Source organism: Gopherus flavomarginatus, chromosome 21, assembly GCF_025201925.1.
Source record: "Gopherus flavomarginatus isolate rGopFla2 chromosome 21, rGopFla2.mat.asm, whole genome shotgun sequence".
Taxonomy (NCBI): domain Eukaryota; kingdom Metazoa; phylum Chordata; order Testudines; family Testudinidae; genus Gopherus; species Gopherus flavomarginatus.
Window position 1 is genome coordinate 18,243,689 of NC_066637.1, and position 129,428 is coordinate 18,373,116.

A 129,428-nucleotide genomic window follows, 5' to 3' on the forward strand; every position below is an offset into this window, starting at 1 on the left:
ACAATGCTATGCAGTCTCCTGGATTAAGAAGATTCAAGTAAATTGTTTCAGAATCACACTTTTTTTCAATTTTATAATTCTGTTTATTGAATCTTGTTCCTTAAGAGAAAATTATTCAGTTCTGTTTATTCTCTAATTTAATCCAACTGCATTGCTCACTCAAAGCAAAGTTTGATATAATAAAGACCTTAAACTCACTAGGTTTAGATGGCTCTTAGGTAGTATTTGCAGCTATTTTACAGTTTTGGAGTCAGACCTCTGTTTCCAGCCATTTAGAGAAAGGGACACAGGAAATTCTAGCAGTACTGATTTGCGTTTATTTTCTGCAAAGCACAGGCAGAGTTCAAAAATGTAAAAATTTAAAAACTATAGTATATGACAGAAAAAATAACTATCAAAGCCAACTGGTTGATGCTCTAAAGTTTCATTAGCATAAATTGTGCAGGTGCAATCTGTAACTAACTATGGCCATAAAACTAGAACCTTCAACCAGTCTGGTGCAAAACAGCCATACTTCATTTAGCTATTAGCAACTGCTTGTAAAAAAATTAACACATACATCTGACACGGGTATCATAACATCAGATGACAAATATCTGGTGTTTTAAATAGCAGGCAGTAAATCAAACTGTGCTAAGGGCAGCAAGTTCAGCTCTTACATATACACAAAGGGCAGACCCTCAACTGGTGTCTTCAACTGAGCTATGATAGCTTATACCAGCCAAGCATCTTCTCCAAGAAAATCCCACTGAAGTCCATGGTGCTGCAAGAGCATACCTAGGAGCACAGCCTGGCTGTTTGGATTGAGAACAGTCTAGATGGGAAAGAAAGGAGCTTTACTGCTAGCTCCTGTTTGCAGGGAGCTGAAGCAGAGGCAAACAGGGATAGCTTCATAGATTCCAAGGCCAAAAGGGACCATTATAATCATCTGCTCTGACCTCCTGTATGACACTGGCCATAGAACTTCCTCTCAAAAATTCCTACAGCTGTTCCATTTGACCAGAGATGTTCTAGCATAGGATAGTACATCTAATTTCCAAAGGCCCATTAGAAAGGGATTTTATAAATCAGTTCTAAAATAATGACCCAAGACACTACAGCTTACCACAGGGGTACTGCTCACTGTAGAATACTTCACAAGGTTCTTACTGCCACCACCTGCTTACCAAAGCTTTACTGCTTAGTAAAAATCCTGAAACACCAGTATTTGCTCAAGAACCCATGAGCAGGGTTTAAAATAAATCATCTGATGTTTCCTAGGTTCAGTTCTATAGTCACAATTCCTGTGAAAGCTCAATTGCGTATTCACAGGACTCCTCAAAGCTGTTCTTCTCTACATTACACACTGGAAAAAACAACCAAAAACCAAGTTATCCCTCACTGCCATCAGGGACTCACACAAGTTTATATATACGATTGAATGTATGCAGTTTATATCTCACTCCCCTGAAAGCCCCCAGATACACATATGCAAATATTCTAAGCAAGAAGAAACAGGGGCAAGTTCTGAGCCCCAGATAAACCCAACGTACATAATGTGTTGAGAAAATGGACTGTCAGCCACTGTGGACTCTCAACTTCAGTTTATTTGTCTGAAGCAGGAAGTCAGAGATTACATTTTAGGTGAAGCCACTTCAGAGAATTGCAAATGGGACCAGCTTAAGGTTTCTACTCACAATTTGTATCACATTTTATCATGCTTTTCCCTCTTTCCCTCCTCAAGAGTGTCATGAACCTCCAAAAAGCAGGAGAAAGAGTAGCTGATCCCCACGAAAGCACCTGATTCCCTGGAACCAGGCTTTCCTGAGCACAGTCTCTGTGGGTACTAAAAAGACAGTTCTTGATGGGAACTGCCTGAAAGGCTTCAATGGTTGTAATACAGAAGCCAGATCAGTGCCCTAGTTTCAGGATGCTTTACCTGGAGAGTCTTCATCTATCACATGGTACTACACTGCGATCCACAAAGAGTTTTTGCAGTGAAGATTTCTACAGTGAAGATCACAGCCTTTGAGTGTTCGTTTAAAAAGGGCTGAGGGGTTGATCACCCCCAAGCATTGAGATAAACTAGAGCAAAAGCAAATTTCTTCACTCCTTTAATTATATGTCCCTACTCAGCGCATAGAGAATTTGTTCTCTGAACAGTTACAGGATGCCTTTGTACGGGACTGCGGCAAAAGGAGAAAAGAGCCATAGCAACAGATGCAATTAATGAAATTGTTTAACAAAACAAATTAAAAGGTATCTGCTTAAGAAGGCTTCCCACCCCACCCCTCACTTCTCTGTGGAGGAAGATATGGGAAAAATCTATAAAGGGGTAAAATACCCTTCACTGGGGAAATAAAATAAAAGATTAACACCAGGATATCTTCAGATCATTTGCCTTGTCTCTTATTTTTGGTAGCACCAAATTTTATCTCCCTCCTCCCCCTGCCCCACTATGTAAACTTTAACACGCTGGCCCAATAGCATAATACATTTTGGAAACCTAGGCATCAGCTTTCAAAGCACAAAAAGGTGTAAGCTTTGAATATCCCTGCAAAACTTTTTTGGATCCGGAGCCCTGTGGGCATTGACATACCTCTAGTAGCTGCTACAATTCTTCATCAGCATCAGATTACAAAGCACAGTAGCGATGACTGGTACAATTCCAAACAGCTTAGTTTAACAAACTGTTTCATTTTGTACCACACTGAATTCCTAGCTTGTATGCCTCTCCTATAACAGCACATGCTCTGCACTGCCTTGGGGAGGCACATACATGCACATTCAGTACATTTCATAATCTGCTTTTTTCTGAACGGGGTGGTGGTTTTCTCAATGGCTTCTGCTTTTTAATTCACAATATCGGAGCTCATTCTAAAATCATACAATTAAATAAAAACAATTTTATTCCAGTATGCACCTCTCAAGGAAAATTCAAAGCTAATGTGTTTACACAATGCCAAGACTTTTCTTTTAAAAGGCCCAAATTTAACGCATGACACACACAGAAGAGATCATAAATTACTTTGGCTGAAAATAATTTTTTTTTAAAAAATCTGACAACATTCGGCTTACAGGTTATTCTATATAATTTAGATACGTTTTTTAAAAGGAGGATGGAGCAGCCAGGCCATCTTTTCCATGGTCACGTAGGAACTACAATATTCTTGGCTAATAAAAAGAGAAGAGCAAGGTTTACATTTCCACCAGCTTGCTCCAAAGCTTCAAGAGCTTCCCGCATGGTAAAGCCAGCACACAGAATCTGATTAATGTCCGCTGCAGGGAAAACAGGCAGCGGAGGAGCTCTGGAGCACAGTTCCAGATTGCTGATTGGTGGGCACAGCAATGGCTCAACAAGTCCGCATGGTGGCCTTGGATCTTCAGGATTTGAGGAACTATCAGTTCTTTCAGTCACTGATGTTAACAGGCTCTGAGCATCCTGAGGAACATCATCCTCTACCGTGAGCTCAGGTGAGCGTGATCGATTCAGCTCTGAAGTCTGACTGGCTGGAACGTGGTCATTTATTAAACATTCAGGTAAAATTTCTGCCTGCTCAGTACTCTGTAGTTGATCAAATGTTGCCACTGAGCTCAGAATGACAGAATTACTCTTACTTGATGACTTCTGTATCTCTAGAGCATCTTTTTCAACAGTTGACTGGCTGCTAGTTAAAATCTTGACGCTAGCATTTTCTATTCCCATAGCATAAGATGGTACCCCTGCTAGCCTCTCAGGGTTCACATGTTCAGGCATCACCATATGAAAGGAACTATTTAGATCCCCACTCTCTGGATCCACGCTTTCATGTTGATCATCAGAAAGCTCCTTGCATTCCATTTGCTCTTCAGGAACGGTTTCTGGCTGACCTGTGTCATCTTCAGACATAAAGATGACAGAATCTCCTTTACTATTTATAACCAAAAGTTCATGAAGCTCCTTCAACGCTGCTGTTAAAGACAAACTTGGCTCTTCAGTGGATGCTGCTGTATCCCCCTTCAGTTGACGAATGTCAGAGGAGGAAGAGCCATTTTCAGCTGATAAATTAGGTAACTCAGTACATATTGCAGTCACTTCAACGTTGGTTTCAGGCTGCAGTAAATCACTAGTGGAAACCGGGTTACTCGAAAATACAGACACAGAGGGGTCATGCTTTGACGACTCCATCTGCATCAAAGAACAATCTAAGTTCAGAACAGATCCACCAATATTCTTCGCTTGAGTGTTCTGTTTGCTTGACAAGCTATGCACTGTGACGACAGACTGCTCAGCTACGTCTGTTTCCATGAAGATTTCTGTATGTGAACAGCCACAGGATGCAGACATTGGCATATTTTCTTTCCCACACAAAAGCTCTATATTCTCCAGCCCACTTTCTCTTCTCTCAGTAAGAGAGTCAATGGGTGATTCTGGATGGATGTTCGTAAGGCCTTGCTCCCCCATAGCAGGTAACCCAAGGGCACTGACATTACAAGGATGTTCTGGCTCAGTTGGTTCATTCTGTTTATCCAGACATTGTTCACTCACTCGTTCTTTGCATGTCTGAAGATCCAAAGGAAACTCATTCATTTGGTTCAGTTCCAGCTGTTCTGAAGGCAATGGTACATCTAGAACTGCCTGCTGCCCATTCCTGCTGGTAGTATCAGATAAACTGCCTTCTCTTGTCACTTCCATAGGAGATTCCAGACCATGGACTTGTTCTTTAGCATTATATTTCATTAGATGGTCAGCGGCGACTGTTTTTTCAAGTGTATTCTGTGAAGGTATAGTTGGACTATGACAGGTTACTGCTCCAGTCTGGATAGTATGGTCATTGTGTGCTGAACGAGCAGCATGATCAGAAAGATTCTGTAACAGAAGAGGGTCTGGAGCTAGCTGACATTCAGCTGGTGACTCCAAAGACTTCACAGCTGTAGGATCAATCTTCTCTGCTAGGCTAGATTTGTGAGAGCAAATTGAAGCAGGGGCGGAGACAGAGCGATCAAGTAATTGATTTGTGGGATTACAGATCTTGGAATTTAGTCCTGAAGAATGGACTGGACTCTTAAATCCATCAGAAGATGGTAAAGATGGCATTTCCAGTGAGGTAGTTTCTTTATCACTATTCTCTATACACGGATAGAAAGAGAAAGTAGTAGTTAGGATTATAAGAGCTATTACATTTTCACGTAATATAACAATTTCAGAATATGTTTGGTATTCCATTTCAGTTTGGTAACTGCTGAAGTGTCACTTTCTCATGAATATACTGTGACTAGATCAGATGTAACAGCCCTTCCAGAGCTCTCTGAATAAATGCAAATTTGGTAATTAAGTTACAGGGGCACATATGTTATTACGAGTGAGTATGAGAGAGACTGGATGAAACCAGGTTGACTTTCAGATCTCAGGATGTTTGCTACGCTCACAATTAGAAGAGATATTCTAACTAGTAAAGTCACCAAGTATAATCTGAAGTCATTGAGAAAAAAAAACAAAACAAAATCCTATGATTCCACATACAGAGTCACTTTTCAGAGCAAAAACATGGTGAATTAAAAAAGTTAAGATCTCAACTCCTCTTCCACCTCTCCCACCAAATATTACATACAGACCCTTTAACAGGATAAATGTTCAGGGTATTTTGTGTGTGTGTGTTTAGGGGTGGTGGTGTTAGCTTGTATAGCTACTTGTTGGTTTGTTGAAGTTTAAAAGCAACTTCCATAGAAGAAGTTTATCCTTTTCCATTTGGAAATACCTGCTCCCTTCCCCTAGCCTTGTTGTGCTTCACAAGAAACAAGGGGATCCTTTCTTTGTCTGGATATCAGCAAAGATGTGAGAACAACAGCCAAGAGAAATGCCACAGAGTAATAGAAAGGCACTGTTTATTACTTGTTTTAATTTCTCAGAGCAGTGGATAAAAAGCAAGATATTTAGAGTTCAGAGAACATTTACCATCAGATTATAACAATTTTAGAGTAGAAAAATTGTGGATCTAAATTACTTGACAGCTTCCGTCTTCATTCACTTAACATTTATTTTCTGTTCCAAGCTACTGATGTGTGCCATAATGGGAAGAGGCAGGTGGTTGCAAGTTCACCTCTGAGCAAAGTTATTTTTATGGTGATAAAATAAGCAACCTGTAAAGCTTTTTAATTTCAGAACCCAAAAGGGCCTTTGAGAAACACTTGCATCAGTACAGAAAGGCCACATAGTAATACAAAAGAGATTTAGCATTTAATCGTGCAATTCAAATGCATCATGCTGAATAACAACATTCTCCCAAGGGAGTGTACATTTTCAAGGTGTAATAAAGTAGTATGCAAATGATCTAGTTGTGCCCAAGACACTTCAAATTAATCAGACAGCTCTGCATAATTAACTTACTGCAAGTGTTCAGGTCTGTTCCGGAACGCCTTGCGTAAGTTGGAAGTGTATACCCAACCATTATGCAACTCCCCCCACCCCCAACCTCCTATTTCTAGCTTTCCGTAAGTGCAGATTTGCATAAGTTGGGTTTGCGTAACCCAGGGGGCGTCTGTACTGCTAGCCCTTTAAAAAAATTAAAATAATCAATTGCTACAACTTGTTTGTTAAACTCCGCACACGCAACCATTACAAGCTAAAGTTGTAGCCTGTCAGGTAGCTTAACATAACCATACAGTTAAACAATATAAAGAAACCTGGTTATTTCTTTACATCTGTTGTCAGATAAGCCCAGCCAACCAGTGGCCTATGGTTGTATATTGGTAACCTGACTTGCTGTCAACACCAATTAATTTCTTACTTTAAAAATCCAAAATGAATACAGATATGACTGTGCAGTGGCCTTTCACCTCAGGAGACCTGTGTTTGAACCCTAGCTGAGGACACAAGTAAATATCAGTGTGCTGGCATCCTTCCAGTTCTTGTTTGTGTACATTGCAAAGTAACCACGCAGTTCAATGTGACTAGCCATCTCTGCTCAAGAGTTTCAGGTTTATGCACCATAGGTGCTGTGGGTAAGAAATAAGGTGCATTAGGAAAGTAGCGTAGGAAAGCTCATACAATGATTAGCCCCTCCTTTCCATGAACAAATCGTTTAAACAAATGCTTAAATGAGGAAAAAAAACACACTATAGGTTTGTTATATTTATCTAAAGGAGGTGGAATGTTTTCACCCTCTGAAAGGAACGAGCCGTCAATTTCACATCCCATAGGTTTCTCCATAATATTGTTTAAGCAAGGTTAGCCCTGTTGCTGGCAGTGCGAAAGTTGTGGTGAAAGCTCATAAATGGGTAGCTATAAATACCTGGTCTGTGGCCCACTCCAGCTGCAGTACACACACACTACATGCATCAAGGCTTCTGATGTTCTGTTTGGATTAGGAAAACACAACACACCAAAACTTGTGTTAGCAATTCAAAGCACACAACATGCATGGTTATAGTCTTGTGACCTCTCTCTCTCTCTCTCCCCTCCCCCAGCTTCTTCCAATATACGGTTCTGAACGGGGAGCTCCTTGTAGTCGCTGCCTTCGAGAAGTTCGGCTGGCCATTCCGATATAAGAGTGTTTGGGCACTTTGCCATGTCGAGTCAGAAAGGAACTGCTCTTCAATCAAGTTAAGGATTTTACTGTACTATCATTTGATCAGTACAGCGTGCAGGAGAAGCTATGTATTCGATACAAATACACAGCAAAAGGCACGTTTAACAGCATGCCAGCTCGCTGTGAACTGCTGAAAAACACAGCAGGCACATTTCAGAGAAGCTGGAGCTGGGGACAGTGCAACAGTTCCTGGATTCTGCTGCCAGCAACTTCCTCTGTGTCCCTGGGTACATCACTTACCCATTATGTACCTGTATCCCCATTTTACATATGGGGATACCAGCCTCACAATGGGTGTGTGGCCTGAAGGTTATAAGATTTAAGATCCTTGGGTGAAAGGCACCAGAGAAATGCTCAGTCTCAGCCAGCAATACTTTTTCAGAACACCACAGTGACTGAACAGATGTAGCCAAGGGTAAAACATGACTAACAGCAGCCATCTTCACGCTGCGGTAAGGATGTGTTTGATCAGTTGTGGATATGGTTATCAGTAACCTCAGATAACAATTTCTATTTATCAAGAAAGATGTATTACCAACAAGTTAAAGTTGCATTCATTTATTTTTGCTAAGATTCTGGGTAAACGTATCAGATCTCAGGCTCTTGTCAAATTTCCAGCATGACCTTCAGCGTGACAGTACGTGTCCCTACACTAGATCACATTAGGATCTCTCTGTCCAAGTTTCCTATTTCCAACCAGCTATCCAAAACTTAAAGCTGTGCTGCCTGGTTTGTCATCTGTCTCTCTCTGTGTACAGGTTCCAAATCTCAGCGGCCTTTAACAGGACCAGCAGGACAACTGAGGTAATTAAGACACACTGAACTGCTTTCCTTCATTTAAATCTTCAAAAAGTCTTCCTCCTTTTAAATAAATAATTGGATTGAGTTCGCTGACTAAACATGCTCACATGTGCACCTGGGATTTGCCTGAAAGTTTATGCCTGTCTTGTAAGAAGTCTGGTTTGGTCTCCTCAAATAGCTGTTTCCATTATTTTCCATTTAGATCAAGCTGGGACGTGGAGTCTCAAAAGAGGATACATTGAGCCACTCCTGTTCTACTTGTTGCGCAGCTGGTCTTAATGTAACTATAGCAACAATTCTGTCAAGTTGTGATTTTAACAAAAAACATTTCTGTAAATCCTCCAGCCTTCCACACTGTCACAGTCTTTTGCAGGGTGAGCAGTGAGGCCTGTGCAACAGAATGTTAGTGAAAAACAAGACTGGGATTTGTGTGTCTCCAATTAACACTACACTCAGACCCCCATCCGCACAGCCCAATTCTTTGGAAGGGGAAGTGGGACAGGGTCATCCCCTGCTGCAGTGGAAGGTGATTTTGTTGACAGGGAATCTGTAATAAGGGTCTAATCAGTCAGATACATCAGGGAGCTGTATCCATGTAGACAACAGAAGTAGTTGGTGTCCTGCCAGACACCTAAACATGGTCTATCAAGGACCAAAGACATGGCAGAATCTGCAGAAGGATTTGTTTTCTAACACTATCAAGGAAATCAATATAATTAATGGGAACGTACTTGTCTCCAGATAAAACGCACCATATTTCATAGGGTTCTCCCTGTGCTGGAAAGAGTAAGAGCAACAGACGTGATGGGACTGCCTATATAATTAGGCATTCTAGATGCAAGTACAGTTATATAAAGGGGCAGATTACTTCTCTATACCAGTGGTGCTCAAACTATGGGATGGGTCTCCCAAGGGAGGCAAGAGATGTGCATTTTTTTTGCTTTTTGTTTTAAAAAGAGCTCTGGCTGTCAGCCCTGGGCTGCTGGACTCGTCCAGAAGGGCCATGCACACTGGGTGGTGGGGGATGGGATAAAGGGGACAGCCGGAGTCCAGCTGCCCTGGGGCTGACAGCTAGAGTATTGGCACCCAGGCTTGCGCTCTCCTCCTCCCCATCCCTCAAAACCTCAACAGGAGGTGGTGATGGGGGGCTCCAGCTGTCAGCCCCGGGGCAGCAGCAGTAGCACAGAAGTAAGGGTGGCAATGGGCACTAAGTCTTCTGTGACAAGTGATATTGACAAATATCACTTTTCACATTGCCACCCTTACTTCTGCACTGCTGCTGGCGCAGCGCTGGCTTCACAGCTGAGTGCCCAGCCAGCAGCCGCTGCTTTCTGCTCTGCCTTCAGAGTATATGACTTTGGGGGGGGGGGGGGGTAGGAGATTTGCATAAGCGACTACAGACACAAAGAATAGGGGGGCATGATCAAAGAAGTTTGAGAACCACTGCTATTGCTAGGTTTTGTTGTAGTTTTGCTGTCAATATCCTAAAAATCTCATTGATTACAGGGAGTTGGCACCATCTGAATCCAACAGGGGAGAAAGCATTGCGCACTGTTGGAAGAGTACAAATCCTTGAACAGAAATGGATTTCACATGGAGAATCTGGTATTTCACAGTAATGAATACATTGATATTGTCTCTGCAGGACTAATACCAGGATGACACTGGCATCTAACTCCTAGCCCCTCTGAGGTGGGTCTGAAAGGGTTGAATAAGGCTCAGGACTAATTCAGGTGTATTCAAATGAGAATTTTACTGATCTAATGATGTACAATGTGATATCTAGCATATCATGAATCAAAAAGGAGTCAAAATTCAAATCACTATAAAAGTGCACAGGCGGTCCTGCAGGAAGGGGAGTCTTTTAGGGCTGAACTATATCCTCTCTCTCTTTCTCTCTCTTGATTTTCTTGGTGCCATCTGCAAGCAGCTAATAATTTGGAAAGGAGGAGGATGGTGTAAGAGTTAATATTCTGATAACTCAATATACAGCTAATAGCAGCCCACGAACATGAGGTTTGTCACGTCTAAGACTCAGTAAAATCACTCAAAACAAAACCTACCTTACTTCATTTTATACATGTATGTTACAGTATTTCACAAGTGCTACAGAACAACTAGAGATGATGATCTGTTCTATTTTAAATCCCTCTATTAAATCACTCAGCTTCCTTCCGAGCTGAAACGTTACGTGTTTGGCCTTAACCCCCAAGGTGAGACTGTTGGCAAATAATGAACAGTTGAGCATTTTTAATTATATTAGCACAAAAATGCTTTCGATAATAAGTTATTGCAACTTTTTTGCACTCGACTCTAACAGCTTAATTTTAAAACCTCAAACTTTTCAGGTTGATTGTCCTCAGTTTTGGGGGTCAGAGAAAAATGAACCTTTGGTTTTGCAAAGTCACAATCTGACTGATGAGGCTTTGGAAAACCAACCTTGGTTTTATCTTTCTCAAACATTTTAATGGGAGAAAAATTAATATTTAGAGCTGTTGATTAATCACAGTTAACTTACATGATTAATACAAAAAATTAATTGCAATTAATTGCACTGTTAAATAATAGAATAGCAATTGGCATTAAATATTTTTGGATGTTTTTCTACATTTTCAAATATATTGATTTATATTACAACAGAATACAAAGTGTACAGTACTCACTTTATTACAAATATTTTTACTGTAAAAATGATAAAAGGAATAGTATTTTTAAATTCACCTCATACAAGTACTATAGCGTAATCTCTTTATCTTGAAAGTGTAATTTACAAATGTAGATTTTTTTTGGTTGTATAACTGCACTCAAAAACAAAACAATGTAAAACTTTAGAGCCTACAAGTCCACTCAGTACAACTTCTCGTTCAGCCAATCACTAAGACAAACAAGTTCGTTTATATTTATGGGAGATACTGCTGCCTGCTTCTTATTTACATCACCTGAAAGTGAGAACAGGTGTTCGCACGGCACTGTTGTAGCCCGCGGTGCAACATATTTACATGCCAGATATGTTAAACATTTGTATGCCCTTTCATGCTTCGGCCACCATTCCAGAGAACATGCTTCCATGCTGATGACACTCGTTAAAAAAATAATGCATTAATTAAATTTGTGACTGAAATCCCTGGGGGGAGAATTGTATGTCCCCTGTTCTGCTTTACCTGCATTCTGCCATATATTTCACGTTACAGCAGTCTCAGATGATGACCTAGCACGTTTGTTTTAAGAACACTTTCACAGCAGAAGACAAAATGCAAAGAAGGTACCAAAGTGAGATTTCTAAAAATAATAACAGCACTTGACCCAAGGTTTAAGAATCTGAAGTACCATCCAAAATCTCAGAGGGACGAGGTTTGGAGAATGCTTAAAAGAGCAACGCTCCGATGTGAAAACTACAGAACTTGAACCATAAAAAAAGAAAGAAAGAAAGAAAATCAACCTTCTTCTGATGGCATCTGACTCAGATGATGAAAATGAACTTTGCGACCTGGGGCTGCTAACATGGAATTTCGCAAGGGAGTTCTCCAGGTGAAGGAGCAGCAAATACAGTATCTGTGGGGTAAGTGAGTGTCTGTAGTGTGTGTTTGGGGGTTACTTGCTGTGTGCTGAGCTTGTGTTTGTTAGTCTGTTTGTTTTAAGGACCGTGTGCTGTGGCTGGCAGCTGGAGGCTGTGAGCGTCAAAGGAAGGTGTGAAAGCTAGAAGCCTCTGGTAATTGGCTGAGCTTTAATCAGTGGGCGGGGCATTCACTCAGGCCAGGGCTTTATAAAGCTGTGCACAAGCGACCAGAGAGCTTTGTGAACAGGGGCTGCTAACAGGGAGTTTAGAAGGGGAGTGGGAAGGGAGCGGGGGTCCCTTGTCGGTCCTATCTGTGCCCCTTTAGTCCCCTTAAAACCTATAAACCAAACTACATTCAAAACCTCTTCCTTTAAACAACCCTTTCATTAACTAGGAGGCAATGCAGGCAGAAGCCCAGCAGCAGAATGGGGGTTATCCAGTTTATTGCACTGAGTGTAGCATGTATGATTACCTGCCCTGTGGGCGGGTGGCGAATATGTGCAGTCGGTGCAAGGATCTCCTGGCCCTCAGGGACCATGTACGGACTTTGGAGACCAGAGTGGCGGAACTGGAGGAGCTAAGAGAGGCAGAGAGGTATGTTGATGCGGCTTTCCGGGATACTGTAGAATTGTCCCACCTCTGGTCAGATAGCCCCTGCGCTGCTGAGGAGGAAGAAAGGCCCAGGGAAGCAGAGCAGTCAATGGGAGCAGAGGGAAACCTTCCCATAGTTGGGACCCTCCTTCCAGATGGTGCTGGGGTTGCCTCTCGCACTGAGGTTACCTCCCCGGGGGAGGGAACTCCAGTTTCTAGGAAAAGGCAGGTGTTAGTAATGAGATTCGATCATTAGAAACGTAGATAGCTGGGTGTGTGATGACAGGGAGAACCGTATGGTGACTTGCCTGCCTGGTGCGAAGGTTGCGGATCTCTCGAGGCATCTAGACAGACTTATGTGTAGTGCTGCAGAGGAGCCGGTGGTCGTAGTACATGTAGGTACCAATGACATAGGGAAGGGTAGGAGAAATGTCCTGGAAGCCAAATTTAGGCTGCTAGGGAAGAGCCTGAAATCCAGGACCTCTATGGTGGCATTCTCAGAAATGCTCCCAGTTCCACGTGCAGGGTCAGATAGGCAGGCAGAGCTTCAGAGTCTCAATGCGTGGATGAGAGGATGGTGTAGAGAGGAGGGGTTTACGTTCATTAGGAACTGGGGAAACTTTTGGGATGGGGGGAGCCTATACAAGAGAGATGGTCTCCACCTAAACCAAAGTAGAACCAGACTGCTGGCACTAAACATTAAAAAGGCTGTAGGGCAGTTTTTAAACTAGGAGATGGGGGAAAGCTGATTGCTGCAGAGGAGCATGTGGATCGGACACAAACTTCTCTTAGGGGAGAGAGTGATGATAGAGAATCTCCAGGTTATAGTCAGGAACAGAGGACAGAAGAGGATAATGTAAGGGCTGGATCAGATGATAAACAGTCACATAAAAAAGAATCTGGCACATCAGAAAAGGGCAGACAAATAAACAGGGACAAGTTTTTAAAGTGCTTGTACACAAATGCCAGAAGTCTAAATAATAAGATGGGTGAACTAGGGTGCCTTGTGATAAAGGAGGATATTGATATAATAGGCATCTCAGAAATCTGGTGGACTGACAGCAATCAATGGGACACAATCATTCCGAGGTACAAAATATATCGGAAGGACAGAACAGGTCATGCGGGGGGGAGTGGCACTATATGTAAAAGAAAACGTAGATTCAAATGAAGTAAAAATCTTAAGCAAATCCACGTTTCACAGAATCTCTATGGATAGAAATGTCATGCTCTAATAAAAATATAATATTAGGGATCTATTATCGACCACCTGACAAGGACAGTAATAGTGATGATGAAACGCTAAGGGAAATTAGAGAGGCTATCAAAATTAAGAACCCAATAATAGTGGGGGATTTTAATTATCCCCATATTGACTGGGAACATTTCACTTCAGGACGAAATGCAGAGATAAAATGTCTCAATGCTTTAAATGACTGCTTCATGTAGCAGCTGGTACGGGAACCCAAAAAGGGAGAGGCAACTCTAGATTTAATCCTGAGTGGAGCGCAGGAGCTGGTCCAAAAGGTAACTATAGCAGGATCGCTTGCAAATAGCGACCATAATATAACATTTAACATCCCTGTGGTGGGAAGAACATCTCAACAGCCCAACACTGTGGCATTTAATTTCAAAAGGGGGAACTATACAAAAATGAGGGGGTTAGTTAAACAGAAGTTAAAAGGTGCAGTGACTAAAGTGAAATCCCTGCGAGATACATGGGTGCTTTTTAAAGACACCATAATAAAGGCCCAACTTCAATGTATACCCCAAATTAAGAAACACAGTAAAAGAACTAAAGAGCCACTGTGGCTTAACAACCATGTAAAAAAGCAGTGAGAGATAAAGAGACTTCCTTTAAAAAGTGGAAGTCAAATCCTAGTGAGGCAAATAGAAAGGAGCACAAACACTGCCAAATTAAGTGCAAGAGTGTAATAAGAAAAGCCAAAGAGGAGTTAGAAGAATGGCTAGCCAAAAACTCCAAAGGTAATAAAATGTTTTTTAAGCACATCAGAAGCAGGAAGCCTGCTAAACAACCAGTGGAGCCCCTTGACGATCGAAATACAAAAGGAGTGTTTAAAGACGATAAAGTCATTGCGGAGAAACTAAATGGATTCTTTGCTTCAGTCTTCATGGCTGAGGATGTTAGGGAGATTCCCAAACCTGAGCCGGCTTTTGTAGGTGACAAATCTGAGGAACTGTCACAGATTAAAGTTTAACTAGAGGAGGTTTTGGAATTAATTGATAAACTTAACAGTAACGAGTCACTGGGACCAGATGGCATTCACCCAAGAGTTCCGAAAGAACTCAAATATGAAGTTGCGGAACTATTAACTAAGGTTTGTAACCTGTCCTTTAAATCGGCTTCGGTACCCAATGACTGGAAGTTAGCTAATGTAACGCCAATATTTAAAAAGGGCTCTAGAGGTGATCCTGGCAATTACAGACCAGTAAGTTTAATGTCGGTACTGGGCAAATTAGTCGAAACAATAGTTAAGAATGAAATTGTCAGACATATAGAAAAACAAACTGTTGAGCAACAGTCAACATGGTTTCTGTAAAGGGAAATCGTGTCTTACTAATCTATTAGAGTTCTTTGAAGGGGTCAACAAACATGTGGACAAGGGGGATCCAGTGGACATAGTGTACTTAGATTTCCAGAAAGCCTTTGACAAGGTCCCTCACCAAAGGCTCTTACGTAAATTAAGCCGTCATGGGATAAAAGGGAAGGTCCTTTCATGGATTGAGAACTGGTTAAAAGACAGGGAACAAAGGGTAGGAATTAATGGTAACTTCTCAGAATGGAGAGAGGTAACTAGGGGTATTCCCCAAGGGTCAGTCCTAGAACCAATCCTATTCAATTTATTCATAAATGATCTGGAGAAAGGGGTAAACAGTGAGGTGGTAAAGTTTGCAGATGACACTGAACTGCTCAAGATAGTTAGGACCAAAGCAGACTGTGAAGAACTTCAAAAAGATCTCACAAAACTAAGTGACTGGGCAACAAAATGGCAAATGAAATTTAATGTGGATAAATGTAAAGTAATGCACATTGGAAAAAATAACCCCAACTAAACATACAATATGATGGGGGCTAATTTAGCTACAACTAATCAGGAAAAAGATCTTGGAGTCATCATGGATAGTTCTCTGATGATGTCCACGCAGTGTGCAGAGGTGGTCAAAAAAGCAAACAGGATGTTAGGAATCATTAAAAAGGGGATAGAGAATAAGACTGAGAATATATTTTTGCCCTTATATAAATCCATGGTACACCCACATCTCAAATACTGCGTATAGATGTGGTCTCCTCACCTCAAAAAAGATATTCTAGCACTAGAAAAGGTTCAGAAAAAGGCAACTAAAATGATTAGGGGTTTGGAGAGGGTCCCATATGAGGAGAGATTAAAGAGGCTAGGACTCATCAGCTTGGAAAAGAGGAGATTTAGGGGGGACAAGACAGAGGTATATAAAATCATGAGTGATGTGGAGAAAGTGGATAAGGAAAAGTTATTTACTTATTCCCATAATACAAGAACTGGGGTCACCAAATGAAATTAATAGGCAGCAGGTTTAAAACAAATAAAAGGAAGTTCTTCTTCACATAGCACACAGTCAACTTGTGGAACTCCTTACCTGAGGAGGTTGTGAAGGCTAGGACTATAACAATGTTCAAAAGAGAACTGTATAAATTCATGGTGGTTAAGTCCATAAATGGCTATTAGCCAGGATGGGTAAAGAATGGTGTCCCTAGCCTCTGTTCGTCAGAGGATGAAGATGGATGGCAGGAGAGAGATCACTTGATCATTACCTGTTAGGTTCACTCCCTCTGGGGCACCTGGCATTGGCTACTGTCAGTAGACAGATACTAGGCTAGATGGACCTTTGGTCTGACCCGGTACGGCCGTTCTTATGGTCTTATGAACATGCTTTGGTCCACTCTGCTTTGGATCATTATTGAGCAGAACCTATCATCAGCATGGACGCATGTCCTCTGGAATGGTGGTTGAAGCATAAAACATATGACTCTTTAGTGCATCTGGCACGTATATATTTTGCAATCCTGGCTACAACACTGCCATGAGAACACCTCTTCTCCCTTCCAGGTGACACAGTAAACAAGAAGCAGGCAGCATTATGTCCTGCAAATTGTAACCAAGCTTGTTTGTCTGAGTGATTGGCTGAACAAGAAGTAAGACTGAGTGGACTTGTAGGCTCTAAAGTTTTACATTGTTTTAGTTTTGAATGCAGTTATTTTTTGTAAATAATTCTACATTTGTAAATTCAACTTTCACGATAAAGAGACTGCACTATAGTGAACATGTTAGGTGAATTGAAAAATACTATTTTGTTTTTTACAGTGCAAATATTTGTAATAAAAATAAATATAAAGTGAGCACTGTACACTTTGCATTCTGTGTTATAATTGAAATTGATATATTTGAAAAGGTAGAAAACATCAAAAATATTTAAATAAATAGCATTCTATTATTGTTTAACAGTGTGCTTACGTTTTTAACAATACAATTAATCATGATTAATTTTTTAAAATCGCTTGACAGCCCTACTAATATTTTACATTTCCTTTTGAAGGCAACGAGATGAATCTAAGACACCAGGTCTGGCTCTAGAGTTTGCCAGGGTTTGATGATGGCAAGGCTGGATCCAGGTTATCATTTGTCTCTCTCTCTACTTGTCTGTAAACTAAGGGCATGTCTGCACTACAGGGGCTACTGTGGCACTGCTGCAGCTATACCACTATCTCCTTAGCGCAGATGCTTCCAACAGTGATAGGAGTTTTTCCATCGATGTAGGTAATCCTACAGGTGGCAGCTGTAGGTGGCAGCTAAGTCAAGAGAAGAATTCTTCTGTCGACCTAACTGTATTTACACTGCAGGAAGGTAAGTCAATAAAACTGCAGCGCTCAGGTGTCTGAATTGTTCACATCCTGGAACGGGGTAGCTATTCCAACCTAACTTAAGTGTAGATCAGGTCTTTGAGACAATAAAGACTTAAGATTTTACTTAAACATTCAAAGATGTAGCAAACTATTTCCTGTGTTGATGTACTGAATCTCACAGTTCATGATACAGGCCTTGTTCTAAAGATATTTCTTGTATGTACAAATTTTAAAGTAGATTTTCCTTAAAAGATGAAGTGATCCACAGGGCACATGACAACAGCCCTGCGCGGTCCCTTAATACAAAAGATCTAGTTTTGAAAATAAGTCATTACTTACTCCTTAGATCATGACTGTGTAGTTAGAGGAAATGAAGAGGGTTTAGCTAAAAGAAAACTAACGCAATATAAAAGCAATTCTTGCCACTGCATCTCCGTTCAAACAGCAAATCTAAAAATTAAAGTGTGTCTTCAAGTAAGAAACTAATTAAAAATCAAACAAAACCATTACTTTAAGGTTGACCTGCAAAAGCTTTTTTTTAAAAAAGCGCAAATTCATTTTTCAATCTTAATCATGGATAAAGGACTGAAAGGTTTTTTCCTTAACACCTTTGAAGTATCAGGATTGCAAAGTTTGGCCTTTCCTGATTTTGATCACTGGGAGGTCTAAGAGACACATATTTTGAGCTTTTAACACCTTAACTGACTGGAGGAGAACGTTGAATCCTTAAAGTTTTTTCACTCAAACCATGTCTCACTGAAGTCAAAGATGCATTAACAAAAACAGAACCACAACGTTTCAAACAGCCTGGCTAACTGTTCAGTCTTCTGCTTTTAGGCCATCACCATGGCCAGATCTATACCTAAACGTATGTTGACCTAGCTACATCACTCTAGGGTGTGAAAAACTCACTACCTGCCTCTCCCCACCCCAAGAACCATAGCTTATGGAGTCTAAATTAGCTGTTATCATTCAAGAAAGAGATCTTGGAATCATTATGGATAGTTCGAAAACATCCACTCAGTATGCAGTGGCAGTCAAAAAAGCTTAACAGATTGTTAGGAACCATTAGGGAAGGGATAGATAATAAGGCTGTAAGTATCATAATAGCACTATATAAATCCATGGTACGCCCACATCTTGAACACAGCATGCAATCCTGGTTGCCCCAACTTGGGTGGGGGGGGGGGGGAAAGGGAAAAAAGAAAGAAAAAGGAAAGAGGTACAGAGAAGGGCAACAAAAAAGATTAAAGGTATGAAACAGCTTCCATCTGAGAAGAGATTAAAAAGACAGACTGTTCAGCTTGGAAAAGAGATTTCATATAACATAAGAACGAGGGGTCACCCAATGAAATTACTAGGCAGCAGGTTTAAAAATAAACAAAAGGACGTGTTTCTTTACACAGTGCCCAGTCACCTTGTTGCCAGGGGATGTTGTGAAGGCCAAACCTATAACTAGGTTCAAAAAAGAGTAAAAGAATTCATGGAGGATAGGTCCAGCAATGGCTATTGGTTAACATGATCAGGACACAACCCCATGCTCTGGGTGTCCCTAAGCCTGACTGCCAGATGCTAGGGCTAGATAACAGCAGGTGGATCACTTGATAATTGCCCTACTCTGTTCATTCCCTTTGAAGCATCTGGCATTGGCCACTGTCGGAAGACAGGATACAGGGCTAGACAGACCACTGGTCTGACCCAGTATGGCTGTTCTTATAAGCTGACTTAAGCCCCAGTACAGATACCACTAGGTTGACAGAAGAATTCTTCCATTGACGTAGCTACTGCCTCCCAAGGGGGTTAATTAGATGCAGCAATAGGAACACTCGCTCCATCACCACAGCAAGTGTCTACGCTACAGTGACACAGCTGCAGCATCACAGCTCTGATGCTATAGAGCATCTGCAGTGCAGACAAGCCCCATTTCACTAGTTTTCCAGTCATCATGGCCTTCCAGCCCAGGACTGCAATCTGCACACCTTCACAGCTTCTCTTATGTTGTAAAGCAGTAAAAGAAGGGGCACAAGCTCATTATATTTCCCCTTTGCAGGTCACCTTTAACACCAAAGATGTAGGTTAGGATACAATAAATGTAACTCCTCATTTGAATAAATAGGAAATTAGATTTTCAGAGTTGCAGAGTAAAGTAATATTTCAACTCTGAGATACTATGGCTATTCACCAAAGAGAAACTGAACCAGTATAGCTACTTCTAAAAACAGTTTAGAAAATTCACATTTATGTAGCTGCAGAGCAAATAAATATCAATTGACAATTCTGTAACTACTCACTACAATTTTCCTTTAGCATTTGTATAGACTGTGGGGATTAGAGCATGGCTCATGGCTATTGCCACAAGGCCCTCCTTTAACCCTCCCTGGCCCATTAAAATCGCTAAAATATCACTTAACTGAAATTGTCCCCTTGCTGTACACTAAAAACAACAAGATTAATGGACTATGGAGGCAGGAGGATTGGGAGAGCTACTAGTCAACCACAAAGAAAGACCAAGTTAAAATGGCACAGCAACCCATCGGCCTGTATTGTCCACAAAGAGATCTGATTTAGATCTCCCAAGGAAAAGAGTGCAGCAATCAAGAGGCTCTGCAAGAGAGGGTAAAGTCCCCCTGCTCATCACTGGCATTACATTCAGTAAGATGCACTAGAACAGTTGAGAAAAGTGAGGAGGTTTCTAGTGACAGGACACAGAGCTGACATGTTACTGACAGCACTCTGCCCACTGTTACTCTGATTTGGCTCCTTGTGGTACCTGCTTCCTCTACAGATTTCTGCAGAGCTTCTGCCAGTTCTTGGTCTGCAATCTCCTCCGGCCGCATGTCCTCCCGCCCTGGCCCATATGCCAGTCTTGCACACTCTGGGAGCTCCCCTTCTGGAAGGAAAGTTGTCTGAGATCCTGTGGTACCAATCACTAGTACATTCTTTTTGAGATCAATGGAACACTGGGAAAAGAGGACACATGCAAATGATGTCTTGGTAACCATCAGTCATAAAACAGGACCAGAATAGATAAATTAGTGACACATTAAACAATGCACTAGAAAAAGTCACTTCCAAACATCAAGGGGTTAACACAGTGAAAAGTTACATAAACTGGATGAAGAAGGGTCAAGAAGGTGTTAACAACTGGTAGATCTAAAAACAAATGCTGGGTAGAAATAGCTCAGCAGCCTGTGCCTTCAATGTGCCAAGTGGCTTCTTACAGCTGCTCCTATTAGCCAGCTCTTGAATAATTACGGTCCTCCTGCTCTTCAGCCCTACTATGATTACGGCTACAAGTGAGGACTTCCCAGAGTCTTTATTCTAAATTGCTCATGTACAGACCTCAGAGGATTTTCAGGCACCAAGAGTTCAGAGCAAAGACCTTTAGGCTGGGACAAGACATGAAGTACTTTCAACCTGAAAGGTATAAGTGCTTCCCCCATAATCAATGGGAAAACCATGTCAACATGTCTCAGAGGTTTTTTAATCCTAAAAAATTCATAAGGATGATAACAATTTTACATTTAAGGACTTATGAAAGAGCCAAGGATTGCTTGCAAAACCAGCACCAATTGATTCCATTACCTGATGTCTCTTAAGCATATCCAGTCCTAGAAGCATATCCATGGGCTGTTCTTCAAGGATAGAGAAAGAACACGGCAGAAAATCCCCTTCAATCTGAACCTGAGCTGAAGCACACAGAAAACACCATGTTACCTGCCCTCTAGCCTCCAGAAGTGCTCAAGCACCGCAGCATGAGGATTCTACTGTACATATCTCTCTATCTAAGAGAAATCATACAAAGCCGCCATGGGTAAGTTATGGAATCAGAGCACAATGTACATAGACTTAGCTGTGGAAAAGTCTACTCTGAGCCAGCCCTGGTGATTACTGTGAGTTTGCTAGCCCCCAGGGGCTAATTATTTCCTCCCCTTTATTTTAAAAGCTGACTGGATCTGCAGTGCAGTAGGAACTGATCAACTAATCCCTCAAACTAGAGCTAAAGAAGCTGCATGCAGCTGCTTAGTGTGTGGAATTTTGTTTTTGGTGCTTTAATTCACAGTCAATGTCTCAAGCAATAAAGAATATTTCCTTGTATGGCATTTTCTTCAGAGAAACCTGTGCAAGAACACAGATATCTTGAAGTGCTCTCCTCACTGCAGAACGAGATACACTCAGCTGCACCGGAATTCTGCCCTGAACAATTCACACTGCCCATTATTCTTTGGTATGGGGGATCAGGATGGGGGTAAAGCTATTTATAACCGGTTAGCACCAGGAATCAAGATTTCCTCAGTATTTGTATAGGGGCTCTAGACCTACTGGAATTAAAACGTTAGGATAAATTGTAGGAAGGGGGTTAGCTCAGTGGTTTGAGCATTGACCTGCTAAACCAAGGGCTGTGAGTTCAATCCCTGAGGGGACCACTTAGGGATCTGCGGCAAAAATAAGTACTTGGTCCTGCTAGTGAAGGCAGGGAGCTGAACTCAATGAACCTTTGAGGTCCATTCCAGTTCTAGGACATAAATAAATTAATAATTGGAGATATACCTATTTATTATGAAAACATTAAACATGATGGAATCCTGGTTATTGTGTCTCTGGTGTAAGAATTTATTAAGCTCACCCACTCTACAGCAGTTCCCAAAGTTTACAGTATTAAAGCAGACATTCTTTGGCGCCAAGCTATTACTGGTAAAGTTATCCCGTTGTACCACTACTTACCTAGGTGCACTCTGCCAATGATTTTCTGTGTGCCCACACCCTTAGCAATGCCTGCCCAGCGCCGGTCCACCAGTCTCATGATGTTACACCTTTCAGCACAAGCTTGGCTCATAATGGTCATCTGGGCACCTACCACCAGAGACAAGAGGAGTTAGCAATATTTAAAAACAACCAAGGGGTAGTTAAAAAATTTGGATCTCCTCCAGTACAGAGATTTTAATCACAGACTCAGTGGCAGGCAGGGAATTATATTATGGCATAAAGGCATTGGATTATATCATGGCTCTCTATGTATACACAAAGGCCACCCACTACCACCTGAAGGTTGTTATGGCTATGGAGTTAGAATAAAGCTGAACACCTACACTTCGAGATCTACAGATGAAAAAGTGTTTTGTGTTATAAAGGAAAGGAAATCTCAGTTTTACAGTTAGAGGAACTGAGGCACACAGGCAGAGTGACTCGTCCAAGGTTACACAGCTGGCCAGCGGCAAAGGCAAGCTTAGAACCCAGAAATTCTGATTCCTGGTCATGTTTTAACCACAACACACATCGCAAATATTTTTAATTCGGTTGAATAATGACAGAAATTACATTCAGATTTTAATTAGATCCTTTAAAATCTCATAATTCTTTAATGTGGGAAGGGAATGCTACAAACTGACCTATTGTGGGGTTTACTATTTCCTTTAAAGAGCCAGGAGAAGGGGGAGCAGAAGAGCGTAAAAAGAGATTTAAAATGGGGAGACTGGGGGGAGAATCACCTGAGTCAACAAAGGCTTTCACTGGATGTCCATTGACTTTGCAGTTAATATAGAGCATCACCACCTGGCCAAAGCTCTCTGGTGCCTCTTCCATAGCTATTGTCATGTTCTCTTCAATATTTTGTTGCCTGAATTAAATGAAAACCAGAAACTGGAAACATGCCTTCTGTGAGCAGAAACGGCATATTTATAAAGCCTCCCCTTTACAAGGATGACAAACAGATTTGTCATCTTCCCTCTCCCCACTACCACCAGTTATGAAGAGCTTGTGAAAGGCGTATTTCAGCAGTTACACACCAGCCTACTTAGCAGATGTTAGCAAAATATCTTGCCTTAATCCAGAGGCATCAGGTTGCTTGCAAGCAGGAAGGAAAGAATGTTCCTTGTAGCACTTTAAAGAGACCCAATGCAGCAGTCTGGAGTAAAGTGGTCAGATGCACTTTAGCACCTGGAGACCTGCAACTGATTCTCTGTTCACAACAAAAACCTGTCATTACAGAGTTAACAAAAAGAACTCAGGGGCAAAAGGCTGCACATTTATTAGTCATTCTGCTACAACACTAGGATCCCAGGAAGTTATGTTCCAAAATGCTTGTATAACATTTCAGTAGATTCAACCCTTTTGCAAGTACCAGGGTTGGGACAGGTTACATGAAACTCTTGTGAGTGCAGTGACAGCACCACAAATTCTCTCTACAAATTCAAGGCTACAAAAAGGAACGCAAGATATATAAGCCAAATGAAATGCAGCTCCGTGCCTGCAGTAACCTTGAGCATGTTGGGTATCTGCAGCTACTCTGCCAGAAATAGCTCATGTACCAATATAAAAGGGTCTCTAGTTTAAAGAGATAGGTTCCCTTTTTTTCAGTAGGAGGGAAGATACCTGCCCTTTTCCTACCTTCTAGCAATCCTCCCTCCACCACAGGAAGGCGGAAAGCAACTCCCTTTGGAGACAGACAGTGATATTCCATACACCTTCTAGAAGGGGACACTGGAGGGGAATATGCAGTGCTCTAAGACGTGGCTGCTTGAGAACAGAAGGTGGATGTAGTGGGCGATCGCCCTGCTCTGGCCCTGAAGGGGTTAAAACAACCCTGGGAAAAAGTGCTGCCCCACAGAGCCAAGAGGGTAGGCTGATTGGGAAGGCAGCCACAGCTGGGTCCATGCCCAATTGGGAGACAGCTGGCCCCACAAAAGGGCTGTGAGCCAGTGAGCTGAGGCAGTCTCTCTCTAGCTGTGGAGAGAGAAGGACCTGGCTGCCTGGGAAAGAGGTAGAGTGGTGTTGGGGAAAGGCAAAAGGAGCTGGGGAGCTCCAGCCTGGTAACTCCTCAGGCTGCAGGCCTTGTGCAAGGCCTACGGAGGTACTGGGGCTGCAGAGGTGCAGCCTGGGGTTAGGCTGGTCCAACTCCCTTGCCAGTGATGAGTGGCCACTACAGGCTGCAGTTTGCCCCAGTGAGGCAAGGTGTGGTTTAGAGGGTTGGGGGTTCCCCTGGGAGGGGAGACCCAGACTGTAGGTTACTGCTGGGGCAGAACCCCAGGGTAAGGGGCGCCAGGGTCTGAGAGGGACACAGGGCCAGCGGCAGGAGAGACACCGGCCTGCAGAGAGTGCTCCATACACTGCAAAAGAGCTAATTCCCAGATGACCAGCAGGAGGCGCCATACCAGTGAGTCTCACATTGCTACTGCGGACAACTGCAAAGCAGCGTATTGCACAGCCATTAGGCTGCCCTGGCTTTATTTACTCATGATCTAGCTCAAAGCAACACATACTGGGCCCTCAGAGTACGTCAAATTAAGTCAGTCGGAAGCAGGAAGTGTATGTGACTGGCAGATATTTAGGATCAGCTTGATTACAAAAAACCCTGGTCCGCCCCCTGCCCCCCCACCCCCGATTTTCTTTAAAATGTGCATAAAGATTAGAAACATGGCTCTGTAGAATGTGGCATGTATTATGCTGCACACAGGATCTGCTCCCAACCCATCTTTTCATGGGGACAAAATCCAATAGAGAGGGGCATGAGTCAGGTGATCAGAGACTTATACTGAGAACTAGCAGCTCCCAGGTTCTGATGCCCACTGTCACTAAATGACTGTCTAGCTGTGGGCAAATCACTTGCTCTTTCTGCCTCAGTTTCCACTTATCTATAAAAGTGGGGATAACAACACAACTTAAATAGCTCATGGGGATGTTTTGTTTAGTCGGTGTTTGAAGAGTATTGTGAAATACTGAAAAATACTCAACGTACATAGTGCAAAATGCTTTATTATATTGTAATGTAGTCGTTACAATATAACAAATGATTATTTTCCCTATTACTAATGCATGTTTTAGCACTACCAAGTCTGAAAAACCAGTATGAGCCTATTGTATGAAGCAGAATGTTCTCATACATCAGCAAAACTGCTTACAGTGGTCTGATTCAAAAATGTATTGTGAATGATATAAGAAACAGAAGAATCAGACCTCATCTCCCACACGCAGTACCTAGCTGAGCCTCTAACACTGGCAGTGAGAGACGCCTTGTTCTGACTTACAGACTCTGAAGTTACATACAAAAGATACAAAGGGGAAGTAAACCAGGGGCAGCATGGTGCCATTTTTACAGAGCCACTTCTCTGACAATGACCGTGCTCAAAATCTGCAACTAAGCAGAGACTTGGGCTATATCTGCACCACCAAACTTACAGCCGCCCAGGGGGGAGGTAGCTTATACTGACAGGAGGAGTTTCTGTTGGTGTAGAAACACCACCTCCCCAATGTTAGCTATGCTAACAAGAAGCACTCTTCCGCCAAAGGCATCTACACCGGGAGCTATGCCAGCGTAAGTTGTAAGTGTGGACCACGGCTCAGTGGGTATGTCTACAAAGCAGTTAGACACCCAGGGCTGGTCTGGCCTGCTGACCCACGCTTATGAGGTTCAGGTTGCGGGCTGTTTCACTGCTGTGTAGCTGTCCAGGATCGGGCTGGAGCTTGAGCCCTAGGGCCCTGTGAAGTGAGCCCAGAAGTCTACACAGCAGTGAAACAGCCCTGCAGCCTGAGTCAGCTGGCACAAGCCAGCCATGAGTTTTTCTTCGTTGCGTAGACATACCCAGGAGACATGGGTTAGGGGCTACATTTGTAAGCCCTGGTCCTCAGGCTTGAGGGGATCCAATATACCCCAGGCAGCTACTTGCAGGCTCTCCAGGGAACTTTGGTTAAGCAGTTTCTATGCAGTGCTCTCTGCTGGCTAGTTAACGGAGATGCACTGCAGAATTGGGAAAGGTCCCTGAAAAAGAACAAAGACTCTGACCAGATTTGGGAAATTGCAGCCCCTGTGTTGAGAGAGATGACCAAGACCACCTCTACTCCGATGGCTGTAGGGGTGAGACCACACCACCAAAAGAAGTGACAGAGTCAACAAATGGGAGACAATGCTGCATCTACCTGCCCCTCTCGATTCCAACTAGACCCCAAAAATGCATTTTCAGCTGGAACGGGGTCCCACAAAGTGGTCCAGAGCTCTCCCTTGGACTTAGGTTTGCTACCTTATGTCCTCTTCTATCTTTGCCTGAGCCTCAAGATCAAAAGGGTCAGCTGAAAACAGACGGATTCTCTCCTGCTCTCGGCGGGCTCGGTCCTGTTGCTGCTCCACCAGCACCCTGGTAAATTTCTCTGCAGTAACAAAAACAGATACAAACACCATAGTTAGATGCACAGACACCTTTTACTGGAAATTACTCTTACAAATGAAATGCTATTAAGCTTGTAGCAAAGCAGTGTCTTTTAAAGATGTTGGCCACCACTGAAAGGTAACGTGACTAGTGCCATCAGCAGTGGGCTCTATTCCAGGGCTACTTGAAAAATCAGCCAGCACAGAGAAAACTCACGGGCTTGATCACGTACTCGCTCGAGATTGCCACTTTGTCTCCCATCTCAGTGAACTGAACTACTTGGCATTGGGCCTGATGCCCAAGAGCCTATGTAGACATAACAGAGTTCTCAGGTTCTGAATGAACTGAAGTTACCCTACATTTATCTTTCCATTGTCTGCAAATAAATGTAATGTGCAGAGACACCGCGATATTTAAATCAAAGAGCTGCTATTAAAAAATATGTTCATTGCTTTACTGCAGCAAGATCTACCCAATATCATGCAAGAACAACTCCAAAAGCAGCAAATAAGTTACATCCAGAACAGGAGTCAGAAATTCAGCATTTGTATTCTTCTAGTCTAGCCTAAATTATTCATTTGTATGTAGAACAATCTTTAGTCAAACTTTTTTTTTCCAGTTAGGAGAAACTGAAGTCACAATAACCATGATACTTACCGTTTCTCCCATAGATCTCAAAACGCTTTACAAAAGTGGATGTCATTACCCACACTCATTTTAACATGAGGAAATGGAGGTACCAAGGTCAGTTGGTTTACACAACGTCACTGAGTCAGTGGCATAGCCAGGAATGTAATCTAGGTCTTCTGAATCCCAGTGTGGTGCGCTGTACATTGGACCGTGTTGCCGACAAAACCAGAAGTTCCGCCAAAAAGACAGCAGCAGAACTCACTGGACATAGATTAATTTTGCATCTGAGCAAAGTCAAAGTTCTATGACATCACAGGCTTCAAACAGTAGTTTTATTTTTAAACCAAGTAACATAGGCCAAGATTTACAAGTCTGAGTTCTTACAGTTAGATTCCTAAATCTACACTTAATGGGAGTTAAGAAGTGGTCACTATTGAAAAAAAATTAGATGCACAACTTTTAGATACCAATGGTCGAAAATTTCAGCCATGTTTTTTCAAGGTTTGTACACAACAAAATGCATTCCTAACCCCACTTGCATTCAAAAATCAGAACAGTTGTTTCAACAGTAGCTAGTGCTTTCACTTCAGAAAATGCAGTGGTTCCAAATACACCTGGCCTTGAAAACTTATCGACTCCGCAAGGAGTAGGATGTTTTGATTTCCACGGCTCCATGCTCTGTATAGATGGTGCCTTCTAATGTATTGTAATGCACCTAACACAATTACATATGCATTGAAGCTTGATGTATTTTGGACACTACAGTGAGAGCAGACCTGGATATCTGCCCAAATGCTGATGGCAAATTCTGACAGTATAACCTGATAATCCACCCTCTGAATGCACAGAGCTGTACCAAATCTGAATTATGAGAGTTTACTGTACAGATTAGACAAGAAAAGCGGCAGATGAACTAGTCCTGGGATCCTGTAGTTAGTGCTCTGCACCACTCCCACTGCAAGTGTGCTTGCACTATCAAGGGCAGCAAGCCCTAGAAGCAGTGCTCTCATCCTAGGATGGGGAGGAAGAACATCTCATGTGGTTCTGCAACCAGCTCTCCGATATAGGGGACACACTGCTAGGCTCAAAAGAGGGCCAGTGAAAGACATGTTTTATGGAAAGAATTGTATGCTTTAGTAACATGGCATACAGCACTGTACATTACTGTGTTCCCTCACTCTTCGCAACTGTTCATATACATCAAATCAATATAGAGAATTAAAAAAAAAAGCCATGTACCTCTTTCCTCCATCCTTCCTGTACTGGAAAGGAGAAAAACTGTGGGGAGGCTCTTCTACAGAGTGCTTTTTCCTTCCATCATATCTCCCAAACCTCCACATTAGTAACCAAGTTCCTGATAAGCTGTTTCCCACAAATGGATCTCTAGTAAGAGTTTATAACCATGCATTTTAATGCCTCCAAATGATCTGTTTTCACATTAAATGAGCTCTATGTTATTGCAAAAATAAATAAAATAAAGCTCAAATAAGACAAGGTGTGAGCAGCAAAGAACAGGTGTTCACCAGCAGAGCACAGAGGGCATCATACCACTAAGCCTGCCAAGTGCACCACCATCTTAGATAGCACTCAGAAGGATTTTAACAATTGGTTTCTAAAAAAGCCAAATGTAATTTTTTTTAAAAAGACATTGAAGGAAACTCTTCAAAAGGAATAGTGAAATAAACACTGTTTACTGGTTCCCAGGGCGACCACAAGGTTGCCAGATTAGGTGCCTGCCAGTGAGATTCGAAGCCTCTCTTATTTCGGTTTTTTTTGTCCATGTCTGTAGTGACATATATTAATATCTTTCAGGCCTTTGCAAGGGAGGTAGGATGGGATTTAAAATGAGCTATTTCCTGTCTGGGTCGTAGAGAGCTAGGGGTGGTAACACAATTACCAGTTGATACAGTTGACAGGAGTCTCAGTACAGAGGCCAGGGATGGAACTGGTCCTAAAAACTGATCTCACTCCCCAGATGTGATCCCTCCAAGAAAGAGGACAAGGCAAACCGGCAGTCAGGTGGAGGAAGTTTGCAAAGCTGTTGCTAGCTAGTGCTACTCCTCTTCTGGGGATAGGGGTATTCCACCTCCAATGCTGTCAGCATTAAACTCACTAAGAAGCCATTGTGTGACTGAACACGCATAACTACTTTGTACTAGAATTCAGCACAGATGGATGTTACCACGTAACAGCCTCAGACAAAGCAAGGAAGAACCAATCGCCTCCAAATCCCAATTTACCAAGGTCTCCACTGAGCAGTGCCTCAGCTAGGGGTGGATTGCGTTCTTTCAGTAGGGACAGCTCGTGGGGATTGGCAAGCAACATGTCCCGTAACAGTGCTGGATTGTCCAAGCCCTGAGGGGATGAAGATGTATCCGGAGGCGATGGGCGAAGATGCTGCGCTGGTTGCTGCTGCTGCTGAGCTGACGTCCCAGGCACTGCAATGCTGCTGAAGTCTATCCTGGGCAGACCTTATGGAAAAACGAGTTAACAGTTTGACCATTTCACATTCTCAGCTGCTGTGGACAATGCAGTCAAAAGCAGTGGAATGGCTGAACAACCTACACTAACATTTCATGTACATAGCAATTCACGTCTGAGCTCCACTGTGTCACCAACATATTCAGGTTAGTGGGTTAGTTTATGTAACTGATCTATTCCCATATCTGGCCCATTTTCTGGGGAAACTCACAACCCCCTCCAACTCAATTTTTCAACTCGGAGATATGCATACCACCAATCTACCTCATGAGGGGGTTACGAGGCTTAACTCCATCTACAAAGCGCTTCTGAATTCCTCAGATGAAAGAAGATACTGTAGTAAGAAAAATATTACTGAAGCCCTGCACTGCCGCCACCAATCTTCCAGCCAAGGCAGAGTTGGGACCTTTACAGCCATTCCCCTGCTATAACCTGCAGTCAACATTTCCTTTTGTAAAGGATACAATTATAATGGGAACTCTTAGGATTAAGAATTAAAAGAGGGAAGGGTGGCAGAAGTGGGACTCCAATTCCATACTACGGGGCTTGAGGAACCTTTTGAATATATATTGCATCACGTGATTGGGTCTGCTAAGCTTCAGCTTCTCTGTCCATTAGCAAAAAAATGTACTCAGAGCACACATTGCCACAACCCTCTAATGTGTAAGAGCAGCACAGCCTGCATATTACTGCATCATTATACTGAATGGGAGAGGAACAGGAAGCCTTATGAAAATCCACATGACTTCACAGAAGCTGCTTTTCTGAACCAAATTATTTTGGTCACTTTTCTCTCACCCCTGAAGAGCAAACTAAATCATGCCTACCCATGGACTAAAACATCACCGCAAGAGGTAAACCCTGTAAGTAACCAAAGCAAAGAAAAAGCCCACCCCTAAACAAGAACAGTTTTGCCTGATGAGGGTGGCTACTGTGAAGTTTCTCAAGCACTTGTATGAAATGCATTATACACACGAAATAGTATTTTGGTGTATTTATTTACTAATGAACCAACGTTCTGCCCCAAGTATATTTTTCATCATCAAGTTATTAACTCTCTGAAAAAGGGGGCGTTTTAAATTTAATAGATTAGTAGACCCGTGACAAGACGGCATTAGTTAAGTTTCACACACATCGATGAATAAAACCTCCAGAGCATCAAGAGGCTAAACAGTCACAGTTTAAAGGTAATCTGGGTACAATGGACATCTGGGTACAGCAAGGGGGACTGCAAGACAACAGCAGGTAGCCCAGCGAGTTAGTCTGAAGAGTTTCTCACCTGGAAACTGGACTGGAGGCCGTGGCTCTGCATTCTCCTTTTGCCGTAAAATCACCACATCCCCATCTTTCAAGCCATATGAGGCCAATGACCTGTGGTTGTCAGTTAGAGGCCTCTCTGCATAGACAATCTGTATATAGGGAGAGAGACAGGGTGATAGGAAACAAGCTTATGCATGGCACAAAGTGAACTGACAGTAAGACCCTAAGTGGTGATTTTACTTAGGAACATTAAATCTGATTCACTATAAATCTCAAGACAAATCCAAAAGAATTACTGGTAAGCGTGCAATTCTCATCAGACTGCTGCAAATCAAGTGCCCTGTGCACTAGGCAGATCCCAAGAAATAAGTACGCAGTCATCCACAGAGAATTATTCTTACAGGAAACCAACATGGTTTCACAGTACATAGCATTTCTGAGAAGGGCTGGTTAAGGAATAAGAAGAATGGAGGATTTTAGAGCAGCTTTGGATAATGCCCTGATTTCTACATATTCCCATATAAACCTGGAATCACCTTCAGCGAAAGCTCTACTGTCTGCCTACTTTCTAAATTGTGATCTCCCATTATAAAAATGACAGCAGCAATAAAGCATTTAACTTTACAAATTTCAAGGCAGAAGTGTTGAATACTGGACAGGATAGGAGGACATGAGGTTTTCAGTGGAATTGTGAACATGTAGCCATGACTTTCCATAACATCCAGTTTTACAAAAACTTACATTATCATTAACTTATGTCAATGCGCAATAAATTCTAAAGTCAGAAGAGACCAACAGCTCATCCCTCAGGCCAACACCATCCGCACACTAAATCCAACAACTGAAGTTAGACCAAAGTATTAGAGCCCACTGGAGACTAGACTACTATGTGCCGCAGGCAGAGACTAAGAGGGACTAAGGGGCACCAGTGCCCGAGGCCCCTGCAACGGCAGGGAAATGTTTAAATAAGATGTACCCAGATAATCCTAGCAAGTGATCCTCTCTCTCACGACACAGAGAAAGGCAAACCCCCGCCCCTAACGTCACTGTCAATATGACCTGGGGGAAAATTCCTCCCCAACCCCAAATATGGTAATCAGTTAGACTCTGAGCCATCTCTGACTGTTGCAGATATCTGCTAATAGCAATTGTGGATAGGCCATATGCCACAGTATGCAACCTTATCATATCATCCCCTCCATAAACTTGTCAAACTCAGTCTTGAAACAAAAAGGTTGCACTAACTACTCCTTTTGAAGAGTCTTCTAGAACTTCACTCCTCTGATGGTTAGAAACCTTCATCTAATTTCAACTTGGTGAAGGCCAGCTGATATCCATTTGTTTTTGCACCAGCATTGGCCCTTATCTTAAATAACTCCTCTCCCACCCGGGTGTTTATCACTCTGATGTATTTATAGAGAGCAATCCTATCTCTCCAGAGCCTTCATTTAGGCTAAACAACCCAAGTCTCCTTTTATAAGGTAAGTTCTCCATTTCCCTGATCATCCTAGCAGCCCTTCTCTGCACTTGTTTCAGTTTGAATTCATCTCTCAAATATGAGAGACCTGAATTGCATGCAGTAGTCCAGATGAGGTCCTCCAGTCAATATCAGAGAAATTTTTTTAAAAAATGAGACGTCTGTATGATACCTTAGAGACTAACAAATTTATATGGGCATAAGCTTTCGTGGGCTAGAACCCACTTCATCAGATGCATAGAGTGAAAAATACAGTAAGCAGTGTGTATATATATATTACAGCACATGAAAAGATGGCAGTTGCCTTACCAAGTGGGGGGTCAGTGCTAACGAGGCCAATTCAATCAAGATGGAAGTGGCCTATTCTCAACAGTTGACAAGAAGGGGTGAATATCAATAAAGGAAAAATTACTTTTTGTAGTGCTAACAAGGCCAATTATGGGAGAAATTAAAGTCTCCCATAATCACACAATTCCCCGTAGTATTTCTCTCACTGGGCTATCCATATCCAAATCAGATCCTGGGGTTCTGTAACAGACCCCAAGCATTATCCCAGGGGAGTCTGTTTCCATTCTTCTCCAAAATGATTTTGACCCAAACATTCCATTCCATCACTTCTAAGTTCTTTACAGGTTACCTCATCATTAACATACAGTGTAACTACACCACGTTAATCTTTATTTCTGTCTTTCCTGACCAGCACATACCCTTCAAAACCTGTACTCCAGTCATGACTACTATTCCACCATGCTTCCATTAACCTGATAATACCTGGTTTCACCTCCTGCACCAGTAGTTCTAGTTCTTCCTGTTTGCAACCGAGGCTCCATTTATACTTTGTAAGCTATTTTGATCCGGGGCATGTGTAAATTTTGTTGAGTTTTAAATCAGCAGAGAAGAAACATTACAACCAATTCTTACTGGCATTATGAAGCTTTGTTTGTGATGATATGATTGTCAAAGCAGCATCTCACGTAACTAAATACACCACACCCAGTGGTGCACCACATGCGTTAGTCATGCCACTGACAGGGAAAAAACAAGCTAAGAATAAACCTGACCTCCACCTGCAAATCTTAAATGACAGTTTCTTCATATGGACATTCTGGGAGACACAACTTGATCAGTTTAAAAGAGGTTTAGCTTGTCTTCTTGCTTGGATTGGATTTTTAAACTTTCCACCTTAACAGCTCAAAGCATGAATTAAGCACACAGCAGTTATACCATATCCCTCAGCAGAGCAACTTAACACATTCAACCATCCTCCTTTACAGGCAAAACGAACTAATTTGACTTCGTTGCTTCTGTGTGGTATGAAACATTACAAAAGCAAACGCTGATGAGACAGCCCAGTACTAAGTCACTAACTTCTCTGAAGCTGGGCAGTGCCCAAGATTCCCCCAACATTATGAAGTACTCTGATTTTGCAAAATGCTTGACCAGGAAGGCAGCTAGCTTTCTGCTGCTTGAATGACAATACAGCAGGAATGTCTTTCCTTTAAAAGCAAGAACAAAAGCAGTGCAGATTTAAAATTTTATTAGAAACTGTTTAAAAATAGATGCTACAGAGTGTTGAAAATTCAGTTATTAGTCATTGGGGGTACCATACAGAGTATAGGGGGATGTTATTACAAACTCTACCAAACAAAACTATAATATCTGTAAGCCATTGATTCATGCTGCTGAGGTCTCATGCTAGAAGAGCACCACCTCTGGTTGGTTCCAGCACCTGTACTACAATCCGTTTAATGAATCTCTCCATCCGTCAGCAGATCGATGGCGCTGAAAGGCACTATATGCTCCCCCACTCTACCGTATTGATGAGATTCTGTGCTGGGGCCCATGTGTACCATCACTGCCCACTCTCCATTCAGCTATGCATACTTCAGCCTGCTACAGATCTTCCACAGGTCTAGGAGTTTGGAGCTGCCCAGACTTCATAGCAGGTTAAGACCACACCCAATTGATAGGCACCGCCTGGTACAGTCAAGGTCTTGGTCTAACACTGGTACATAATACCACCTAGCTCTTATATAGCACTTTTCATCAGTATATCTTAAAGTGCCTCACAAAGGGAGGTCAGTGACACTTCCTACTAGAGATCCCCAGGCAGCACAGAAGTAAATCAAAATCTAGAACAAGAACTCTTACTCTAATTTTCAATAGGATGTCAACCAGTTTCTGCTCCCAAGTAATTGCAATCAAGAAAATGGATTAGCCATAAAAGTAGCATGCTTTATAAATACTGAGAAGAGTAGTGTCAGCAATGTAAAAAACTAGAGGTTGATGTAGTTATCTCTGCAGCACTGTACTGTGAGAATCAGAGTTCTAAGCTCCTGGGGCCAACCACAGCAGGTAACTCGTGACTCGTACTCAGAGAACTGTTGATGGGCTCCAGATCTCCTTAGCTGAAGTGTTATGACAATGTGCAACCCAAGAGCAGGTCAGTAAATGGAGGTGGGATAGAGGCTGAAGAAGGAAAGTATATAAATGATCCCAGAAGACTCCAAAATAAGTTCCAGCAGCACATTTTGTTCAGATTCCCCTCCCTTTCCAAATCCCTTTATAGGATGGATGGTGCACTGTTAGCCATACTAAATTAAAAAAAAAAAATCATAAACTTGTTAGCAATCAAAAGGTGAATGGGAGGCAAAAATCTCACTGTTCCCTTCACCTCTCTTGCCTTCTATTCCCCTCCACATGGCCTACTCACTGCCTGCTCCACTTGCCTCCCTGTTCCCTGCGTCTCCTTTCCTCACAAGTGTTTTTGTGCCACCACTTTGGCTGTGAACATCTTCTCTGACTTTGTGCCACACAGCTTCAACTATCTCCATTAAATCTTTCCTCACAGTGCATCCTTTTTAGCAGGGTGGATTTGATTTTAATAGATTTAAATTACTAGTCAGGAAGACTCAATTTAATCATGGATTTCTACATAAAAGTGCATTCTTGTCGGTTGTTATAACCTTAATACATATTCTTCACAACTCAGAGACAAAGGAGACCCAAACTGGGCCTCATCTACGGCCTGCTGCCATTCTAGGTTTTCCCTTCTAGTGAGAGAATGGTATGGTAGATCTCAAATCAATGAAAGCTAAAATCAGAAAGACCTCAAGACTTCTGGAATATGCCGCTCAAACAGTTTCACTTTTGTTTCTACTGCTTGTCCCTCCCTTCTCACATTTATCTCCACACTTCTCCTTGTCCAGATCTATTCCACCCCCAACAATCTTCTATTCATTTAACTTTTTGAAACTTCGCACTTTTAGAGAGAGGTAAGGGATTGACTCTGTGTACACAAATTTGCAGAAGGACAATAGGGTTGAGGTCTATTATTTCTCACCTCTATATATTATTTCTTTTAAAACATTTTTGATGTTAACAAGCATGTTATCTCTGGAGACACAAATCCACAGTTTGAGAACTGCAAAACTAAGCATCTCTGATGGGACTCAGTGCTCAGTCTAGAAGATACCATTGGGTAGACAGAAAGATTAACCTAAATAATCTATACCGGGGTAGGCAACCTATGACACGGGTGCCAAAGGCGGCACATGAGCTGGTTTCCAGTGGCACTCACACTGCTCAGGTCCTGGCCACCGGTCTGGGGGGCTCTGCATTTTAATTTAATTTTAAATGAAGCTTCTTAAACATTTAAAAACCCTTATTTACTTGACATACAATAATAGTTTAGTTATAGATTACAGACTTATAGAAAGAGACCTTCTAAAAACGTTAAAATGTATCACTGGCACGCAAAACCTTAAATCAAGGTGAATAAATGAAGACTCGGCACACCACTTCTGAAAGGTTGCTGACCCCGATCTATACAGAAGCCCCTGGGACTCCATAAAATTGGGTCCCTAATTCATGAACTATTGGAACTCATTTACAAAGTTTTCTTAAAACATTACATGAATATATTGTCTTATACTATAGAATTAGAATTTATAATTCCTATTCCATGATGAGATATCTTTGAGCTATAATGTATCTTAATTAAAACTATCTTTAGATAGGTTTTTTTCCTCAAAAAGCATTTTATCAAAAAAATTCAATTTAAATAAAAAAAATCATTGATTTTTATCCAGCCTGCTTTTTAGTCAAGACTTTCAGCCCTCACTTTCTCCTGAACAGTAGTAAAATAAAATAATGAACACACATCATGAGAACATCAGTTTCTCATCACAACCCTTGGCCTTCCCCACTTCCTTGGTTTATTCCCCACTGTGTAATGTCTAATATGAATTGCAGCTGCCTCCGGGCAGGAACCTGACAATTTTGCTTTTAAAGCAACATGCCTCTGATCATTGTAAAAAGAGAGCTAGGATAAAAATAATGCAAGAAGAACAAGCCCCTGAGTTAAAATACAATTTGTCAGTTTAAGCAAGCACAGTGCTTCCTTATTGGAAGCTGAGCCTTGTCCTTAAGAGAAGCTGGTCTTCCAATAAGTAAAATACAAATGGTATTTATATAGTTTCTTCCTATGAAAGATTGCAAAATGCTCTATAGAAAGAAGTGCTGACTAGAAAGGATGTTATACAGATATCGGCCCAGCAAATACATGGGCAGAAAGGGAAAATGATGGACAATAAAGGAGAGAACGGAAGGAAACAGGAATTAGGCAAGGGACAGGTAAATGGAAGCGAGGAGAGAAGCAGAGGCACTCATGATGGTGTTTGGAGTCAATTGCAGGTTATTTGACACAGATAACTGTAGAAGCTAGTATATAAAACTTTAAAATTATTTGCTGAGAGACAGCAGCTCAGAGGGAAAAAATCCCCCAGATGGAGCAGCACAAGCAAGCAAACAAGTACACGACCACCCATCATCTTAAAATAGAGTCAATGTTATCATGTTATTATGCAAGTAGCTGGAGGGACATATATGAAAAACAAGAGGTGTTTACACTTCAGGCAGTACTTCAGAAATTCAAGCCTCCAGTGGCCGTCATTTGTACATTCTCACATGCAGGGAAGTTATGCTGGTCATTGGCAATCGGAAGAACACTGGATATTCATGTTTTTGTAGTCAAAGCTTTCAGGGTTAACTGCTACTTAGTGGTCATGGGGTCCTCTTCCCCTGCAGGTAAACTGGAAGAACATGGACCTGGGACTCTGATTTTACTGTACCAGGACAAGTCTCATTTAAGAACATGTATCTGGATTTGATATTCATTCTCTGTATAAACATGCGTTGACAGCAGCATAAAAAGAATTGGAATCTTTGCGACCCATCGTCACTCGCTCCCCATTGAGAAAAATTAAGAGTTTTCCCTAAGGAACTCCACTGGCCTTTGATTTTCTAATCTCATTTTAGACTACGGTGATTAGATCAGTGATTTGATTCTGCAGTTACTTGGCTTTTGAATAGGATGGTGTGCAGCACGTCACTGGAAGCAGATAAGACATGGAGCTTTCCAGCACTAAGTAACTGGCATCAACTCACCCAAACTCAGAAGTGATCAAAAGTCAGCATTAAACCTGTATTGCAGGCATGGGAGCTACTGCACACAGTATTTTCATGTTGTTTTTTAGATGTCCTTTATTAATTATTATTATTATTCACATTTCTGTAGTGCTCACATGCCCAAACCAGGATCCCATTGCTCTACACAGGCCGCATATAAAGACACGGTTCAGGTCCTGAAGAGCTTATGACTTGAACTCCTGGGATTTTTGCATATCTTAAAGTGTTGAATCAATTTCACTAAAACCTTGAGAGCAGCCAAGTTAAATACTGGGTTGTACAGGAAGCTAATAGAGAAAAAATAGCTCAGAAACAATAAGGCAACATGAAGGCTCAGACCTAGTAGCTTTTGATGAGAAGTCTTAATTCCACCAGAAGTGGGGAGCCTTCTCCCTTCCCCAAAATTAAGAGATTATCTGGGGAGGCAAATTAAGTTTACAGATGTGGCTTGATAGAGGCAACCACGTCATTTAAATCTACCTATTCGCATGCACACACAGGTCTGACTATTGGGGAAACAGAAGGACAGAAATATTTGATTTCTTTTAAAACTGTACTTCCAGGCCTTTTCCCAGTGAATACCCTAAAACTTTACCCTAAATAATAATCGCAGCAAATCAGCCCTAGTTGCCAATATATCTGGTAGCTGTTTGATGGCCTCCAGGAAATGAACTGAAGGCCCTAGTCTAGAACTCAGTGGACAGATGTCCACATCACAAAGCCATCCACCGTAATCAAGCTCCTTACCCACTCTATAAAGTAGCATCTGAACTATACCTCTCATCCCAATCACAAGGGAATGGGTGTGGAGGTGTCTCACCCAGGGCTGAGATGAGTCAGAGAACTTGGCCAATGTGGAGGAAAAGCTTATTATACTCCTGCTGCCCATACTGAACCTGTTGCAAAGAGAAACTGACATCAACCTCCAGGGCTGTCAGTCTAACACTCTTAACCAGCACTAATATTCACTTAAAATTTAAATTAAAGTTTTGGGCTGTATGAGCGTATTTTCGGAAAGACCAAAAAAGCAAAGGGCAATGATCACAGAATGCTCCATGCGCTTTGACAGGTATCTCCAGCCTCTGATTTGGTGCTATGAGAAAGGAGAGAGATGGCAGATATGGCACAGCACAAAAACACTGTCATCAGATCAAATGTGGACAGAAATGACAACCGGATATCAGCGATCAAACACCAAATGGTGTGCAACCCTATCTTGGGTGGGTTGCATCCCCCTCTAACACACACCTAGCACTTGTTGTTTTCTTATATTTTGGCAACACTCGTATAGCTTGTCATGCCAGTAAAGCCTTACTGAATTTGAACTCGACTGAGATATTCTCTATGAAAGTCCTAGACACCAATTTTCACTTCAGTTGCCTCTCACACCCAAAAGGAAAGAAGTGAAAACCTCATTCACACACACACCAAACTGGTATTCCAGGCTTAAGAAGGGTCCAGGACCAAGTCAACCTGATGTACTAAGTGTTAGAAGAAATCTAAGGGAATTCTCATCCTAAAATGCTACCCCATTTCCTTAGTAGAATGAGGGAGAGGATGTTAAGCAATTTCTTAGATGCGCTGAAGGTGCAGCCAACTTCCCAGTAGCAACTCTGAGATGTTTCCCTAGGCAAGGAGCTGGGAGGCCAGCTTCTTCACCCCAAAACTCACACAATCCTCATCACTCTGAAAGGGCAGAGAAATCCTCACTTTCCCCCCTCTCCAGGGACTCAGATGGTTCTTGGAAACTAGATGGGGTGACCCTGGCTTGCAGCTGTAAAAGGGGGCAGTGGGAGACAGTCAGGGACATTGGAGAGACTGGAATCTGAGAAGACTGTTCTAGCAATAAAGTGGATTTGGTGAGTCTGAAGAAAGGGGTCTAAATGCGGCTGTCAGTGGATCCAAGATCGTGCCACCCAAGAACAGAATAGAGGGGTCTCTATTATGAGGGAGAGAAAGTATCCAGGCTTTGCATCTCTGGGTCTGGAATGGTGAGGTGGAAGAGAGAGACTCTGGCTCCATTTATTGTGTCCTGAAGATAGGTGGAGGGATCCTACAAACGTGGAGGAGTCATTTCTTGGGGAGATGAGGTCTCCTCTCTTTTGGCTACCATGAGCCAGAGCAGAAGGGGTCGCTCCCTAGACGAGATCCCATAGCAGTCCTAAGAGAGGAGATGAAACCTGAGGTCTCCCCCAGCTGTTGGGTGTAGGAACGGAGGGTTAACAAGGCATGGCTGTCCTTCTGCAAGGAAGGGGCCCCAGGTCCCCCACAGGCTCCATAATTCCACAACTCTCTCTGGGAGGCAGAAACACTGGGGAGATCCCCCTCCCAGAGGCTCCGCTGGCTCTGCGCCATGGGGATCCTGGAATGAGCCGCACTCCCCAGCTCCTCATCTGAGGCTCTGCAGGGAGGGGCACCAGGGCGGGCAGAGGCTAGATCACGGGGGTCTCGCTCTCCCCGGGGCGCTCGTCCCGCAGAGGCTGGGGGAGGAGACGGGGCCCAAGCCCTTTCCCCAGTGTGTGTGTCTGTAAGGCCCCTCCAGGCCGGGACACACACGAGCGGGCTCCCCGGGCCGGGGGGAGGTGGGAACCTGGCAGGGGAATGGGGGGTCTCCCCACGGTGGGGGGAGAGGGGCCCGTCAGAGGGAAGGGCCCGGAGCGAGTCTCCTCACCTGGCTCTCGGCCGCGGGGATGCCGGACTCCAGCTCGCAGAGCGCCCGGAAGTTCTGCAGCTCGAAGTCGGCGTCCACCTGCAGCGAGAAGGTGAGCTCGGAGCGGTCCCGGCGCAGGCAGAACACGGTGAGCAGCATGGCCGGGCCGGGCCGCGCCGCGCTCCGCCGCCAGCAGCCCCGCCGCCGCCAAGCGCCGCGCCCGCTGTCGTAAAAGCCCCGCCCGCCCGGCGCTGTCGCGCGCTGCCGGAAGTGACTCGGGCGGAGCCGCTGCCACGCGGGGGTCCCGCGCGCCCGCCCCGCGCAGCGTTCCCGGGCCCCACGCTCCGGGGCCTTCCCAGCCCCTGCTCTGTCCGTCGCCGCCTCAGCCGCTGTCCCTGCGGCGGCGCGGGGAGCTGACCTTGGATCTGTTTACAGGACTGCAGCCAATGCCGCTGGACCTTAACCCTCCCTGAAGTCTCGGAGCTGCTCCGGCAGGTGCTTATAAGACTGATTAGAAGCTTAGCGCCTTTGGTTGTATTTTTGTGAGAGTGGAGCTGTGATTCTACAAGCGAGGCAAGCAGCAAGAACCTATCCTTGTGAAGGTCCATATTTCTGCTTTATATCCACCGTACCAGCTCGCTTAATTGAGGAATAGGGCATTCAGGTGACTTGACTGAGGTCAGAATGTGGCTCATGTGGGATTAAACACCACTATCCTCTAAACTCTGCATCCACTACAAGTAACAGCAGAAGTTCATAGTCCACCAGTGGCTTCCTAACAACCCCTGAAGTGCATCAGGATGCAGGGCTTTGGATTGCATTTGTTATACAGACCAATTCTGTATTTGCTAAATTCTTTAATATTGTGTAATTTGAGACTTTTGATGTCTCTGGAAGATTAAGTGCCTTCCTTGCAAAAGAAACGTATGGAAAATTAGGAATTGCCGATTACAAACTCTAGTAAGATTTAAAAAAAAAGTTACAAAAGCAATCCTGAGACTCTTGGCATCAGGATATGGCACCTGTAGAGGAAAAATGACACCATGAGACACTGACAGTTTCTCTGGTGGTGGCCATGCTGCCACAGCCACATCATGCAGGAACAAGAGTGCAGAGTGGAAGCTGTAGCCCCTCTGCCCTAGAAAGGAGAGTGTGGATGTAGACTATCAGAAGCAGGTGAGTTAGGATCTCTAAACTGCTGCAGCAGGCTGTTGTTTTGGCAAGGTGTTAGAAGCTTCCCCTCCTCCACTACATTTAGCTCTTCAGATCTTTGGAGAACTTGGAACTCTGGCAGCAGCTGATGGAGTTACTACACTCTCTCTGAGGCATTCTCCAGTATGGTTCTATGCCCTAGTGCTCACAGCCATGTTTCTAGATCAGCATGTCTGAGGAAAAAGATACCAAGTGTATTACATCCATCCTGCAAGACCCACCTCAGAAAGTTTGTCTCAATTGTTTGTTTTGTCAGAAAACTCTTCTCTGACCAGATGCAAAATAATAAATATAGCCTTATATAACAGGAACCTCACTACAACTTTAACTCTTGAGACAGGGCCACCTCCTTACAGTATGGCACTATCCATGTTTTATTTAGTCTGGAAAAGAAAAGACTGAGGGGAGACATGATAATAGTTTTCAAGTACATAAAGGGTTGTTACAAGGAGGGAGAAAACATTCTTCTTAACCTCTGAGGATAGGACAAGAAGCAATGGGCTTAAATTGTAGCAAGGGAGGTTTAGGTTGGACATTAGGAAAAACTTCCTGTCAGGGGGGTTAAGCACTGGAATAAACTGCCTATGGCAGTTGTGGAGTCTCCATCACTGGAGATTTTTAAGAGCAGGTTAGATAAACATCTGTCGGGGATGCCATGAGTGCAGAGGACTGGACTAGGTGACCTCTTGAGGACTCTCCCCAGTCCTATGATTCTATTTCATTGTCCCATTTCAAATAGTTTCCTAAATACTCACAAGGTGTTTAGCTTCGGATAGAGTTCATATAGCCAATTTAGAACCAGTCCTCGATTTATTGTATATGAAAATTGTGTTCCTCTCTAGGAAACCTCACATGACTAGTAGGAAGAGAGCCTGTGATGTAAGCCCTTGTATCAGAGGCCTGGTACGAGGCAGGACCTACTCACACAATCTGGCAAGAACAGGGCTATTTCAGAAGAACAATTCCTAAGAAGTGCTAAGCACAGAGTACTTATGCAAACACATCCCGATATCAAGGATGGTACAAAAATATTCCTTAACAGGAACACACTGACCCCTCCTAAAAGATATGGTCAGGATAACAGTATGTAATAAAGATGTTTTGATCAAACCAAAATGTACAAGGTGATGGGTGATAACTAGCCACGTCTGGGGACAATAACTAACTATGTCGGAGGTAGTATTTACTTATTTGTATCAGGGTATAAAGATGCATCTCAGAGGGAGTACCTTGGTCCGGCCAAGGGGGGAATGGAAGGTCCCGCCCTTCACTGAGCTGTGTCCATTGTCATAGACCTACGTGTCTTAGTATCCCTGTAGAGTCTGCCAGATGCTATTACCGTGCTTTGTTGACAAACCTGGCCTGGTGCCTTCGTACCTTAACGGATCTTGTGGTCATTGGGCGGTTTGCTCGAGGTCTCCTGTGCCAGCTGTCTGTGCAGAGCTGGGGCAGCATACAGGGAGAACACGCATGCAGCCGATGACAAAAGTCAGATACTTCAGCAGAAAGTGAGAGAACAAATCTTTATTCTGGAAATGAGAACAATCTTGAGGCAAGAGCCTTTCTGAGAAGGAGTGAAAATAACAAAATGGTGTTTCATGAAAAAAGCCTGAAATCAAATATTGGAACTGCCATACATTTTGATCTCTTGTGGACACCAGTGGCTTCCTCTCAGACATAAAAGTTTTCAATTTCTCTCTCACTAGTCACTCTAGTCTTAAAAATCCCCATAGCTCATCTGGCTCCTACCAGTTGAGGGTTCCAGTCCCCAAACATTTATAATCTGTGCCCTGAGTACTGCCAGTCTTCACATGGAGCCAATGTCTTGGACGAGGGCTCTTTCTCCTGCTGAGAGATCTCAGTCAGATTTCTCCTTCTCCTTCATGTGCAAGAAGACGATGCTGAACATGAAAAGGCCTATCATCATAGAGAAGGCGCTGGCATAATATGGATACGCTGAGGGGATAAAACGCTCATACTGTGTGTGCTGGAGGGGACGCACAGACACCTGGGAGGGAAGAGAACACAAGACCAGGGTCACAGGAGAGGAAGTCATTCAGTCCTCTGCGTAGCAGGACTATCTCAGCTCTACATGTGTTATTTAACTTACAAACCCATTCTGATGATGCCCCACTCAGATGACCGTAGAACCAGATTACCTTCCTGGAAAGGTAAATGTATGAGAACTCCTAGAAGTGGTTCAATTATCTCATTTTTAAACTAGAGTTTTAAGCTCCAAATCCTCAACTGCTGTAGAAGCATGTTGGCAAACCTTAAGCCTCAGTGCAGGCAGCCCTGGCAGGTGTCCAACACTGCCTTAAGAGACAAGAATGTGTTTGAGGGTAAAATGCTCTACAAAGGCTTATTTCCAGGCCTTCCTACATATAACTGAAGAGGGTAACAGAGTAAGATAGCTTGTAAATCCATTTCACACACAAAGGAAGGCTGGATGCAACTACATGGTAATTAAGATTAACAGCCCATGTGGTATCCACTCAAAACATTTGCAAAATTTAAGTACTTGACTTGAAATCTCAGCCAGTACTCTTACATTTCCTACTGCACAGACAAGATAATTCACACGATTTACCTGTGTAGAGGAGTACAGGTGGGTGTATCCCAGCCTGTTATAGTCCACTTTAAACTGGAACACTCCATAGACATCCGGCAGCTTGAACTGCACACTATATCTGCCACCTAGGAAAGAGGCAGGGCCATTTAAATTACACAGTAAATAGAACAAGAGCATTAAGGAGTTAAGAGCCTCATTGGAAGTCCTTTCCTCACCTCCTTTCATTTGTCATGGCCCTTTGTCTCCCCCAAACCCACTTTGTGGCGCTTTTCATCCAGACTGAAGACTAGCCTCTGGAACCCAAAGCTACTCCACTGGAAGAAGTACTGTGTAAAGTGCACCTTTCCTCTTAACAGTGGCACATGCTTCCTGCAGTGATTCTGTACACTACCTGCTCAGGAGAACCACAGCGTTCCAAGTCAGCATATATGAGTGAGGTGAGTTTCAGTGGTAGGGGAAGAAGTCAACACTCAGTCTTTTGTTATTGTTAACAAAGCCCTAGGGCAGGAATCATTAGTTGTCCAATAGGAGACCTACCATTTTTCTTCAGAAAAGTCCTTACAAATGGGTCAATGCGGACAAATTCCAGCTGAATATCATCTCCATCAAAGGGGACCCACTTCCCATCAGAGAGTTTTTCAATCACAATGTTGTACTCCTGTAACATACAAATGCATGCTGCATTAACAGACGTATAAAGGAAGAGGACACACTGTTAATGAGTAGGGCCCTACCAAAGTCACAGCTGTGAAAAACGTGTCATGGACCATGAAATCAGATCTCCCCCGTGAAATGTAGTAATTGGAGGGGAGGGGCAGGGCTGGGGATACCCCAGCTAGGAGCTTCTACCATTCACTGGCTCAAGCTGCTAGTCTAGGGAGGGACAGGACTACTTCCCCTGAATGGCCACTCTAGGGAGGGGATCAGACTCAGCTCCAGCTATCTCCCCCAGCTGCTGGAAGCTCTGTAGCCACGCGCAGCCCTGAAGGCAGCACAGAAGTGAGGGTGGCACCCCACCCCAAACAACCCCTTCTGGATCAGGACCCTCCATCTGAAAACATGAACACCTGAAAATGCAAAATTGACTAAAATAGACCATGAATTTGGTAGGGCCCTATCAATGAGCTAAGTGTGATACCTGAAATCCATTTAATAGAAATCTCAATCCTAAACTATGAACTCCACTTTCCATGAAATCAGGGGGGACAACGGGGAATTTTTCCAATAACTGCTATTTCCAAAATAAAAGTCCAAGTGAGTTTCCACACTTAGAAATGCAGTTGAACTACCATGCACTGAAAATCAAGCCAATACTCAGTAGCAAATCAGTGAGTGAGCACAGCAATGTGGAACTGACTTGAATTTGAGAGTGCTATACTTAAACTCTCTAGGCATGCTAAGCTCTCTCCCCACCCCAAATATATAGCTGCAATTTCTATTCAAAGCAGATGGTATTTCAGGCTTGCCAATGTACTGTTTTTGTATAATGAAGCTTGGCATCACGAATCTGAGTGAAATGGAGGTAATAGGGAAGATAAAATTCCAGCACGTGCTTTTGATCAGGCTCAGATACCTGTTTAGCAAGAAGATTCATGACTGAAGAGAAACCATTCGCAAGGATAACCAACCCCCCTCAGCAAACTTAGGTAATACTTAAGATAACAGAACACAGACTTCTCCAGAGCTGGCTGCTGCCGCCACTTAATATTGAATGATACTCAAGTGTCATCAGGAAGAGGGAGAAAACTTGTTCACCTTAGCCTCCAATGATAAAACAAGAAGCAATGGGCTTAAACTGCAGCAAGGGAGATTTAGGTTGGACATTAGGAAAAAGTTCCTAACTGTCAGGGTAGTTAAACACTGGAATAAATTGCCTAGGGAAGTTGTGGAATCTCCATCTCTGGAGATATTTAAGAGTAGGTTAGATAAATGTCTATTAGGGATGGTCTAGACAGTATTTGGTCCTGCCATGAGGGCAGAGGACTGGATTCGATGACCTCTCAAGGTCCCTTCCAGTCCTAGAGTCTATGAGTCATGAGCAGTCTGAAATTTAGTATTAAGTGAAAGTTACATGTAGGAACTAAAGGTTAGGTTGACTCTGCCTCCACATTAGTGGAGAAACACACTGTCAAGAAGGGAACAGTTCCTACAATTAAGAGGAAGAAAAACCCCACCATGTTATATTTCCTCATGGCCTCTGAAATTTCACATCTTGGCTGGTGAGGCCTTGGGTGCCAACCATCTTTCCAACCAGAAAAGAGGAGATAAATCTGCTTCCACAACACTCCTAGCCCAATGAACCAGAGTACATTCTCTCTGCACAAGTCTATTTGACTCATTTTCCTACAGTCAGTCTTACCACGAGGTCGGTGACAGTGTAGGCATTAGGTGGTGATGTCTCCCCTACACGATGGTGAGATACCTCTCCAACCCGCAGCACACCCTCTTCCTTGAATACCCAGCGGGACAAGGCAACAGCCAGCTCATAGTTACCAGTCTGAGAGTACCTACAGATGATGAGAGGTTGAGAACAGAAGCTTAGTGGGAGACTGCACTGGAGGGCATTCACAGGACCAGACATTTTTTCAGTCAGGTATCCTATGAAGTTTCTCCAAGAACTAAGTGCCAGATCAGAAAGTCCGCACCCATTTTAAATGATCACATTACTTGTAAGTTTTCCTATAAGACTGTTTGATCTTTAGACCCCAACTGTCTACTAGGTCTCCTAGGTAGTTGCTTAAAAATACAGTGAAACATATTTTAACAGATCAGCACTGAAAGGTTTCCAGTTTGCTCACTGATCTGATCTATATCAGCACTCAGAGTATAATATTCTATGTCAAAATTTCCTAGTAAGAGCTGTGCCCACATTATGAATTGTGTTCACAGCATGTCTGAATACAATGGATGCAGAAACGGCTTCTCACACACCTGTCATCGGGATATCTATAAGGACAGGAGACAGCTGTATGGGTTAGCCAGCTTGACAATTTGCACTGCACTTAAAGAAAGTTTCATTTTCTTCTTAAGTTTTATTATAACCTAAACAGTGTAGATTTTACAGTAGCAGGGCTGGATAGTTATGATAATATTCAGAGTATTCCCATCAGTCATCTTTGATACAATTAGTTCCCATACCTGCTAGGGATCCCTTGATCAAAGAGGTACCCAAACCACTTGGACAGAAAAGCCTGAATGGCCCACCCTACCTACAGAAGACCACATTAAGCTAGTGCACCTCTGAGAGCCAGGTGTAGCTTTCTGCACAGCAGAGTTGAAGAAAGCATTGCTGAAGAAATCCAAAGAGCCACTGAAAACGACACGGGCGTTGTTCCTGGCCTGGAGACCAGCAATCAAAAGAGTATTCTTCCCAACAGCATGAGGGTACTGAAATTGGACAAGAATTGATTTAAATCAGCACTAATGATTTGTATTATAGTAGCACCTCGAGGCCCCAACTGAGATAGGGACCCCAGTGGGCTGGGTACTGTACAGACAAGAAAAATAAAGGCACAGGGATGATGTGCTCAAGATCACATGGCAAGAAAAAGTAACCAGAAACTCACATGTTTAATATATATGGAAAGAAGGCATCAGGGCTTTAAGCAGCTTTATTAGGCAAGTACTGAAACTAGCCAGGCAGTATTATCCATGAGGTTTAAATAGTTAATAGTAGCAGGGGAACATCTGAGACTTAAATGATATTGGACGATCTTTAAATTCGCTGCTAGGTCTCGCTGGGGCCAGACAAGTTATTATTGTCGCGTCAAATGACTTGTCAAACCTCATAAGCCTAATTAAAGGGAATGTTTAAACTACTCATCTGCCTGTTCAAATACCCATTATGGAAGAGCATGTTAAGCGGACAAAGTTGAACACATTTGCTGTCAGTTAAGTCCCACTCATGCCAACTCCCAGCTTATTATTTTTCTCTATCTTTTCATCATGTCAATAAGACACAATGCATTTTTGCAGATTACTGCACTACCTGAGTGGAGAGAAGCATGAGGCTTCAACACAGCTGAGACATTCATCTCCCAGAATCTGCCAACTACAACAGCATTGTTTTTAACCCCTTGCAGCTACAGAGCCTCAAAACTAAACAGACGAACCACCTCATTTCACACTGGTCACAGTCCTGCTGGAAGATGGACAGAGCTTTCAATTACTACCAACTTGGTCCAAATTCTACCAGTATCTTAGAGGAAAAAGGCTTCAAATTCTATTGCCTGTCACAGTAGCAATGGGGTTCAGAGCCTTTTGCTTCTACTTCACCAGTCTGAATTCAGCCCCTTTGATACAGCAAAACAGTATCAAAGTTAAGAGCTGATATTTCTTCCAATGCAGTCCTGTTAAGCTTTTTCCATTTGGATCCAATGAAACTGCAAGAAAGAAAGATTTCTCTGATAATATTTGAAAATATATAGTACTAAGAGACCGTGGACTGGAACTTTGAAAAAACCCATAAGTATTTGACACAGAATATAAGAGGCACTTGAGTTAAGTCTCTTGATCCATTTTTAAACGGTTGAAAGAGAGGTAATTAATTCCACAGGATTAGAAGCAAAAGAGGACAAAGATAACTGTGTGTACCTGTGTGATGGGCTTATCTGGGAAGAAGGAATAAGATGTAGAGGAGCCAGTCAAGATATCTAGTACCAGAGGGTTATCAGGATCAGCCACCATCCTGTCGTGAGAGAGACACAGTCAAAGTACCAGGAAGACACCTGAAAGCTGGTCAAACCTGAGATACCTGCCCAAGAAGATTAGTGTGCACTACATTCTTACTCAAGTCTGCTAACATATATGAAATTCACAGAGGTTGAGAACCATGGGATTGACTCAGCTCCTCCTGAAATTAGTGGCAACACACACACTGAAGTCAATCAGGCCCACTTAATTTTATATCAACTGTCACTTTAAACAACTGTGAATAGTTATGCTATTTTAAAGAAATGGTATCACATCAAAGACTGAAGTTTCCTTTAAGAACAACCCTTTACAAAACTTGACTTCAACAGAAGTGTTTCTATGTTCTAAATTCAAATAAAAATAGTTTAAACAAACATGAGTACATGAGAACAGGGAAGTGAATGGATTACTTTCATTGTCCACGTAGAGAGAAAGAGTAAACAGCAAGAAGTAAAATACAGTAACTCCTCACTTAACATTGTAGTTATGCTCCTGAAAAAAATGTGACTTTAAGCAAAATGATGTTAAGCGAATCCAATTTCCCCATAAGAATTAATGTAAATGAGAGGTTTAGGTTCGAGGGAAATTTTCACCAAAGATTTTTTTTATATAAATATATTATATTAATTACACACACACACTAAGTTTTAAACAAAAAATTTAATACTAGTACACAGTGATGATGATTGTGAAGCTTGGCTGAAGTGGAGGAGTCAGAGGGTGGGATATTTCCCTTACTGCTAAGTGATGAACTAGCAATTGGCTGAGTGCTCAAGGGTTAACTCTCTCACTCTGCAAGGCAGCAGGAATGGAGGGAGATATGCACATTTCCCTTAAGTACACTGCCTTGTTAATTAGATCAGCTTGCTGACACCACAGCTGCTATAAGCTCCCTCTGTCCTGAGCCCTGCTCTATGGAAGATGGGGTAAGCAGGGTGCAGGAGAAGGGGGACACCCTGACATTAGCCCCCCTCTTCCTTCCCTCCCTCCCACCCACCCCAGGCACAGCAAGCAGGAGTCTCAGGGAGCAGCTCCAAGGCACAGGGCAGGAGAAGCACATGGCAGTCGGGGAAAGGGACGCAGTTGAACTGCAGGTAGCTGCTGCACAGGGAACTTAGGGGAGCGTGGAGCTGATAGGGGGCTGCCAGTCCACCTTGGTTCCAAACCCCCACCAGCTAGCTGCAATGGGCTGCTCTTCCTGCAAGCAGTAGACAAAGCAAGCGGCTGCCAAACAACGTTAGAAGGGAACATTGCACACCTTTAAAGAAGCATGTTCCCTAACTGATCGGCAATGTAACAACATTAACCAGGACGACTTTAAGTGAGGAGTTACTGTATTAAAAGTTTTCTTTTTCAAAGAAGTTTATAACTAGATTGAGAGATGAGGAATAGCCTTTGATTACCCAACCAGCATGAAGTCTGTGCCTTTCTTGCCTGCCCTCAGCCACCCTCCCCCCAATTCCATCCTGTTAAAGGACCAAATGCCTGTTGCATCTCAACTGAAGAAACCAAAAACCAACCTATCATGCTTTGTTTATAATAGTCCCTACCCCAGCCCTAGGCTTATAACTATCTGGAGGGAAGACAGTGGCAAGAAACCCATCCAAACAGAAACCTCGTGTTCTCAGTTACAGCCCTACTGCCAGCCATGCCTAGTGGTTCACTTACCCAACTCCTCGGAAGAGAACGGGGTTTAATGGAGTTTTCCCCACAATGGTGGGAGCCTTCAGCAGATTTTCAGAGTCTGCGACAATGAGCGTGTGCTTCAGCAAGGAAACAAGAGACCTGTGGTAAGCTTTCATGGGCTACTGAACAATGTAATTAATGCACAGGCAACTTGTTAATGTGTGTCTGCTTGCCACTCTATGGCTAGTGATCTGCACCACACGGTACCTCATGTTCTACAGCTGCCCTTCCAGAACTTTGAAGTAGCATTAATTGGCTCTGCAGAGTCTCACCTGACCTCTTGACAGGAAGAAGAATTGTAACACAAGGCAAGTGGATGGAGGTGGTAAGAGCAGGAGAAGAAACCGGGCACATGCTTAGAAGCCCTCAGGGAACAGACAACAGCCCCTGCTGGTTACAGTTTAGAGCAGGTTTTCTCTTGTGAGAGTTTCTTGTGAGTTGCATATTAGGAAGCTTAAATCAGAAGGAAGGTAAATCCCAGGGCAACAGATGCAGATCTCTTGCAGGAACATGTGTTTATTAGTTCCTATTTGTTCTGATTGCTGCCACAAGCTAATGTGAACACTGTAGAAGGGATTTCAGCATATCAGAAAAAGCACGTCAAGAAAGTACAACGGGTTGGCAACTTTTCACAAGTGGTGTGCCGAGTCTTCATTTATTCACTCTGATTTAAGGTTTCGCGTGCCAGTAATACATTTTAACGTTTTTAGAAGGTCTCTTTCTCTACGTCTATAATATATAACGAAACTATTGTTGTATGTAAAGTAAATAAGGTTTTTAAAATGTTTAAAAAGCTTAATTTAAAATTAAGAGCCCCCCGGACTTGTGGCTAGGACTCGGGCACTGTGAGTGCCACTGAAAATCAGTTGGTGTGCCGCCTTCGGCATGCGTGCCATAGCTTGCCTACCCCTGAAGTACAACATGGAAGAATCTGCATTCCAAAGTGCCAGAAGATACTGGGGGACAGCTGCTGCCTAAAGCCTCAGTCCGTGACACTTGCACAGCCCATCCTAGAGCAGTTTGGATCCACTTGGCCTGCAAGGCCTTGCTCTAGGACACAAGATGTTCTTAAGTAAGGAATAATGAGCTTACAGTTTTGCAGCATGTTGTCAGGAGCTGCCTTAATTAAATGGTGATATAACTTATAGTCACTCAGAAGAATTCTCCCTGAGGGACAGTTGTGTATCCAGAGGGGTAGTTACTGTGCTTACTATACCAAGTTTTAGTTACATTTTTCCACTGAAAGAATTTTTTGTTTAAACCAGGAAGTATTCAGCTATTACAACACACTAGAAGAGATACCAATCTAAGAACTAAGCATATTAAGAGAGTCTAAATAACAGCACCACAGTGAAATCAAAGGCCCCATGAACCTATAGAACAGTGGTTTTTAACCTGAGTCTAAAATTTCCAAAGGGGTCTGCAATGAAAAAAGGTTGAAAACCACTGTTACAGAGTTATTCTTTCAGTGATATTGGATAGGCCTTCAACTATCTATGGCTGGGAAGAACTCGTATCTAGCTACAAATTATGAATCTCCAAGTCCTACTATACGTTCTGTAAGATTGGTTTGATAGCAAGCACAAGATGGTACAGTAGAAAAGGAAAGTTTGCAAAATCTGCACTGCTGATAAGTTACATAGGCACCCCAAAGCAACGGTTTTCCCCCCATCCATCGGGGATTGTGTGCGCCCCACACAGTTTACAGAAAAGCTAGGTTACAATGTTCTTAACTCTCAAACATTACTGGGACATCTTGTATCTCTCCTGTAAAGATAGATATTTCAGAACCATGCATCCAACCAGATGGACCATGCAAGGACAGAAAAATCAAGATATCACATATATTTGATAAACTTCTACAGAGTTTTCTACATTGATCTCTCTTTGTCCTTGTGTCTTGAGCTAGAGTTTACCTTTTTTAATATGCCTGGCTATTAAGCATGATATTCTATCTCCTGACGCATCATGAATAAAAAGGAAATAAAATATTTCACTAGAAAGGGAGAATTCCGATCTCCTAGCCCTGAGGGGTTCGAGGTCCAATACAGTGAACCCCTGACTATTCCAGGTGGTGTTTTTAACTGCTCAGTGTGACTGGAATGTTAGAAGTTGTCTAGGCATAGATCAAAGGTGCATGATAAATTGCAATCTTACATTAAAGATAAGAGCAATAATAAAAGCAGCATATCATTCAATAAGATTCACAGCTGCTACTTAAAACAGTCTTTGGAATGAGCATGGATAGGAGGGGAAAGAAGAGAAAAAGGAAGACAAGATTTGTCTCCAGCCCTTACAGCCAACTGCTTAAAAAAAAAAATTCCTTCCCAGAAGCTATGTACTAGCTAAGACAAGTTTCCTCAAGGCCTGGACATACCCAAAGAATTCAGTGTCTGGACTTTTACCTGGCCTGGGTCTGAGATATCATAGTTGTGATGGTCAATGACTGCCGTCCTTTCCTCATCAAACTCTATTCCACACTCGCTGCCCAGCTCTCGCAGAGGATCACCTAAAAGGACAGAGAAGTGGATTTCCAATTAACACTATGTACAAGACACAAAAGCAACTAAAAATCAAAATAAGAACAAAGGACAGCCCTGATTTATGTGCTAGCGTCCTGCTAACCAGGCTGCTGGGTGCACTCAGTACACAACCCTTAGCTGAACTCAACTTTCTTTGGAAAGTGAAATTAAGGCATTCCTTTTTCTTTACCATCAATTCCCTCGGAGCATTGTGAGAATGAAGGTTTGTAGCATGTTTTGAATGCACAGAGTGCTGTACAGTTTTAGCTTTTGAAAATCCCCTTTAAAAAAGATTGCAGCCAGAATTCTAAGAGCTCCCATGACAAGGAAGACACCTTCCCCCACAGGACTGATCTGTGCTCTCTATATCCAGCAAACTCTTATTATGCAGCTATAAAGTGAAAAGCCAACATTTACGCCCATTTGTTTGACACGCGATTTTACTGACCAATGTCAGAACTGGCAGCCACAAGGACACTTCCGCCTCCATCGATGAAAGCAGTAATTGTCTCTACATTGATGTTTCCGCCAAAATCTGAAAAGATGCATCAGACATTAGTGATTCAAAAAGCGGACAGCAAACTATTTTACCAGTGCTTCGGAGCAAGGGAGGAGAGGGAAATACAAGGGTGGTGAGGCAAATTAATAGAGAAGCTGTGTTGGAGTGATGGGCACCTCCTGTGCCTAAGCAGGATCCTGAAGCGATACACCTATGGCCAACATAGATTAAAGGGTTGGATTAAGGGAGGATTAATTCCTTCAGAAGGAAGACAAAGAGCCATAAAATCCAGCCTTTAAAAGGCATAAATCTAGCCATTCAATCTCAGTTGCAGAGAAATAGCCAATGACTTTTTTACTATTTGTTTGGGCATATTTAAAGACATACTTTTCTTTTGGTTACATGTAGTTGATTTGCTTCTTCCTCACTCCACCCCAAGATACAATTCTTATCTGTTTGCAGGTAGAAATTCCACATTTTAAAGATAGTGAGAGACTTTTGCATTGAGATTGAGCGAGATATATCTGTCAATAAGAGGAAATATAATTCAACTTCTACAAGAAGGAATAATAAATAACTGGCACCAATGCAAGCATTCCTGGGAAAATGATGAGGAATACCTCACTCATTCCATTCTCTAACAAAATCAAATTCAATTAAACTTCAGTATAGCAACAATAACCAATATATCAAGAGAAAGCAAATGAATTTAGAGAAACATGCATCTCTGCAAGCTGAAAGAGGTACAGCCAAAACTTTACAATATCTTAATTGAGAAAGTGAAAGAGAAAACAGAACACCAAGAGAAGGACAGAAGTGGAGTAAGTCAGAGGTTAAGAACAGGTCATGAGGAAGACACTGTATGCCACACTCTAAAATTTAGCTCTGAAGTAGTTTAAAAAGGGTTCCTACATATCATGAGTCATTAGCTTCTTCTTTCACAGTTCTGTAGTTAGTTCTCCTAAGGATCTGATTCCAATATCACAGTCCTAGTAGTAATGTTCAAAATTAAGTTACCTGACACTATCTCTGAGGCTCACCTGAAGTTAAGTGTGCTATAACCTGGGGCTACAGATTATACTATTCAGTTTAACTCACACACAATCAGCTAGCTCTCCACTCTTGCTAAGTGAGTGTTCCTTTTGAAAGGTCTTTCTTGGCTCTCTCATCACACCAATATCACCTGATCTCTCACTTTTCTGAAGGGATGTATTTCAAAAAGGTTGCTATTAATAATACCTCATCAAGTCTGATTCAGGCTGTTAATAGGGGTAAAGAGAGAATCCAGATATTTTGGTGTGAATTAGAACAATTTAAAATTTTCATTAAAGTGAATGTTTGAAATGAAATACACCGGTTGAGAGGGAAGGTACTGTACATCTGGGGTGAGGCTTGGGTTATGGGGGGTTACAGATATTGTTTGCAAGGATGAAAAGATACATACATATCGCATAACCGGCATATACCCAGACTGGGGTGCAAGGGTTTTTAAAGTGTCAGTGGATAAGTGGGCTCGGGTACGCCACCCATGGAATGAATAAGGAGTCCAAGTCAGTATCGGTGGAGCTGATAAGTACATGGGTAGGGTGCGTCCCTTGGTATGTCAGGGAAGGAAGTGGGTTATTTCCCTCGTCGGCTGTCTCAGTTACTCAGTGTGGTATTGGCGGTGTCCGACTATTACTATACTTAAAATCAAGGCATTTAAAATAATGATAGTGTTATTCCACCTTTTAGTTATAGAATTTTAGAACAGTGCATTTGTTAATCTATGGAAGCACTGCTCCAAAAATACATAGACTCTAGGACTGGAAGGGACCTCGAGAGGTCATCGAGTCCAGTCCCCTGCCCTCATGGCAGGACCAAATACTGTCTAGACCATCCCTAATAGACATTTCTCTAACCTACTCTTAAATATCTCCAGAGATGGAGATTCCACAACTTCCCTAGGCAATCTATTCCAGTGTTTAACTACCCTGACAGTTAGGAACTTTTTCCTAATGTCCAACCTAAATCTCCCTTGCTGCAGTTTAAGCCCATTGCTTCTTGTTCTATCATTGGAGGCTAAGGTGAACAAGTTTTCTCCCTCCTCCTGATGACACCCTTTTAGATACCTGAAAACTGCTATCATGTCCCCTCTCAGTCTTCTCTTTTCCAAACTAAACAAACCCAATTCCTTCAGCCTTCCTTCATAGGTCATGTTCTCAAGACCTTTAATCATTCTCGTTGCTCTTCTCTGGACCCTCTCCAATTTCTCCACATCTTTCTTGAAATGCAGTGCCCAGAACTGGACACAATACTCCTGTTGAGGCCTAGCCAGCGCAGAGTAAAGCAGAAGAATGACTTCTTGTGTCTTGTTTACAACACACCTGTTAATGCATCCCAGAATCACGTTTGCTTTTTTTGCAACAGTATCACACTGTTGACTCATATTAAGCTCGTGGTCCACTATGACCCCTAGATCTCTTTCTGCCATACTCCTTCCTAGACAGTCTCTTCCCATTCTGTATGTGTGAAACTGATTGTTCCTTCCTAAGTGGAGCACTTTGCATTTATCTTTATTGAACTTCATCCTGTTTACCTCAGACCATTTCTCCAATTTGTCCAGATCATTTTGAATTTTGACCCTGTCCTCCAAAGCAGTTGCAATCCCTCCCAGTTTGGTATTGTCCGCAAACTTAATAAGCATACTTTCTATGCCAACATCTAAATCATTGATGAAGATATTGAACAGAGCCAGTCCCAAAACAGACCCCTGCGGAACCCCACTTGTTATACCTTTCCAGCAGGATTGGGAGCCATTAATAACTACTCTGAGTACGGTTATCCAGCCAGTTATGCACCCACCTTATAGTAGCCCCATCTAAATTGTACTTTCCTAGTTTATCTATAAGAATATCATGCGAGACCGTATCAAATGCCTTACTAAAGTCTAGGTATATCACATCCACCGCTTCTCCCTTATCCACAAGGCTCGTTATCCTATCAAAGAATGCTATCAGATTAGTTTGACATGATTTGTTCTTTACAAATCCATGCTGGCTATTCCCTATCACCTTACCACCTTCCAAGTGTTTGCAGATGATTTCTTTAATTACTTGCTCCATTATCTTCCCTGGCACAGAAGTTAAACTAACTGGTCTGTAGTTTCCTGGGTTGTTTTTATTTCCCTTTTTATAGATGGGCACTATATTTGCCCTTTTCCAGTCTTCTGGAATCTCCCCCATCTCCCATGATTTCCCAAAGATAATAGCTAGAGGCTCAGATACCTCCTCTATTAACTCCTTGAGTATCCTAGGATGCATTTCATCAGGCCCTGGTGACTTGCAGGCATCTAACTTTTCTAAGTGATTTTTTACTTGCTCTTTTTTTATTTTATCTTCTAAACCTACCCTCTTCCCGTAAGCATTCACTATATTAGACATTCCTTCAGACTTCTCACATATTCAATCCTTTTTTTTTTAACTGAATCACAGTACCATAATTCTAGATGCACCACAGGGATTATAAAGTGATCTGAGAATTAACAACAGACATAACAGTTACTATATGGTAATGAAATGGTGTTTACAGAAAATAGATACCCAACAGTGATTGCACGTCCAAAGCAATCAGCCAAATTTTTGTGCTTATTCTTTGTTCTACAGGCTTCTGCCCCCCTCCCTCCTTTTTAGAAGCAGCCTGATGACCATTTATTTAACTGCTTAAAATGCATACAGTTCCTGCCACAGTTTGCCCAATGATGAATGAAGATAACACCTGTAATTCCACATCCCAGGGACAGGCCCCAAAAGCCTCCTCAAGGTCAAAATGAAGCAAGTCCAAAGAATACTTTGATCAGTTTTATCAAACCTAGGAAAAGCAATCTCATGGTTGAGCAGGAGACTGGGAGTCAGGACAAGTCTTAGCTCTGCCACCTCTCATTGTTTCACCCTGGGTAAATCTCTTGCCTCCCCATCTGGAAAACTGGAATAGTAAAAGACCACCCTCAAAAGGGGTATTATGAAGGTTAGCGAATATCTGCAAGGCACTTTACAGATCTAGTGTCTCTTCTCCAAGGGCCTCAGAGTATTACACAACTTAATTTCTGAGTCTTTTCCTTTATGCAAAAGAATCTCTTACCTTCTACAGATGGGGAGAAAATAATCAAATTGTCATACAGAAATTCTCCATATTTTATGAGGGACAGGCCAGGGTCATCAGCAGTCCTGAAGGTGAGGTCAAAGCCTCTATCTGCACCCAGAAAACAAAGATCATAGCCATGAATACTTTGACACAACTTTAATTTAAAAAAAAGTATAAGACAGATCATGCTAGAAAATGAGATAAGAAGGCCCTTAATTCAATCTTACCCATTACAATCTAAGCATCTGGTTGCCATACTTTTTAAGGTGTAATTCATCTGAAGAAGTGGGTTTTTTACCCATTAAAGCTTATGCCCAAATAAATTTGTTAGTCATTAAGGTGCCACAATATCTAAGTCAAGCATATCACTCTTCCACGATACACTTATTTTCTCAGTACTCCAGTGAGCACTATCTGCAGAATTGTTCCTGACAGTTTCCAAGCAGTGACACTTCTTGGTACTTACAATCTAATCCACAGTGTTCAGGGGACACGGGGACTTTTTGGACAAACCAAATTAAAAACAAACAAGAACCTCTGCGCTCTCAATAGCACTTTCATGCACGTCTTTGATGTGAATCAAGCCGTGATAAAACTTGTGGATGACGTGAACATCAGAGAGGGAAACACGCACAGGAAAGCAGCAAATGCTCTCGTGAGATCTGGGCAGCAGCCAACAACGGGAGACGCGAGTCTAACAAACGGGAAGCTCTTCAGCAGACAGACAGGCAGCAGCCCAGGTACAGAGCATTCCCCCCTCCCTCCCGTCCTTACTGACACACGTGGCACTTCCTAGCGGCCCAGCCCCGGCACCGCTGTATGGAGGATGCGGGGTCAGCGTGGCACCCGGAGAGAACCAGACGCAGAAGACTCCGACCGCGTCGGCCACCCCAGGCAAGCGCACCCCTAATGGGGAGACGTAGTGGGGCCAGGAGGCTGCGCCGTGCCAGACCCAGGCTCCCCCCATCCCCATCGCCCTCCCCCAGGCCATGACTCCCGCCTTCCCGCGGGACCCCCCCGCTTCTCCCCTCGCTCCGCCGCCCTCACCCGCCAGGCTCCGGAGGAAGAGCGAGTGCGTGTCCCGCACGTTGATGTTCTCCAGCAGCACCAGGGTGCGGGGCCCGCCGTCCGCCTGGGCCAGGCCCAGCCCGACTAGCACCAGCAGCAGGAGCCGCCCTGAGGGGAGAGCGGCCGCTGCCTCCATCTTCCTCTCGGGGGGCAGCCTCACCCGGAACCGATCCTCTCCACGCTGCCAATCACCGACCCGCTTTGCCCGTAGAGGCGGGACACACAAAACCGCGTCAATCTGTGACCCGGAAGCGATCGGGAACCCGGTACATCCTCCCTCCCTCTCGGGGCCCGAGGACTAGAACTGAAGGCCCGCCTCCTCGAGAGCGGGGCCCAATCAGAGACAGACAACTCCACACAGCGGGCCCCGCCCAGCAGCCCTTCCTCAGAGGGCGCCTTGAGCCCCGCCCATGCGCGCTAAAACCGCCTCCGAGCCAGCGCCCCCTGCGGCCCATCAAAGGGGTGGCAGCGGTCTCAGCCCAGGCCGGGCTGCTGCTGCAGGGCCTGCGCAGCGCGCCGCCTCCTCTCACACCGTCCTTGCCTGCTTTCCTTCATGCCCCAGGCTTACTGCAGGAGCCACTCCCAAGCATGATATTAAAAAAACAATAACTTTGGGTCTCTGTCTTCTGCAGTCCCGCCCTTCAGGAGTCCCATTGGCATGTTTTATTGTCACTTTCCCCAACTCTCATGATTTTGTCACAAGTCTCATGATAATTACTGTTTTCCTTAAAGCCCCAGCTCCTGGAGTCAAGTGGCCATGTGAGGATTTCAGCATTCATTCTTAAAAGTAAGTTTCTGTCCCTCATGACTGTGGACAAAGCTTCATAATGTGACCCCAATGGACCCTAAAGGTTCAAAAAGCAGAAAGCCAATAAAAAGACCACCATCTATTATTTTTTCTCCTGCTATGAAAGCCAATCTCGTGATTTTTGAACATCTGGGTTTAGCAATACTGCTGCCACGGCGAAGGTTAGAAACTTAACTTGTTAAAATAAAGCAGAGTCTCCCATGTAATCACATGACTGTAGGAGCTTTATGGAAAGCACCGGATAGTGCAAGATTTACAATAAAATCGTGAGAGTAGACAACACCGTTACTGTTCTAGCAGGGCTGTAAACTGTGCTCTATCTGCCAGCACCAGGGGCTTACTTCCCACTGCCACTGCTGGTACCCATGCTGCAGCGTGTGTCCCTTTCCTCTTCTCCGAGCTATGCCCTGCCATTTGGGTCACCTCTCACTGTCTAGGACAACTGGGGTAGGCAGCGTCTTTTGCTGATCAACAGCAGAATATGCTGGCTTTCAGATTATGAAGCAAAAGCTGATGGGCAAGACAATCCCGACCCAGTGCTTTGCAGCTACAGGGATAGTGGCCCATGTATGCAACATCTGTCAAAAATGCAAAGGAACATGAACTGTAAATATAACAACAGTCAGACTGAGTTCGTCATTAAAAGGCAATGTATTGTGATCATTAACCAGATGATAAATGACTAAAATATAAACAGTCAACATACAGTTTACAAAACTCTAACATCTTGAACACAAGGACAGGAGCAATCATTTCCACTGTCTCACTGAACTGCAGTTTCCGATCTGATCTGATCTAGGAGTCAGGGAACAAATTTGCAAACCGTATTTCCTTGGAGAACTGAGTTTGTGTCTCATTAATGATGTCAGTTTCAGACTCTTTCTCAAGAAAAGCTGTGATATGGTCGGTGATACTGCCAGAACCTCTCACTGTCTTATTGCAATGAGGAATAAGACAGGAGAATTCTGTATGGGGCATGAGCTCAAGTTGTGCCTGTGACATCCAAAAGGAAATAAGTAAGTTCTGTCTAGGAAACTTGCATTGGCAAATACGGAAAGTGATTTTAAGGCTTTTTTTTGAGGAACTGCCTCACATCACGTAAAGATTTTAGTCCAAGTACAGAGGTTTGACTTCGCACCACCTGCTGGACATGGCAGTGACCAGAATGGAAGACTAAATATATGGTGCTGGCTGCACACACGTGGCAGGGAAGCAGGTAATGGAGGAATGTGCCAGCCCCAGCTTGAACCTGGAGTTGTCATTACAGACTTCAAAACCCCTGGAAGCAGCATTTGTCTCCACTGACCCTAAACTCAAAAGAAAGTCAAACTGTCCCTTCCAAAAGCTGCTGTGATAAAAGGATTGCTGCCACCAAATGCTACATTGTTAAGAGGGTAACTGCTAAGGTAGGTTGCTGCAATCTGAACAGACATTGCCACCAGGGGCCACAGGGGACTGGAGTCCACGAAGGCCACTACAATCAGAAGTATCCGTATTCACCTGAGGTCAGTTCACTCAGAAGGGGTCGCTGCTGAAGCTGTTTTTGCCCTTTTTGCGCTTTGTTTTGGAGGACGGTGTGGTGAAGTCAAGCGACTCAAGGCGGAAAGGACGTGGCTGGGGCATCTCCACAGTCTGTGAAGGAGAGACTGGTGCCATGCTGGAGGTGTTGTTGTTCAGAGGGGCGCTCAGCACAGGAGGGGAGTTATGATGGGCTGTAGAGTAAAGGAACAGGACATACCGATATGTTTGGTCTGTTAAGACTCAACAATGCTTTTCCACGTTCCCAGCTGCATTAAAACCTTATCCATTAATTTTATTGAAGGAAATTTAGATATTTTTGCATTTAATTTACTCATTTTAAGGAACTTCCAGACTGGAGTCGACCATTTCACTGGTTGCTTTTCTGACTATGCAATGTATCTAGTCAAATACTAATAACTGACAGTCCTGGAGAGTGAAACACCCCATGCCTGGTGGCTGAGCTTTCTCAGCGGACTGCCTCCACATTTGGGAGTGCATCACAGCCAGAGTTGAATGACTTTCATGGCATAATGCAAAGCTCATTTAGTTGGTTGAATTGTTGATTATGTCTCTGTTTTGTTCTGGCTTTCTGCTTATTCTCTGTAATTGAAGAGCCCAGCTGCCAGCATGACAGGCACCTGAGACTAGGGGTAATAGGCTTCATTCACAGAAGTAGTAGTAACTGGATACATTTCTCCATGCTGCCTCATCAATGTGCCTCAATCCTGTCCTCATGAGACATTTCTAAGGGTAAGATGGGAGTGTGTGTAGTCCATTCAGTCTCTGCTAGCAAGGATGCCAATTAGCACCAACTGTGGTGGTGGGTTTTATCACGGCTGCCCAGGGGATTCAGGGGGCCTGGGGCAAAGCAATTTTGGGAGCGCCTTCCATAAAAAAAAGTTGCAATACTATAGAATACTATATTCTCGTGGGGACCTGGGGCACATTGCCCCACTTGCCCCTCCCTCTGGGAGGCCCTGGGTTTTATTATGCAGACAGTTCTTCACCAGGAATTAGACTGAAACCCCACAAAAATCTGTTTCACTCAGGCTACCACAGGGTTGTCATCTTTTGTTAGACCTACCTAGTCTACTTTGGAACCAGTGACCTGAAGAGGAAAGGATCTGTATCAGTTCATCCACAGCTGCATTTATTTCTGTGTGCTGGCTCAGAAATGGCCACAGAGCTTTGCAGCTCAGTACATTGTTCCAAAATTAATTAAAACCAACCAACCAACCAAAACCCAAAACCAAAAAACAGAGGGCCTGATCGGCAAGAGCCTCCTATTGAATGCACAGATGGACCCATGCTGTACATTTACAGAGCTTAGCTATCCCTAAAACAAATGGAGTCAGACACAGCAAGGGCACTTGTCACCAAGGACTAAGTCCATGGCAAATTTAAAAACGAATCACTAGCACCACTGACTGGACACACGGGCTAAGGCCGCTGCTTCTGCAGAACATCCAGCCCATGGTGCTTTATTCCCTGAAAAACTGGGATAAGTGGCACCCTTATGGAGGGACAAAAGATAGCAAGTGTTGGTCAGGGTGACACGAAGAACGTGAATTACTCCAAGCTACAAGCACTGGAAGCAAATCATTCAAATCACTACAGGTAGGTTTATCAACATCTGGTCTGCTAGAGCAACTCTAGGGAACCATTCTCAGAGGGGAAAATGGCTATTACCGCCAATAAAGGAATGGGTTGCGTTGTCCATTAAAGAGGCTATTTGACTGGGGAACAACAAATCCTTCTAGACTGACATGTTAGGAATGGAACCCTCAGTGGAGGAGATACCGGCACACGGAGGAAAGGAGAGTGTTGGGATATTTACCAAGACTCTTCATGGGATCAGCACTGAGGATCTGGCTGGCTCGCTTGGACCGGAAATAGTTACTGGCAATATTCTCACTGTCACTCCTGCTCAGCATCAGTTTGTAGCGGTCTTCATCCTGCTGTGATCACAAAATGCTGTGAGTAGCACTCCCCTCCGCTCCAGCTCGAAAGCAGCCAAGCACCATTCCATGAGCTAGGGCCAGAGACTTAGAGATAGTATGAAGTGACGAACATGTGATCCAACCTGGGCAACAGTAACATTGCAGAACACACAGTCTTGGACGTAATCTGGACAGGCATTGGGCTACATCCTGCCACCCCCCCATCCCCAATACCTGTAAGCAAAGTCCAAAATGTAATGACACAGGTGCAATTCTGCTACACTGGATGGAGTGGGGGCAGGACTCCATGTGCTGCACTGAATGGCTTTCTGGCAACTCTCTCCAAGGCTGCAGTAGATACATGGCCAGCAGGTTTGCAAATCATGCAAATCCACTGTCCAAAAGCCCTGCCAAGAGGTCCTGTAGGGGCCACACAACCACTGCGGGCAATAGGATTGATCCCATTTACTAAGGTTTTGCATGGGTGGGAGGGGGAAATCAGCAATTGATCCATGAGGCAGGTTTCAATTATCTCCACAGAAGTTTGGGACTAAGCTTCCGTCCACACTTGCTGCACTATCCTAGTCCCAAGCAACTGTGCCCTGGGCAGAGGCCAAGCAAAGCAGGGAGTGTTTTTGTTGTTGTCAAAGGAGAGCTAAGATTATTCCTGGGGGAATTCTGCACCCCCAACATTAAAAATTGTGCAGCAAAAAATTAAAAATTCTGCACACAATATTTGAAAATTCTTCATATTTTATTTGTCAAAATGACACAATACAATCATGCCAGTTACAGTTATTTTGGTAATTTATTTCAAAATATCTGTCAGCAAGTACGTCTGTAACAATACAGACCAAAAAAAAAAATTCTGATAATTTTTTATTGACAAATAGATTCCTTACTAGGCATATTAATACAGAATGTTGTGTAATTCATTTAAATGACAATACAGAACTGTATTTCTCACACCTGTCAGAAGCAGTGCAAAGGCTTGGAGGAGTCAGGGATTACGAGGAGCTGAGGGAAAAGGAAGGTGCCTAGCAGTGACCCTGGAGGGTGATGAGTGTGGGTGGGAGGTTTTTCTTTGGGAGTGGGATTGTTAGGGTGTTGGGAACCCACCCCCATGCAGACCCTGGCTGACCCCAGGCCTCTCCCATTCAGTCAGGCACGTCTGCTCCGTCCCCGCACCCCACATCCCCACGGGTCTCTGCAGAGTCCCTCTCCCATCTCCAGGTTCAATGGTGTCAACCCACGAGCTCCTGAGCCCACGCTTCTGTCTGTCCCCCGCACTAGCCATTCTGAACCCGAATCTGTGACACCCCCCCCCCAGAAGCCCCATGTGCCCCACTCTGTCCAACCTGGCTCCGCGGGCAGCTGCTGTGATGAGCTCTGTTCTGGGGGGAATTCTGCAGCACTGAGTATAGAATTTTCTATTTTTCTGCATAAAAAACGTTTTGCCTAAGAAGTGCTGCAGTTCCACCTTTTCCCCACCAGAGGCCGCTGTGGCGCTAGAACAGCCGGCATGAACGCAGCCGGCTGTTCTGGCACCATTGCGGCCTCTGGTGGGGAAAAGGTGGAACTGCAACACTTCTTAGGCAGAATGTTTTTTATGCGGGAAAATACAAAAGTATGCGAGACTCATGAATGCATGCGCAGAATTCCCTCAGGAATAAGAATCTGATGCCACCAATTAACTGGAACTTGAATCCAGTTCCCCACAGAGAACAGCCAATGCACTGTCCTTCTAGTCTTGGAACTGCTCTAGGGCTGTGTTGTCTATCATTCTGGCCGCAATTGTCTCTCCTCTTCAGGGGCTGGACTCCCAGCATTCCCAGCCCCTGCTGGCCAGGCTCCTACACTCCCCTGACTGGCCACTGGACTGTGAGGCCAGCTCACTGCTTCACTATTTACTCTGCTTTACACACACTCTTAGGGTATGGCTACACTTACAGTTTTGCAGCGCTGGTAGTTACAGCTGTGTTCGTACAGCTGTGTAGGCAAAGCGCTGCAGTGTGGCCACACTGACAGCTACCAGCGCTGCAGTGTGGCCACATTTGCAGCATTTGCAGCGCTGTTGGGAGTGGTGCATTGTGGGCAGCTATCCCAGCGTTCAAGTGGCTGCAACGTGCTTTTCAAAAGAGGGAGGGTGAGGGGGAACGTGGGGGAGAGAGAGAGAGTGGATTTTTGGATCAGTCAGCTCCCTGCCTAGCAAGTTCTAAGGACTGGAACATACACATCACCAACCTGCAATCAATTTAAAAGTTTCGAGCCCTTCCCCCACCCCTCTCTTATTCACTAAATGCAAATTATGCACTCCTAAATAGCCTTCAGACCACATAAGCAGCTGCTCAGCACGGACTCCCCCCCTCTCCCTCCCCCTCCGCCTCTGCCTTGTGATTTCTCTCTTCAAGCAAACAGCTGTGAACCTTCCAAAGCAATTCCCCTGCCTGCCTCCGCTCGCTCCAGCAAACAGGAGCTGTGTTTGTTTTTTAGATAAGCAGCTCCGGGGAGCTCGGAGTTCAGCCATTCTTCCGATTTGTCGTGAGCAGGCATTCTGGGATACCTCCTAATACCTTGGAGGCCAATAACAGCGCTTTTGGTTGCCACACTTGATGAGCAGCGCTGCATCACCAGCGCTGCAATCGTTACACCCCAAGGAGACCAGGTGTACAGCCAGTGCTGCAGCCAGGGAGTTGTAGTGCTGGATGTGCCTTGCAGGTGTGGATAGTTACTAAGGTGCAAAGCTGTAAACCCACCACCAGCGCTGCAACTCTCCAGTGTAGCCAAGACCTTAGTCTAATGCCAGTGATGGCTGGGTATGAGTCCCTCTGGAGCCACTCAGCCCTCTGCCTATTTCCTCCAGAAGGAAGAGCTGTGTAGCTCAGAAGGCTCCCCCAGGGTTCTGGAGGAGACGGGCAGCTTACCATCAGCAGCTCTCCGTTCTCGCCTGAGGCGCTCTTCCTGGCTGGCTTAGTCTGTGGCAGTGATGGAACTGCTATGAGAGAACAAAGGCATTACTTAAAGGACCAGTAGCACTGAATCAGTTCCAGCTTTTCCTGACCATCCCCCTTGCTCCCCACTGCTGCTTACAGACTCCCCAGATCACTGCTTACTAAGCCATCGAGGACTAGAAGGACGCTCGCACTACACTTTTTATCCAGTAGATGGCACGTTATGCACCAACCAATAAGAACATAAGAATGGCCATACTGGGTCCCGGTATCCTGTCTTCTGACAGTGGCCAATGCCAGGTGCTTCAGAGGGAAGGAACAGAACAGGGAATCATCAAGTGATCCATCCCATTGTCCACTCCCAGCTTTGGCAAACACAGGCTTGGGACACCATCCCTGCCCTTCCTGGCTAACACCCATTGATGGACCTATCCTGCATGAATTTATCTAGTTCTTTTTTGAACCCTGTTATAGTCTTGGCCTTCACAACATCTTCTGGCAAAGAGTTCCACAGATCAACTGTGCTTTGTGTGAAGACATACTTCCTTTTGTTTCTTTTAAACCTGCTGCCTATTCATTTCATTTGGTGACCTCTAGTTCTTGTGTTATGAGTAAATAACACTTCCTTATTTACTTTCTCCACACCCGTCATGATTTTATAGACCTATCATATCCCCCTTTAGTCGTCAGTTTTCCAAGCTGAGAAGTCCCAGTCTTATTAATCTCTCCTCATACAGAAGTTATTCCATACCCCCAATCATTTTTGTTGCCCTTTTCTGTACCTTGTCCAATTCCAATATATCTTTTTTGAGATGGGGCAACCAGATTTGCATGCAGTATTCAAGATGTGGATGTACCATGGATTTATATAGAGGCAATATGATATTTTCTGTCTTATTATCTATCCCTTTCCTAATGATCCCTAACATTCTGTTAAGCTTTTTTGCCTGCTGCTGCACATTGAGTGGATGTTTTCAGAGAACTATCCACAATGACTCCAAGATCTTTCTTGAGTGGTAACAGCTAATTTAGACCCCATCATTTTATATGTATAATTAGGATTATGTTTTCCAATGTGCTTTGCATTTATCAACATTGAATTTCATCTCCCATTTTGTTGTCCAGTCACCCAGTTTTGTGAGATCCCTTTGTAACTCTTTGCAGTCTGCTTTGGACTTAACGATCTTGAGTAGTTTTGTATCATCTGCAAATTTTGCCACCTCACCGTTTACCCCTTTTTCCAGATCATTTATGAATATGTCGAACAGGACTCATCCCAGTGCTGACCCTTGGGGGACACCACTATTTACCTCTCTCCATTCTGAAAACTAACCATTTATTCCTACCCATTATTTTCTATCTTTTAACCAGTTACTGATCCACTAGTAGGGCCCTACCAAATTCATAGCCATGAAAAACACGTCACGGACCGTGAAATCTGGTCTCCCCCCCATGAAGTCTGGTCTTTTGTGCTTTTACTTTATACTATACAGATTTCATGGGGGAAAACAGCATTTCCCAAATTGGGGGGCCTGACCCAAGAGGGAGTTGCGGGGGGTCACAATGTTATTGTAGGGGGGTTGTGATATTGCCATCCTTACTTCTGCGCTGCCTTCAGAGCTGGGGAGCCAGAGAGCGGGGGCTGTGGGCTGGGGACCCAGCTCTGCAGGCAGCAGTGCAGAAGTAAGGGTGGCAACACCACACCATATCATCCTTATTTCTGTGCTGCTGCTGGCGGTGGCTCTGCCTTCAGAGCTGGGCTCCTGGCCAGCAGCTCCGCTCTCCAGCTCTGAGGCAGTGCCACCACCAGCAATAGCGCAGAAGTAAGGGGAGCACTAACGCAGTCCCCCCTACAATACCCTTGCGACCCCACCACAATTCCTTTTTGGGTCAGGAACCCTACAATTACAACACTGTGAAATTTCACAATTATATAGCTGAAATCATGAAATTTATGATTTTAAAAATCCTATGACCGTGAAACTGATCAGAATGGACTGTAAATTTGGAAGGGCCTATCCATGAAAGGATCTTCCCTCTTATCCCATGACAGTTTACATTGCTTAAGAGCCTTTGGTGAGGGACCTTGTCAAAGGCTTTCTGAACATCTAAGTACGCTGCATCCTCTGGATCACCCTTGTCCACATGCTTGCTGACCCCCTCAAAGAATTCTAGTAGATTGAGGAGGCACGATTTCCCTTTATGTTCATCTGTGTGTCTGATAATTCTGTTCTTTACTATTGCACGGTACTGAAGTTAGATTTACTGGCCTGTAATTTCCAGGATCACCTCTGGAGGCTTTTTTAAAAAATGGCATCACATTAGTTATCCTCCAGCCACTGGGTACAGAAGCTGATTTAAATGATAGGTTACATAACACAGTGCAACTACATATGGGGCCTGCAGGTCTGTGCAGTGAATATTTCAACCTTGTAGGGAAAATGGTTCATCTATTGGTCTAAGGCAGCTAATACACAGAAGGAAATGAAATAAAAAACAAAGGACTGGGGGTCAGGCATCCTGGGTTCCAGCCCTCACTCTACTACAGACTCACTATGGCACATTGGGAAGTCATGTCCTTCTGTGCCTCAGTTTACCCCTTTTAAAACCAGTCTAATAATATCTACCTGATGAGGGTTTGTGAAGCCTAATTCATTAATCTCATAAAGTGCTTCAAGGTCCTTGAAGGAAAAGAATGGGGAGAAAGGCAACTTTTTTTGTTAAGCACCAGTTACCAAACAACACTCCACTAAAGGCCCAGAGATGCTGAAGATATTTAATCAGATATGGGTTATACTGTTGTGTGGTTTAACACAAGATTTCCTACTGTCACGCAAATCAATCACACCCTGTTCAAAATAAATAGTGAGGTAGTCCCAATAAGAGATGCTTTGTCCTCATTTAGCTAGACCATCATCCAGGCTCCCACAGAAAGATTACAGCTTATTCTCTACCCGTGAGCCAAACCAAGATTTTATAAGCAAATACTATCCAAATGCAATACACGGGCCATGCTAGTGAGCAGAGATAAGCTGCGTAGATGGGGACTACAATGCGGATGCCTTTCTTACCTGCAGGAAGGCTGGTTTTTTGAATGACAAGCTCTGGGAGTTTCCAGCAGCCACTGTCCTCATCCCAGATGGACTCACATCTGATCTTATCCAGGTTGCTATAGTTACAGTCACGCCGTATGAGGGGCTGCACCTGATCCAGAAGCTGCTGAAAGAGCAAGCAGTCCCGCTCCTGCCGGCGGATGGTGGCAAGATAATCAATCTTCTCCAACTCAAACTCTGACTGCAAGTCTTTGATTTCGGTCTCAGCAGCTCGCAGCTAGGTTACCAAAAGGAAAGGGTTCATTGTGATGAGAACAGAGAAAACTCTAGATGACTGGCACAAGAATGATTAGGAGGAAGATATGAAGAGGGAAGAAAGATCTGAGGAGAGTTTGAAAAGATTTGCACTGTTTACTTTAGAGAGGAGACTAATAAAGAGAGGTCATGATCTAAGTATACGGTATGTGAATGGTTCAGAGAAAGTGGATTGGGAACTTCTATTCTCTCTGTCTCATAACCCAATAACAAGAGGACATTCAATGAAACTGAAAGGTGGCAAATTCAAAACTGGTAAAAGGAAACGCTTCTTCACACAATGTGCAATTAGAATGTGGAACTCACTGCCACATGAAGTTGTGGGAATAAATAACTTTGAATTTTGCTATGAGGGGCTGGAACTTATATGGACATCAAGAATATTCAGAATTACACTGGCATATACTAAAAAAATGGGAAGAGATGTAAAACCTCAGGCTTGAAGTTTCAAGGAAATCTCTGACAAACTATTAGGGATTAGGATGAACTCCTCTAGGGGCAGATTCTTCCACATCTGCCTACACCAGAGTTTATTGCCCCTTCCCCTGAAGTATCTGATGTTGGCCCCTATTGTAGACAGGTTACTGGACTAGATGGACCTTGGGCCCCCTGCCTAGAAGTCGCTGCCAGAGGGTTGTGCTGGTCACTTTTGGGAGCCGCCCCAGGTAAATGCTGACCCCCTGATCTCCTCCTGCACCCCAATCCCTTGCCTCAGCCTACAGTCTGCACCCTGCACCCAAATTCCCTCCCAGAGCCTACATCCCACATCCCCTCCTGAACCCCAACCCCCAGCCTCAGTCTGGTGGAAGTGTGTGAGGACCGGGGAGAGTGAGTGACAGAAGGAGAGGGGATAAAGTGAGCAGGGGGTGGGGCTTTGGAGAAGCGGCATGACAGGGCCGTGGTCTCACGGAAGGAGCAGAGTGCAGGGCAAGGGTCTTTCAGTTTGCGCGATTAGACAGTTGGCAACCCTATTGGGCAGGCAGGTGGAAATCCTTGCTGGGCCCGACGAGCATGCCCAGCATGTACGAGAGCAGTATGACTGCAGTGCTCAGAGCTCCGGTATGAAACTGCAGAAAAACCTGAGAGTCTCTGGATTAAGTTTAGAAGTGTGAGCAACATGGGTGATGTCATGGTGGGAGTCTGCTACAGACCACCAGACCAGAGGGATAAGGTGGATGAGGCTTTCTTCCAGCAACTAACAGAAGTTACTAGATCACAGGCCTGGTTCTCATGGGAGACTTCAATCACCCTGATATCTGCTGGGAGAGCAATACCATGGTGTACAGACAATCCAGGAAGTTTTTGGAAAGCATAGGGGACAATTTCCTGGTGCAAGTTACTGGAGGAACCAACTAGGGGCAGAGCTCTTCTTGACCTGCTGCTCACAACCCGGAAAGAATTAGTAGGGGAAGCAAAAGTGGATGGGAACCTGGGAAGCAGTGACCATGAGATGGTCGAGTTCAGGATCCTGACACAAGGAAGAAAGGAGAGCAGCAGAATACAGACCCTGGATTTCAGAAAAGCAGACTTTAACTCCCTCAGGGAACTGATGGGCAGGATCCCTTGGGAGAATAACATGAGGGGGAAGGGAGTCCAGGAGAGCTGACTGTATTTTAAAGAATCCTTATTGAGGTTGCAGGAACAAACCATCCTGATGTGTAGAAAGAACAGTAAATATGACAAACAATCAGCTTGGCTTAACAGTGAAATCCTTGCTGATCTTAAACACAAAAAAGAAGCTTACAAGAAGTGGAAGACTGGACAAATGATCAGAGAGGAGTATAAAAATATTGCTCAGGCATGCAGGCATGAAATCAGGAAGGCCAAATCACACTTGGAGTTGCAGCTAGCAAGAGATGTTAAGAGGAACAAGAAGGGTTTCTTCAGGTATGTTAACAAAAAGAAGAAAGTCAAGGAAAGTGTGGGCCCCTTACTGAATGAGGGAGGCAACCTAGTGACATGAAAAAGCTCATGTACTCAATGCTTTTTCTGCCTGTCTTCATGAACAAGGTCAGCTCCCAGACTGCTGCACTTGGCAGCACAGCATGGGGAGGAGGTGGCCAGCCTTCTGTGGAGAAAGAAGTGGTTCAGGACTATTTAGAAAAGCTAGATGAGCACAAGTCGATGGGACTGGATACGCTGCATCCAAGGGTGCTAAAGGAGTTGGCAGATGTGATTGCAGAGCCATTGGCCATTATCTTTGAAAACTCATGGCAATCGGGGGAGGTCCCTGATGACTGGAAAAAGGCTAATGTAGTGCCCATCTTTAAAAAAGGGAAGGAAGAGGATCCGGGGAACTACAGGCCAGTCAGCCTCACCTCAGTCCCTGGAAAAATCATAGAGCAGGTCCTCAAGGAATCAATTCTGAAGCACTTAGACGTAGGGTGACCGGATGTCCCTATTTTATAGGGACAGTCCCAATATTTGCGGCATTTTCTTCTATAGGTGCCTATTACCCTCAACCCCCGTCCCAATTTTTCACACTTGCTGTCTGGTCACCCTACTTAGAGGAGAGGAAAGAGATCAGGAACAGTCAGCATGCACTCACCAAGGGCAAGTCATGCCTGACTAACCTAATTGCCTTCTACGATGAGATAACTGGCTCTGTGCATGAGGGGAAAGCAGTGGATGTGTTATTCCTTGACTTTAGCAAAGCTTTTGATACAGTCTCCCACAGTATTCTTGCCAGCAAGTTAAAGAAGTATGGGCTGGATGAATGGACTATAAGGTGGATAGAAAGCTGGCTAGATTGTCAGGTTCAGCGGGTAGTGATCAACGGCTCCATGTCTAGTTGACAGCCGGTATCAAGCAGAGTGCCCCAAGGGTCGGTCCTGGGGCCGGTTTTGTTCAACATCTTCACTAATGATCTGGAGGATGACATGGACTGCGCCCTCAGCAAGTTTGCAGATGACACTCAACTGGGAGGAGTGGCAGATATGCTGGAGGGTAGGGATAGGATACAGAGGGACCTAGACAAATTGGACGATTGGGCCAAAAGAAACCTGATGAGGTTCAACAAGGACAAGTGCAGAGTCCTGCATTTAGGACGGAAGAATCCCATGCACTGCTACAGACTAAGGACTGAATGGCTAGGCAGCAGTTCTGCAGAAAAGGACCTAGGGGTTACAGTGGACAAGAAGCTAGATATGAGTCAACAGTGTGCCCTTGTTGCCAAGAAGGCTCATAGCATTTTGGGCTATATAAGTAGGGGCACTGCCAGCAGATTGAGGGACGTAATCATTCCCCTCTATTCGACATTGGTGAGGCCTCATCTGGAGTACTGTGTCCAGTTTTGGGCCCCACACTACAAGAAGGATGTGGAAAAATTGTAAAGAGTCCAGCGGAGGGCAACAAAAATTATTAGGGTTCTGGAGCACATGACTTATGAGGAGAGGCTGAGGGAACTGGGATTGTTTAGTCTGCAGAAGAGAAGAATGAGGGTGGTTTGATAGCTGCTTTCAACTACCTGAAGGGGGGTTCCAAAGAGGATGGATCTAGATTCTTCTCAGTGGTACCAGATGACAGAACAAGGAAGGAGTAATGGTCTTAAGTTGCAGTGGGGGAGGTTTAGGTTGGATATTAGGAAAAACTTTTCACTAGGAGGATGGTGAAGCACTGGAATGGGTTACCTAGGGAGGTGGTGGAATCTCCTTCCTTAGAGGTTTCTAAGATCAGTCTTGACAAAGCCCTGGCTGGAATGATTTAGTTGGGGATTGGTCCTGCTTTGAGCAGGGGGTTGGACTACATGACCTCCTGAGGTCCCTTCCAACCCTGATATTCTGTCATTCTATGATTCTATGTGCCCCCCCATGTCAGCTTTGACAATGTAAGAAGCTGTGCCACTAGAGAGAATAATCTCTCTCTCACACATACGCGCACGCGTACAGCCAATTTATTAGTTTGCAAGTCAAAGCAGGACAAAGCTGGAGATGGGCAACAGCCCACCATGACCATTCTCAAATGATCCCAAGTCCTGCCCACTCTGCCTATGTTATAGATATGTGTGAGTAACCATACAAATCATAACAACCATGCCTGGAGAGCACTTTCCCTTGCAGCTCTCAAAGATCTTTACAAAGGTGAGTGAAAAAAATCTCTCTTCTCAGTTATACATGGGGAAACAATTTGCCCACATGAGTCAACAGCAGAGCCAAGTAGAGAATTCAGGTCTCCTGAATCCGTCTGTTGTTCTGTCCAGGCTGGCTCAAAGCATGTCATATATAGCTATCAAAAGTAGGCCACTTGATTTACTTCTACTTTGTGTTATGTTGAGGTGGAATAACATAGTGGCAATTTTGAGCTCCCCCTAAGCAAAAAATCCTATTTTTATTTTTAGAAATCGTGCGGCTTCGACGTGAGCAAGGATAATTTAATATTTAAGATTATCAAGGGGCTAAAATAATCAAAATCCATGTCTAACATGTCTTGTCAGTTAACTAGGATCAGTTTGAGAGACACAGAGATGCCAAAGTCATGCTGACTGGAGTGTCTCATCACTATAACAAATGGATGAAGGTGAAGGAGGAAAGGCGGATGAGGGGATAGGGGGATAAGAGTAAGGGGCACCTCTAAGAGTAATCTCATGGATGCTCCCCAAATCTTAGCTCTATACAAGAGTTAATTGCTTCTTAGGGGTTACCTTCTTCTGCATCTTCTCCAACAGCTTGCTCTTGGCTCGGACCTCTTCTTGGATAGAGTCATAGACATTGAGCAGGACCCAGTCACTGCTGTCCTCATCAATTTTCTGCAGCGCTGCCACCAGCTGCTTCTTCCGTTCATCTGCATATTTTTTCCGACGTTTGTGCTTTTCCTTCAGGTCCTTGTTTTTGGCCTGTTCTCCTCCAACCACCTGTTGTTCCAGCATGTGCAGCCTGGAAGAGTTGGACACATTTCTTAGATCTGTAGCAAAAAGGAACATCTGCACATATGCAAATAATACACTTTCATGGCAACTGCCTAGAGACATTTTAAAAGATACAATAAACAGACAGTGATTTCTGTTGAAGTGAGTATTCAGATTTGTTGATTTAAGAGGTGAGTGACGATGGGGAGCCTCTGTTTTAAGATTTACTTTGTGTTGTGATGTTCACCAAAGCCTGAGCTCAGTGTATGTGTCTTTACATACACCCTGAATGTATTCTCCATTAGGTATATCTAGAAATCTTGACATTTATGGCCCTGTATTTATGAAGTAAGAGAGATTTTTTTAAAATTAACATCCTTATCCTTATTCTTTGTTTTGAAACCTGCTGTTTAGTCCCAAGACTGATATAGCAGGGGCTGCCATTAGGATACAGAGCATCCCGAAATCATTTGCAATTTATTTTCAGTGGGTGGACTGAGGCAGATGCAGTAAAGGGAGCAATTTCCATACGCAGTGGCTGCCACATCAAAGGCTTGGTCTCTTGCTGACCTCAGGTCAACAGTGAAGCCCCTGAAAGGCAGGGAAAAGTCTGCCATGACGATAAGACAAATGCCCTTCTGTGAATCACACAACAAACTGATGTCCATGCATCATGAGGGAATATGTGCCTGCACTGAATTACTGACTATTTTGTACACAGGAGGAAAAAAACCTGTTCCCCTAACAACCCTCCAACAGGTCATTTAAGGTGATCGCCCCCTTGGGAATGTTAATATTTTTACTACAATCCCTTGCCTATGCTGAGGATTTCAGACACTGGTTGCCAGCCCGTCGTGTAATTGCACTGGTGTAGAGAGGGTAAACTGGTCTAAGTCACTATCCACACTGGTGGAGCTTATCCTGATTGAACCTGGCGTAAGCTGGACCTTACAGCCATACACTTTTTCTACACAGGGGTTTGCATTGCTGTTGCTATATCAGAGGCTGGCCAATGGAGGCCAATAGGGAGAGAATGCCAGAGTAGACATGACCCGCGATGATATTATCCTCTTAACTGTCTTTTCTTCCATCAGAGCATGCAAACCCATTCCTAAAGAACTCAGGTTTCCTCAGGAGGAAACCGGCTCTTTCCGCTCCACTGGACCTCCTGTCTCAATAGCTTGAGTTTGATATGAAACAATTTAGCCCTCAGCAGCTTTTGTTTAATGCACAATTGAATCCTGCTTTGCTAAACAGTAGCAGATAGTCCGCAGACATCCTGAGCTGTAAAGTGGTTCCAAGGAGGCTTTGAAAATCCCATCTCCAAGGAACCCTGCCTTGCCTGATATGCAAAGACCTTTGATATTTAACAATGTAATTGTAGGAGTGAGTTTCCTTTCCTTGTGTGTTAAGCAAACTAAGTTCTGCAAGGGAGTGTTGAGATTTGACACAATCAATCAGAATAATTTCTTTGAAGCTGTCTCAGCCTGTGATAAATGAAGGGGGACGTAACTCCCTTTGATAGACACCCAGCCAGCCAGTTAGCTGTAAAATCCCTCTTGGTAGCTGTTCTCTGCTTGTTTTACCTGTAAAGGGTTAACAATCCCACAGGTAAAAGAAAAGGAGTGGGCACCCAACCAGAAGAGCCAATGGGAAGGCTAGAACTTTTTAAAATGGGAAAGAAACTTTCCCTTTGTCTGTTGTTCTCCAGAGAAGCAGGGGCAGAGCAGCAATGCTATAAGCAGGTGTGAAAGTAGAATTAATTAAATTGTAAAAATAAGAATGGATTAAAGAAGTGTTGTAAGTACCTTTGAGCAGAAATAAGAAATGTTGAAATACAGGTGCCAGGAAAAGAAACATTAGGCATAAACAAGGGTGCTAATGACGAAACATTAACAGAGGATCGGTATGCATGCCTAGTCCAGGTAAACTTATCAGATTCTGCTTCCTTTGTTATCTTGTTAAGTGCTCACCCTTTTATCTGTATAAATAAAATAGTTTGTGCCTTGCATGGTGCTCACATTATCTGGGTGTTATTGGCGGAGCGCTGCACTAATAAAACAGAGTGGTCTGACAAATTGTGAGTCCTGATTCTAACTTTAACACAGGAATGCTGTGTAAGTTTTGAACCAGGTATGAAAAATCAGCTTCCATACCTAGAAGGAATCATTTGGATAGGGAACATTTAGATGAATGCAATCAGGTTTATTCTTTATTTTGGCTTGTGGATCTCCTCTATGCTAACCCCGGGTGCTTTTGTTAGCTTGTAACCTTTAAGCTGAACCCCCCCGAAAGCTATTTTGGGTGCTTAATTTTTGGAATTGCTGTTTTAAAATCTAGCAAAAGCCTAAATTGCAGATGTATTTTCTTTCTTTTTGTTTTTAATAAAACTTACCTTTTTTTAAGAAGACAATTGGATTTTTTGTGTCCCTAAGAGGTTTGTGCATGTCGCTTGATTCTGGTAGCAACAGCTAATTTCCTTTGTTTTCTTTCTCAGCTCTTCCCGGGAGGGCTTGAGGGTACCCCACAGGGAGGATTTCCCAAGCGCTCCTTCCTGGGTTCAAAGAGATTTTTTTTGCATTTGGGTGGTGGCAGCGTTTACCAAGCCAAGGTCAGAGAGAAGCTGTAACCTTGGGAATTTAATACAAGCCTGGAGTGGCAAGTATTAATTTGTAAAGTCCTTGTGGGCCCCCACTTCCTGCACTGGGAGTGACAGAATGGGGATTCAGCCTTGACACAGCCTAACAGGCGAATAGCTTATAATTTACAAATTGCACTGCTTTGTATATTTTAATAGCCTGTTTGAGCCTAAGAGATGCCCAACAGAGAAATGTGCAGCAGAGAAGCCCTTGGGAAACCTTCTGGAGAAACAGTTACAGCACAAGGCCATTTTCAGAACGAAGCAGCATTCAACACTTGAGAGTTTAATATAAAGGCACACAATTGCCTCAAAAAACAGTGGAACCCATAAAGAGTGAATCAGGATATTGTGAAACTCCACTAGTGAGGAACTGACAGCAAGTCCCATATTGTTTCAATGCACTGTCATTTTGCTTAAAGGGACTTTCCAGTCAGGCCCTCTCCAGGGTAGACTAACAACTGTGCCATCTTCACACTAGTTTGGATTCAAGATGGGCCAAAAGTTGAACCTTGAATCTGAAGCTCTTCATACTCCAAGGATCAAGTTTGGGTTCAAGGCTCCGAACCTTGTTCCACAGCAGATTCAAGCCAGAAGGGACTGATTTGCCAGTTCTTGTTCAGATGTGGTTCTTGCAAGAACAGCTGATTTCCATTTTCACTGTTTTGGGGCAAATATTTTACAGTAACAATAACCAACATATTTTTCAAGGTGAGTTTTATCACAGCAGACTGACAGCCCTAAAGAGGAAAGTCTCATTTATTGAGCTACACTATGGGCAGCAACAAGGCAAGATTCCTCCACACCTCATCCCACCACCGGGCTTCAATGCCCTGGAGGAACCCCCTCTGGAATCGAAAAAGGAGCAGTCTCCGCAGTCTGTTCAGTTCCAAACCTTACCAACAGCAAGTAGATAGAAATGCATTAGTTCAAAGACAGGCCTACCAACAGCGCCAAGAAAGGAAAGACTTCAGAGTTAGGCAGCATTTGATCTGGTAACCCAGAAGCAAAACACTTGCTGTCCCATTTGCAATCTCTTCAAATATACTGGGGAACAGGCCTTCACTCTTATAATTTCTGTATTTTGGCAACATCTAATGTCAGATCTGCGGGGTCTCCATGTTTGAACGAGACTGGAACTTCCTTGTGGAGCATGAGACACATCATCTTCTGTTTTGTACACATTAAGCACACTGTCCGAGCTTAATAATAATAATACAGTGCAATAGTCTGGTTGTTTCTGCCCATGCACCTCACATGCAATGCACAGAAGGAGCTTTGCTGGATCAGAGGCGCAGTTACTGACCTGGCAAGCACTTGCTGCTGGTCCACAGCCACTTGAAGCTCCTCAGCAGCAACAGCCACTTCTGCTCCAGGACTCTCTCTGGTCACACTCCCGACGTACTGGGCTATCTGAGGCTCTGCTGTGTCCTGAGGGCAAAAGGCAACTAAAGACAGCTGTTCTGAAAACATGCAGCATGTATACCGTGACACATGATGAAGGAGGAAGCTGGGGCTGCTCGTGGACTAAAGAGTAAGGAATGTCATTTTGCTGCTTCCCCCTGCAGCACAAGCCACCGAAATTGTCACATTACCCTTAAGGATATGATACTGCTTGGAGTGAAGTTTTGGCATTGGGAAAGCTAAATTTCCCCTTGCATTTTCAATTGGCTGAGGTATTCTTTCTCATTTCTTGCCCTAGTAGTGTTGCTGTGCACTGTTAAACAGCTGCCACATTCCACCCCAGAAGCAGCTGCACTGTGGCTAGATAAATACGCTCTTTTATTGAGTATCCATGAACCTCACAGACACAGGGGGACAGCTAGATTTGTTCCATTTGTCTGATAAAGAGCACTGGCTGATGGGTACCTTGGTGGACACCTGTGCTGTTTCTGGGACGGCGACAACAGGGCCTGGAGACAAAGGTGCTTGGTCAGGGAGAGTTTCAACCCTCAGGACAGCATCTGGAGAATACAAGAAAAAATACCGAGAACTCTTAGCTACAAGCTCTCCACCACTAGGGCATCATTCTATGAAAATACCACATGTGTGAGCAAAACAGCTGCCAATTGCCACTCCACCCTGTTTGGGGAAAACCATGGGAGACCCAGAGAGCATCCTGCATGAAAACAGTAGTCTTCACAATGGATGGTAAAACTTTGGAGGTTCACATGAGAATGCTCAGTCTGTCTCTGAGGGTGGGGGCTAACGGTCAAAGAAAAATTACCATTTTGTGTTACAAAATTTCTGAGCCAACTATTGAGAACACAGGTAATAGAACTACTATAGATTATCAGCTCTTTGGGGCACAGACCATCTTTCTGATCTGTATTTGTTCAGTAACTAGCTCAACTGGCTCCTAGGCAGCACTGCAAAACAAATAAGGATGGCTGGCAGCAAGTCACAATTGTCTCAGGAATCCCCAAACTTTGCCGAGTTGACAGGCCATATTGGCTAATCACCAGGCATTGAAGGGGCACACCTAATTCACATATAATGGAAAAGTTTGAAACTATCACCCTCGTATCGTCCATAGAAGTGTGGCTTGTGCCAAGCCCACTGGCTTAAGGTACAGCAATGCACAATGGGACCTGTCATCTCTGCAGTTCAAAACTTTTATTCAAGCTAAGTGCTATTGTGGCCCAGGCTGCAAAGTTCTATTGTCTGCAGTTGCTAGTCCCCTGGTCTACATCCTCCCTGACTATGGTTTCCACAAAAACTAGCGCTTCTCTAAATCTTCCCTGTTCCCACCTGCTTCCTTCCTGAGGTTTTCCTCCAGAGTGGACAGCTTGAGGTCGTAGGAAGTCCGCATGGTATTGATGTCCTCCTCAAGTCGGGCGCGGGATTCTTGCTCGGCTTCATAGTCTGCCTTCAGCTGGGCCAGCTTCGCCTCATACTCCTGAAAGGCACAAGGGCACTGTGGACAGCCTGGCATGGCACATCCCAATGGTCTACTCCTGACCATGCCCACCCATTCTGGGCTACTCATCACTTCCCTAGCAATATACTAAATACAGAGCTGCATTCACAGCCATTTTCCACTCTATGATTTAAATGAACACAGTGGCTGCTCAAAGGTGATTGGCACTTCTCCATTTATCCACAGGACAGGAATAGCTGACGCAACAGTGATGCCAGCATGCCTCAACCCTGCCCTGGAGGGATCTCCTTTAAAAATGAGAGGGGAGTTCACTCCCTCTAGCACTTTCACCTCTGATCTCTCTGCCCAGTCTGCCAAGGAGGAGTCTGGTCAGTGTTGATGCTGGAGATGGATTATGAATTTGGACACCTGCATGTTAGGAAATGGACTAATATCCCAACCTGGATTATCAGCCATCAGGAAATGTACAGATGGCATTAAAAATTTGACTGTCAATAATACAGAGTAATCAGTGTATGTGTGTGCGCGCGCACTAGTTATTCCTCTCTCCAGCATATATCCAGGCTATGTGAGATGTTTCGATGCATAATCTGAATTTTCTGATCCTTTCTGATGGTGGATTATGTGAATCTTGACCCACAGAGACAATCTTAGACAAATCCAAAATTGCAATTAAATGGTAATTTTCCAGGCTAGATAAGTGCTGGTTCATAGGAAATCTAGAATTTAGGCTTCTGTGTATTTGAAATTGGTCATTATGATTTTTGGGGACAAATGAGGCAGCCTTGTGTCATACAAATCACATCCTAAATGCTATCAGATAGGAACAAATTTTTGACCATCCCAATATGGCCAAATTAGAGACACCAACAGAACCGAAAGGATCTATATCTCATTAATGATCACCTAAGCAACCAGCAGCACTGACATCATTGGGAGTTTAGTCAAACTAAGGAGGAAGTAAGAGGTTCAGGATTTGGCCCAATAGTCGGTCAGATCAGATTCACTGAACCCCTTGCTGAGAGGAGATTCCACACTAGAATAGCAGGGAGTGCTGAAAGCTAAGGCACTTCTACAATGCAAATCGACCCGTGCTGAGAACCCAGTTCCATCCCATCTCCAAAGCAAAATGAAAAAATGTTGGGAAACAGTGGTATTGTAACATGATCTCCAACAACACAAGTTTTGTGGTACAAGACCAAAGATTGAGGTGCGTGGGGAGAGGTGTACCAAGAAGGTCACACAGTTCCCCTTGCGCTACAGTTATGCTGAGGATTGTAAAAGTGGACAACCCCCAGCAGGAAGTAACTTGGGGGTCATACTCCCTGGCTTACTTCTCTGATCAGCTGCTTCTCTGCCTCAACATCTGGCTGGGGTTCAGGTAGGAGAGCTGGCTTCAATTCCAGCTGAGCAGTCTCAGCAGGTAACAGACCTAAGGAAAGGAGAAAGATTACTCACACATACAGAGGACTGTCCACAGATCATTTGGCAACTAACCAACAGAAAGAGGCTAACAGATGATAGGGAATGTGTCAGCCTAGACATTCCTTTAAATTGTGTTAATAGGATACAGTCCACACTGATAGAGTATGCTCTGTGCTGAGGCTGCACCTGAGAGAAAGTCACTGCTGTGTGGAAGGACAGAGTTTTAAACAGCTTGGTTCCAGCTCTGTAAAAGGCTGAAGATAATTCTAGTCTAGACTAAATAGGTTCTTGCTATTATTTCCCAGGATGTAACTGAGGGCTACAATGGTATGATCTTTGCCTGTGGCCAGACTGGCAGTGGGAAGTAGTTTACCGCGTAGGACACTCTAAACTCTTCAGCACAGAAAGACATTGTTCCCTGGACACCGGATCACGTTTCTGAGAGCAGTACAGGTCTGCAGTGATGTGAAAGGGTTATGGCAGTAAATGCAAGAGTGAGAGCTGCTTGGAATACAGTGCTAACTGGAGTCTTCCTGTCCCTGATTTTCATCTAGCTATTTACTCAGGGAAGAGGATCATTCTCACTCCCATTTTACAGATGAGGATATTGAGGCACACAAATGTTAAGTGACTTGCCCTAGGTCAGACAGAGAATTAGCATCAGAGCTGAGAACAGAACCTAAGAATCTTGATGCCTAGTCCTCTGCTCTAACTGCTGGAGAATGCTGCCTCTTCACCCAAGCCTAAAGTTACAGGGATGCAGGCAAGATGTCTGGTTAAATCGAGCAGTGATCTTGTGAACTTGTGCTTCTCAAGCTTCATAGCCCCTATGCTGCTCCCTTCCCTTACTTATCCTCAGAGAGAAAAGGCAGGAGTACCATTTAATGTGGCCACCTAACATAACCTCAGGCCCAGGAGGGTAGGATCAACAGTAGGGAGGCGAAGGGGGCATGGACATTGCCTGCTCTCTTGAAGGCTGGTTCTGTCTGGGGCAGGAGAAGGGAAGAAAGGCCATACAGTCTTATTCCCTACATGAAAGGCTGCTCCTATCCAGGAGTATGGAGGATGGGTCCTAGAGGCTGCTCCCCTCCCTAAAGTCTCCCCCCATCTGAAAACAGACTGCTCCCATCCTACCCCTACCCCTCCCACCCAACTCAAAGGCCAAAGCTGCTGGCATTGGGCTGAAGAGTGCCTTCCCCAGCAGGTAGAAGAAAGGTTGGGGAGAAATGCCAATGTGCACTCTGTATATTTAAGGTGTAATTTTCTGGCCAATGATAAAGCAACTCTGGAGCAGTCCAAGGGCATCGTACCTGACAAGTTATTTGTGTTCATCTGTTCAGCCAAAATGGCCTTCAGCTTCCTGATCTCCTCCTGATACTCCCTCAGCAGAGCATCTTTGGGATCTTCATTGATACGGGGCTTGTTCTTGATGTTCTTTGCCCGGTTGGCGTAGCGCAAAGTGCTGAGACTCTCGTCGTAGTTGTTATCAGCAGGAGACAGGCAGGCCACCATGAGGGTCTTGGTGTTTCCTCCAAGGGAGTCCTGCAGCAACCGGGTCAGCTTTGAGTCTCGATAGGGGATGTGTTTGCACCTGCCATCTACCAGGGCTGAGATGACATTGCCCAGAGCTGAGAGAGAGAGGTTAATTTTGGTGGCTTCTTTGAGACGCTCCCCTGTGGCTCCGGTTTTGGACTGCCTCTCGCTTCCAGCCAGATCCACCAGGTTGAGTTTTGCAGCCCTCAGGTGATCCTGCCCTCTCTCATCTGCAAGAAGAAGCAACTTCACCAGACAAGGACCAGGCCTCTTGCCCTTAGGCATTACATATCAATTTGAGCCCTAGACTTTGTATGCACATAGGCCCTGACTCAGAAGAGCACATATACTCATGCATAACATCTAACACAGGCTTGAGTCCCATTGAAATCATGTGCTTACCTATTTTGCTGAATCAGGGCCTTGGTTCCCAGAATACACAGCAAAACTTCTTGAACCGCTTTAGATTCTGATCCCATGAGCACTCTCACCTCCCACAGGCTTCAGTGGAAGATGAAGGTACACAGAATTTTGCAGAAGACACTCAGCACGGTGCAGGATTGGGACTCTTACCTTGTGCAGGTTTTTTCATACAAACTATGTCCCCCAGGATGTTTCATGGAGTTAAATGACCAATGCCAGGCAGGGAGAGAGAAGTTAAAGGGGTGGAGATAAGGGAGAATGGAAATGAGAGTCAAGAGTCAGTGGGGTAGGAATTCAGCATGGCCGGAAGAAACATATGGGCAGTACAAGCAGCAGAGGATGTGAATGGCCAGAGAGGAGGATCCGTTCAAGTGGACTACCGGGAAAGGCTTGGGGGAACCAAGAAGCCTGGAAGCAATATTTAGTTCAATTTCCAGCCTACAGCTTCTCTCTAGGCCTGAATCAAAGCTGCCTCAGTGTATGGTGATGCTCATAGGGTGGCCTGTGGTGCACAGACACAGGAAGTGCCCCTCACCAGGGAAACAAACACTATCAAGACGTCACCATGTGGGTTCCTGGCATCCCAAGGGGGGCTGCAAACACTCTCCAAGGATCAAGTTTTACTGCTTAGAAGCTGGTGAAATGACTCAGCAGGAGGAGAGACGTGCACTGTCACAGTCTGCTCCTCCTCAATGGACAATGGGAAGTATAAGCAGAAAACAAGAAAACTCCCCAGATTAGGATTCAGTCCAGTCCCTCGAGCCTGGGTGAGGAGCCTGACCTTCTTAAAGGATTCTGTCCCCTTTGCCTCCTCAGCAACCAATTTACAGCTCTCCCTCATGCAGTGGTATTCAGGGGAAGCCAAGAGCTAAGCTGAAGTTAACACATTGTTTACCAGGGACCAGGAAGTGACCCTCCCTTCTGTAACATTTCCTTCCTACCTTTCACCCCAAAATAATGCTAACTGTACTGGGCTCAGGAAGGAATTCCTCCCTCCACGCCCATGTATTCTGTATTTTTTTATTATTTTTTTTGGAGAGGAGGGATCACCTTCCTCTAAAGCTTCAGCAGCAATGTCCATAGCTAGAGGTGGGATAGTGGACAGGGTGGGCCAGGACTCTGAGGTGACTGTGACGTTGCACTCCATATGATTTTATGAAAATATGCTAATGAGTGTGAATATAATGTAGCTGGAATATGCTTCATGTAAAAGGTCTCTTGTAAGGTATCATTACAAAGCTTATAATCTACTGAGTGTGGTCATCCAATTTGTATAAATGTATCATTCTTGTATCTGAAACTAGAAATATGAAACATAACTCTGAGGTCTATTGTAAGTATGCAAAGTGTGGCCATTAATGGTGGCTTGGAATCTTGATGGCTCCCATCAATTAGAACAATTGGTTGTAAATAGCTCTGTTTACTTGCAAGCCTTCCTGCGAGTCAGGCCAGGAACAATGAAGGCTTGGGTCTCCCAAGACATGTGACCATGTCACCTGGTACTGGAATCCATCTTAAACCTGTTGCTTTTCCATTTAGAAGGATGGCTGGGGACCCAAAGAGACAAAAGATTCCTGCCTTGTGCCAAAGCTATATAAGGGGGGTGGAACAGAACAAAGGGGCTGCAGTCATGAGAAATCCCTTAACTACCACCTGAGCGGGAACAAGGACTGTACCGGGGGAAAGGATCGGACCCAGACTAGAAAGGAGTCTAGTCTGTGAAAGAAGCTTATTGGAACATCTCTGAGTATGAGATTTATCTGTAAGCAGTTTCTTAATGTCTTAGGCTTAGACTTGCGTGTTTTTGTTTTATTTTGTTTGGTAACTTACTTTGTTCTGTCTGTTATTACTTGGAACCACTTAAATCCTATTTTTTCTATTTAATAGAATCACTTTTGCTTATAAATTAACCCAGAGTAAGTAAGTAATTCCTGGGGGAGCAAACAGCTGAACATCTCTCTCTATCAGTGTAAAAGAGGGCAGACAATTTATGAGTTTACCCTGTATAAGCTTTATACAGAGTAAAATGGATTTAGGATCCCAATGGGAGCTTGATGTGTGGGTGCTAGAGACAGAAGCACTTCTTAAGCTGTTTTCAGTTAAGTCTGCACTATTTGTAGGACTTGGTTCAGACCTGAGTCTGTGTTTGCAGGAGGCTAGTGTGTCTGGCTCAACAAGACAGCGTACTGAAGTCCCAAGCTGGCAGGGAAAACGGGCTCAGAGGTAGTCTCAGCACATCAGGTGAGGTCTCAAGGGGGAGTCTCTGTGACCGAACCTGTCACGGTGGCAAAATCAAGCAGGATCTGTGCACAGCTGATTGATTTGAAATGCTGGTAGTGATTTTAAGTGAGTTTTAAATGTGCTGGCTAGAGAACAAAGTGGTTATCAGTTTGTTATTTTCTGTTTGCTTATTTTGGGTAAGGGAAATAGGGACAGAAAAGTAAGCAAAAATAAGTAGAGTGAAGATCAAAAGAAGCTGAAACTGCACAAGTTGCAAATTGCCCAGAAAGTCTGAACACTGGGCAAGTCTCTGTTAATTAAGAAGCCCCTGAGCTGAGTGGGTCTCTCTCACTTAATCACTTCCCTGCCATTGTGGGGCCTCAGGCACTGGTGCAGCTCAGTCCCGTGTAACCTACACCAGTGGCATAGAACAGGCTAGTCTCCTGTGGGCTGTAATAATTTGGTGTAATTTCAGATGATGAGTTTAGTGTGCTGGTGCCAAGTGGTGTTGAGGGCCTCTGATATACAGGTCAGAGTAGATGATCTGGTGATCCTTTCTGGCCTTAAACTCTAGGACTATCCTCATGACTGAGAAAAGCTGCAAGCAGTTCCCTGCAGAACCTATCAGCTTTGCTGCCAGTCTGGCCAGGGGGATTTCTCTCCAATGTGAGCCAATCCTTCCCCATCCAGGGCGTGGGCATGCTGTCCACTCCTGCTAACTAGGGACTGAAGGATAAAGGCCAGGGTGAAAACCTGGCCCCAAAGACTTCAGTGGGCCAGAATTTCACCCCAGAACTCCAGTGTGCTCGGATTCATTAGGGGTGTCTTGAACCATTTGACTCTCAGCACCTCCATAAATTACCCCACTCTCGGAAGCATACAGAGCACTCTGAGCCAGAAGGAAGTTGTTTTTAAAGGTACGCATTTGTCTCTTTTTCAAGTAACTCACTAGGTGGAAAACTGTCCTAGTCCCTCCCTAAGCCCCATTCTGCCAGTCAGCATCTGAGATGCTAGATAAGTAGCAAATGCTCATTCAGTGAACTAAGGAAAATAAAACAAAAGGAGAGTGATTCTCCAGTGAATAAAAACTAGGCTAGGAAGTCAGACTTTGCAAACTCTACCTATCGTAAATAATGTGGCCTCTATTATCACAGTATCTCAGCACCTCATGATTTTTCATGGATTCATCCTCACCCTCATGAAGCTGAGCAGGGCTAGTATCCCCACTGTACACATGGGGAACTGTGGTCCAGAGAGACTAAGTGATCTGTCCAAGGTCACATAAAGAGTCTGTGATGGCACAGACAACTGAATCCAGGTCTTCCATGTGCCAGGTTACCACCCTAAGTGCTGGATCATCCTTCATTTCAAACATCCCTTTCCCTGCTATTCCCAACACCAGCCATCACAAACCCAAGGTTAAGAGTAAAACTGGCCACAAGCCGCTAGAACAGCATGAAACTGACAATGGAATGCATCAAGGGTTCGACAGAGTCAGCACTACTGTGATGGCGTTATCAATATCTGCAAAATCTAAACTTTCATTTCAAAAAATTAGTTTCTAGCCATTAAGGCTGTGAAGAAAACCTTCCAAATGTCAACAAAGCATAAACTGATGTATCTTGTGAAAGCTGAGTTCTCAGTTAGACAGACAGAAACAATAGCTCCAAGAAGTTAACTGCCTATTCATCACAATGGGGTGTTGACGCTAAACTGTAATGATTATGACATAAAGCATTGCTAGCTGTTTCATCACTGATCATTCTGGCAGAAACATCTGGCAGCTCAGGGATTGGGGTGAAACTGGGGAAAATAGGTGGAATTTGAATATACTGCCACCCCTTCTTACTCTCCTTTCTGAGCCCTGGGGCAAATGGACACTCTGAAGAGTGGGGGTTTGTAAGTAGCAACTGGCAATTAAAAATTAAGTAGTTGTTTTGGCTCCTGCCAGTAATTGTACCCAAGGAGCTTGTTTGTTTCAATCAATACAACTACTGGGTTAGTTTCCCTGGCGTAACAAGTCCCCAGACTCTTGCTAAAATGCCTGCAAGCAGGTTGGAAAGTCAGGCTGTCACTGTCTAATTCTCTTCTAGTCCATCAACTAACTCTGGAAGCAGAAGCATGAGACAAGTCTAAAACATCTTCCTTCCCAGCAAATCAAGGGGGAAAGCACCTGTTCCTTTGACTGCTCAGACAGGACTAATGCAGTCTTTCTCAAACTGGGGTCGCCGCTTGTATAGGGCAAGCAGTGGCCAGTAAGTCCCTCGGCCTGCACTGCTTCCACCAGCTCCCATTGGCCTGGAGCAGGGAACCGCGGCCAATGGGAGTCACGATCGGCCAGACCTGTAGACGGGGCAGGTAAACAAACCGGCCCAGCCTGCCAGGGGCTTTCCCTCCACAAGCGGCAACCCCAGTTTGAGAAACACTGGACTAATGGCAAGGAACCTGTGTATTTCATAAATCTGCAGCCACAGAATTTGCCACAGAATCTACTACTTGCTGCATGTTTGCACTCTGGAATCTAAACGTGCATTAAAAAGTCTTTGTAGACCTCGTTGTTGTGAAGGGATTCTTAAAAATAGGAACTGTAAGTAAGTGATGCTGTCTTTCTTCCCAAGACTGCAGACAGCTTGATCTTCCCCATTCATCTTAATGGGGGGTCCAATCTGAAACCTAAAGATGACAGTTTAAATATCAGCTTTGTTAACTGTTTGACTGATGGTCATTTTAGTTGAAAGATCCAGCTAACGTGCTTATTCCACAATCCCAAATTTGCTCCTACACCTCCCCAATTGCCCCAAACTCAGACTGTCCAATATGCAGCTGCCAAAATATCGTATTTCACCCTCCTCTCTCCTCCATTTTCTACTATGCAGTTCTGGATTGCCAATAACAAATCTTGAGGCATAAAAACTGAAAACATGAGCAAAGTGTAAAATGAATGTAATTTAATTTCAAAATAAATAGCCACTATACTGTTTGGATTACGACTGTCATGTTAAGCCAGTAAAAATGTCCTATCTCAAATGTAAATGAAACGGATGCAGAATTTCCAGTCTGCTGCACTACAGCACTGCAAAATCCAGAGACACTGAAACAGAATTTAGATCCAGCTTGCCATGGAATGCATGGGGCTTCCCTAATAAGTTAATTAAATGACAAGCCATTCTCACCCTGTTAGTTTGGGCTACAAAAACAGAGGTACCACTTTTTGAAAGCCTCTAAACAAGACAAATAATTCCAACTTAGACTGCAACCCAAGCCCTACCTGGAACACGAGAGAAGTGTAAGCATTTACTTTTGATTCTTAGGCTAACGTCAGGATTTGAGGGTCCCACATTATAGAAGTTGGTGAAGCAGGATCTGGTTCAACAAACCAAGGCACGGTTAACACCCACGTGATCAGCTAATTGGGTTATTCTGAGGGTCACTCCTCATTCCCCCATTTTTAGTAAATGTTTGGTGAGTAAATTCTCTATACATGGAAATGAGGGCCTATCAGCAGCGTCTGCAATTATAGTTGGAAGACATTGTGCAAGTTTCCCATGAATGGAGAACAGATGAAGGAAATAAAACCAGACTATTAGCACTCAGCAGAGGCCAAGGACTGAACGGAGCACAGAAGACTGATGGTCTCTCTCTCTCTCTCTCTCACTCTTAGAGGTGGCCCTTTCAGGTCCAGGTTGAGACACACTGGCATGGTGATATCTGGGGGCAACTTGCCCTGTTGCTATTCATACTTTATTGAATAAAGAAAGTCCAGTGGCTAGAAGCCAAAGTCAGGAAAATCCAAACCGGAAATAAAATGCACATTTTTTGGACAGTGAAAGTAATTCACCACTGGATCAGACTACCTAGGGATTCTCTTTCCCTGGGATCTTTTAACTGAGATTAGGTATCTGTCTAAAAGATATGCTGTAGTTCAATCAAAAGTTCGTAGGTTCAGTGCAGGAAGAACTGGGTGAAGTTCTCTGGCCTGTGTTAAGCAGGGAGACAGACTAGTTAGAGGTGTGCATGCGTACTGCAGTGGAGCACTCATAAGGACAAAACATCTCAAAGAACTCAAGTTACAGAAAGGTAAGTAACCTCTCCTTCTCCATGTCCAGTGAAGGCAGGACAAGAAGTAATTAGATTAATCTGCAGCAAGAGAGATTAGATAAGATATTAGGAAAAACTTTCTAACTATAAGGATAGTTAAGTACTGGAACAGGTTTCCAAGGCCGATTGTGGAATCCCCGTCATGGGAGCTTTTTAAGAACAGGTTGGACAAACACCTGTCAGGGACAGTCTAGGTTTTTTTGGTCTTGCCTCAGGACAGGGAGCTGGACTTGATGACCTCTCCGGGTCCTGTCCAACCCTACATTTCTATGATTCTGATTCTATGATAGTAACGGTCCCTTCCAGCTTTACAATCTATGAATTCCAAGTGCAAGTGTGGCCTGCCAGCACTGGGGCTGTCAGTCCAGCACCTTCAACAGCATCAAATAAGGATTTTAGAAGAAAAAGAAAAACAGAGGGAAATATACTCCCAAACAACGTGTAGGACACTTGTCCCCCCCCCCCCCCCCCCCGCTCCATGGGTGAGCAAGGGAAAAGACATTTAAAAGATACTCAGTCACTTTGCACTGTAGTGAGTGCTGGTGCCAAGGCACAGCTCTCATTCTAGACCTAAAATCATTCAAGACTAGAACTGGGAAAATTTTCAGCAAATAGTACATTCACTGAAAAATGCATTTTTCAAGGGCTCTGAAACCGTTCGCAAATGTCGATCAAATTTAACAAATAGTTTTGGCCAAAAAAAAAAAAAAACAGACAAAATTTTTGAAAAGGTCAAAATACCTTAGAAAAAAACAAAACATTTTGAAAATGTCCATTTGAACAGACATTCAAAACATTTAATTTGGACCCACATGGAATGTTTTCAGTTCTTGTTTTGGTGAGAAAAACTCAAAACATTCAGTTTCATTTAGAAACAAACCGATTTTTTCCCCACAGATATTGTGGTTCAGCAATAGAACAGAAAAATCAATGATTTGCTCAGCTGTATTCAAGCGCCAGTTTTTATTCTGGGATTATCCACCAGATTGTACAGGCAAGTTCTATGCTCAGTTTCCCAAGGGCCTGACTCAGGAATCTGGCACCTACCTACAGCATAGATCTCTATGTTGATGGTGAAGATGGAGTGGGAGCGGGAAGAATCCTTGTTCATCAGGGTGTAGCCCACTGCTCGGTTTCTCCAACCCGTCTCCATGATGCGCTCGCACTGGGCCACACTGTGCACGGTGTTCAAGGAGAGTCCTTTCACATACACCCCCTTCTCTGGGTGCTCCTTCAGCTGCAAGCAGGAAGAGCACAACACAATGATCAGAACGGTCCCTTCTGGCCTTAAAATCTATGAATCCATGAACACAGGTTACAGCAGGACCACTAGACTCTGAAACACCACAGACCACTCTGGAAACTTTCCAGGAGCCCAAGGACTGCACACGCTTTGCATATGAAAGGAGGAAAAGGCAGTTATGTGCATAATGGGACACTACAGCAAAAATCTCATTGCCAGCTACAGAACAGCACTCTGAAGCAACTCCTGAGGGGTGCTGTGTACCTGCAGAGCACCCACATCTCCCACTAACTTGGAGGTTGCACTGTGCTCAGTAGGTGCTCAATAATTAGACTTTGCCCCACCCCACTACACAGCTGTAATGTGGCAGGCAGCTGTATTTGGCTGTAACCAGGAAACAAACCATATGCAACAGGAACTAAAGTCAAGAGTTTGCTGCTTAACTCAGGCATCTCCAGGGTCACATGGTGCCCTGCTCCCCTACTCTGAGCTGCCCCATAGCTGTGTCTTCAACTTCAAACATTAAGAAGATATGTCAAGGTTTTCATCTGCCATAGCAAATGGCTCGTGTCTATGGTTATAGGGAGTTGACTACATCAAGTGTTTGAGGGCTTGTCTTCACTACCGTGCTGCAGCGGTGCTGATGGAACACATCTGATAAAGATGCATTACGTTGACAGGAGAGTACTTTCCCATCAACGAAATTACTCCACCACAATGAGAGGCAGAAGCTATGTTGTTGGGAGAGTGTCTCATGGTGACATAGCAAAGCGTACACACAGCTTTAAGTCAATGTAACTTATGTTGCTCGGGGGGGCGGGGTTTCACACCCCTAAACAACATAGCTTACATTGATTTAAGTGGTATGTTGTCATAAACATACAGCTAAGGGTAGCATAAAATCCCTCCATTACCTGTAAAGGGTTAAGAAGCTCAAATAACCTGGTTGGCACCTGACCAAAAGGACCAATAAGGAAAGAAGATACTTTCAAATCTAGGGGGGAGGTTTTCTTTGGGTTCTCTTTGTGTTTCTCTCTCAGACAGAGAAGGACCAGGGAAGGAAAAAAAAATCTTCTAAAACTTTACCTGAAATAAGCATCTAAGATTACAAAAATTGTAAGTAATAGAAAGGAAATGCATTACATTATCTTTTGTTTTGGCTTGTGACTTTTCCCTATTCTAAGAGGAAGGTTTATTCCTGCTTTTTGCAACTTTGAAGTTGAGCCTAGAAGGGAATCCTCTGTGTTTTAAATCTTATTACCTTGTAAAATTACCTTCCATCCTGATTTTACAGAGGTGTTTCTTTTACTTTTTTCTTTATTATAAAGTTCTTCTTTTAAGAACTTGATTGGTTTTTAGTGTCCTAAAAACCCAAGGGTCTGGTCTGTGCTCACCAGGTTAACCTATTGGTTGGTATATTATTCTCAAGCCTCCCCAGGAAAGGGGGTGAAGGGGCTTGGGGGGTATTTTGGGGAAATAGGAACTCCAAGTGATCCTTTTCCTGAATCTTTGTCTAACTCACTTGGTGGTGGCAGCAATATCATCCAAGGACAAGGAAGGGATTTGTGCCCTGGGGAATTTTTTTAAACCTAAGCTGCTAGAAATAAGCGTAAGGGGTCTTCCATGTGGGTCCCCACATCTGTACCCCAAAGTTCAGAGTAGGGAGGGAAACCTGACCTATGTAGACAAGCCCTGAGACACAGTAGTGAGGGATACTGATATTAGGTGTTTTACTGATCCCCTCTACACCACATGGGCATCTACATGGCATTGATTAAACTCTCAAAATCCTGCCCGTCATGCTCAGGACAAGTATAAAATCTGGGTGTCAGTTTTTCTTTGGTGACTCCAAAGTCCTGTTCTGGAGAGAGATATCCCCAATAAATTGAATCTCTAATAGAATCCTCCCAGCAACTAAAATTCCCACAGAGGAGACTTTTCATAAAAGATGTTACTAAAGTACATGTGTTTTCTTTTATAGCCTTGCGTGATCCATCAAATCCATCACAGGAAAAAGTGATCAGAATAGCCCACTAGGATCACAAACACCACTTGGGCTCCATTCTCATTGGGGCTTTCAAATGTATTTGAAATCATTTGCAAACAGTTATGGCCATCATCATTTGAGCTGACAACTAGGACCCTATCTACACCACAAAATAACTGAGTCGGGGGACCAAGCTACAACCTGGTTATCCTGATGTGATTTCAGATATATGACAGATGTTAGTCGCCTTGCTTAATGCACTGCTGGAAAGCACTCTGACACTACTGTGATAAATGCACCATAAGAACCTATCTAGAATAGAACAGAATCAGGTTATGAGAGAGTTAAAAATGTAGTGTAGGTAGGACCTTAGTCATGTTCCCTAACCAAGCTAAAGCCTTAGGCTGCCTGGATAACCAAGTTACATGATCAGGGTTAGGTCAATCTATACCAGGGGTAGGCAACCTATGGCACGCGTGCCGAAGACAGCACGCAAGCTGATTTTCATCTGGGTCCTGGCCACCGGTCTGGGGGGCTTTGCATTTTAATTTAATTTTAAGTGAAGTTTCTTAAACATTTTAAAAACCTTATTCACTTTACATACAACAATAGTTTATTTATATATATTATAGACTTACAGAAAGAGACCTTCCAAAAACGTTACAATGTATTACTGGCACGCGAAACCTTAAATTAGAGAGAATAAATGAAGACTCGGCACACCACTTCCAAAAGGTTGCTGACCCCTGATCTACACTATAGCTTTTAACTGTGATATATGATAATCAGGTGACTGGGATGGTTAAAGTTAGGAGTGCTGTGGAAGCTTAGTCCCTGGCGAAATCCTCACCAATGTCCATCTCTAAGCGGCTGAAGGAATGGCACTGCCCTGCATGGGAGGAAGTTGTACTTAGCCTATTAGGGGAGAATAAGGACATTCCACTCACTTGACACTGCACTTCAACTGAGTGTGATGTCTTCCAAGCAGAGCTCAGTGAGGCCTGTTCACTGCAGGGCTTTATTTCGTGGCAAGTGACTGTGAGTCCCTGGGGTGCAGGGGTGGCCAGGAGTCACCGACATTAAAAGGAAACAAATACAATTAATAATACTAATGGGATCTCAGAGGAGAAATATGTAGGGCTGCAGGGGGCAGAAGATCTGCCTAGGCTTTGGGTCTCCACAGAACACTGTGCATCTGACATGCATCTGACGAAGTGGGTATTCACCCACGAAAGCTCATGCTCCAAAACGTCTGTTAGTCTATAAGGTGCCACAGGATTCTTTGCTGCTTTTACAGATCCAGACTAACACGGCTACCCCTCTGATACTTCACAGAACACTGACTCATTTAATTATTCTGTAGAAGCAGCTACAGCCAGAAGCTGTCACCAACGTGTGTTCCTGTGGAAACAGTTCTGCCCAAGCACTGCCCTGCCTGTGCCAACAGCAGTCATCATGGAAACCAATGTCATTATTGATGTGGAACAAAAAGCAGGAATGTGCAGGAAGCTCTTTCTAAAATGGTGAACCCTATTTCTCCCTAAACACACACACTCTCTCTGCAGAGAGAGGAAATGGGGACCCACCAGGGATTTCACCCCTATAGGGCCAGGCACATGCTAAAGTTCTGTCACAGTTTCAACACTTCTGTGCAGCAGATGGTGCTAGTACCTTGGTTTTCCTTATACTGACAATCTTGCTGGCATGTAAATTAGAAGAGAAGACATGCAGTTCCCCCCAAGAATGCATGGGAAGGGCAGAGATTTGCAAAGCTACTGTAAAACAACAATCAATAGAATTATTAACTGTATTCATTTTATTGTACTACATCTTTGAAACTTCCTGCCTTTCCCATGCATTCCAATTGGGAGTTGTACCTCTGCAGTATCCTGTCTATAAAGGATCAGCAATTTTTAAAGATAATAAGATCATCCACGGTCACATTAGATAAGATTAAAAATGGATAAGGGACAGAAACCCTCCTGCTTCAGTGCATAAACCAGATACTAACTTATGGGCATCAGGAAGAAACTTCCCCTATGTGCAGGCTATTCTATAATGGTCCACTGGGGACCTCTTGCACTTTCCTCTGAAGCTCTGGAACTGGACACTGTAACATAGGACTTGCCACATTGGACAAGATCAATGGTCCATCCAGTTAGGTGTCCTATATTCCTAACTAGACATAACCTAATGTTCTTCCAGACTCCTACAAATCCCTTCTCTGGCTCCCTTCTCCTTCTAAGTTGAGCAATTCAGCCTCACTTTAAGGGTCTGCACAGTCCCTCTCATTCTTACATCTCTGTTTTCATTACATCTTTCCACTTCCCTATGATCCTGTGTATCCTCTCTCCTGACCCCTTCTTTCCATGTGTCCACTTTCAGCACCCTAACTCCTTTCATGCCTCCCTGTAAAGTTGAGGCAGATTCCCACCTCCTAGCCCAAAGCTGGGACCCTGGGTCCAGTCCTGCAGCCCTTATGCATACTGGCTAATTGATAGACCACAACAAGTTCTTCTAAATGGGGACTCATCACGCATTTGGAGCCTTTCTAGTGGGGCTCCACACAGGGATCTGTTCTTGGTCCAATGCTACAAAATATCTTTATCAATGAACTGGAAGAAAATGTCACTGCTGGTAAAGTTTGCACACCAAAATTGGTGGAGTGACAAATGATGATAAGGTCAGTTCTACAGAGCTATATTTTAACCCCAGGACCAGGAGCTGCCACTCCGCCATGGCTCTGGTGAAGTCTAGTGGCTACTAGCCAGGGCTCTACCTAAAGCGTCCCCTTTAAAAAAGGAAAATGCAGGCATGCACACACCCCTTCCAGGGTCTGGGCTCAGATCCCACGAGAGAGAGAGAGAGCGCGTGAGTGACTGTGTGTGGTTTTGTAATTATTTTTGTATTGCATTTTAAATTGATGCCTGAGGTGGCAGGAACCAGTCACAGGCATTCTTTTGTATGTGCTCAGTTAAATTCAAATACCTACGTAAAATAACAGAAGTAAGTTTGGTCTTGTGAGTTGCATATTCTAATAGGCACCATCAAGAATGAAGAACTTTGAAATCAATTGCGGAGAGAAGCTGAGTTTAACCTTTTGTCAGGGTAAAAACACATTGATGATAACTTTCAACGTTGATTTGAAGCACACTCTACTTTCATGTACAAGAGTATATTCAAACTGGGTCTCAGACAATAAAGGAAAGTATTAGATTTGGGGGAATGGGACCAGACTGTAGATAAAACTCACCAAACATAATAAGAACAGTTTTTGTCACATCCCAAACGCTTCATGTTTCAGTTTCTGCAAAAAGTTTCTGCTGGGTTCTCTCATTTCTATTAGGCATGCCTGATAGCAGTCAGAGCAAATTAAAGCATATCCTCATTTAGCCATAATTACTTTATGATTTCCTCACCTCCAACTTTTGCTTGGTGTCAGCTCCTAGCAAATCTCTTATGTCTTCATTGTAGATCTCCAGGTAAGAGACTCTCACCAAGAATTTGGTGTTTTCAGCACACTGTACAAAAACAAGCAATGGGATTTTAGGGGAAGTTATTCAAAAGTGCTTAAGGGACCTAAACTCCAATTGACTGTCAATGACAGTTGGGTGCCTAACCCCCCTTGGCTTTTTTGAAAATACTAAGTCTGCAGATTTAGTTTACATAATATGGGATCTTTCAGATTGTAAACTCCTGCCATACAATACATAGACACTGAGAAGTGTAGACCTAGTGTGAGGGGCTTGTTTACACTGGTAAATACACAGCATTGAGAATATTCAGCTTGGAGTAAAAGTATCTTATCTTTTTCTAGCACTCTTCAGCAGAGGGCTTCACAGCACTTTATAAACATTAATGACTTAAGCCTCACAACTTCCTAAGATTTAGGCATTATCCTGGTTTTACTGATATGGAAACTGAGGCTGAGAGAGAAACACTAATTTGCCAAAAGTCACACAGTAAATGTGGCAGAGCTGTAAACAGCACCTGAGTCCCAAATCTCAAGGACTCTGTTGGACTCTACATATGCCCATTACTGAATCATACACGCTCAGCCAACCAGAACTGCATTCAGTACTCATGTACTCATCATGTGAAGTTCTTGGCAAGTTGACATGAGGTCTCCTGCTACCCTACTGATAATTTGGGGGTGGGAAGGATGTGGCTAAAGCACTGAGGAGGAACACAAGAGATTAGAGTTCTATCCCGGCTCAGTGACAGCCTTCCTGTGTGATCTTGGGGAAGTCACTTTTCCGATCTGTGCTTCAGTTTCCCCATCTGTAAAATGGGGGATAATACTTCCTTACCTTGCCATAGGGTTGTGTGGATAAATTCATTAATGTTTGTAGGGCTCAGATACTATGGCGGTGAATACTGTAGAAAAACCTATTAATAAATAGCTTATAACATATAGACCCAGACCCTCAAAGATATTTAGGCACGTAACTCCTATTGAAATCAATGAGAATTAGGTACCTAAATACCTTTGAGGATCTGGGCTACAGTCCCTGCTACAGCAGCCATTTCATGTCTCTACATACCTGTACACTCTCAAAAATGTGTTCAAATGCTCTGGGAATTATGCCTTTCTGTGTAGGAGGGTCCACAATGCCCTGCATGGTAAATGACTTCCCACTGCCAGTCTGGCCATAGGCAAAAATGGTGCCATTGTAGCCCTCAGTAACACCCTGGAAAATTCAAGAAAAACATAAAGATAATAGCCATTATCTTCGTCCTTCACATGTTTTGAATCAAGCTACTAAGATTCTATTCTATCACCTAACGGTGCTTTTATAGGGAAGGCGAGAAACTGCTGGGTGAGCAAAGAAATTGCAATGTCATCTGTAGGTGGATGGAACGCAAGCACCTGAGCTGGAATTTTGAATTTCTTCTGGAAAGTCCCATGGGATCTTTATCTCTACAAACCAAGGACTTGGTTTTACATCTCATCCAAAACCCAGAAAAATAAACCTGAAGTGGAAGAAAAGTAGGGGCAAAAGACAAGCTTCCTAGCTCAGGCCATAGACTAAAAGAGAATAAAATAAAATACAATTCACTGCTGTATAAATGCCCTGGTTTCTCTCAAACCCCAGGGGCTGACAGAACAGAGGTGGTCAAAACAGGAAGGGCCCATTGATTATAGTACAGAAAATTAGGATACTTTTGCTGCAGATCAGAAGATACTCTGAGGACCAGAGAAACAAATGGAACTCCAGCTGATTGTGGCTAAAAGAGAAGTCTTAATCCTAGAATAATGATAAGAATGTTATGTCTCATCTACTCACTCAAATTCATCCTTTGCAAAGCTGGCTAAAGGAGGGAGTGACCCAGGGCCGGCTTGAGGCGGCAGATTCCAAGGGGCGGCTCCCCTCCAATCCATTGTTTTTTTTTGCTTTGCCGCTTCGGCTACCCCCACAAGATTTTCTCTTTTTTCTTTTTGTAGGGGGTGGCAGTGCGGAGGAGGGGAGTGCCCTGCTGGGAGTGGCGCCAGGTCTGTAGCAAGCCCAGCAGGGCAGCCCGCATCCTTCCCTGAGCGGCGCGGAGCCCTCCTGGCAGGCGACATGGTGATCGCCTCACTGAAGAAAGCCCTGGCTGCCCCCTTCTCTCTCTCTCTCTCTCCTCCCTGCTAGCCGGGGTGCGTACTCCACTGCCCAGGGCATGTCTGCAGGGCTGGGAGTCCCCCTGCACCTATGATCTGGCCACCCCGCAGGTTTGGTTTTTTTTTCTTTTCTCTTTTGCCGCTCTGGCCGCCCCGTAGGTTTTTTTTTCCCTTCCCTTCATGCTCCGGCAGGCCTGCCGGATTTTTTGTTTTTTTTGTTTTGCCTGGGGCGGCAAAAAAACCAGAGCTGGCCCTGGAGCGATCTTTCCTTCCTGCCTTCATTCCCATCTCAACAAGACATGAAATAGATATAACTTTACAAATCAACACTGGGTGACGGATTTACTGATTTTTAAAAAAACTGAATGCAAGATTCCCCAGATGCAATGGCAATAATAACTAAACAGAGATTTTGAAAAAAATGAACCACATGCCAATTCACCAGAGACTGAAACATGGTTATGGAGAGAGGCTGCGAAGAGCTGTAAATGAGGAAAAGGGCAAAGCCCTGGTGAATTGCTCAGCCCCCTGCTGTGAAGCCCTCCCAGCCCCCTGCTCATTGAGGTCATCCCCTCCTTTGCCAGCTTCAGAGATGCCTTTGAGTGAGCAGAGGAGAAATACTATGCTAATGTTCTTCAGTTTACTGTAGTGCAGGGATCGGCAACCTTTGGCCTGAAGCTGGCCAGGGGGCATGCTGGTTTGTTTACCTGCTGCATCCGCAGGTTAGGCCGATCGCAACTCCCACTGGCCGCTGTTCGCTGTCCCAGGGCCGCAGTGGGGGTCCAGGTACTGGGGCTTTCCCTGCCACCCCCCAATGCTTCTGTGGGGGACCAGGGTTGGGGCACTGGAGCCTCTCCCACCCTGCCCACCCAGCACTTCTGCTGGAGGGCAGGTTGGGTGAGGTGGCTTGCCCTGGTGCCCAGCAGCTTCTGCTGGGGGTGGGTGGTGGTGTGTGTGTGGAGGGGGGGGACTTCCCCCACCCTGTTCTGCTGCCGTGGAGAAGAGTCAGGGTGCGGGGGCTTCCCCAGCCCTGCCCGCCTGGCAGCTAGGCCTCTGGGCTTCCACCGGTGGCAGCAGATTTTTTCCAGGGGTCCCTCAGTTGGCTGGGACTCCTGGGCACAGCCCCATTGGCCCAATGGCTAATCCCTCCACTGGCTGCCAGTATTAAAACATCCTTGGAATTTTTAAATATTATAGATAACAATTTCCTAACTCAAAAAGTGTTGCAATCAACACAGGATGACTCTGAATTAAACCTCATCTTGACAGATAAAGAGGGACTGATCACAGAACTATTAGGTACAAGTGACCATGAATTGGTCACATTTATAATGTGCAAACAGAATAAAGTCCAAACCAGTAATATGTATACTTTGTGCTTTAAAAGGGCCACATTCACAAAGCTGCAAACAATTATCTGCCAAATCAGCTGGGAGGAAAAATTTAATTAGAAAAATATGATTGATCATATTTTGGAATTGTTTAAGAACACTTTATTAGATGCCCCAAAAGCCACAATCAAGGAAGAAGACCGTACTGATTAAACAACTGACCTGGTTTAGAGGGGAAGTGAAAGCAGCTATAAAAAATGAAAAACATAATACATAATAAATTAAAGAAGGGGGAAGTTGATAGCAATATATATAAACCAGAAGTTAAGAAAAGGGACACACAGAGAAATCTATGGCAAGTATATTTAAGCAAAGTTAGAATAAGTTTTTTGAGTATATTGGAAGCATAAAAGAATCTTGACCATGGTACTCGTTCATTGCTAAATTCAAATGGTAGAATTATCAATAATAATGTAGAAATTACCAATAAATATTTCTGTTCAGTACTTGGGAAAAAACAGATGGTGTAGTCTCATTATATGATGATTATTACACTCTTTCCATTCCACTACTAGATATCTCAGGAGGATGTTGAACAGCAGCTACTAAAGTTAGACATTTTAAGATTAGCGGGTCCAGATAGCCCTTTTGGCTGCAAGTTGTCAGAAGAGTGCAAAGGACCTCTAATGTTGACTTTATTTTTAGAAGTTTATGTTTACACAGTTCTGTATTTGCTTTCTTTTTTTTTTTTTTGGGTCTCTGCTGCTGCCTGATCGCATACTTCTCGTTCCAAATGAGGTGTGGGGTTCACCGGTCAGTTCGTAACTCTGAGGTTCTACTGTAGATGCAAGGAGCTCAATCTATTTAGTGTAACAAAGAGAAGGTTAAGGGGTGATCGGTTACAGTTTGTAATGACCTACATAGGGAACAAATATTTATAATTGGCTGTTCAGTCTAGCGGAGAAAGATATAATACAACCCAACGACTGGAAGTTGAAGTTAGACAAATTCAGATTGGAAATAAGATGTACTTTTTTCACAATGAGAGTAAATAACCATCAAACAATTTACAAGGGTCGCTAACAATTTTCAAATCAAGATTGATTTTTTTTCTAAAAAATCCGCTATAGGAATTATTTTGGGGAAGTTTCATGGCTTTTGGTATATAGAAGGTCAGACTAGATGATCCCAGTGGTCCTTTCTGGCTTTCAAATCTATGAATCAAGGAGACAGTGCAGTATGAGGTCACATTCAGTGGGTTTTCTTCAGAACCATAAAGATTAAAACTTTGTAGGATTTTTTAATGAAAGTTTAAACTCTGCCAGGGCTGGCTCTAGGTACCAGCAAACCAAGCACATGCTTGGGTCAGCACAATTTCAGGGATGGCATTCCGGACCCTTTTTTTTTTTGCTTTGGCAGTTGCTTGGGGTGGCAAAAAACATAGGGCCGGCCCTTAACTCTGCAGTAATTGATGGAAAGGCCTTGCCGGCCATTGCCAATCTCCCAAGACACCCATTCTCCATGGAGAATCTCTGTGGCTCATAGATCACTTTTGGCCTCACTCACCTCCACCAGCGGGTAGGCAATTTCATTGTAGATCTGTTCAGTGTTGTGGCTCTCATAGTACGCCCCGTCGAAGGTGAACTGCTTCGGGGGCTCATCAGTGGCCCCCGGGTTCTGGATAAAGCACTGGCCCCGGGGGCTGTCCATGCTGACCACGGCCTGGCAGCTGAGCGCCTTCTCTCGCTCATTCATGGGCCGGCAGCGCACTATGACCTTCACCGCCTCCGAGGCCATGTCCGAAATCACTGGACAACCTGGCCGCTTGCAGAGGCACTTCCAACGGCGCAGGACGGCTGGAGCGAGCCCGGCTCAGGGGGCACGACCCCAGCTCCCTGCAGTGGGGAGGCAGTGTCAGACGGGCAGGGGCGGCTGGAGCGAGCCTGGCTCAGGGGGCACGACCCCAGCTCGCCGCAGTGGGGAGGCAGTGTCAGACGGGCAGGGGCGGCTGGAGAGAGCCCGGCTCAGGGGGCACGACCCCAGCTTGCTCCAGAGGGGAGGCAGTGTGGGAAGGGCAGGGGCAGCTGGAGAGAGCCCGGCTCAGGGGGCACGATCCCAGCTCGCCGCAGTGGGGAGGCAGTGTGGGAAGGGCAGGGGCAGCTGGAGAGAGCCTGGCTCAGGGGGCACGACCCCAGCTCCCCGCAGTGGGGAGGCAGTGTCAGACGGGCAGGGGCAGCTGGAGAGAGCCCGGCTCAGGGGGCACGACCCCAGCTCGCCGCAGTGGGGAGGCAGTGTCAGACAGGCAGGGGCAGCTGGAGAGAGCCCGGCTCAGGGGGCACGACCCCAGCTCGCCGCAGTGGGGAGGCAGTGTCAGACAGGCCGGGGCAGCTGGAGAGAGCCCGGCTCAGGGGGCACGGTCCCAGCTCGCCGCAGTGGGGAGGCAGTGTGGGAAGGGCAGGGGCAGCTGGAGAGAGCCTGGCTCAGGGGGCACGGTCCCAGCTTGCCCCAGAGGGGAGGCAGTGTGGGAAGGGCAGGGGCGGCTGGAGAGAGCCTGGCTCAGGGGGCACGACCCCAGCTCGCCGCAGTGGGGAGGCAGTGTCAGACAGGCAGGGGCAGCTGGAGAGAGCCCGGCTCAGGGGGCACGGTCCCAGCTCGCCGCAGTGGGGAGGCAGTGTGGGAAGGGCAGGGGCGGCTGGAGGGAGCCCGGCTCAGGGGGCACGACCCCAGCTTGCCCCAGTGGGGAGGCAGTGTGGGAAGGGCAGGGGCGGCTGGAGAGAGCCTGGCTCAGGGGGCACGGCCCCAGCTCCCCGCAGTGGGGAGGCAGTGTGGGAAGGGCAGGGGCGGCTGGAGAGAGCCCGGCTCAGGGGGCACGGTCCCAGCTCCCCGCAGTGGGGAGGCAGTGTGGGAAGGGCAGGGGCGGCTGGAGAGAGCCCGGCTCAGGGGGCACGGTCCCAGCTCCCCGCAGTGGGGAGGCAGTGTGGGAAGGGCAGGGGCGGCTGGAGGGAGCCTGGCTCAGGGGGCACGGCCCCAGCTCCCCGCAGTGGGGAGGCAGTGTGGGAAGGGCAGGGGCGGCTGGAGAGAGCCCGGCTCAGGGGGCACGGTCCCAGCTCCCCGCAGTGGGGAGGCAGTGTGGGAAGGGCAGGGGCAGCTGGAGAGAGCCTGGCTCAGGGGGCACGGCCCCAGCTCGCCCCAGTGGGGAGGCAGTGTGGGAAGGGCAGGGGCGGCTGGAGAGAGCCCGGCTCAGGGGGCACGGTCCCAGCTCCCCGCAGTGGGGAGGCAGTGTGGGAAGGGCAGGGGCGGCTGGAGAGAGCCCGGCTCAGGGGGCACGGTCCCAGCTCCCCGCAGTGGGGAGGCAGTGTGGGAAGGGCAGGGGCGGCTGGAGAGAGCCCGGCTCAGGGGGCACGGTCCCAGCTCCCTGCAGCGGGGAGGCAGTGTGGGAAGGGCAGGGGCGGCTGGAGAGAGCCTGGCTCAGGGGGCACGACCCCAGCTCGCCCCAGTGGGGAGGCAGTGTGGGAAGGACAGGGGCAGCTGGAGGGAGCCTGGCTCAGGGGCACGGTCCCAGCTCGCCGCAGTGGGGAGGCAGTGTCAGACGGGCAGGGGCGGCTGGAGAGAGCCCGGCTCAGGGGGCACGACCCCAGCTTGCTCCAGAGGGGAGGCAGTGTGGGAAGGGCAGGGGCAGCTGGAGAGAGCCCGGCTCAGGGGGCACGATCCCAGCTCGCCGCAGTGGGGAGGCAGTGTGGGAAGGGCAGGGGCAGCTGGAGAGAGCCTGGCTCAGGGGGCACGACCCCAGCTCCCCGCAGTGGGGAGGCAGTGTCAGACGGGCAGGGGCAGCTGGAGAGAGCCCGGCTCAGGGGGCACGACCCCAGCTCGCCGCAGTGGGGAGGCAGTGTCAGACAGGCAGGGGCAGCTGGAGAGAGCCCGGCTCAGGGGGCACGACCCCAGCTCGCCGCAGTGGGGAGGCAGTGTCAGACAGGCCGGGGCAGCTGGAGAGAGCCTGGCTCAGGGGGCACGGTCCCAGCTCGCCGCAGTGGGGAGGCAGTGTGGGAAGGGCAGGGGCAGCTGGAGAGAGCCTGGCTCAGGGGGCACAGTCCCAGCTTGCCCCAGAGGGGAGGCAGTGTGGGAAGGGCAGGGGCGGCTGGAGAGAGCCTGGCTCAGGGGGCACGACCCCAGCTCGCCGCAGTGGGTAGGCAGTGTCAGACAGGCAGGGGCAGCTGGAGAGAGCCCGGCTCAGGGGGCACGGCCCCAGCTCGCCCCAGTGAGGAGGCAGTGTGGGAAGGGCAGGGGCGGCTGGAGAGAGCCCGGCTCAGGGGGCACGGTCCCAGCTCCCCGCAGTGGGGAGGCAGTGTGGGAAGGGCAGGGGCAGCTGGAGAGAGCCTGGCTCAGGGGGCACGGCCCCAGCTCCCCGCAGTGGGGAGGCAGTGTGGGAAGGGCAGGGGCAGCTGGAGAGAGCCCGGCTCAGGGGGCACGGTCCCAGCTCCCCGCAGCGGGGAGGCAGTGTGGGAAGGGCAGGGGCAGCTGGAGAGAGCCCGGCTCAGGGGGCACGGTCCCAGCTTCCCGCAGCGGGGAGGCAGTGTGGGAAGGGCAGGGGCGGCTGGAGCGAGCCCGGCTCAGGGGGCACGGTCCCAGCTTGCCCCAGTGGGGAGGCAGTGTCAGACGGGCAGGGGCAGCTGGAGAGAGCCCGGCTCAGGGGGCACGGCCCCAGCTCCCCGCAGTGGGGAGGCAGTGTCAGACAGGCAGGGGCGGCTGGAGAGAGCCCGGCTCAGGGGGCACGGCCCCAGCTTGCCCCAGTGGGGAGGCAGTGTCAGACGGGCAGGGGCGGCTGGAGGGAGCCCGGCTCAGGGGGCACGGCCCCAGCTCGCCCCAGTGAGGAGGCAGTGTGGGAAGGGCAGGGGCGGCTGGAGAGAGCCCGGCTCAGGGGGCACGGTCCCAGCTCCCCGCAGTGGGGAGGCAGTGTGGGAAGGGCAGGGGCAGCTGGAGAGAGCCTGGCTCAGGGGGCACGGCCCCAGCTCCCCGCAGTGGGGAGGCAGTGTGGGAAGGGCAGGGGCAGCTGGAGAGAGCCCGGCTCAGGGGGCACGGTCCCAGCTCCCCGCAGCGGGGAGGCAGTGTGGGAAGGGCAGGGGCAGCTGGAGAGAGCCCGGCTCAGGGGGCACGGTCCCAGCTTCCCGCAGCGGGGAGGCAGTGTGGGAAGGGCAGGGGCGGCTGGAGCGAGCCCGGCTCAGGGGGCACGGTCCCAGCTTGCCCCAGTGGGGAGGCAGTGTCAGACGGGCAGGGGCAGCTGGAGAGAGCCCGGCTCAGGGGGCACGGCCCCAGCTCCCCGCAGTGGGGAGGCAGTGTCAGACAGGCAGGGGCGGCTGGAGAGAGCCCGGCTCAGGGGGCACGGCCCCAGCTTGCCCCAGTGGGGAGGCAGTGTGGGAAGGGCAGGGGCGGCTGGAGAGAGCCTGGCTCAGGGGGCACGGTCCCAGCTTGCCCCAGTGGGGAGGCAGTGTCAGACGGGCAGGGGCGGCTGGAGGGAGCCTGGCACGGGCAGAAAGCCTCGCTCAGGGCAGTGGGGCGGCAGTGGCAGGGGTGCGGGAAGGGCAGGGGCAGTTTCTGCGGCATTGGCGCGCTGGGGCGAGCCTGGCACGGGGGGGGGCGGCCCGGCTCACACCCGTGGGCGGCAGGCGCGGCGTGAGGCAGAGGCAGGAGCGGGCCGGCTCGAGGGGCGCCAAGCAGCGGGCGGGCAGGGAGCAGCTCGCCACGGAGCCTGCCCGGGCCCCGCCCGCTAGGGGGCGCTGCGACGGGCTAGGGGGCGGGGCAGCCCGCGCGATGGCCCCAGGGTCGGGTGGGGCGGGGGGGAATGACCCGGGCGGAGCCGATCTGGACCAGGCCGGAGCCGGGCGGGGCAGCAGCGCCGAGCTCCGCTCCCCGCCCCCGCCGCGGCGTTCGCCGTTACCAAGGGACCCAGGGAGCGTCGCGCAAGGGCGCTCCGCACTCTCTGCCGCAAGGCTCCCCCCACAAGGGGCCGGGCGAGGGAGCGTCACCCAATTCCCATCCCCGCTCTCTGCCGAAATGCCGCGGCTGGCCCCTGGTCTGGCTGAGCGGAGCCGCCCCCTGGGCTCTACGGGGAGTGGGTGGGGGGAGGGGTTCTCCAGGGAACGTCGCAGCCTCCAGCTGTGGGGTGCAGCAGCGCACAGGGTGGCCCATTGCAGGGAGCTGGGTGGCAGTGGCCAGCGCAAGGGGCAGGCGCGGCGCAGCACCCCCCCCCCCAGGATGCTGGGCGAAGCCTGGCTTGTCTGGGCTACTTGGGGGCTAGGAGGCCACAACTCCAATTAAAGAGCTGCAGGGACAGCCCAGGCCACTTCCCTCCCGTCCTGCCCTGCTGGGAGCAGTCAGCACTGCAGCACCCAGGGAGCGAGCACCCTCTGCACCAGCCAGGGCCTGGCCAGGGCGAGCTGTCATATGAGGGGGGCTGGCTTTAGCCACACTCCTGCTGTGCTGGCACAGAGGGAACCTTCCCTCTACATGCTGAAGGGCATGTGCTGCGGAGCCCCGTAATTTTTAGACCTTCTTGTCTGAAGGAAAATATCTTCATGGCAGCTGAGCGCTTTTGAGATCTGGCCAAGAGGAGCCAAGTTTGGCCACCCATGTGAACAGCAACTTGGAGTTCTCCAGGATGTTTTGTCCATAGGGTGCTCTACCTCCACATGTGCGCATCCCCGTGCACTCCTGATCAGAGATTTTTGTCAGCAGTGTCCACGGGGCCATACCATGCAATGTCTGGCTGTCAGATCAGCTGTGCATCAATGAGAAGCTGACATGAAAGCCACGTCTTATGAAATCTTGGGCAGTGACTCCATAGTTAACCCTGAAAGGTGGCTTCCATTCAAAGCTGTTTTTCATATTTTTTGCACTTTCACAAAAAGGTTCTATGTGGTAGCATAGAGGGAACCCTAGCACGGCACCCACCCTGCCTGGATCCTCTGGCTGCTATCACACTCTTGGGAATATCTGCACTGTAAGTGCTACAGCTGTACCAACATGGCTGTAGCACGGTTATGGAGACACTAGGTCACTCTAACTACACTGGACATTTCTTTCACAACCCTGAGTGTTGTAGCTAGGTCAGCCTTAAGTGTAGATCAGGCCTAAGTTAAAGCAGAGCACAGGGAAGCAATCCTACAGGTCTGTGCCATACAGAACAGTCAGGAAGAATGGGGCTTTGGGAAGTGCACAGACTCATTGGGCACACAAAAAAGTAGCCAGGGAGACAGGGCACAGGCACAGCTACAGTGTAATGGTAATGGTTGAGATTCACAGTGCAGCCCATAGAGCACCAAAAAATAAAATAAAATAAAATAAAATAGGGAGCCCCAGGCAGCAGACACACTGCAGGAGTGGAACTGAACAGGCAGTAGGATGATCAGATGTCCTGATTTTATAGGGACAGTCCTGATATTTGGGGCTTTTTTAATATGGGCTCCTATTACCCACCATCCCCAGTCCCGATTTTTCACACTTGCTATCTGGTCACCCTAACAGTCTATACTAGTAGGAGCTGGTGCATTACAGTAGACTGGGACTATAGAGCAGGCTGTCCTTTGACCTGCTGAAGCACATGCATGGGCCATGGTCTGATGCTTCTCCAAACATGCTTCAGCTCTTGTTCTTACCAACAGAAAAATAAAGACAAATTCCATCATCCCGCCACCCTGTGGTGCAGAGCCCCGATCTCATTATTAAACCAGTTTCCCACTAGACCCATCTTCTTCAGGGGCTCCAGTCAGCTAGTGTGCTTTCCCAAGGGCAAATGTCAGGAAGGAGAGTTAACCAACACTGGACAAGGTACAGTGAGGAGTGCTGCCTGCAAGCAATGGCTTGTGCAGCTGGCCCTCAGAACACTGTAGGTCCCAGTTCACCAGAGCTATTCTCCAAAAAATGAAGCAATTAAAAAAGGATTAAAAAAAGATTAGCATCTTAAGGCAGATTTAAATGTAGCTAATACTAAGTGAAACAAGGATTAGGGAGGTAGCAAGAGACTCCACATTTAAGGTCTTTATTTAGTGCTACTGCACAATGAAGGTAGCAAGTATCTAATAGGCCCGTGTTAAAACAAATCCAGGGAAACTGTGCAGTTACTTAGACCAGTTGGAAGATAAAGCCAGATTTTCATAAGAACTCAGGGCCAGATTTTTCTTGGGCTCAGCCCTCACATTCGGGGCCAGATGCTGAACAGAGCTCAGCTTCGCCGTGACACTAATAGGTAGGTTTTGAGGAAACCTGAGTCCTCATTGTATATGGTCCATCCATTACCATAGTATGTAAGCACCTCTTAATCTTTAATATATTTATCTTTATGAAATGCCTGTGCAGTAGAGCAGTACTATTGTCCCCATTTTACTGAGGAGCAACTGAGCCACAGAGAAATTAAGTGACTTGCCCAAGGTCACAAAAGAAACCTGTGGGCAAGCGAGAAATTAAGCCTGGGACTTGGGAGATCCAGGTTAATACCCTCAGCACTGGGCCATCCTTCCTGTCTCAAGGAAAGTAGCTTCATGGCAGCTGAGCAAGCTCCTTTTGAGATCTGTCCAAGAGGAGCCAAGTTTGGCCACCCACTTTGAAGAAGGGGAGGTTACTTACCTGTACAGTAACTTGGAGTTCTCCAAGATGTTTTGTCCATAGGGTGCTCCACCTCCACATGTGCGCGTCCCCGTGCACTCTTGATCAGACATTTTTGTCAGCAGTGTCCATGGGTCCATACCATGCAATGTCTGGCTGTCAGATCAGCTGTGCATCAGTGAGAAGCTGACATGAAAGCCACGTCTTATGAAATCTTGAGCAGTGACTCCATAGTTAACCCTGAAAGGTGGCTTCCATTCAAAGCTGTTTTTCATATTCTCTTTGAACTTTCACAGAAAGGTTCCTTTTGGGCTGATATTTTCCCTACTTAGTGTTAGTCCCAAAAGAATTTCTTTGGAAAGACTGAATTTAATTGAAACTGATATTCACTGAAATTTAATTTTTCATCAGTGTTCTAATAATTTGCCCATTCATGAATAAACAATGGTGTGTGGTGCAAAGTTCATATTGTTCTGAAGTAATCATGACTGAGAGCCTATGCAAAGGCCAAATGCACGAAGGCCGGGTTCTCAATTAAACAATATTTCAAAGGCATAATCCTTTATGTTGGTAGCTCTGGCAGGGGTTATGAATTTTAAAAAAAGTCTTTCTTCCTGTGTCAACTGTGTATGTAAATTTTCAGAACTTCTAAAAGTTATAACCCTATGGCCAATGGAGCATGTAACTGCTATGTGCCCAACAATTCAGCCCTCTTGGGAGTTATAAGATCAGTTTCTTAACTTTTGTATACCACATATTTTGTATACCACATATTTTGTATACCACATATTGTATACCACAAATACCTCCCAGTATTTTTTCCTGTGCACCTGCTGAACAGGCAATGTCTCCACTCTGCTCACTGGTTTCCAGCCCACATGGTGCAGCAGTGGAGTAAGGGCAGGAGTGTACTTTTTCCACAGCCATGTTGGGGTGATGCCGAGGCAAGATGGGAACAGACAGCCCCCCTTGGTCACTCCAACAACCAGCTGGCTTCTCCTGCCATAAGCTACACCCCTTAGATTCCTGTGTTTCCCCTCTACAAAGCTGCCTCTGGTTCTCTCCAAGCTCTCCCACTGCCCTGGGGCGAGGGAGGGAAGGAATGAGATCCTGCCTCCCCATAACAAATAAGGGGACCCACCTAGGGCAATTGGTTTATGGTTTTATGTATATTTGCCAGCTATTTATTTTGCCCAGGGTGGCAAGAAGCTGCACATCACTTGGCATCTCTCTTTGGAGCAACATTAATTTTTATATGGATTTCGTAGAGGTAATTCTCAGGAACTGAGGGGTGGACTTGGTGGAATACAGATGTTCCCCTGCTCTAATCTAGATTCTGCCATTTGAATGCTGCAGATCAGAGATGGGAGGCTTGAAGGTTCTGGGGGAGCACAGTGCAAAGCCATCACATGCTGCTGCAGCTTCAGAGACATTACCTTTCTCCCCTGTGCCTTCCAATGAGGGAAAGAATCTGACCCTTGGATTGGAGTTTCTGCCTAGGTCCTACATGTAACACTTTGGGACCTGGCTGTCCTTGACAGGTTACTCTGAGCCTGGAGAGGTCTCACCCTTGGACTACAGCAGCAGTGGCTGCAGAGGCTCAGGATGCCGCTTCCTAGAATGCCTGGAATCAGGGGCAACAGAACAGGCCAAGGGGCCATGGCCCATCCACTTTTTGCCATGGACCTGGCCCCCTGCCCCTCCTTTTACTCCTCCCCCGGTCAGGCCAGAAGCAGAAGCTGGAGCCTGGCCTGGAGTAAGAGTGGCCCAGGGAGCCTGGGCAGCTGTGGGGAGCCGTGAACCCTCCACCTGCCCTGAGCTGGGATTCCGGGGGGGTGGGAACATGGGCTGGTGGCTGCTCTTGGGGGGCCCCCTGCCCTGGGCAGATGGAGGCCTGGACTCCCCTTCCTGGCTCCAGCTTCTAGGGGACGGGGCCTCAGGGGAAGAGGCAGGGCAGGGGTGGGGCCACTGAGGGGACAGGGGCTCGTGCCCCCTCCACTATTAGAAAGACTCTGTCACTCCTGCCTGGAACACAGGGCGGAGATAGTAGCTTCCAGTGTGTTCTACCACAGCCAATCAGAAGCCAGAACTCAGAGACAAAGCGTTTGGCTACATTGTGCTGGTTGCTGGCTGCTGGTGGAGCGGAGTGGAGGGAGAAGCATTGCAGCCTGGGAGGTGCCCATTCAACTTCCCATTGATCTCTGGTGGGGGCTAGTGGGTCACTGACGTGTGTCAGCCCAGCACAGACCAGCAGCCTAGAGACTAATAGAAGGAGTGACTCCTGCTCTAGCTACTGAGAGCCAGCCCAATTGTCCATTGGACTCCAGAGCAGGAAGCCTCAGCACCATCCTACCCTTGTAAGAAACCCCCTGGTTGTTTGTTTTGCTTGTGAGTTTTAAGTACAGCATGGCATCACCCGGGGTGAAAGTAACTTAAAACTCTTACCGATATGGGGGCCTGGCAGAAGGGGCGGGGCCTTGGGCAGAGGGGCATGCTTGGAGGGGGTGAGCCTCCCCCAGCCAGCCCTTCAGTGCTGCCTGGCCCATGCCGCCTGGGGCTCTGGCGGCGATTTAAAGGGCCCAGGGCTCTGGCTACTGCTGCCTTTTTGAATATTGCCATCTTACCACTCTTCTGGAATTTCACCAGTATTCCAAGATGTATTAACAATTTAGGGGGGCGAGGGGAATTTCAGGGTCTGCAACATTCTGTCTCTCTCTGCACCTCTCTGTATCTCTCTTAGTCGTTCTTCTCAAATAGATAAAAGTTCATCTGTATTCTCTCCATCTTGGCCTCTACGGATCCCTCCTGCTGGCTTCTGACAGGTAAGCCTGACTCTACATGTCTGCCAATACTAACTCTCTGCCTGGGCAATACTTGATGTGTACACTGTACCTCTGCAGACATATCATCATCTGTTGTAAGCACTTTCGTGAACTGCATAATGGCTTTCTTCAAATGCTTTTGAGAGATCTGTGGTCAGATTGTATGTCCCGTAAGGGCATTGGTGTATTTTTCCATTCCAAAAGTATTGCTAACAATTCTTTTTCAATTTGAGCAGATCTCTTCTCCATCATGGACAATGTTCAAGGACAATAGTCTCCTTGCAAATACAACAGGTTTTCCCCTTGGCAGCAAAGTATCCCCTAGACCCATCTTGGATGCACCATGTTGCAGCTTCTGGGGTTCCTCTGGGTTGTAATATTTCAGAATGGGAGCCTTCCCAATATCTCTTTTACTTTCCAGAATACTTGCTCATGTTGGTCTGTCCACTCTCATAAGGAGTCCCGATGTGTCAGCTGTCTTAGGATCATGAATCTCTCAGAGAGATGGTTGCAAAACTTAGCTAAATAATTGACCATTCCCAGAAATCTCTGGACTCCATTAACATCCCTGGTATTTCTCTAATTGCCCTCACTTTTCCTGGATCTACTTTCAGGGTTTTATGGTCAACAAAGGTCCAAAATATGTCAACTTGGTTACTCTCAACCTGAGCTTCCTTAAGTTCAATTTAATGTTTCTCTGCTTAATTTGTAGTCATTATCTTGCTATGCTTGTTCTGGATCATGACCCTCTCACACTGTCAGCACATTGTCTGCTATTGTCCAGAGTCCCATCAGGCCCTCCAATGCTTGGGTCAGTCTGCTCTGGAATACCTCTGGTGCCAGACTGATTCCCATTGGCATCCTTAAGCATCGGTACATCCCAAATGGAGTTGCAAAGGTTGTCATCTAAGTGGATTCTTCATCCAGTTTGATGTTCCAGAATCCATTTTTTACATCATATATTGAAAAAAGTCTCACTTTAAACAAATCTGATAATATGTCCACAATTGTAGGCAGAGGGAAATGGTTCCATTCTAAAGCTTTGTTTAAGGGCTTTGGATCTAGGAATATTCTTATTTTTCTAGATGGCTTTCTTACCATCACAGGTCTTCTTATCCAGTCGGTGCTCTTCTCTCCAGACTATATACTTCCACGATTCTGTGGGTTCCACTGTTCATCCTTCAGTGCCTGTAGTAATGCAATGGCTACTTTTCTTTATGGGAATTTAACTGACTTCACACTGGTGTCAATCTATATTTTATAATCACTGTCTAGCCATCCATCACCCGGAAACATGTTTCCATACTTCCTCTGGACCCAGGTAATACCATCGAAGGTATCTCCAGTCACTCTGCTATCCACTTTCATTAGTTCTGGAAATGCGCTTTCATCAGGTTCATCGCTTGGGTGGCCTAGATTCCCAGAAGAGGTATTGCTGTCTCATCATCTGTGACCACAGTTTCTGGTGCTTCCTAGAGTCTTCTTGCACTGTGTTTACCAGCAGTTTGGTCACCCACATAATTGTTTTCATACTCATTGGTGCTCTTTTCAGTTACTGTGTATACCTTGGGTTTGTTTGTCTTCACTCTGCACAAACACTTGGCTGCAAAACTATTAAAATTGGCACAGATAAAACATTTTTTCCCCATAAACCAGACACTTTTCTGTTTTGCATGTTTTCTCCTACAGTATTTGCATGTGTCTCTACTGTTGTTTGCTGCTGACGTATCTTGTATATTACGTGGATACAGGGGCGGCTCTAGACATTTTGCTGCCCCAAGCACGGAGGGTCCGCTGAAGCCGCGGGACCAGCGGAGCCTCCGCAGACATGCTTGTGGAAGGTCCACCGAAGCCGCGGGACCAGTGGCACCTCCGCAGGCAAGCCGTCGAAGGCACCCGCGTGCCGCCCTAGCGGCGACCGGCAGAGCACCCTCCGCAGCTTGCTGCCCCAGGCACGCGCTTGGAGCACTGGTGCCTGGAGCCGCCTCTGCATGGATAGTTTCTGCTGACTGCCCTGCTAGAGTTCTAATCTTCTCTGTGGATAGCTCTGCTGCCCTGCATATCACCAAGTTTTTCCTCTAAGTTAAGCCAGCTTCCATCAGCAACTGTTCTTATACTCATGAGTCTCATAGCCTGCATGCTATCTAGTCTCTTATAATGCATCTGACGAAGTGGGTATTCACCCACGAAAGATTATGCTCCAATACATCTGTTAGTCTGTAAGGTGCCACAGGACTCTTTGTCTCTTATAATTGAATCTTAAAAATTTCCAAAACTGCAGCTGGCTGCTGGCACTTTTCAGTTGGTGCTGTACTTGTCTACATCCTCTGCAGCTGCTTGATACCAAGGAAAGAAATTACATCTTTCCATTCTTTCATTCTTCCTGGAGTTACAGGAGTATCAAAACAGGCTTTTGTATCAAAACTGCTTCTATGGTGCATTGAGCCTGGGGAATTTCCATGCAAAGTCTCACTTATCTCTCTCTAGCTTTCTCCAGTCAGGTAACATTGAGGTTAAATTCCTCTTTCCAGGTCTTCCATGCTGGAATTAAAGTCTTAGCTTGCCGGATGAACGTCCCTGGAGGCTTCAGCCCCTCTATCTTCTGTTACCCCAGCCTTGTCTTGTGAAACAAAATGTGTACTCGCAGAAGTATTCTGCTCTGTGAAGTGCAGCTCTGAATGGTCTGTCCTGCTGTCCAGGATTTTATTACCATTGGCACATGTGTAACGCTTTGCTGTGTCTGGATCATCTGCCATATACGATGTCCAAGGATTGAAACTATCTTTAGACAAATGCCAGTTCAGGAAAAAGTAAAGTACATAGGCATATAATCTCTTGAGGTGGAGCTGCTGCAGATCTGGATAAGCTGGAAGCCTTGAGGGCATGGCCAAGACCCAAAACCTTGAAAGAATTGAAGAGTTTCTTGGGATTCTGCAATTATTATAGGCAATTTGTAGAGGGAATTTCTGACCTTTGTTGACCCTTAAATGAACTCACCATTGGGGTATTTCCTCAGAGGAAAAGGCCAGGCTCTGCATCCATATGCCAACTACTACCAAGTCAGTGAATCCTTTGGAGATTGGTGAACTCTGAATTGTGAGAATGCTTTTCAAATGTTAATAGAGAAAGTAGCATGCACCAGGTGCATTAGTTGTGGCAATACTAAAAGAAGATATCTACTACACAATGATGCAAGTATGGAAGGACTTGGAGGAGTCCTGTACCAAGAACATCCAGATGAATGGAGACCAGTTGCCTATGCTAGTAAGAATATAGCATCATTGAAAGAACTAGCCAGTTCACAAACTAGAATTCTTAGCATTAAAGTGGGCTCTAAACCAAGAAATTCCATGATTATCTCTATGGAGACAAATTCACAGGCTGTACTGATAACAAGCTCCTGGCTTGGTTCCCTCTGCCTGAAGGGTGCATGGGTGACCCCAATACCTCTGTTTCCCCTGCCTGAGGGGTGTGTGGCTGACCTCCCTGGCTCTGTTACCCTTGCCTGAGGGGAACATGGGTGACCCCAATTGCTCCATTCCCACTGCCAGAAGGGCATATAGGCAACCCTCTCGGCTTGGTTCCCCCTGTCTGAGGGGTGTGCAGGGGACCTCCCTGCCTCGGTTCTCCCACCTCAGGGGCACGCAGGCATCCCCCTCGACTCGGTTCCCCCTGCCTGAGGGGCACATGGGCAACCCCTTGGCTTGGTTGCCCCTGCCTCAAGGGCATGTGGGTGACCCTCCCTGGCTCCATTCCCCCTGCCTGAGGGGTGTGCGGGCAGCCCCCTAGCTCTGTTCCCCCTGGCTGAGGGGTGCGCGCGAAGCCCCCCGGCTTGGTTGCCCCTGCCTGAGGGGAGCACGGGCGACTGTCCCTGGCTCAGTTCCCGCTGCCTGAGGGGCACGTGGACAGCCCCTGGCTCGGTTCCCCCTGCCTCAAGGGCACACAGGCAACCCCCCTGGCTCGGTTCCCCCTGCCTTAAGGGTGCACAGGCGACCCCCCTGGCTCAGTGCCCCCTGCCAGAGGGGCACATGGGCAAGCCCCTGGCTCGTTTCCCCCTTCCTCAAGGGTGCACGAGTGACTGTCTCTGGCTCAGTTCCCCCAGCCTGAGGGGAGCGCAGGCAACCCCCTGGCTCGGTTCCCCCTGCCTGAGGGGCACACACATGACCCTCTGGGTGGCCTGCTGGCTCAGTTCCCCCTGTGTGAGGGGAGCGCAGGCGACCCCCCCAGTTCAGTTCCCCCTGCCTGAGGGGAGTGCAGGCGACCCCCCTGGCTCGGTTCCCCATGCCTGAGGGGCACATGGGCGACTCTCTGGGTGACCCCCCGGTTCAGTTCCCCCTGCCTGAGGGGCACTCAGGCAACCTCCTGGCTCAGTTCCCCCTGCCTGGCGGGAACACGGGCAACTCTCTGGGTGACCTGCCAGCTCAGTTCCCCCCGGCCTGAGGGGAGCACTGGTGAAAGTCCTGCCCCTATCTCTGTTCCTCCTGCCTGAAGTGCATGTGGGTGACCCTTGCCCAGTTCTCAGCTCTGTTCCCCCTGCCTGAGGGGGGCAAGGGTGACCCCCTCCCTCACTCTGGCTCTTTTCCCCTGCCTGAGGGAGTGCAAGTGTCACGGAGTGTGGGGAGTCCAGTCCTGCACCCCTCCTCCTGGGACCCACAGTGACTCTCAGCCAGCCAGTAAAACAGAAGGTTTATTGGACAACAGGAACACAGGTTACAGCAGAGCTTGCAGGCACAGTCAGGACCCCTCCACCGAGTCCTTCTGGGCTTTCAGGGTGCTTGGATCCTAGCTAGGATACCCTGAATTCCGCCCACACAGCCCCAAGCCCAAACTCAAACTGCTTCACTCCTGCCACTTCCTTCCTTTGTCCCCTTCCCGGGCAAAGGTGTTGACCTTTCCCCTCCCTTACCTAGCTCAGGTTACAGGCTCTGGCATCGTCCATCTCCTAAAGTCCTCCCCTGCTCTCCCACTCCCCACACAGACAGTCCCTACTGCATCACATCTCTCCCCCCTTCGAGACTGAACTGAGCGGGGTCACTCTGCCCAGTGACCTGGGGAAGTTCAGGGTCCCCTCTCCGGGACAACGCATCCGCTGTCAGGTTGGCACTTCCCTTCACATGGACCACGTCCATGTCATAGTCCTGCAGGAGCAGGCTCCACCTCAGGAGCTTGGCGTTGGCTCCTTTCATCTGGTGCAGCCAGGTCAGGGGAGAGTGGTCGGTGTACACGGTGAAGTGTCGCCCAAAGAGATATGGCTCTAGCTTCTTAAGGGCCCACACCATGGCCAGGCATTCCTTCTCGATGGCCGCGTAGCTTTGTTCCCGGGGTAGCAGCTTCTTACTCAGGTACACGATGGGGTGTCTCTCCCCCTTTTCATCCTCCTGCATTAACACCGCCCCCAGTCCCGTGTCTGAGGCATCGGTGAACACCATAAAGGGTTTGTCAAAATCTGGGTTTGCCAGAACTGGGTCGCTAACCAGAGCCTCCTTCAGCGCCCGGAAAGCCTCCTGGCACTGCTCAGTCCAGATCACCTTGTCTGGCTTCCCCTTTTTGCACAGTTCAGTGATGGGGCCGGCTATGGCACTGAAGTGGGGCACGAACCTTCGATAGTACCCCGCCATCCCAATAAAGGCCTGGACCTGCTTTTTGGTTTGGGGAGCAGGCCAGTCTCTGATCACCTCCACCTTGGCTGGTTCCGGCTTCAGGCAGCCGCTCCCCACCCGATGGCCCAGGTAAGATACTTCAGCCATCCCCACCTTGCACTTCTCAGCCTTTACTGTTAACCCAGCCTTTCGGAGTCGGTCCAGGACTTGTTTAACCTGGGACACGTGGTCCTCCCAGGTCTGGCTGAAGACGCAGATGTCGTCAATATACGCCACGGCAAAACTCTCCATCCCCCTCAGTAGCTGATCCACAAGGCGCTGGAAGGTGGCCGGCGCTCCCTTGAGGCCGAAGGGCAGGGTCAAAAACTCATAGAGCCCCAGAGGGGTGATAAAGGCCGATTTCAGCCTGGCATCTGCATCCAGCGGCACTTGCCAGTAGCCTTTGGTAAGATCCATAGTGGTGAGGTACCGTGCACCTCCCAGCTTGTCTAGGAGCTCGTCAGGCCTGGGCATAGGGTAGGCATCAGATACGGTGATGGCATTGAGCTTTCGATAGTCCACACAGAACCGGATCGACCCATCCTTCTTGGGAACCAGCACTACTGGCGAGGCCCAAGGGCTGGAAGACGGCTGGATCACCCCCAAAGCCAGCATGTCCCTGACCTCTCTTTCAAGATCCTGGGCAGTTTTACCAGTGACCCGAAAAGGGGAGCATCTTATAGGGGGGTGTGACCCCGTCTCCACCCGGTGGACAGTCAAATTAGTGCGCCCAGGCTGGTTGGAAAACAGCTGTCGGTACAGATGCAGCACCCCTCTGATCTCAGCATGCTGGCCCGGGGTCAGTTGCTCAGAGAGGGGAATCGCCTCCAGGGGGGAACCAGCTTTTGTCCCAGGGAATAGATCCACTAAGGGGTCATCTCCCTGCCCCTCCCAATGTCCACACACGGCCAACACCACATTCCCCCTGTCATAGTATGGTTTCATCATGTTCACATGGTACACCCGACGGTGATGTGCCCGGTTTGACAGCTCCACCACATAGTTTACCTCATTCAGTTGCTTGATAACCTTGAAGGGCCCTTCCCAGGCGGCCTGGAGTTTGTTTCTCCTCACGGGGATAAGAACCATCACCTGATCCCCGGTGGCGAAGGCACGGGCCCGTGCCGTGCGGTCATACCAGACCTTCTGCCTCCTCTGGGCTCGGGCCAGATTCTCCCTGGCCAGGCCCATGAGCTCGGCCAGTCTTTCCCGGAAGGTCAGGACATACTCCACCACTGACTCTCCCTCGGGAGAGGCCTTCCCCTCCCATTCGTCCCTCATCAGGTCTAGGGGCCCCTCACCCGCCTTCCATACAACAGTTCGAAAGGTGAAAACCCGGTAGATTCCTGGGGTACCTCCCTGTACGCAAACAGCAGGTGAGGTAAGTACTTGTCCCAATCTTGCGGATGCTGGTTCATAAATGTTTTTAGCATCATCTTCAGCGTCCCGTTGAACCTTTCTACCAGCCCGTTGGACTGGGGGTGATACGCTGAGGCCCAGTTGTGCTGGACCCCACATTTCTGCCATAAGGACCGGAGCAGGGCCGACATGAAGTTGGACCCCTGGTCCGTTAAGACCTCCTTGGGGAACCCCACCCGGCTGAAAATTGTCAGCAGCGCATCTGCCACTGTGTCTGCTTCGATAGAGGATAAGGCCACCGCCTCGGGGTAGCGAGTGGCAAAATCCACCACCACCAGGATGTATTTCTTCCCTGACCGGGTCATCTTGCTGAGAGGTCCCACTATGTCCATGGCCACCTTCTGGAAAGGTTCTTCTATGATGGGTAAAGGCCTCAAAGCCGCTTTCCCCTTGTCCCGGGCCTTCCCCACCCTCTGGCAGGGGTCACAGGATTGGCAGTACTGTCGGACATGGGTAAAGACCCCAGGCCAGTAAAAGTTCTGTAGCAGCCTCTGCCTGGTGCGCCGGATTCCCTGGTGCCCTGCGAGAGGGATGTCATGGGCCAGGTACAACAGCTTGTGACGGAACTTCTGGGGAACCACCAGCTGCCTCCTGATCCCCCATGACTCTACTTCCCCTGGGGGAGCCCATTCTCAGTACAGGAACCCCTTCTCCCACAGGAACCTCTCCTTGCAACCTCTCCTCATGGTCTGTACCGCACTAAGGTCAGCCCGGTCCCTGTGCTTCCGCAAGGAGGGATCTTTCTGCAACTCGGCCTGGAACTCAGCAGCTGGGACAGGAATGGGGACCGGCTCTCTCTTGCTGGCTGGGTCTGAGGCCGCAGCCTCTCTGCACCATGCCCATGGGCGTTCCCTGCTCCCTGAGTTAGGGTCCTGCACCTCAGGTCGAGTACCTTCCCCGTTTTCGGGGTGCAGTGCCATTTGCCGACTCTGACTACGAGTCACGACCAGGGCACTCTGGGTGTTACTAGGCCAGTCCTCAAGGTCCCCTCCCATTAACACGTCAGTGGGCAAATATTGGTGTACCCCCACATCTTTGGGGCCCTCCTTGGCCCCCCATTTCAGGTGTACCCTTGCCACGGGTACCTTGAATGGGGTCCCGCCCACGCCCATCAGGGTCAGGTAGGTGTCGGGCACCATCCGATCTGAGGCCACCACCTCGGGCCGGGCCAACGTCACCTCTGCGCCCGTGTCCCAGTACCCAGTGACCTTCCTCCCATCCACTTCCAGGGAAACAATGCACTCTTTCCGGAGGGGCAGCCCCGCGCCCACCCGGTAAACCAAAAACCCGGAACCGGGAGCATCCATAGGTGGTATGTTGCCAACCCCCCTTTCCTGGGAATGTAGCCCCTCCTCCGATTGGGTTTTTACTCAGTCCACCCTCTGCGGGTTGGGTCTGCTTGGTCTGTCCCTGAGCTTGGGGCACTGGGCCCGTATGTGACCTCGTTGGCCACAGCGATAGCAGCCCATATCTCGTGGGTCCCCTTGAGTGGGTCGGAGGGACCTGCCGCTGGATGTTTCCCTTTTGGGGGGGTTCTCCATACCAGTTGTCATGGAGTGTGGGGAGTCCAGTCCTGCACCCCTCCTCCTGGGACCCACAGTGACTCTCAGCCAGCCAGTAAAACAGAAGGTTTATTGGACAACAGGAACACAGGTTACAGCAGGGCTTGCAGGCACAGTCAGGACCCCTCCACCGAGTCCTTCTGGGCTTTCAGGGTGCTTGGATCCTAGCTAGGATACCCTGAATTCCGCCCACACAGCCCCAAGCCCAAACTCAAACTGCTTCCCTCCTGCCACTCCCTTCCTTTGTCCCCTTCCCGGGCAAAGGTGTTGACCTTTCCCCTCCCTTACCTAGCTCAGGTTACAGGCTCTGGCATCGTCCATCTCCTAAAGTCCTCCCCTGCTCTCCCACTCCCCACACAGACAGTTCCTACTGCATCACAGCAAGTGATCCCGCCCCTGGTTCTGCCCCTCCTGCCTGAGGGGAGTCTGCGCGTCCCTCCCCCAGCTCTGTTCCCTGTGCTTTAGGGGCATGTGGGTGACCCCCCCCCAACTCCAGCTCCGTTCCCCCTGCCTCAGGGGTGCACGGGCGACCCTTGCCCACGCTCCTGGCTCTGTTCCCCTTGCATGTGGGGTGCATGTGGGTGAACCCCTTCATCCCTGGCACGGTTCCTCCTGCCTGAGAGGCATGCAGGTGACCCCCCCGTCCCTGGCTCTGTTCCCCCTGCTTCATTTAGAATTGTTTAATGAACAAGCTGCTTCTTTGTAAATTCAAAGAGGTGAGCAAAAAAGGCCCTAGAATGCTAAGGATTCCTGTGACAAATCCTTTCATAACTACGGGCTAGAGAATCTCAGGGACTAATTTCTCCTCTCTTTGAGCTAGTTACTGAATGAGAGAGCTTTTTGAGCCATGAGCAGACCTGATTTGGCCTTCTGTGTCAGAGAGTCTCCTAGCTCCACACAGGCGCACAGTCGAAGTGTAGCCTTTTCTTTTGTTGTTGTGTTTCAGAGAACAGTACTGCCATCCCTAACCTTCATCACTTATGAGTCTCACCCCACAAAAATCATGAAATTAGCTTAAAAATTAGTCCAGGGCTGCATCCCAGCCCCCCAGCCCCATCCTGCCCCCAGCCCATGGCTCTCCAGGCTTCAGCCCACATGTTGCCCGACCACAGAGAGACCAGGCCCACGTTACTCTGAGCCCCAAATATTCCATGGCCCTGAAGACAGGGGTGCAGGGCTCCAGCCCCCCTGTGGGGAGGGCAGGCTGCTCCCAGCCATGCGTAGCACGAGCACAGGCCCCAGCTGGCCCCGTCTGCTCTGGGTGCTGCTGCTTTACCCAGCTGTGGGCATGTACATATTGCAGCCTGCAGCTGTGGCAAGAGGCAATGGTCGTAGCTGCAGATGCGTCAAGCTAGCAGACCTTCCCATGCGAGGTGCTTTCTGGTTATGCACAGTTCTTCTTCGAGTGATTGCTCATATCCATTCCAGTTAGGTGTGCGCGCGCTGCATGCACGTTCGTCGGAAGATTTTTACCCTAGCAACCCCGGTGGGTCGGCTGGGTCGCCCCCTGGAGTGACGCCGCCATGGCGGCGAATATATACCCCTGCCGACCCGACCGCTCCTCAGTTCCTTCTTACCGCCCTTGTCTGTCGTTGGAACAGTGGAGCGCGGCTCAGCTGTCCTCCACTCCCCTAGCTACTCATTGTTCTTCACTATCTTGTTGTATATAGTTGGTTTTATCTATAGTTATAGTTAGTGTATATAGTTCAGCGGGGTTTGGGCATTAGCCCTTCCCCACACCCGGTGCCGGGGCCCATGCCCGGTTCACCAGGGTTTAAACCGTGCTCGGCCTGTCATAAGCCGATGCCCACAAGCGATCCCCATGACTCGTGTCTAAAGTGCCCTGGCGAATCGCATATTACTGATAAGTGCCGTATTTGTAAGGCATTTAAACCGAGGACAAAGAAAGAAAGAGATTTTCGCTTAAAGAATCTCCTCATGGAGGCAGCTTTGAACCCTCCGTCCTCGGCACCGAGTGCTGAGCAATCTGCTAGCAGCGCTCCTCCGGCACCGGACCATCCCGGCACCGCCAAGACACCACGGCACCGGCCATCTCTGGCGCAGGGACCTGCTCGGCACCGATCTTTCTCCCCGAAGCAGAAGAGGTTGAAGCCCTCCACTACCTCTGTATCCTTGATACCACAGTTGCAGCCTCGTTCAGACCGCCTGGCACCTACACCTGCCGTCGCACCAACTGCTGCGGTACCGTCGACTCCAGTCCTGCGAGGGCCATCGAGTCTGGTTCCTGAGAGCTCCCCGCCGAGGCCTGTGGTTGAGCTTACAGTCCCCTCTACACCGGAGACATTCTTCGCAGCCAGGGACTTTATAGCCATGACGGAGTCTGTCCTTCCTAAACCCCCGGCACCGCCGGTGCAAGTACTACACTCCAGAGGCAAACCGGCTATATTGAGACCTCCTTCTGTCGGCATGGCAGACCGGCACTGATCACGGTCCAGGTCCCAGCGCCGTTCATGATCTCATGGACGGTCACGGTCCCAACGCCGCTCGCAGTCCTGGCACCGCTCACCTATCCGGTACCGGTTGTACTCACGGCACAGATCGACATCTCGGCCTCCGACCCGGTACTCTCGGTACTGCTCCAGCTCCCGGCACCGCTCCCGGCACTGCGACTCTCACAGCCGTTCCCGTCGCCGACGTTCAAGATCCAGGTCGACCTCCCGGCACCGCGCCGGTTGCAGGTCCTGGTCTCGCTCTCGGCACCGGTATGACTCCAGGTGCCGATCCCCGGTGCTGAGGAGATCACCGACAGTGAGACAGAGGGACACTTACCACGGTCTCTCAGCTCCTCCCTGGCCGTCCCGGCACCCGTCCATGTCTTCCCAGGCGGACAGTGCGTATGCCCAGGACAGAGACGCTGATGTGCCTGCCATGTTATTCCACGAGCCCCAGGCTCAGGATCACGGACCTCAACAGTGGGCATTCTGGACACCTTGGGCATACCATCAGGCCCAAGGTGCGCATCCAGACCCATCGTGCTCGGCCACATCAGAGCACTGGGTGCCAGAGGCCACCATTAGCCGCCCTCTTCCTTCTGTTTCGGAGGAAGTGTCGACCCAGCCACAGGACGTCCACATCGTGAGGGAGACAGAGGCTGTCCACCCAGAGGAGCCTTCGACTGACCCGCTTGTCCCAGGTCTCTCCTCATCCTCCTCCCCTGACGAGACGGTAGCCAGAACGTCGTCGGTAGGCACCCCACCGATCAACCTAAGGGCCCACCAGGACCTCCTCAGGCATGTTGCACAGAATATGAACTTGCAAGTCGAGGAGGTCCTGGAGGTGGAGGACCCAGTGGTGGAAATCTTAACATCAGATGCCCCCACGAGAGTGGCCCTCCCCTTTATACGGACAATCCAGGCCAATGCCAACACAATCTGGCAGTCTCCGGCCTCTGTTCCACCTGCCGCCCGGGGAGTGGAACGTAAATATATGGTGCTCTCCAAGGGCTATGGATATTTATATGTCCATCCCCCTCCTTGCTCCTTTGTTGTCCAGTCGGTGAACGAGAGGGAATGCCATGGCCAGCAGGTCCTAGCCCCGAAATCAAAAGACACAAGGTGCATGGACTTACTGGGCCACAAAGTCTATTCTGCAGGGGCGCTCCAACTCCGTGTGGCTAATCAGCAAGCCCTCCTTAGCCGCTATAATTACAATATCTGGGCAGCGGCGGACAAATTCAAGGAGTTGCTCCTTCAGGACTTCCGTCAGAAATTTGCGGTCATCCTGGATGAGAGAAAAAAGGTGGCTAGAACTTCTCTCCAGGCTTCCCTGGATGCGGCGGACTCTGCAGCCAGGACCCTAGCCTCTGGGGTGACTATGAGGCATATATCTTGGCTGCAAGTCTCAGGCCTTCCCCCGGAGCTCCAACATACTATCCAGGACCTCCCCTTTGAAGGGCAAGGCCTATTTTCAGATAAGACTGACCCTAGGCTGCAAAGCCTAAAAGACAACAGGCTCATCATGCGCTCGCTGGACATGCATACACCAGTGACTCAGCGCAGGCCGTTCTGCCCCCAGCCACACCGCTCTTACCGTCAGCCCAGACAGAGATAGGACTTTGCTAGAAGGCGGGGTAGAGCCGGTCGCCGGAGGCAGTCAGGCAATCAAGTGGGCCAGAACCAAGGTCCCTCCAAACCTTCCACAGGGCCGAAACCCTCCTTTTGAAGGTGCGCCCGAGGGCGTCATACCAGTATCGTCAAACGATCCGTCCCCTCCTTTCTCCAACCGCCTCTCCCTTTTCCTCCCTGTGTGGTCCCGGCTAACGTCAGATCGCTGGGTCTTACGCATGCTGGAATTTGGGTACCATCTCCAATTTATTTCACGCCCCCCCTTTCACCCCTCTTCCTCGTCCCTCTTCAGGGATCCCTCTCACGAGCAACTCCTCCTCCAGGAGGTGCAAATGCTCCTCGCCAAAGGAGCCATAGAGGAGGTACCAGAACACGAATGGGGCAAGGGGTTTTACTCTCACTACTTCCTAATCCCCAAGGCAAAAGGGGGTCTCAGACCTATCCTGGACCTGCGGGAACTCAACAGATACATGGTAAAGTTGAAGTTCCGTATGGTATCTCTGGGGACCATCATCCCATCCCTGGATCCTGGAGACTGGTATGCCGCCCTCGACATGAAAGATGCGTATTTTCACATAGCCATCTATCCACCTCACAGGAGGTTCCTCCGGTTCATAGTCAACCGCCAACATTTTCAGTTCGCGGTCCTACCGTTCGGCCTCTCTGCAGCACCAAGAGTATTTACGAAATGCATGGCTGTAGTTGCCGCCCACCTCCGCCGTCGTCGGGTACATGTTTTTCCGTATCTAGATGACTGGCTCATCCGAGGAACCTCCGAGGCACAAGTGACGCATCACGTCGGCATTGTCAAGGACCTTTTCCTACATCTAGGCCTAATGATCAATGCAGAAAAATCCACTCTGACTCCCACTCAGAGGATAGACTTCATTGGCACCACCCTGGACTCCAACCTCGCCGGGGCCTGCTTACCGCTGCCCTGGTTCCAGGCAATGGTGGCCATCATCCAAAGTCTGCAAGCTGCTCCGTTGACTTCAATTCGCACTTGCCTCGGTCTCCTGGGTCACATGGCGGCCTGCACGTTTGTGATGAAATACACCAGACTGCGCCTCCGCCCCCTCCAATCGTGGCTCAACTCAGTGTACTGACCAGGCAGGGATGCCATAGCCATGATCGTCACCATTCCCCCAAGCATCCTAGGCTCTTTCGAATGGTGGCCGACCCCATCCCTGGTGTGTGCAGGGCTGCCGTTCCATCCGCCCCAGCCCTCTGCGTCCCTGACAATGGACGCATCATCTCTCGGCTGGGGTGTTCACCTCAGGCATCTACGCACTCAAGGCCTTTGGTCATCTCAGGAACTGGCCTTGCACATCAATGTCCGGGAGCTGAGAGCAGTCCGCCTTGCTTGCCAGGCGTTCCAACAGCACTTGCAGGGCCATTGTGTGTCGATGTTCACCGACAACATGACAGCCATGTACTATATAAACAAACAGGGCGGGACAAGGTCCTCGACCCTTTGCCAGGAGGCCCACGACTCTGGGACTTTTGTATAGCCCACTCTATAGACTTCATAGCGTCCTTTCTCCCGGGGGTTCGGAATACTCTGGCGGATCTCTTTCCCACGAGTGGTCACTTCGCAGGGACGTTACTCTTTCGGTCTTCTGAAAGTGGGGATTTTCCCGTGTAGACCTCTTCGCGTCCCGCGAGAACAGGAAATGCCAGATGTTCTGTTCCTTTCAAGGCCTCTCACAGGGTTCGATGGTGGACGCTTTCCTCATACCGTGGATGATGCACCTGCTATACGCCTTTCCACCGTTCCCGCTCGTCCACAAGATCTTGCTGAAAGTACACAGAGACAGAGCCTGCTTGATCATGATCACTCCAGCGTGGCCCAGGCAGCACTGGTACACCATGTTGCTACACCTGTCAATAGCTGACCCTATCCCACTACCTCTGCACCTGGACCTGATAACTCAGGACCACGGCAAACTGCATCACCCAGACCTGCAGTCCCGCCATCTCACGGCATAGCTCCTGAGTGGTTGATCCAGTTTGAGTTGCGTTGCTCTGCCCCAGTGCAACAAGTTCTCCTGGGAAGCAGAAAACCTTCTACTAGGGCAACGTATCTGGCCAAGTGGAAGTGTTTCACATGCTGGTGTGCAGAGCACAACGTTCTTCCCGCCGAGGCCCCCATCCCTACCATCTTGGACTACCTCTGGTCCCTTAAACAACAGGGCCTAGCAATATCATCTTTGAGGGTGCACTTGGCAGCCATCTCTACCTTCCACCCAGGGGAGAATGGCCGCTCAGTGTTTTCGCATCCTATGGTATCTCGATTCCTCAAGGGCTTAGAGCACCTTTACCCCCAGGTATGCCGCCCCGCCCCAACCTGGACCTCAACCTGGTCCTTACCAGACTTATGTCCGCCCCATTTGAGCCATTAGCGACTTGCTCCCTTCTCTACCTGTCCTGGAAAACTGCTTTCCTTGTAGCCATCACATCGGCGAGACGGGTTTCTGAACTCCGGGCTCTCGTGGCGGACACTCCATATACTGTCTTCCACCAGGACAAGGCGCAGTTGCGTCTACATCCGGCCTTTCTCTCCAAAGTGGTATCGGCTTTCCATGTTAACCAGGAGATCTTCCTTCCGATCTTCTTCCCGAAGCCGTATTCATCACGCAGGGAGCAACAGCTGCACTCCCTAGACGTCCGTAGAGTGCTCACTTTTTATATCGAGCAGACAAATCCCTTCCGCAGAACCCACCAACTCTTTGTAGCGGTGGCAGAGCGCATGAAGGGCCTTCCCGTTTCCTCACAAAGGATTTCATCTTGGGTGACATCGTGCATCCGCACCTGTTACGACTTGGCTCACGTTCTGTCGAGCCACCTCACTGCACACTCTACCAGGACTCAAGCCTCATCTGCTGCCTTCCTGGCTCACGTGCTCATCCACGAGATATGTCGCACAGCTACCTGGTCCTCGGTGCATACCTTCGCTTCTCACTATGCCATGGTTCAGCAGTCCAGGGATGACGCAGCCTTTGGCTCCGCAGTGTTACACTCTGCGACATCTCACTCCGACCCCACCGCCTACGTAAGGCTTGGGAATCACCTAATTGGAATGGATATGAGCAAGCACTTGAAGAAGAAAAGACGGTTACTCACCTTTATAACTGTTGTTCTTCGAGATGTGTTGCTCATATCCATTCCAAACCTGCCCTCCTTCCCCACTGTCGGAGTAGCCGGCAAGAAGGAACTGAGGAGTGGTCAGGTCAGCAGGGGTATATATCCGCTGCCATGGCGGCGCCACTCCAGGGGGCGACCCAGCCGACCCACCAGGGTTGCTAGGGTAAAAATCTTCCGACGAATGTGCACGCGGCGTGCGCACACCTAACTGCAATGGATGTGAGCAACACGTCTCGAAGAACAACAGTTACAAAGGTGAGTAACCGTCTTTTCATGTAGACGCACTTGGCGCCTCCTCAGCTCTTTATTGTTCCGAACTGCAACAGGTCTGTGCAGGGGCTCTGGCACGGAGGGGGAGCAGCTTGCTCCTCCCCCAGGGCCAGTGGGACCCCCATCCTCCCATCCCAGGCACAGACAGACCCCTCCTGTGCAGCACTTGGGGGCTGAGGCTGGGAGCTGGGATTCCTGGTCTAATCAGAATACAGACCCTTTGGCCCCTACAGTTCCAAACCTTGTTCATTAAGTCACTGTAGTAGAGAGAGAGCCTGCAGCACTGGGCCTGGTGCAAGATCTGAGGCATGAACGAGAGGCTGTGAACCAAAGTCAGGCCATGTATTAACGCAGCTGCTCACAAGTTCACTGTCCAGTACATGAACCTGGCAAAGTTGTTGCTAGTGTGCTAGGCACTAGATATTTACATAAATATATTCCAGCAAGGATAGATACATCCCAATCTAGTACAAGATAAGCTGGTTAGACAAATAATGAATAGGGATTGTCACTGACTCACAGGACCTGTGCTCTCTTGGCTCTGTACAGACCCTGGGAGTAACCCATGACAGCCCTCCTTGAGAGTTGCACTGAGTCTCTGGGGTTAGGCGCTCTGGCTCTGTTGCCACCTGGGACCACATCTCAGCCTTCAGCATGCCTCTCTCTCTGTGAGCCCCTCCAGGAGTCCACTCACTCTGGACCTCCAGGATCTCCACACCCAGAGGGAGCAATGCAACCCCGATCTCTAGACTGCAGTGACTCTCAGCCAGTGTAAAAACAGAAGGGCTTATTGTGTATCCACAATGTATGTTACCATTCCTGATGTCTGATTTGTGTCCATTTATTCTTTTACATTGAGACTGTTCGGTTTGGCCAATGTATATGGCAGAGGGGCATTGCTTGCACGTGATGGCATATATCACATTAGTAGATGTGCAGGTGAATGAGCCCTTGTTGGTGTAGCTGATGTGGTTGGGTCCTCTGATGGTGTCGCTAGAGTAGGGTGAAGCTCTGTTTAAATCTCTTCCAGCTTTCCATATTTCCAGAGAGTTGCAGCTCTAGTGGAGCTACCAGCTGCTCCATTTTTCCTCTCAGGTTATTTTTTTAAATAACTGTTACTCTTGGTACTATCTGGTGTTCAATGATCATTCAGTGCTTACGGTGCTTGGGAAAGATCCTCTTTATTCAGTGACACAGTTTCAACTGCCTCTGCTTCACATAACATGGGCTTCTGCAGAACATCTACAGAATTCCTGTCTGGGAAGTGGAACCACTTAAAGGTACATTCCCAGTACCACACACAGTGCTGGAGGCAGTGAGGTGGACTGTACCTATGCTAGAAAACTTCAATATTCAGAGCTGGTGCTGATTCAACACAGTATCTAGGGGCTTTCTCCTCACGCAAATACCTTTCCTGATCTCTGCGCAGATGTTCAACCTGGCAAACAGCTGTCAGGTGTCTGGTACTTGATGTCCTGCAAAGTCTGAGAGGAGCTACTGGTCATACCTCACCCAGGATATATGCACTCTTCACCCTTCTCAGTCTCGAACTTCTCCCAGGGACTCCTTCCATCCCCATGGAATTTCCCCCCTTTGTTCTCATCCAGCCTGCCTCTCAGGAAACCACCTTCACAATGACTGACTCCCCAGTACATCTCAGTGGACGTTGCTTCCCTTCCGATCAGGAACACCCTCTCTGTCCCACGAACTGCAGTACTGATTTCTCCACTTCCTGGCCCAGTACAGCAGCTTCTTCAGCCGCCTCTCCTCTGATGGGCCCACCTCCAGTGTATCTACATTCTCTTCAACCTTCCCCTAGTGCGGACATACTCCCAGTCTAATGTATGCAAAACAGACATAGACTCCTCCCAACCTGACCAATCTGTGAATAGTATGCAAATGAGGCTGAAGATTGTGATCTCATAATGCTAAACATTTTATAAATCAGTTTACATTTTCATAACATTTTTTAAAGATTAATGGACAAGTGATTGATGCAGGAGGAGGGGGAGCAACTCCCCATGGCCCTGAGTAGTGTCCAAGCTGGGTATGAACTAGCATGATTCATAGATTTGTAGATTTTACAGCCAGAAGGGACTGTTAGATCATCTGGTCTGACCAGGCTGCAGAAGTTCACCCAGTTACCCCTGTGTTGAGCCCAATAACTTGTGCTTGAGTAAAGCATATCTTCACTAAGAGGGTGGT

At 46.6% G+C, this 129,428-nt stretch overlaps 3 protein-coding genes across 9 annotated transcripts; all 3 read right to left on the reverse strand.

The window, feature by feature from the left end:
* Window positions 1–2,865: 2,865 nt before the first annotated feature.
* Window positions 2,866–40,704, reverse strand: LOC127038552 (protein DDI1 homolog 2). 5 transcript variants are annotated; one of them, XM_050931167.1, is made up of 10 exons: window positions 40,524–40,704; window positions 30,926–31,055; window positions 29,406–29,636; window positions 26,410–26,536; window positions 22,885–23,012; window positions 22,121–22,249; window positions 20,981–21,084; window positions 20,166–20,355; window positions 7,251–7,313; window positions 4,991–5,088 (listed from the first exon to the last, which is right to left on the reverse strand). In XM_050931167.1, exons 1-9 carry the CDS (start codon window positions 40,659–40,661, stop codon window positions 7,297–7,299), a joined length of 1,194 nt encoding a protein of 397 aa, XP_050787124.1. In that variant the 5' UTR covers window positions 40,662–40,704; the 3' UTR covers window positions 4,991–5,088; window positions 7,251–7,296. The 5 variants fall into 5 exon arrangements, with proteins under 5 accessions (XP_050787121.1, XP_050787122.1, XP_050787124.1 ...); XM_050931168.1 differs by lacking the exon at window positions 4,991–5,088 and adding an exon at window positions 6,383–6,954; XM_050931164.1 differs by lacking the exon at window positions 7,251–7,313 and having other exon boundaries at window positions 2,866–5,088.
* A 2,519-nt stretch (window positions 40,705–43,223) lies between these two features.
* DDOST (dolichyl-diphosphooligosaccharide--protein glycosyltransferase non-catalytic subunit) lies at window positions 43,224–59,052 on the reverse strand. The gene is made up of 11 exons (XM_050931273.1): window positions 58,855–59,052; window positions 57,805–57,915; window positions 53,635–53,721; window positions 53,070–53,173; window positions 50,647–50,741; window positions 48,880–48,973; window positions 47,525–47,673; window positions 46,646–46,793; window positions 44,824–44,944; window positions 44,305–44,411; window positions 43,224–43,722 (listed from the first exon to the last, which is right to left on the reverse strand). The coding sequence occupies exons 1-11, from the start codon at window positions 59,009–59,011 to the stop codon at window positions 43,573–43,575; spliced, it is 1,323 nt and encodes a 440-aa protein (XP_050787230.1). The 5' UTR covers window positions 59,012–59,052; the 3' UTR covers window positions 43,224–43,572.
* A 1,263-nt stretch (window positions 59,053–60,315) lies between these two features.
* On the reverse strand, window positions 60,316–101,682 carry KIF17 (kinesin family member 17). Of its 3 annotated transcripts, none has more exons than XM_050931210.1 (14): window positions 101,254–101,682; window positions 97,299–97,445; window positions 96,174–96,275; window positions 90,572–90,761; window positions 82,561–83,013; window positions 81,160–81,257; window positions 79,696–79,843; window positions 78,814–78,908; window positions 78,251–78,375; window positions 74,103–74,334; window positions 69,167–69,425; window positions 66,069–66,136; window positions 63,042–63,162; window positions 60,316–61,395 (listed from the first exon to the last, which is right to left on the reverse strand). In XM_050931210.1, exons 1-14 carry the CDS (start codon window positions 101,482–101,484, stop codon window positions 61,199–61,201), a joined length of 2,466 nt encoding a protein of 821 aa, XP_050787167.1. In that variant the 5' UTR covers window positions 101,485–101,682; the 3' UTR covers window positions 60,316–61,198. The 3 variants fall into 3 exon arrangements, with proteins under 3 accessions (XP_050787167.1, XP_050787166.1, XP_050787168.1); XM_050931209.1 differs by having other exon boundaries at window positions 66,069–66,139; XM_050931211.1 differs by lacking the exon at window positions 101,254–101,682 and adding an exon at window positions 100,172–100,253 and having other exon boundaries at window positions 66,069–66,139.
* Between the last annotated feature and the right edge of the window lie 27,746 nt (window positions 101,683–129,428).

Bases quoted from the DNA above. Each gene is read 5' to 3' on its own strand.
- DDOST (XM_050931273.1), bottom strand. From the start codon at position 59,011: ATGGAGGCAGCGGCCGCTCTCCCCTCAGGGCGGCTCCTGCTGCTGGTG. The intron at 53,722-57,804 runs GTAAGAGATTCT...GCATCTTTTCAG, and splicing joins TTTCTCCCCATCTGTAGAAG to ATTTTGGCGGAAACATCAAT. The intron at 53,174-53,634 runs GTCAGTAAAATC...CTGTCCTTTTAG, and splicing joins GGCTGCCAGTTCTGACATTG to GTGATCCTCTGCGAGAGCTG.
- KIF17 (XM_050931209.1), bottom strand. From the start codon at position 101,484: ATGGCCTCGGAGGCGGTGAAGGTCATAGTGCGCTGCCGGCCCATGAAT. The intron at 90,762-96,173 runs GTGAGGAAATCA...TCCTGCTTGCAG, and splicing joins ACACCAAGCAAAAGTTGGAG to CTGAAGGAGCACCCAGAGAA. The intron at 78,376-78,813 runs GTACCCATCAGC...TTTTGCCCTCAG, and splicing joins CAGCACAGGTGTCCACCAAG to GACACAGCAGAGCCTCAGAT.
- LOC127038552 (XM_050931164.1), bottom strand. From the start codon at position 40,661: ATGCTGCTCACCGTGTTCTGCCTGCGCCGGGACCGCTCCGAGCTCACC. The intron at 29,637-30,925 runs GTGAGAAACTCT...TTTTTCCATAAG, and splicing joins GCCTCCAGTCCAGTTTCCAG to GTCTGCCCAGGATAGACTTC. The intron at 5,089-20,165 runs GTACCACAAGGA...ATCCGTGTATAG, and splicing joins GAAATCTGTAGAGGAAGCAG to AGAATAGTGATAAAGAAACT.